The sequence below is a fragment of the Lontra canadensis genome, unplaced genomic scaffold (genome assembly GCF_010015895.1).
Source record: "Lontra canadensis isolate GAN:19392208 unplaced genomic scaffold, GSC_riverotter_1.0 scaffold11, whole genome shotgun sequence".
In the NCBI taxonomy this organism is placed as follows: domain Eukaryota; kingdom Metazoa; phylum Chordata; class Mammalia; order Carnivora; family Mustelidae; genus Lontra; species Lontra canadensis.
The window spans coordinates 4,833,602-4,977,780 of NW_022631005.1; the positions used below are offsets into that span (position 1 = coordinate 4,833,602).

At 36.5% G+C, this 144,179-nt stretch overlaps 2 protein-coding genes across 3 annotated transcripts; both read right to left on the minus strand.

Annotated features, from left to right (window-relative positions):
* Positions 1-26,078: 26,078 nt before the first annotated feature.
* Positions 26,079-83,139, minus strand: CWC22 (CWC22 spliceosome associated protein homolog). 2 transcript variants are annotated; one of them, XM_032856044.1, is made up of 20 exons: positions 83,050-83,139; positions 66,714-66,854; positions 62,005-62,072; positions 60,106-60,216; positions 57,075-57,320; positions 54,077-54,205; positions 52,979-53,147; positions 52,532-52,585; positions 50,390-50,525; positions 50,087-50,293; positions 49,924-49,986; positions 45,630-45,734; positions 44,016-44,097; positions 40,173-40,233; positions 36,258-36,335; positions 35,438-35,590; positions 33,853-33,980; positions 31,611-31,712; positions 31,298-31,515; positions 26,079-26,921 (listed from the first exon to the last, which is right to left on the minus strand). In XM_032856044.1, the coding sequence occupies exons 2-20, from the start codon at positions 66,738-66,740 to the stop codon at positions 26,335-26,337; spliced, it is 2,724 nt and encodes a 907-aa protein (XP_032711935.1). In that variant the 5' UTR covers positions 66,741-66,854; positions 83,050-83,139; the 3' UTR covers positions 26,079-26,334. The 2 variants fall into 2 exon arrangements, with proteins under 2 accessions (XP_032711935.1, XP_032711936.1); XM_032856045.1 differs by lacking the exons at positions 60,106-60,216; positions 62,005-62,072.
* A 37,094-nt stretch (positions 83,140-120,233) lies between these two features.
* LOC116866951 (stathmin-like) lies at positions 120,234-128,353 on the minus strand. Its single transcript, XM_032856208.1, is given in 3 exon segments — positions 120,234-120,682; positions 122,591-122,613; positions 128,217-128,353. Coding segments are annotated over 3 exon segments (609 nt in total).
* Between the last annotated feature and the right edge of the window lie 15,826 nt (positions 128,354-144,179).

Genomic DNA, 144,179 nt, shown 5'->3' on the forward strand with positions numbered 1-144,179 from the left:
GTATAAAATTATTTATAATATCCCTTTTTTCCCATTAATTGTTGTAGAGTATATAATGATGTCCCCTTTGTCAATCCTGTTATTAGCTATTTGTGCTCTATCTCTTTCCTTCATCAGTCCTGTTTGATAATTATCAATTTTATTACTCTTTTTAAAAACCCAATTTTTGTAACATTGTTCATTTTTCTGTTTTTGTCTATTTTCTATTTCACTGATTTCAACTCCTATCTTACTGATCATTTCTTTTACTTATGCTGATTTTAACTTGCTCTAATTTTGCTAAGGTCTTAAGTTGGAAACATAGGTCATTTCATCTTTCTTTCTAATATATTTAATCTTTTTTTTAAAAAAAGATTTTATTTATTTATTTGACAGAGAGAGAAATCACAAGTAGGCAGAGCAGCAGCAGAGAGAGAGGGGGGAGTAGGCTCCCTGCCGAGCAAAGAGCCCGATGCAGGGCTTGATCTCAGGATCCTGGGATCATGACCTGAGCCAAAGGCAGAGGCTTTAACCCACTGAGCCACCGAGGCACCCATAATATATTGAATCTTATAAAAATAAATATAAAAATATAAATAATAAAATAAAATAAGCTCATAATATAGCTTTCTATTATGACTATATATACTCTAATTTAAGCATTTATATTTGAAATGTAAATCTACCTCTAAGCACAGCTTAACTGCATGCCACAAATTCTGAAATGCTGTTTTTCAATTCTTATTCCATTTTAAATATCTTTAATTTTTCTTGTGATTTCCTCTTCACCCCATGAGTTATTTAGAAATGTGTTATTTATTTTCCAAAATATTTGGAGATTTTTTCTAGATTAATAACTTTAATGACATCTTAATGTTATTAATTCTACTTTAGTACTCTTGTGGTCAGAAAATATACTTCAAAGATTTCAACCTTTGGAATTTATTGAGACTTGTTTTATAGTTCAATATATCATCTATCTTGATAAATTTTCTTTATTTTTATCTTGATAAATTTTCTATGTGCAATTGGAAAGAGTTTATATTCTCTTATTTTGGGCTATAGTGTTCTATAAATGACAATTAGATCAAGTTAGTTGATAGAGTTTCTCCAATCTTCTGTATCGTTACTAATTTTTTGTCTACTTGCTCTCTCACTTACTGGAGATGCTAAAATTTCCCACTAGATTTGTCTATTTCATACTAATTACTTCAAGCATTTTACATATTATCTTCTGTTTTATTATTAGGAAATGTCTTTTATCGAGGAATAGTTTTTGAAGAGTCTGATGTATGTGTCTTTGTGGTTTTCTTAGTGGTTGCTCTGGGGATTACAATACACACCTTTAAATTTCACAGAGTATCTCCCCAAAATGTCTATTATTTCATCAATAGTGTAAGCACCTTATAGCAGTGGAGTTGCTTCCCTTCACTCTCTTTATGCTGCTCTTCTTTTATGTCTAATTTTATGTATTATATAAACCACACAATATACTTTTTTAATTTAAGGAATCAGTAATTTCCAAAATAAAATTTGAATATGTGTGTGTATATATATATATATTTTTTTTTTTTTCTTATCTGGTGACATTTCTACCTGGCATATTTTCTCTTCAGTCTCAAGAAATTTTCTTAGCACGTCTTTTTTTTTTTTTTTAAGAGTTTATTTATTTACTTGAGAAATAGTCACAGAAATAGGGATAGAGATAGTGACAGAGAACAAGAAGCAGGCTTGCTGCTGAGCAGGGAGCCAAGCATGGGGCTTGATCCCAGTACTCTGTGATCATGATCTGAGCCAAAGGTAGATGCTTAACTGAATGAGCCACCCAGGCACCCCTCTTAGGATGTCTTTTATTGAAGATCTGATGAAGATGAGTATTTTCCCAGTTTTTCTTCATGGACAGATGTGTTAACCTTCATTTTTGAAGATAGTTTTTGCTAGATATAGAAAATTAGATAACATTTTTTTTTTCTTTCAGCACCTGAAATTGCTCTATACTCTGCTAGCCTCCATTTTTTTCTAATGAGGAGTTAGTCAACATTCTTATTGCTGCTCACCTGTATGCCATGTATTTTTTTCTCCAGATGCTTTCAAGACTTTACCTTTGAGTCTTTCAGAAGTTTGATTATGATGTGCCTTCCTTTAGTTCACTTTATATTTATCCTGCTTAGGGTTTGCTGAATTTCTCAGATATGTAGATTAACGACTTTCATCAATTTAGGATTTTTTGGTTCCGTTTTCCCTCTGTCCTTTTTCTACAACTCCAATTACATGTATTATTGACTTATCTCAGATATGTGTTCCCCCTTTTCTTTCTTTCTTTTTGTGTTTCACTTTAATTTCTATTGACTTATCCTTAAGTTCATTAGTTCATTCCTATGTATGGTACATCCTCTGGGCTTATAACCCTATTGATGAATCTTTCATCTTGGTCATCATAATTCCATTTCTAGGACTTCCATTTGGTTCTTGGTTATAGTTTGCATATATTTTCTGAAATTCCCCATCTTTTCACATATATTGTTCATTGTTTTCATGAGTTCTTCTAACACTTCCTATTATGGCCACGTAGTTGTGTTAATCATTCACCAGAGTTTCTCTCTTCTGTGTCTTTGATTGGCAATACATACCAGAATGGCAATAGTCAAGAGATAAGTGTTTGGCCCACAAAGGTACAGCCAACAGAACTAACTGATAACATAGCATTCTCCTTAAACTCAAATTATAAACCACAAGTCTCTTAGGATTAAGAACATTGCAAAAATTACTGGCCATCTTACTACACTGCAAAAATGCATGCCAATTTTCCCTCAGCTTTCATCTTTATGTTGCATTTGAGGCATAAACTGAAATCATTGGATTAGTAGAGATCAAAATATTACCTTTAGATATGTTTTAGAAGGAGAGAAGTCTTTCTTCCAAAGGCTTAAAGGAAAGTAGATTCCTCAACCCTCCACAGTAAATTTGACATTTCTCTGATAGGCATATATTTCTTTTTTTCTTTTCTTTTCTTTTCTTTTCTTTTCTTTTCTTTTCTTTTCTTTTTTGACCGACAGAGATCACAAGTAGGCAGAGAGGCAGGCAGAGAGAGAGAGAAGAAGGGAAGTAGCCTCCCTGCTGAGCAGAGAAACCAATGTGGGGCTCAATCCCAGGACTCTGGGATCATGACCTGAGACAAAGGCAGAGGCTTTAACCCACTGAACCACCCAGGTGCCACAGGAATATATTTCTTAAAAAAAATTGCGCAGTGCTGAAGAACAGTTTTGTTTGTTATTTTCTAAAGAGATTGTTAATAGTAATCAGCATGGTTTTGTGGGGCAAAATAATGACATATCTGAAGATCATTCCTGAAGATTTCAAAGAGGCTGGTTTAGTAAAACAGAACAAAACAAACTCAACAGTGATAAAAACAATGCAACAGACATTTAAAATATTTTAATAATTATGAAGCTAAATCTTTGGGGTTTATGTTGTGAAACTGACAATTTAGAAGAGAAGACTAGAAGAAAAAGAAGAAATCTCCATAATTATAAACAATCTTTGTTAAAGGTAGGAGAGAGGCAAGATGGCAGAGGAGTAGTGGACTGAAATGACATCATGTTGCAGGAGTTCAGCTAGATAGTTGTCAAACCATCCTGAACACTTACAAACTCAATAGGAGATCCAAGAGAAGAAGAGCAACAATTCTAAAGACAGAAAATTGAACACTTTCCGAAAGGTAGGACATGTGGAGAAGTGAATCTGAGGTGACGGGAAGTTAGACTGCAGGGAGAGGGGCAGCTCCTGGCAAGTGGTGGAGCAGTGGAGCACAAAATCAGAACTTTAAGGAGTCTGCTCCACTAAGGGACATTGCTCCAAAGGCTAAGTGGGGCTGGAGCCCTTACAGGGACAGGGTGGTCTCAGGACCCACGGGGTCACTGAAAGATCGGGGTGTCTGAGTGTAGCAGAGCTCCCAGGTATCGGAGCGAGGAAGCTGACTACAGAGACAGAGCCAAGGAGTGAGCTCTCAGCTTGGGGTTATCTTAAACTGTGATCCACAGCACAGTCAGACCACTGCTCTTTGAGCAGGGACCCCACAAGTGGCAGATCTATGGAGACTCATCTTCCTCCTCTGAAGGCAGGAATCTGCTGGGTTTGGCACTGAGGAGTGGGGCCCTGAGCTCTCGGCCCCTCTGGGCTGGAGATTGGTAGGCTGCCATTTTCATTCCCATCCTCCAGAGCTCTACGGAAAGTGATCAGGGAACAAAAGCTCCCAAGAGCAAAACCAAGCAGATTACTTAGCCTGGGCCCTGGCAAGGGCAGTGCAATTCTGCCTCGGGCAAAGACATTTGAGAATCCCAGCAACAGGCCCCTCCCCGAGAAGATCAGCAAGAACATCCAGGCAAGATCAATCTCACTGATCAAGGAGAACAGTGGAATTCCAGAGGAGGGGAAAGCAAAGAATGGAATTCATGGCTTTCTCCCAATGATCCTTTAGTCTTGCAAAATTAAATTAAATTAAATTTTTTTTCTTCTAATTTTTTAAACTTTTCCTCTTTCCTCTTTCCTCTTTTAACATTTTTAAGCTAGTTTATCTTAACAATACCTTTCTAAAAAAAACAACCACTTTTTAAACACTCATTATCATAGTCATATTTTATCCTTCATTGTATTTAAACTTATTTTTTGTATACATATAGGGTTTTTTATTTCTAAAAATTTTGGGATACAATTTCTTCTAGTAGATCAAAATATACTTTAAATCTAGCATAGGGCTTTGTTCTAGTCTCCAGCCTGAGCACATTCCACCACCCCACCCCACCCCGCTGCTTTTTTTTCTTCTTTCTTTTTCCAATCAACTTATCTTATCAATTCTTATTTTTTAAGATTTTATTTATTTATTTGACAGATAGAGATCACAAGTAGGCAGAGAGGCAGGCAGTGAGAGAGGAGGAAGCAGGCTTCCCAATGAGCAGAGAGCCCAACATGGGGCTAGATCTCAGGACCACAGGATCAAGACCTGAGCTGAAGGCAGAGGCTTTAACCCACTGAGGTACCTAGGCACCCTTATCAATTCCTTTTTTAGAATTTTTTTTTTAAATTTTCATCTTTACAGTCATATTCCATCCCTTCATTGGTTTACCCTTATTTTTGTGTATATATAAGTTTTCCTTTCTTTAAAATTTTGGGAGGTAGTTTCTTCTAAGAGACCAAAGCACACCCAAAATCAAGTGGATGGCTCTGTTCTTTCACCAGTCATATATATATATATAATTTATTTTTACCCCCTTTCTTCTCCCCTAGTTTGGGGTCTCCTTTGATTTGTTTACATTTTTCTGGGGTCTTTGTCATCCCTTTAGTATTTTATTCTCTCATTCATGTATTATTATCTGGATAAAATGACAAGGTGGAAAAACTCACCACAAAAAAAAAAAAAAAAGAGCAAGAGGCAGTACCAACGGCTACATATTACCCAAACATGGGTAATATGTCAGATCTAGGGTTCAGAATAATGATTCTCAAGGTGCTAGCTGGGATCAAAAAAGGCATGGAGGATATTAGAGAAACCCTGTCCGGAGAAATAAAATCCCTTTCTGGAGAAATAAAAGAACTAAAATCTAATGAGGCTGAAATCAAAAAAGGAACTAATGAGGTGCAATCAAGAATGGAGACTCTTATTGCTAGGATAAATAAGGCAGAAGAGAGAATTAGTGATATAGAAGACCAAATCATGGGGAATAAAGAAGCTGAGCAAAAGAGAGACAAACAAGTTCTGGACCATGAGGGGAGAATTTGAGAGATAAATGGTACCATAAGATGAAACAATATTAGAATAATTGGGATTCCAGAAGAAGAGGAAAGAGAGAGAGGGGCAGAAGGTATATTGGAGCAAATTATGATAGAGAATTTTCCTAATATGGCAAAGGGAACAAGCATCAAAATCCAGGAGGCACAGAGAACCCCCCTCAAAATCAATAAAAATAGGTCCACACCCTGTCATCTAATAGTAAAACTTAGTCTAAGTAACAAAGAGAAAATCCTGAAAACAGCTCAGGACTGTAAGTCTGTAACAAACAATGGTAGAAATATTAGATTGGCAGCAGACTTTCCCACAGAGACCTGGCAGGCCAGAAAGAACTGGCATGATATATTCAGAACACTAAGTGAGAAAAATATGCAGCCAAGAATACTATATCCAGCTAGGCTATCATTGAAAATAGAAGGAGAGAAAAAAAGCTTCCAGGACTAACTAAATTAAAAGAATTTGCAAACACCAAACCACCCTACAGGAAATATTGAAAGGCGTCCTCTAAGCAAAGAAAGAGCCTAAAAGTAGTAGACCAGAAAGGAATAGACACAATATACAGGAATAGTCACCTTACAGGCAATACAATGGCACTAAATTCATATCTTTCAATAGTTACCCTGAAGGTAAATGGGCTAAATGCCCCAATCAAAAGACACAGGGTATCAGAATGGATAAAAAACAAAACCTATCAATATACTGTCTGCAAGAAACTCATTTTAGACCCAAAGACACCTCCAGATTTAAAGTGAGGGGGTGGAAAAGAATTTACCAAGCTAATGGCCATCAAAAGAAAGCTAGGGTGGCAACCTTATATCAAATAAATTAGATTTTAAGCCAAAGGCTATAATAAGAGATGAGGAAGGACACTATATCATACTTAAAGGGTCTGTCCAACAAGAAGATCTAACAATTTTAAATATATATGTCCCTAATGTGGGAGCAGCCAACTATATAAACCAATTAATAACAAAATCAAGGAAACACATCAACAATAATACAATGGTAGTAGGGGACTTTAACATCCCCCTCACTGAAATGGACTGATCATCTAAGAAAAAGATCAACAAGGAAATAAAGGCCTTAAATGACACACTGGACCAGGTGGACATCTCAGATATATTCAGAACATTCCATCTCAAAGTAACAGAGTACACATTCTTCTCTACTGCACATAGAACATTCTCCAGAATAGATCACATCCTGGGTCACAAATCAGGTCTCAACCAGTACCAAAAGATTGGGATTCCAATCCAAATGTCATTCCCTGCATATTTTCAGACCACAATGCTCTGAAGCTAGAAGTCAATCACAAGAGGAAAGTTGGAAAGAACTCAAATACATGGAGGCTAAAGAGCATCCTACTAAAGAATGAATGGGTCAACCAGAAAATTAAAGAAGAATTTAAAAAATTTATGGAAACAAATGATAATGAAGACACAACTGTTCAAAATCTGTGGGACACAGCAAAGGTGGTCCTGAGAGGAAAGTATATAGCCATACAAGCCTTTCTCAAGAAACAAGAAAGGTCTCAAGTACACAACTTAACCCTACACCTAAAGGAGCTGGAGAAAGAAGAGCAAAGAAAGCCTAAACCCAGAAGGAGAAGAGAAATAATAAAGATCAGAGCAGAAATCAATGAAATAGAAACCAAGACAATAGTAGAACAAATCAATGAAACTAGGAGCTTGTTCTTTGGAAGAATTAATAAGATTGATAAACCCTTGGCCAGACTTATCAAAAAGAGAAGAGAAATGACCCAAATAAATAAAATCATGAATGACAGAGGAAAGATCACAAACAACACCAAAGAAATACAAACAATTATAATAACGTATTATGAGCAACTATATGCCAGCAAATTTGACATTCTGGAAGAAATGGATGCATTCCTAGAGACATATAAACTACCACAACTGAACCAGGAAGAAATAGAAAACCTGAACAGGCTCATAACCAGGAAGGAGATTAAAGTTGTCATCAAAAATCTCCCAACAAAAAAGAGCCCAGCTCTGTTCTGCAGAGCGCCTGCTTCCTCCTCTCTCTCTGCCTGCCTCTCTGCCTACGTGTGATCTCTGTCTGTCAAATAAATAAATAAAATCTTAAAAAAAAAAAAAAAAAGAGCCCAGGGCCAGATGGCTTCCTAGGGGAGTTCTACCAAACATTTAAAGAGGAATTAATACCTGTTCTCCTGAAACTGTTCCAAAAAATAGAAAGGGAAGGAGAACTTCAAAACTCATTTTATGAGGCTAGCATTACCTTGATCCCAAAACCAGACAAAGACCCCACCATAAAGGAGAATTACAGACCAATATCCTTGATGAACACGGATAGAAAAATTCTCACCAAAATACTAGCCAATAGGATCCAACAGTACATTAAAAGGATTATTCACCACAACCAAGTGGGATTTATTCCTGGGCTGTAAGGTTGGTTCAACATCCACAAATCAATCAATGTGATATAATACATTAATAAAAGAAAGAACAAGAACCATATGATACTCTCAATAGATGTTTTAAAAAATATTTGACAATGTACAGAATACTTTCTTGATCAAAACTCTTCAAAGTGTAGGGATTGAGGGTACAATCCTCAATATAATCAAAGCCATCTATGAAAAACCCACCACAAGTATCATTCTCAATGGGGAAAAACCAAGAGCTTTTCCGCTAAGATCAGGAACACAGCAGGGATGTCCACTATCACCACTGTTATCACTGCTATTCAACATACTACTAGAAGTCCTAGCCTCAGCAAATGGACAGCAAAAAGAAATTAAAGGCATCCGAATCAGTAAAGAAGAGGTCAAACTATCATTCTTTGCAGACGATATTATACTTTATGTGGAAAACCCAAAAGACTCCACTCCAAATCCGCCTGAACTTCTACAGGAATTCAGTAAAGTGTCAGGATATAAAATCAATGCACAGAAATCAGTTGCACTTCTATTCACCAACAATAAGACAGAAGAAAGAGAAATTAAGGAGTCAATCCCATTTACAATTGTACCCAAAACCATAAGATACCTTGGAATAAACCTTACTAAAGAGGCAAAGAATCTGTACTCAGAAAACTATAAAGTACTCATAAAAGAAATGAAGGAAGACACAAAGAAATGGGAAAATGTTCCATGCTCATGGACTAGAAGAATAAATATTGTGAAAATGTCTGTGCTACCTAAAGCAATCTACACATTTAATGCAATCCCTATCAAAATACCATCCATTTTTTTCAAAGAAATGGAACAAATAATCCTAAAATTTATATGGAACCAGAAAAGACCCAGAATAGCCAGGGAATGTCGAAAAAGAAAACCAAAGTTGGTGGCATCACAATTCCAGACTTCTAGCTGTATTACAAAGCTATCATCATCAAGACAGTATGGTACTGGCAGAACTTGGCAGAACTTCAAGGACACATAGATCAATGGAACAGAATATAGAGCCCAGAAATAGACCCTTAACTCTATGGTCAACTTATCTTCAACAAAGCAGGAAAGCAAATCCAATGGAAAAAAGACGGTCTCTTCAACAAATGGTATTGGGAAATTTGGATAGCCACATGCAGAAGAATGAAACTGGACCATTTCCTTACACCACACACAAAAATAGATTCAAAATGGATGAAAGACCTCATTGTGAGACAGGAATCCATCAAAATCCTTGAGGAGAACACAGGCAGCAAGCTCTTTGACCTTAGCCACAGCAACTTCTTCCTAGAAACATCACCAAAGGCAAGGGAAGCAAGGGCAAAAATAAACTAATGGGACTTCATCAAGATCAAAAGCTTTTGCACAGCAAAGGAAACAGTCAACAAAACCAAAAGACAGCTGACAGAATGGGAGAACATATTCGCCAGTGACATATCAGATAAAGGGCTAGTATCCAAAATCTATAAAGAACTTATCAAACTCAACACCCAAAGAACAAATAACCCAATCAAGAAATGGGCAGAGAACATGAACAGACATTTCTGCAAAGAAGACATACTCGTGGCCAACAGACACATGTAAAAGTGCTCAACATCACTCGGCATCAGGGAAATACAAATCAAAACCACAGTGAGATAGACCACCACACACCAGTCAGAATGGCTAAAACTAACAAGTCAGGAAATGACAGATGTTGGGGAGGATGCGGAGAAAGGCAAACCCTCCTACACTGTTGGTGGGAATGCAAACTGGTGCAGCCACTCTGGAAAACAGCAAGGAGGTTCCTCAAAAAGTTGAAAATAGAATTACCCTATGACCCAGCAGTACAGGGTATTTACCCTAAAGATACAAATATCCGAAGGGGCACGTGCACCCAAATATTTATAGCAGCAATGTCCACAATAGCCAAACTATGGAAAGAACCTAGATGTCCATCAACAGATGAATGGATAAAGAAGATGATGTATATATATACATATACATACATATACATATATATAATGCAGCCATCAAAAGAAATGATATCTTGCCATTTGCAATGATGTGGACTGAACTTGAGGATATTATGCTAAGTGAAATAAGTCAATCAGAGAAAGACAATTATCACATGATCTCCCTGATATGAGGAATTTGAGAGACAGAGTGGGGGTTTGGGGGGTAGGGAAGGAAAAAAATCAAACAAGATGAGTTCAGGAGGGAGAGAAACCATAAGAGACTCTTAATGTCACAGAACAAACTGAGGGTCGGGGCACCTGGGTGGCTTAGTGGGTTAAGCCTCTGTCTTTGGCTCAGGTTATGATCTCAGGATCCTGGGATCAAGTCCTGCATTGGGCTCTCTGCTCAGCAGGGAGCCTGCTTCCCTTTTCTCTCTGCCTGCCTCTCTGTCTACTTGTGGTATCTGTCTGTCAAATAAATAAATAAAATCTTTTAAAAACAAAACTGAGGGCTGCTGGGGGGAGGGAGGGATGGAGAGGGTGGTTGGGTTATGGACATTGGGGAGGGTATGTGAAATGGTATGTGCTGTGAAGTGTGTAAACCTGGCGATTCACAGACCTGTATCCCTGGGGCAAATAATACATTATATGTTAATAAAAATAATAAAGTTTTAAAAATTTGCAAAAAAAAAAAAGAACCTTTGTTAAATGTGTAATAGTGATGTGGTAGGTATTATATTAATTTCTGTACAAAAAGTTCAAGGATCGGGGTGCCTGGATGGCTCAGTTGGTTAAACAGCTCCTTTGGCTCAGGTCATGGTCCTGGAGTGCCAGGATCAAGTCCAGCATTGAGTGCCCTGCTCAGCAGGGAGTCTGCTTCTCCCTCTGATCCTCTCCCCCTCACACTCTCTAACTCAAATAAATAAATAAAATCTTTTTTAAAAAAAAGTTCAGGGATCATTATTGTATAGATCAGTTATCTTTTGTTTTATAGCCAACTACTCTAAAACCAATAATTTCAAAGAGGAAACACTGATTAATTCTTAAAGCTCTGAGTGTCGCTTTCTGTTTTGTGCCAGCCAGGTCAGGGCCCACTCATGTTTGGTGCTTGGCAGGTTGGTTGATCTGCACGGGGGCTGGTGGGGGTGCAGAGCTCACTTTCATGTGTGACAGTTGGCTCAGTGTCAGCTAACAGGATGGCCACAGCTGTTCATCATCCAGCAAGCTTAGCCTGGGCTCATGCACTTGATAGAGGAACGATTTCTAGCATCAGGAGAGGACAAGCCCCAGTGCCTAAGACTATTCACGTTTCCCTGTGCACCATGTTTGGTAATAATCCACCGGCCAGAGCAAGTCATATATCTACATTCAAACCTCTTGCAGAGGTGTAGATTCTTAGTGTAAAATAGATTCTTAGTGAAAAAAGGCTAAAACTGTAACTAGGATTGATTAAAAACTCAGCTTCAGTGTTGGGCATCTCATTTAGTCTCAACAGAGCAGTAATAGAACATACCTCTTAATGGTAAGGGACGCAAAGAAAGGGATTAGAGAAATGGCTATGGTGCAATCTCCCACATCACACACCTTTGTTTATAGTAAATATCAGGCAATAATTGCTACTATATTTGAGTTGGGAAGAAGGTCAAAAGCACAGCTTACTACAGAAGATTTTATACATCTGTATCTTTTTTCTTTTAACTTGCTTTTGCTACTGCGAAGAAAGTGTAGAAATCTTAAGCATTTACAAGTCAATGCACTGGCAAAAAATAAAGACAATGTGACACTCACATCTATGTCTGGAATTAGAGCAATGCCAGCATCCCCATAGTCCCATTTATTCTTTCTTTCAACATTTCCTACCTTCTCCCCAAAAGTAACCACTATTCTCACTAGATTCATTTTGCCTGTTTTCTTACTTCATATAGCTGAGAACATATAGTGTGTGCTCCTTTGTGTTTGACTTCTTTGGTTCACCATGTATGCTCTCTTGATCTTTATCTTTATCTTTTATCTTGATCTTTATCTGTGTTGTTGGACATAGCTATGGTCTCATTTTTATTTCTGTTCAGTATTCCACTGCATGAATTAACTACTAATTTATTTATCCAGTCTACTGTAGTTGTACGTTTGAGCTGTTTCCAATTTTTTGCTATTAAGAATGATGCTATTATGAACATTCTTGTAAACATCTTTTGGTGAACATGTGTACACATTTCTGTTAGGAAGAAAAAAGATTGAAAATGTTCACAGTGTTCTTTAATATTTGTGTATCTAGGTACCCAAGATGCAGTGTCTTTTTCTTTTTTTTTTTTTAAGTTTTATGGAGTTATAATTGACAATTGACAAATAAAATCATGAGGTATTTAAAGTATACAAAACGATGATTTGATGTATGTATACATTGTGAGTTCCTCCTCACAGATAATTAACCTATCATCCCGCTTCTCACTTTTTTTGTGGGAGAATATTTAAGTTCTACCTTTTTAGCAAACTTCAATTACACAATGTAGTATTATCACCTATTGTCACCAGGTTATACATTAGACCTTCAGACCTCATTCATCTTATAACTGAAAGTGTGTACCCTTTCACCAACCTCTCTCCACTTGCCAAGGCTGTTCTACTATATTGTTGAACACATAGGAGTGGAATTGCTGGTGAATAGGGAACATGTACATTCAAAATTAGCTGATACTGTCAAACAATTTTCTAAAACGATTCTACTCATTTATACTCCCTCTGCTTTTTATATATCTTACCTCTAATACACTCTTATGCATAAATTTTACCTTCATTTTGGTGTCCCAGGTTTTAAGCTAATATGTTCTTGAGTTTTGGTTTCTCATGCTCCATGACAAAATAGTTACATTTGGACTCCAATTGAGTTAACAGTAGTTGATCTGCGTTTAAAATTTCACAAAACCCCAAGAATCCCGAAGTGCATAAGATTATTCTGCTTAGCAATAAACCAAAATATTCTGTTTCCTCATTCCTTCTTCAAATGCTCATTGAGCATCTACAGGAGATTTTTAGATTTGAATCTGGAGATACAAAGGAATGTAAGATTGGACTTCTGACCTCTGAGAAATATGTACAGTAAAAGATGACTCTTTTTTATCAGCAGCTACCAGCTACTCCCCAGTGCCTCCCACCTCTCCTATCACTTCTCCAATACTTACCTCTAGCCTAGATGAGCAATTCAGGATCTTTCATTAAGTGCAAACACAATTTTTCCTCCTCTCTTTTCCCTCTTAGGGCTAAATACCCCTAGGAGTTTCATCTTCTCCCTTTTTAGACAAAAATTAATATTAGGACATAAGCAAAATTATTCCCAAAACCTGAGGAATGGTGGCAATACTGACTTTTCAAATTTTTTCCTGTATTTCAAGGAAGAGTCTGCAGATATTTGTATATAATGGGATTTTCAGGCTGCTTATGTGTAAGATTGCAAATGTTTGCAGTGTTCTTACTGTTCAGTACTTCATATTGTAAAATGATCAGGAGGATACATTAGTTGTTAAGGTAAAGTATCTTTGTGGCTTAAGGGTGGTAATATAGCTCTCAAAATAGTTGCAGTTAGTCCTTTTCATTGGTAATATGAAACCAATTTTTGTTTGTGAATTGACCTGTTGCATCTGTGCAATACATTTCAAAGCCCAAGGAGAGTTCTGTAGGAAAAGTGAGGTTCTGTTATTTATAGAAATAGATCACTAGTAATAAAATTAACCTCATTTAAAATTAACCTCATGTAAAATCACTGGTAATAAAATTAACCTCATTTAAATCACTCATTTAGATGTTTCCGTGAAGAATTAAGAGCCACCCACAGGTACTTTGTTGTATTTTTTTCCCATAGGTCATCTTTAGTGGGTATACATTTATTTCCTTCTAGCCTTCTATAAGTAAAAGTATGCAAGCAAAAATATGGCGAGGTGGGAATAGCTGCCCAAATGATTCCATCCTGTCCATCAAGAGGAATCACCATGAATTAATACAGATGTTTTTATCACAAGTGGTATAAATCAGAATCAAAGTAGCTTAAATAGAAAAAGGATTCATTAACTCATACCTGGGAAGTGTAGCTTCTGCCACAGTTCAGTTTATCTGGGGACTCAAACAGAATTGTTTCCTCACCCAGTGGGAGGCTGCTCACTCTCAAGTGCACTGGTCTGTGGACCGGCCTTTTCCCTAGGACTCTGGTTGCTCCAGCTTCAATAACCACCCTTCTTGCTCTGTGTACCCTTAGACATGGTCCTGTGTTTCATGCTCTGAAGTGAAGAATAATTGGGAAGGATTCTGAGTGTACCAGCTTGGGTCACATGCTCATTCCTGAACCAATTCCATTGTTCAGGGGATTGGATATTCTGTATGGCCCGGCCAGGGAGGGATTTTGTTGGCAAGTTCCCCAAATTATTGGATCAGAGAGAAGAAATCATCCTTCGACAGAAACAGCAAATGTTCGGTACAGCCTTCATGGGGACTTCTCATGTATTGGTTACAGAAACAGTGGGGAAAGGTCTCTGGTTACAGTGCTATATAGAGTATGGGACTCATAAGGACTTTTAATTCATACCAGATACTTGTTCCAGGAAATAGTCTTACTTGGCGGAGATAAAATCCCATTCGGCTAATCTTTTAGGCCTTATAATGCATGAAATTAGTGATTAAATGTCCAGTTAATTCACTTCAGCAACCATTTGATGGTCACTGAAGTGTTTGATCAAAAGTTAAGGTGTTTGGATACTGGATAATCTAATTCTCTATTGTAGGATTAAAAATAATAAAATAGTCACAGCTCATTGTTTTCCATCTCTGAAATGTGTTGGTTATAAGTAGCTACAGTGAGAAACCAGAACCCATAGGAGACAATCATATTAACAGGCTAATAATCATGCTACTGTTTGCAGAAACCCTACCTCTTAAAATGTCAACTAGAATGTCTTCCCTAGAATATCAGAAAATTTTGCTAAACAAAAACAATTGGAATATTACTGTCCACCACTCAATTAAATGAATATTAAATAGTCTCTTTTTTTTTTTTGTCTTTTTATAATTTTATTTTTTATAAACATATATATATATATATTTTTCCCCCAGGGGTACAGGTCTGTGAATCTCCACGTTTACAAACTTCACAGCACTCACCATAGCACATACCCTACCCAATGTCCATAACCCCCTCCCCCAACCCCCTCTGCCCAGCAACCCTCAGTTTGTTTTGTGAGATTAAGAGTCACTTATGGTTTGTCTCCCTCCCAATCCCAACTTGTTTCATTTACTCTTCTCCTACCACATTAACCCCCCATGTTGCATCTCCTCTCCCTCATATCAGGGAGATCATATGATAGTTGTCTTTCTCCGATTGACTTATTTCGCTAAGCATGATACCCTCTAGTTCCATCCATGTTGTTGCAAATGGCAAGATTTCATTTCTTTTGATGGCTGCATAGTATTCCATTGTATATATATACCACATCTTCTTTATCCATTCGTCTGTTGATGGACATCTAGGTTCTTTCCATAGTTTGGCTATTGTAGACATTGCTGCTATAAACATTCGGGTGCACGTGCCCCTTCGGATCACTACGTTTGTATCTTTAGGATAAATACCCAGCAGTGCAATTGCTGGGTCATAGGGTAGTTCTATTTTCAACTTTTTGAGGAACCTCCATGCTGTTTTCCAGAGTGGTTGCACCAGCTTGCATTCCCACCAACAATGTAGGAGGGTTCCCCTCTCTCCGCATCCTCGCCAGCATCTGTCATTTCCGGACTTGTTAATTTTAGCCATTCTGACTGGTGTGAGGTGGTATCTCATTGTGGTTTTGATTTGTATTTCCCTGATGCCGAGTGATATGGAGCACTTTTTCATGTGTCTGTTGGCCATCTGGATGTCTTCTTTGCAGAAATGTCTGTTCATGTCTTCTGCCCATTTCTTGATGGGATTATTTGTTCTTTGGGTGTTGAGTTTGCTAAGTTCTTTATAGATTCTGGACACTAGCCCTTTATCTGATATGTCGTTTGCAAATATCTTCTCCCATTCTGTCAGTTGTCTTTTGGTTTTGTGAACTGTTTCCTTTGCTGTGCAAAAGCTTTTGATCTTGATAAAATCCCAATAGTTCATTTTTGCCCTTGCTTCCCTTGCCTTTGGCGATGTTCCTAGGAAGATGTTGCTGCGGCTGAGGTCGAAGAGGTTGCTGCCTGTGTTCTCCTCAAGGATGTTGATGGATTCCTTTCTCACATTGAGGTCCTTCATCCATTTTGAGTCTATTTTCGTGTGTGGTGTAAGGAAATGATCCAATTTCATTTTTCTGCATGTGGCTGTCCAATTTTCCCAACACCATTTATTGAAGAGGCTGTCTTTTTTCCATTGGACATTCTTTCCTGCTTTGTCGAAGATTAGTTGACCATAGAGTTGAGGGTCTATTTCTGGGCTCTCTATTCTGTTCCATTGATCTATGTGTCTGTTTTTGTGCTAGTACCATGCTGTCTTGATGATGACAGCTTTGTAATAGAGCTTGAAGTCCGGAATTGTGATGCCACCAACTCTGGCTTTCTTTTTCAATATTCCTTTGGCTATTCGCGGTCTTTTCTGGTTCCATATAAATTTTAGGATTATTTGTTCCATTTCTTTGAAAAAAATGGATGGTACTTTGATAGGAATTGCATTAAATGTGTAGATTGCTTTAGGTAGCATAAACATTTTCACAATATTTATTCTTCCAATCCAGGAGCATGGAACATTTTTCCATTTCTTTGTGTCTTCCTCAATTTCTTTCATGAGTACTTTATAGTTTTCTGTGTATAGATTCTTAGTCTCTTTGGTTAGGTTTATTCCTAGGTATCTTATAGTTTTGGGTGCAATTGTAAATGGGATGGACTCCTTAATTTCTCTTTCTTCTGTCTTATTGTTGGTGTAGAGAAATGCGACTGATTTCTGTGCATTGATTTTATATCCTGACACTTTACTGAATTCCTGTACAAGTTCTAGCAGTTTTGGAGTGGAGTCTTTTGGGTTTTCCACATATAGTATCATATCATCTGCGAAGAGTGATAGTTTGACTTCTTCTTTGCCGATTTGGATGCCTTTAATTTCTTTTTGTTGTCTGATTGCTGAGGCTAGGACTTCTAGTACTATGTTGAATAGCAGTGGTGATAACGGACATCCCTGCCGTGTTCCTGACCTTAGCGGAAAAGCTTTCAGTTTTTCTCCATTGAGAATGATATTTGCGATGGGTTTTTCATAGATGGCTTTGATAATATTGAGGTATGTGCCCTCTATCCCTACACTTTGAAGAGTTTTGATCAGGAAGGGATGCTGTACTTTGTCAAATGCTTTTTCAGCATCTATGGAGAGTATCATATGGTTCCTGTTCTTTCTTTTATTAATGTGTTGTATCACATTGATTGATTTGCGGATGTTGAACCAACCTTGCAGCCCTGGAATAAATCCCACTTGGTCGTGGTGAATAATCCTTTTAATGTACTGTTGAATCCTATTGGCTAGTATTTTGGTGAGAATTTTTGCATCTGTGTTCATCAAGGATATTGGTCTGTAGTTCTCTTTTTTGATGGGATCCTTGTCTGGTTTGGGGATCAAGGTGAGGCTGGCCTCATAAAATGAGTTTGGAAGTTTTCCTTCCATTTCTATTTTTTGGAACAGTCTCAGGAGAATAGGAATTAGTTCTTCTTTAAATGTTTGGTAGAATTCCCCCGGGAAGCCGTCTGGCCCTGGGCTTTTGTTTGTTTGGAGATTTTTGATGACTGTTTCAATCTCCTTACTGGTTATGGGTCTGTTCAGGCTTTCTATTTCTTCCAGGTTCAGTTGTGGTAGTTTATATGTCTCTAGGAATGCATCCATTTCTTCCAGATTGTCAAATTTGTTGGCATAGAGTTGCTCATAATATGTTCTTATAATTGTCTGTATTTCTTTAGTGTTAGTTGTGATCTCTCCTCTTTCATTCATGATTTTATTTATTTGGGTCCTTTCTCTTCTCTTTTTGATAAGTCTGGCCAGGGGCTTATCAATCTTATTAATTCTTTCAAAGAACCAGCTCCTAGTTTCGTTGATTTGTTCTATTGTTTTTTTGGTTTCTATTTCATTGATTTCTGCTCTGATCTTTATGATTTCTCTTCTCCTGCTGGGTTTAGGGTTTCTTTCTTGTTCTTTCTCCAGCTCCTTTAGGTGTAGGGTTAGGTTGTGTACCTGAGACCTTTCTTGTTTCTTGAGAAAGGCTTGTACCGCTATATATTTTCCTCTCAGCACTGCCTTTGTTGTGTCCCACAGATTTTGAACTGTTGTATTTTCATTATCATTTGTTTCCATGATTTTTTTCAATTCTTCTTTAATTTCCTGGTTGACCCATTCATTCTTTAGAAGGATGCTGTTTAGTCGCCATATATTTGGGTTCTTTCCAAATTTCCTCTTGCGATTGAGTTCTAGCTTCAGAGCATTGTGGTCTGAAAATATGCAGGGAATGATCCCAATTTTTTGATAACAGTTAAGACCTGATTTAGAACCAAGGATGTGATCTATTCTGGAGAATGTTCCATGTGCACTAGAGAAGAATGTGTATTCTGTTGCTTTGGGATGAAATGTTCTGAATATATCTGTGATGTCCATCTGGTCCAGTGTGTCATTTAAGGCCTTTATTTCCTTGTTGATCTTTTGCTTGGATGATCTGTCCATTTCAGTGAGGGGAGTGTTAAAGTCCCCTACTATTATTGTATGATTGTCGATGTGTTTCTTTGATTTTGTTATTAATTGGTTTATATAGTTGGCTGCTCCCACGTTAGGGGCGTAGATATTTACAATTGTTAGATCTTCTTGTTGGACAGATCCTTTGAGTATGATATAGTGTCCATCTTCATCTCTTATTATAGTCTTTGGTTTAAAATCTAAGTGATCTGATATAAGGATTGCCACTCCTGCTTTCTTCTGATGTCCATTAGCATGGTAAATTCTTTTCCACCCCCTCACTTTAAATCTGAAAGTGTCTTCGGGTTTAAAATGAGTTTCTTGTAGGCAACATATAGATGGGTTTTGTTTTTTTATCCATTCTGATACCCTGTGTCTTTTGATTGGGGCATTTAGCCCATTAACATTCAGGGTAACTATTGAGAGATATGAATTTAGTGCCATTGTATTGCCTGTAAGGTGACTGCTATTGTATATTGTTTCTGTTCCTTTCTGATCTACTACTTTTAGGTTCTCTCTTTGCTTAGAGGACCCCTTTCAATATTTCCTGTAGAGCTGGCTTGGTGTTTGCAAATTCTTTCAGTTTTTGTTTGTCCTGGAAGCTTTTAATCTCTCCTTCTATTTTCAATGATAGCCTAGCTGGATATAGTATTCTTGGCTGCATGTTTTTCTCGTTTAGTACTCTGAATATATCATGCCAGCTCTTTCTGGCCTGCCAGGTCTCTGTGGATAAGTCTGCTGCCAATCTAATATTTTTACCATTGTATGTTACAGACTTCTTCTCCCGGGCTGCTTTCAGGATTTTCTCTTTGTCACTAAGACTTGTAAATTTTACTATTAGGTGACGGGGTGTGGACCTATTCTTATTGATTTTGAGGGGGGTTCTCTGAACCTCCTGGATTTTGATGCTTGTTCCCTTTGCCATATTGGGGAAATTCTCTCCAATAATTCTCTCCAATATACCTTCTGCTCCCCTGTCTCTTTCTTCTTCTTCTGGAATCCCAATTATTCTAATGTTGTTTCGTCTTATGGTGTCACTTATCTCTCGAATTCTGCCCTCGTGGTCCAGTAGTTGTTTGTCCCTCTTTTGTTCAGCTTCCTTATTCTCTGTCATTTGGTCTTCTATATCGCTAATTCTTTCTTCTGCCTCATTTATCCTAGCAGTGAGAGCCTCCATTTTTGATTGCACCTCATTAATAGCTTTTTTGATTTCAACTTGATTAGATTTTAGTTCTTTTATTTCTCCAGAAAGGGCTTTTATATCTCCCGAGAGGGTTTCTCTAATATCTTCCATGCCTTTTTCGAGCCCAGCTAGAACCTTGAGAATCGTCATTCTGAACTCTAAATCTGACATATTACCAATGTCTGTATTGATTAGGTCCTTAGCCTTTGGTACTGCCTCTTGTTCTTTTTTTTGTGGTGAATTTTTCCGCCTTGTCATTTTGTCCAGATAAGAGTATATGAAGGAGTAAGTAAAATACTAAAAGGGTGGCAACAACCCCAGGAAAATATGCTTTAGCCAAATCAGAAGAGATCCCAAATCGAGAGGAGAAAGGGGAAAATATATATATATATTGGATAAACTAGTTAAAAAACGTTAAAAAAGAAAAGGGTAAAAGTTTAAAAAAATTTAGCAGAAGAAGAGAAAAAAATTGAAAAAGAAAAAAAAATTAAATTAACTGCAAGGCTAAAGAATCATGGGGAGAAAGCCATGAGTTCCGTGCTTTGCTTTCTCCTCCTCTGGAATTCCGCTGCTCTCCTTGGTATTGAAACGCACTCCTCGTAAGTGAACTTGGTCCTGGCTGGGTTTCTTGTTGATCTTCTGGGGGAGGGGCCTGTTGTAGTGATTTTCAAGTGTCTTTGCCCCAGGCGGAGTCGCACCGCCCTTACCAGGGGCCGGGCTGAGTAATCCGCTCGGGTTTGCTTTCGGGAGCTTTTGTTCCCTGAGCGCTTTCCGTAGAGTCCGGAGGACGGGAAGGAAGATGGCGGCCTCCCAGTCTCCGGCCCGGAGGAGCCGAGAGCTAGGGGTCCCACTCCTCAGTGCGCCCTTAGGGAACAGCGTCCAATTACTCCCGTCTGCCTGGCCTCCGGCTGCGCTCCGAGCTCACCGAGCCTGCGACCGGTTCAAGGTAAGCCCGAGCTGTGAGCTCACTCCTCGGCTCCGTCTCTGTAGCCGGCTTCCCCGTTCTAATACCTGCGAGCTCTGCGACACTCAGACACCCCGATCCTTCTGTGACCCTGCGGGACCTGAGGCCACACTGGCCCCGCGTGGGCTTCACCCCAGTTAAGCCTCTGGAGCGATGTCCCTCAGCGGAACAGACTTTTAAAAGTCCCGATTTTGTGCTCCGTTGCTCCGCCGCTTGCCGGGAGCCGGCCCCTCCCCCCGGGGTCTGTCTTCCCGTCCCTTTGGATTCACTTCTCCGCCAGTCCTACCTTTCAGAAAGTGGTTGATTTTCTGTTTCTAGAATTGCTGTTCTTCTTCTCTTCAATCTCCCGTTGGATTTGTAGGTGTTTGCAATATTTAGATAAGCTATCTAGCTGATCTCCCGCAACCTGAAGTAGTCTCAGCTGCTACTTCTCCGCCATCTTGACTCCTCTCTCTATTAAATAGTCTCTTAAAACAAATCTTGCCCTTGCAAAAAGAAGAGGGCAGTATAATAGACATAGCTTTATATGAATAGGCACAGTGGTTCTACCAGAACAAACACTATCATTGTGATCCACTGAAGAGTATTTCCTAAGTGCTAGGTCTATGGTTACGGTGGTCAACTAGGGATACTTTGCGTTGGAGGGCATAGTTGGCAATGTCAGGAGACAATGGATTGACCTTGTCAGGACTGGGAAACGTGCTACTAGTATCTACCAGTTAAGGTCAGGGATGCCGCTAAACATTCTACAATGTAGTAGTGATCAAAGGATGGCAGCTCCTAGAACAATCATTAAGACAGGTTGAACTTGAACTTTAAAAAATTTTTTTTATTGTTACGTTAGTCACCATAAAATACATCATTAGTTTTTGATGCCGTGTTCCAAGATTCATTGTTTATCTACAACACTTGAACTTTAAAGAAACTAGAATAACAGGCTGGGAATTTATATTTATCCTGTAAGCTGGAGGAGTCATTGAACTTCCGTGTAGAAGAAAGTAACAGGATGGAAATAAGGATTTAGATTATTGAAATCAGAATCGAGGTAGTTTATAGGTGGTCACTGCACTATTCTTTTGGTTTTTCTGAATAGCTAACATTTTTCAAAGTGTTAAGTTTTTATTTATTTATTTATTTAAGATTTTATTTATTTATTTGACAGACAGAGATCACAAGTAAGCAGAGACAGATAGAGAGAGAAGGAAAGTAGGCTCCCTGCTGAGCAGAAGCCCAATTCGAGGCTGGATCCCAGGATCTGGAATCATGACCTGAGCCGAAGGCAGAGGCTTAAACCCACTGAGCCACCCAGGTGCCCCAAGTTTTTATTTTTTAAGCTTTGTTTTCCCTTGTGAGGATTTAGGGTCAATTGAAGACAGGGCCTGGGGGCACCTGGGCGGCTCAGTGGGTTAAAGCCTCTGCCTTCAGCTCAAGTCATGATCCCAGAGTCCTGGGATGGAGCCCCACATCGGACTCTCTGCTCAGCAGGGAGCCTGCTTCCCTTCCTCTCTCTCTGCCTGCCTCTCTGCCTACTTGTGATCTCTGTCAAATAAATAAATAAAATCTTAAAAAAAGAAAAAAAAAAAGACAAGGTCTGTTTGCTTTTTCTCTCTTTGGAGCAGTACTTGGTACACAGGAGGATGATGCATAAACTACTGTCCAAATCCAGGGGTGTCTGGTTGGCTCAGTTGGTTAAGCATCAGACTCTTGGTTTTGGCTCAGGTCGTGATCTCACAGATCCTGAGAGGAGAGCCAGCCCACAGTGGGCTCCCCCACATTCAGCAGGGAGTATGCTTGAAGATTCTCTCCTTCTGCCTCTGCCCTTTCCTCCCCTTCTCCCTCTCTAACATAACTAATAGATCTTTTAAAAAGATACTGTTGCAGTTTGGTGGTTTGGGGAAAGGGGAACTCAAAAGTGATGGGAGATTAGTGGAATCAGCTGCAGTTAGAAAGGCTGAGGATCTGAGGAAAAATGAATTGTATTTTGGATATACGAAATTTTAAGGAGTAGGCCAATGAAATACAGAACTAAAACTTGGCAAAAGTTTTAGAGCAAGAGGGACTGCTGAGGTTAGCGAAGTAAATGAGTTTTCTTAACAAAGATGATAGGACTTATCCTCCCACTCTAATGAAGAGCAGAAAATGAAACAGTGATGAGGTTTGTATAACAAACCCTGTCATTTCAAGATTAAATAATAAATAGCTTTTGAGGAACTACAGTGGAATCACAAACTAGCTATTCAAAAGGCAATTCACCTGAAGGGATCATTTTGTTTGGACTTTTAACAACTTCGGGCCGTTTTGATCTTAAAAAAAAAATCACTGTCAACATTTAAAAATCAGGAGTCATATAAAAATCCTACTTCTTCAATTCTCTTGAGAATCAGGCAGCTTTGTCAATCTTTGGTCTTTTTTATAGGCACAACTGGATGGAGCTGAGTAACTACTGCTGCCTTTCAGTCACTCCAGTTCATTCCCCAAGCTGATTTATCTTATTTGTGTTATCCTCTGTATTCGAGTTTGCAATTCCTGGTCTACTGGTACTATGTCAGCATTTATTGACAAAACAAAAACAAAAACAAAAAAAAGACCTTAACACTGAGCATTTAGCTCTAGGCCCTGTTCATGCCACAGAGACCATTCACTATTTAAGGGAGTTACCATTCTACCACTGTCCACAGGAGGAAATGGACACAAATGGAGACACCAAGGATAAAGGACCTGCCCAAGGCAACAGCCAGCAAATGGTATAGATTAGATAAAAACCTAGTAAAGACTTAAATGTGCAGTTAGCCAAATAGTTTTCAAATGAAATGGTAATAAATTACTCACTATGAACCTGAGTCTTTTCCTAAAAGCAAGTGAAAGAATCGGGGGGGCGATGATAAATTTTAACAAAGTCAGTACATCTGAAGTTTTGATGAAATGATCGGATTCCTAGACTAGCACTACTAGAGCGAGTGAGTGGGATGGGCAGTGGTCAAAGTACGATGCTTGAAGAAGAGTTTTCCGAGATGGTGTGGATTTTGAAGTCAACATAAGGTGAATGACCATGGGTGCAGGTGGTTGGGGATACAGTAGGGATAGAGAAACCTTGGACGTAGAGAAGTTGAGAAACTGACAGTGAGTAATGGCACGCAAAATACACAGGACTCAGCTGATCCTCAAAAAATGCTAATCCTAAGAAGTAAAAATTCAGAAACAGCAGACATAGTCAACATGTTTCTTGTCTGCATTTTAAAAGGATGAAAGTGGAAAAACCTGCCCAAATCGCAGGGCAGGGCATCTGAGCCTATCACATTTGATGTGCTAGAAATGCACCCTGAATGCAAAAAAAAAAAAGTCCATTTCTGCCCCAGGCCCCTATTGACTGTGCCCTGATAGGACTCAGTTATACTCAGATATTTTTCTGCTTGAAGGGAGTTAGGTGTTAACTGCTTTTCTTAAAAATAAATAAGATAGTGAGGAGAAGAAAAATCCAACTAGTTGGATAGGAAACGTTAACGTAAATTCCCAGGCAATATTTGTTATAAATAAACATCTATACTTCAGCAATCCCTTCTGCCTGGGTTCTCCCCACAGTAGTCCACAGGGTTCAAGGTCTTACTTCCTTCAACAATCTGGGCAAACATCACCTTATCCGAGATCTCTGACCTTCTTATGGAAAATTACCAACCACCCCAAACCCCCCAGTATCATGACCACCACATCTCCCTACCATAGTATCAGCCCTGTTAAGAGTTGAAACTCGTTTTCTTCATGGTTTATTTATATTCCTAGAATAGGTCTGTGTACATAATAGAAGCTCAATATTTGTTACATTTAAAAAATTATGTATTTTCACAAATCTTTAAGGTCTTAACGACTTAATAAATCAAACGATTTCCCATTTCTACATTTAGAAATTATAAACTTAAAGTGAAGAAAATAAGCTAAAACTTCTATTCCAATTTTCTTCCTTTTTACCACCCCCAAAGACCAGTGTTCGGTTACAAAAATAAACTCTCATTTATTTTCCTTTAGGGCTCATAGCCTATGTGTTAAATAAATCCGATTTGCTAAGCTTCATAGTTTTGTGAAATGCACTGTGTCCATGACAGTACCTTCTAATGACAACTCAGCATCTTCTAACCACCACAGTAGGAGAAAACACTAAGAAGAATTTTTTCAGGCTGTCATATTCAATTAATGTTCTTCTTTTTTTTTTTTTCCCCCTCTTGCAGGGGCAGGAGGATAGGAGGAGAGGATAATATTTATTTATTTATATGGACTTTATTTATACTCAAGTTTTTGAACAAAAATAAAAAACATTTTGAATCAGAGAATGCCTGAAAGTCAAACATTGAAGATGGTGGTCCCATTATTCTTGAAACCAGACATCAGCTAAAATGGACTTTATGTATTTTAAAAGTGAACAAGCACAAGCAGTCTATTTGGTAAGTAGGTTAAATGTCAGCAAATCTAAAACTTCAGAGGCAATATTTTATTTCAAAAGTAATAAATAATATGGTCACATGTTAACTGGTGAGAGTTACAATGATGGAAAGCTTCAAAATTCTTTAAAAAATTGGAATTATTTCACAGTTAGGCTGTTCACATTTCTCATGACTATATGTTTTCCAATGACCTATTAACCTAAATTAAAAGTTAAATACACATTACCTTACCAACAATGATATAACTTCAAGGCTGAGAAAAAGCACTAATCACAAAGAATTTCAATTAAACATTAATCTAGCAGTCCAAAGAGAAGAAATGTTATTGATAAGTCCTAATTCTAAATAATATAGCTATGCATCTGTTTAAAAGACTAATATACCCTTAGCTTCATCAAAACACTTGTTAAAAAAATTATACATATCTACTTTGTTCAAGATGTAATATAAAACTTGAAATAATTCCTATTAAAAAAAAAAACGGTGACTCCTAAAAAGGTTCATAGCATCTCATTGACAAAGCAAAAATATCACATTGAAATGGTTCACCTATTTTGGTCTCTAGTTATTAAAAAAAAAAAAAAGCCACTGATAATTCTTATAATAATTCTATAAACAACTGGAAACATTACCAGGAAAAAAAATTTTGTCAATGGAAAAAAAATCACTGATTCAATGAGCATTTGATCATTTTATTAACAAAATATAAGCAAGAATTACATCCCTCTCTGGTGAAACTTCTCAAATAATTTTATGTGGAGGGCCTTGAGATGTACCAATTATAAAACATGTTAAAATGAAAAAATTTTTAAATGTACAAATACAAACCAGTACTTTATACAAGAATTCTTATAAAGTTCGTTAATATAAAAAATAATTTGTTTCAACTGAATATAAGGCATGTTCAGTTTCTGTAATTTTGTAGAACTATTTTTTTTGCTTTGTTGGAGACTTTTCTCTTCGCCAGTCCTGATGTTTGCTTGATTCTCTGGATTGTTTAGAGTATCTGCTAGATTTTTCCCATCGCCTTTCGGCACCATTCTGATACCTATCTTCATCACTTCTAGAACCTGAATGTTTTCTATTCTTTTCTCTTGACTTTGATCTATCTTTTCTTATAACATTTTCACAGTCTTTATTTCGGTGTCTGTGCTCATTTTCAGAAAAAGAATTTCTTCTCTCTCCTCTCTTCTTTTTAGGATCACCATACTTATTTTCCAAATCTGTGTGTGCTTCTTGGTCTCTGTCATTCATGATTCTACTGTAACTATTTCGTTCAGAAGGAACACCTCTATCTGAAGTGTACTTTGTTATGGGATCTCTCCAGTTTGGATCCCTTGAATTTTTATCTTTATGTTTTTCTGACCTTCTTTCTCTTTCAGTCCGTGTTTCCCGATGCCTTTGCTCTGGCCTTCTTTCTTCTTGTTTCCTATCATGGGTCTGTTGTTTCCTGATCAATTTATCTACTTCCTTACTTCTGGTGTTTCCTTGTCCCTTCTTTCTTCTATCTTTATCTGCATACATAAAATGAAATCATTAGCTTTTATTTTAATCTTTAATTTAATAATTTAACAATTATATTTATTAATCCACTGTAGGTTTATTAATTCAGACAAACTGGATGCAAAACTAAATTGAATGGCAAGTCTTACAACAGGATATTTTACAAGATGAGTAATTTTTAAGAATACGTATCTTATCTAACCAAAGTACTGTTTTGATCCTTAGACTCAAAGCTATAAGCAGAAACTTTAAATAAACTATAGCAAATGTAAAATTTTTTATAAAGTGACTAACAGGTACATTTCCTAACTAACAGGTACACTTATAAATTTTATTCAAAAACAGAAATTCCAGCCCTGTGCATTATGTCATAGGGAATATTATTCAGATCTGACATGTTAAGAAAAACACAGTGAGCACACATGTGAGCAACATCACTCCTAAAGGTGGGGAAGTGGGGTTACTGTGTTTGTTTACTGTGTTTGTTTAACAGCATGAATATGTATTTTTCAAGTAAAAACCTCTTCCTACAAAAACAATAGTTCTGCTCTCCAGTGCTATCAGAGAAGCAGTATCTACACCAGGAAGAGAAGCTTGTTAAGACACTGAGCTTGGCTCAGTGGATTAAGCCGCTGCCTTCGGCTCAGGTCCTGATCTCAGGGTCCTGGGATCAAGCCCCGCATCAGGCTCTCTGCTCAGTGGGGAGCCTGCTTCCCCCTCTCTCTCTGCCTGCCTCTCTGCCTACTTGTGATCTCTCTCTCTGTCAAATAAATAAATAAAATCTTTAAAAAAAAAAAAAGACATAATCATAGGCCTTATCTTGATTTCTGAGAAAACTCTTTTGAAATGGCTGAGAACAATTCAATCTTACTGATACAATCACAAATATAAATATTAAATAATCACAGTGAAATTTTAAGCTATAAAACAAATTTAATCAGTTTATCTGTGTTATTTACTTTGGGTACATAAATCAAAGGTGCTGAGAAGACCAAAAGTTCTGTCAAATTCATACATATACAGAAAGAAAATATGGTAGAAAACTGCCTACCTTCATCCTGTCTCCACCTAAATCTCACTGTACCAACCTGTATTTCTTCTGCCAAATGCCTACCCTTGGCATAGTCCATTGGTTTGCCACTAAGGATTTATTTCTGTGGTTCCTACCAAGCAGCTCAGCTGAGCTGCAGCTACCCAAGCAGAAACCATCTGGCTGCATGCTAAATCAACGTCTCTCTGTCCCTACTATTCACCACTCTCAGGGCAGTGCTGACATAAAACCCTGAGCCCTACCATAACAGGCAACCAACCCACTGTTGGGTGTTTGCTTTACAATTTTCTAATTTTGGTACAGTTCATATTGCTTTTATGCTACTTAATATTTTACTAATAAAACAGAAAACTCTCTACTGAAATTGTATGATGAGGCAAATTAATTTTGAATCAGCAAGATTCCTTACTGCAGCAATTCAAGCTGTGTTATCATCTGTTCTCAAAACATGTACCATGAAATAACAAATTCTTTAGAATTAAGAGGTGAATATTAAATGAACAATGTTAACGTATTTTGATTCAAGAATAAGACTTCCTGTGGGCAAATGCAATCTTACTCTAATAATATAAAATACTGAGAGTCCCACAATTCTGGCTGCCACACACACTCTTTTAAGTGTAATAAGCCAGAGAACAAGAGTGTAAAGATCAACCTCCCAACTACTTTTTCCTGCCACTAAATATGCATTAAAAAGTAAGAAATGATATGATTTTGGACAATAAGACTATCTCTTATTCAGGCTAAGATACTGTGATGGAAGAAAACAGGGTTGATCCTGGGGAAAACAAAACAGACCTTCTCAGAAAATGGCACATTTAAAAAAATCCTTTACTACTGTATTTCTACTTCTAGGAAGGATGGAAAAAGCTGTGGAAGACCAGTGACCCTGCTGAAAACAACTAGAAATGCCAGATAAAAATTTAAAATCTTCTGCTTAAAGGCACTAAAGATCTTGAACAGCTTGAGATATTATAAAGAAAGGCAGTACTCAAAAAAAAAGGACAGGATAGGTATATGTTGAAAGAACAGAGGGTCAACTTGAAGGAGTCCTAACTGCCAAAGCTGAAATGACCTGAACAATAAAATAAATTATAGTAATGGATTTTAACTAATTCAGATAAATACCCAAGAGTCCACACTGATAAAATATAAAGTTAATAAATAAGTGGGGGTGGGGGAGAGGGATAATTCTTTCTTGCAGAAGAAATTCAATCACTAAATGCAGAAGAAAAAAGACAAATGGAAAAATCACATTCGGCAAACACCACAGTAGTTAAGTATTGCAGACAAGATCCAAAGGATGCTAAAATTAAAGAGCGAAAGGTAGAGGAGAAAGAGAAGATTTGCATAGGATCAAATTATCTCCCTACAAGACATTAATTTATAGAGAAAAGGAGTTTCTGTCCTTTTCTGCTCAAAAGAAATTGAGCAGATATCACTTTAACCAAGTGATCAAAGTTAATGTCACCAATAAGACTATCAATATTATGAACTCCAAGATAAGATGCATTAAGAATACATTATTTCTATGGTATTCTGTCCAAAAATGCATAACCTCATTCTAATCATGTAAAAAGATCAGACAGATATCTGAGTTGAGGGACCAATTCTAAAATATAAGTGACCAGAGGACTTCAAAAGTCTCAGAGCCATTAAAGCCAAGAAAAGCCTGAGAGGAATAGGTTATAGAGGACTAAGAAGAAACTCAGTTCAATCCAAGTAGGATCCTGGAATAAGAAAAAGGACATTAATGGAAAAACTGGTGAAATTCAAGTAAGAATATGTTTAATGTATTGTTACAATGTTAATTTCCTGGCTTCGGTAATGGAACTCTGGTTACATACAATACTAACACTAGGAAAAGTTGAGTGAAGGCTATATGGGAATTTTCTGTACTATTTGCAACTTTCTTTCAAGTTGATTAAGGGCCAGCATTCTAGAGAGGGCGGAACCATGGAGAAGTAAGCTGACATTCTACAGCCACTTTCTCCCTATGAGCATCTGCTGATCCAGGGTTACTGCTGAGGGACAGAGAGACCAACAGAGCTCTGGCAGCTGCACAGGCTGGGAGAGACAAAAATGGAATGGAACTAGCTATTTGCAATACATACATGTGACAAAAGATACACATCCAGAAAACCTAAAGAACAACAAATTTATAGAAGAGACAACTTCATAAAACAACAAAAAGGGGGGGAAGGGTAGCAAAGATTTGAACAGACACTCACAAAAAAGAAAATACCCAAATGATCAATAACATTATAAAATAGTGTTCAACTTCATTAATGATCGAGAAAATGCAAATTAAAACCACAATGCAATGCCATTACATATCTACCAGAATGGTTAAAATGAAGATATCCAACCAAAGTGCTGAGAGGATGGGAGCTACTGGAACTCTCAAACATGGCTAATGGAGGTGTAAACTGAAATACTGACTTGCAAAGCTGGCAGTAACTACTAGAGCTAAATATACATACAACCTACAACCCAGTGATTCCCAGGACAAACCCAATGGAAATGCACATAGGTACATATACACATACTTACCGAGTATGAATAAGGATATTCACAGGACTACTATTTATATATCTAAATTGCTTCTGAGTAGAAGGGATGTTAAATAGACTGTAGCATATTCATACAGTGGAAAACTATATAGCAATAAGACTGAAGGAACTATAACTAAATGCAGTGTTACACATGAATCTCACAAAAGTAATTGTGAAAGATAAGCCAGACACAAAGGAGTTCACAAAACACAGTAATAAAGTTAAAAACAGGCATAATGAATTACGGAATTACAAATGAGAGTAGTAGCTGCCCTGAGGCAGTGGATGGGAGGAGCGGCAGTAGCTAGTAACTCTGGTTATGGGTAGCTAGCATGTGGATGTGTTCTCTTCATGAACATTTACACTTACGATGTGTGCAATGAATGCATGGCATTTTTCGGTAGCTAACATGACCTCACTACAGTAAAAAACTTTTTAAATTTTTTTTTTTTTTAAATAGAACTACCAGGAAAGCTATAAACTGGACTATAGAAACTATGAATGAATGGCATTGCAGTCGTCATTCAAGTAAGTATTTGCAATGAAATATCTTCATTTCTATGAAGAGGGTTCCAATAGGTAATCTTAGCATTATAAATGATGCAATTCACTACAGGCTCCAGCAGTGATAGATGATCATTTATATTATTAACTGTGGCTTTTAAACAACTGAACTCTAAAATAATCAAGCAATCAAATTATTTTCTTCCCTTGCTGTAAACATCACCAGCAATATACTTGTTAGAAAAGATCCCAATCCATTAGAAGTGAGTTTCCATACCTGAGGCAGAGCTCTGACTACTGCTGGATGAAGACCCGCTGTCTTCGCTGGAAGACTCTGAACTACTGTCACTGCTGTCCGAGTCAGAGGCAGAGGAGGCCGACTCTGAAGAGGAGGACGCGGAAGAGGAAGAGGAAGGGGATTTATTTGCCTCAACATCTGGTTTCTGTGCCACAATGACCTTCGGTGTGTTTTTGAGATGCTCACGCAATTCATCCCTAATTAAAGATATAATCTCTGTTAGTTTCTGCTTTGAAGGCACCTGTGAGATAATTTTATAAGATGAAAATAAAATTTTGAAAACTATCCTTACGTTAAACCTCCAAGACCTATTGAAGTGAAGAAGTTGATGGCAAACCGAGTGTTTCTTGGATTATCTCGGGGTAATAACCCTTCAAAAAATGGCTGTAGGGTTCTAAAACAAGAAAAGAAAATGAACAAAAGAGAACACATTGCTTAAAGATAAAAAGGCAAATTTCTTATATTATAATTTTTCAGATTTTCTATGTATTTTTAAATTGGTAAATGAAATACAATTAAGTAAGTGATTTATATAATTTATTAGATTAGGCTACATGATATTTAAATGAAATAAGTAGGGTCAAGTCATAATTTACTAAACTTACAACAGAGGAGGTTTTTTTAAAAAAGATTTATTTATTTGAGAGACAGCCTAGGCACACGGGCGTACAGGGTGCGGGGCTGAGGGAGAGAGGGAAAAAGAATCTCAAGCACACTCCTCGAGGAGTGCGGAGCTCAACACCAGGCTTGATCTCACAACCCTGAGATCATGACCTGAGTCGAAACCAAGAGTTGGATGCTTAACTTACTGAGCCACCCAGGCGCCCCACAGAAGTTTTTAAAAACTTTTTTATATATCACACATACATACATATTGTATAACATACATAATCACACACACACACACACACATACACACAGTATGTGAATGTATACAATAAAGTAAAAACAAACCTCTGTTGTATATATATACACACACATGCACACACAGCACTGTGCACAGCACTGGGGGATGGGAAAAAACAGTCAACAAAAGGGCGAAATCATGGAAGAAGACTGCATACAATCATTATTTCCAGAGATGGGAACAATACAAGGTGGTTTGGACATGTTGTTCTGAGTGCCACACTGAATGACTAACCAGCAGGGTCAGGACAAACTGTTACACAGAAAAAAGTGACATACAAGAAAAATAAGAGTTTTGCTGGATAGACCAAAAGAGGGGATTTCTAGCTCTGGAAATGGAGGTAAGGAAGCATGAACAAGCTGAGCAATGTTGGTGAAGTCTATGGAGAGGGAGGAGATAAACCTGGTGAAGTAGACAGGGACCGGTAAGATAGTCTATGAAACCAAGAGGAGCGATGGACTAGCCCAGAGAGGGCATGTTGAAGCCAGAATGGAAACTGTGGCAAAGAGGAGAGGTAGGCTGAAGAGTAGAGACCATGAAGAGAGTGAGGCAGAATGAAAAGAAAGTGAGGAGCCATAGTGAGCAAGTGGCCAACTGCATTAGTAAGGCCGGAAAGTCTGGGGGCAGGAGGATTGAGAAAAAGTACTTGACTTGGCAGGCAGTCACTAAGAAATCTGAAAGGATGATTCAGCAGTGTGAATGAAGTAGAAGTCAACAGTAATATCTGAATAAATTGGAAATAAGAAAGCAGGTATAGGGATTACATGATAGTCCTGGAACAAGATTCTCATTCAGTGTAATAATTTGAACAACTACATGACTGAGTCATCTAAATACATTTATAATTACCATTGATAACAAAAATTAATTAATTTTCTAAGGTTCAAAATTTGGGTTAAAAATGAAAATAAAGGGGCGCCTGGGTGGCTCAGTGACTTAAAGCCTCTGCCTTCGGCTCAGGTCATAATCCCAGAATCCTGGGATCGAGCCCCACATCGGGTTCTCTGCTCAGCAGGGAGCCTGCTTCATCCTCTCTCTGCCTACTTGTGATCTTTGTCTGGATCCATGTATTCTTTTTTTACTCTGGATTCCATGTATTCTTTTTTTAACATGCAAAATCGCTAATAAATAAAAAAACTGAAGGTCAGTATCACTAAACACTGACTCTCAATACCATTATGAGCATATTAGATCCTTCTAAATTTACTGAATCAAAAATTAGTAAATATTTTGTATATCATATCACTCAATCTTTTTGTGCTATATGATGGAATGCTTAAAAAAGAAGGTAATATATATCATCCCTATAAATAAAATCATAAAAAAAAGAAAAGAAAACTGTAATACTCATTAGAAAACTCCAGTGAACATGCAAAATAATTGTGTGTTCTAACTAAATTAAAAGAGGCACTGATTCTGTGTTTACTCTCCTGCAATTAAATCCAACATTAAAAACCACATGATGTCCTGTGCCACAGAACATGAGATTCAGAGTAGTAATTAATGGAAGAACAAAGACCTAGGGGCTTAACTCTTGTTTTTACAACCAAGTGTGGATTTAGGTTGCTACAATGGAGGAAAATTCCTGAGGACAGTAAGAATAAAACGTGCATAATGATAAACTTACTCATCCTTTAATCTTGCATTAAGTTTAGGAAGACCCATATATTCACACAGTTCTTGGAAAAATATTTTAACAAAAATTCTACTGGACGATGTAGTGGTTTCTTCACTTAGCTTTATACATTCAAGAACCTGAAAATTAAAATTAAAAGACAATTTTATTTTGTTCTAAAGATAAGACAAAATGACCAACACTTATAACTTTAAGCCTCTCTAAAGAATTATCTGTGAGTATCTTTCTTTGTCCTAGTAAGTATTATTTCTTGGCAAAGTTTAAGACTATCTCTCTATGCTAATTTTCATAATGCTAAGACACTACAGAAATAGAGTTCATTCTTTCTTGAGTAATGTGCTTTTATATTCTGCTGTAAGTATATAATGCTGAAGCAAAGATTACTAGCTCCTAAAACTCACTCATCAAAATGTGGAGATATATATATAGGGGTTTGGGGCAAAATGCCACTTAACGTATTAGGCTACAGTTTTGTATAGTACATATACAATAAGGGTAAAGACAGGAAGAGTAATGGTTTGTTCTAAATACTAAGATTGAGGCTTAAAAACTGAAGCCAATAGAGATGTTTTAAGACAAATAAAACTAAAAGTAACCTCCAGTTTCTATGTTCCAGGAACCCATTTGCTTCGATTGTTTAAAACTTTGATTTCATTTTCATTCCCAGAGGGGAAAAAAGAAGTAAAAATATTATTATAATCAGGCTCCTAGGCCAGCTTACAAAATACCTATTAATGCAGCTAGACATACTTAGTACTTACAATATTACAAGAATCTATCTAACGTTTATAAGGTCACTTTGCTGCCTCATTCTACCATCAGCTTGTGGTATAGTACAATGTGATCCTCTTCTTTCTTTCTTTCCTCTTGGATGTAATTTCTTTCTTTCAACTTCACTTTTCTTTCAACTTTCAACTTTTCTTATAACCTATCAATTGTTATTTTGTACTGGCGCTATGGGCATATCTTACCTTATGTATTTCTTATATGGTATGTTTCTTTAAAGCAGAGATCATATATAGTTCACTTTGGATGCCCAGTATCTCTCTCAAGTGACTGGGCACAGAGCTGGTAACTAAATGAATGGCTGTTGGATGAACAGCAGTTATACAATAAATTCCAGCGTCATGAATGCATTTTAAATTCCAATCCAGTATTCATTTGTGTATCAAGGATATCTTATCTTGTTCTAAAGAACTGACTACATGATGCATGGACCACAAAGCTATTCATGTATGTGGGTATGAGTATACATGCACGTGTGCACACACAGAGAAGAGGAAAATCTCTATTTTCCCCTGAAAGGACCATTAGCCATCACTATTAAAAAGCACTATTAAAAAGGGCTGTTAAAATCATCACAGGTGGTGTTTTTTACACTCACATTATTTACCTAACTTCTCAATCCTACGTTGTATGAATATAACCTCAAAGATAGCCATTACAATGAGTTTGTTATACATATCATTTTAAAGTACATTTCCTACATAGGAAAACTATGGTTATATTATACTTAATACCCATTCGAGAATAATGGGATAAGGAAGGAAGAATAAATATCAGTTCATCTACTTACACTCCATGGAAGTGAATCAGTGTACAAAAGGTGAGCAAACATCTTGGCAACATTTCTCAATTTGTTTGTTTCCAAGCGATGGATGGTATCATATTGTTCTTTGAATATACTTTCAAAGGATTCCATGTATTCTTTTTTTAACATGCAAAATCGCTAATAAATAAAAAAACTGAAGGTCAGTATCACTAAACACTGACTCTCAATACCATTATGAGCATATTAGATCCTTCTAAATTTACTGAATCAAAAATTAGTAAATATTTTGTATATCATATCACTCAATCTTTTTGTGCTATATGATGGAATGCTTAAAAAAGAAGGTAATATATATCATCCCTATTTACCTGGGATTTATACACTAAAACAAAATTATACAAGTAGCTTATCATAGACACATACATTTATATACTATGCAAATATATTTCTCTGTGGGTACAGTTTAGATTTAAAAACTTATTTTAGCTCATGCTCTATTTGTGTTGCCTGAATATGTACTTGACTTCAGAAAATGCTTTGAGATTTTGAAAAGGCAACATTTAATTGTCTTCTTTGGGAAACTGTTACAAAGCATATAGAATTTCAAAAAGTTCTGGAAGAGTCATAAGCAATGTTAATAAGGCACTGCAAAATGAAATAGGAAAGGAGGAAACTACAGAGGATGGGAAACCTGAGGGAGGGAAGAGCAACAAGCTCTTAGCAAAGACTTGCTCTTATATTAGACAAGACCACAAAGCAGACACGTTAATTCACAATATTCATGTTATGGATTCCCCTAGTGATTCTACTAAATTCCAACAAGAAAAATGAGGCTATAGCTCACCCCAGCTAATAAGCCAAAAAATTTCTCATACGTCCTTTGCTGGGCACAACAGTCAAGTATCATGTTGCAGAGTTCTTTCTATTTGGAAAAAAAATTGCATTAGTGATTCACAAAACACTGAATCCATGCTGTATGATAATTTATCAATATGATAGAGACAGTTTGAAATTTTAAATAAGGGTCTAAATACACAAAACTTCCAAAGCTTTGTGAGCTTAAGTTATCAGGACAAAATTAAGAAATTCAATCTATGTCAAACCTGTATAGTTTTTCAAAGCCTTTAGCCTGGCTGACAGTTTCCATAGTCATCCATGCTAATTAGATTGATTATAAAAATTCTAAAATTATATTAAGTATGAACCACCTCAAGAATATCTACTATATGAAACAGATATACCATGAAGAGACTACTGAATAGACTATATTCTAAAAAGAGTCTACACAAAATCTTTAAAAATACAGATCAATATGCCACCTAATAATTCAGTTATATACCTTTAAACTCAATTATTAAGGAATATATTTAATTAGTATGGAAAAGGTAGAACATGAGTCTTCATAGAAGCATAAATAAGCACAGTTACAACATTAACTTAAATGATACTCTGGTTAATAAAAGGTCTTTTTAAAAGAACAAAGGAAATAAACACCTCTGTGGCTGGATTTTCTAGCCTCAAAATAAATGCTACACATATAGATCTATTGATAAATCTATACGAATAGATCAAATCATTCCATAACTACTGGAGCAATATACTGTCTAATCAGCTATTTTTGTGCCTTGACAACTCCTGTGCAAAAATTCTGTTGAGCTAATAAATGCAAGAATTAATCCAGGACCAGAAATACCATCATCACAAATGATTTATAATTTTAAAATATTGTAATGAAGTATGTATTGATTATATCAATTTCATAGACAAAGAAATTCAGACAACATGGACAGATCAATGGAGACAAAATTTAAAAAGGCCTAAATTCATTCTTTGACCACTGCTGTAGAACTAAGTATACATTTTTCTACAAAACATTTACCAAAAGTTAAAAATTATTCTTTTTCCAAATATAGTAACTGCAATGTATTTGTGTTCTATACATGGAAAATATAAATATAATAATATATTTATTATATAAAATATAATATATACCTTTTCAGTTCATTTTTACTTCTATTTAATTTCACCTTAGTATTTTCAATTAGCAATTTTGACATTTTGTCTTATTTAACAATGTGAGATGCAACCTAAGTAAATATGTAGATATATTTTCTTTTCTTTTATTTATTTGAGACAGAGATATAGAGAGAGACAGCATGAGCACGGGGAGAAGCAGAGGGAGAGGGAGGAGCAGACTCCCTGCTGAGCCAGGAGCTCAATGTGGGGCTCAATCCCAGGACGCTGGGATCATGACCTGAGCGGAAGGCAGACGCTTAACCATCTAAGCCACCCAGACGCCCTACTGTAACTATTTTTAAAACTTAGGTCTATCTATATTTACTGCATATATCCATGTGCAAGAAGGAGGAAAAGGGTCCTAAAGAAGCACAGAACAGATACTCTAGAACTGTGCTGTCTAGCATGCTAGCCCCTAGCTAATTAATTAAATGCCATTATATAAAATTAAAATTTTCGTTCTTTTGTCACCCTAGCCACATTTTCAGTACTCAAAATCCACATGTGACCAGTGGCTACCATACTAGACAGTGTAGAACACAAACATTTTCATCATTGCAAAAGTTCTATTGGATAGTGCTGTTCTGGAAGTTGATAATCTACTTATAAAACAATATACTTAAAAGGCCTTAATTCATAATTTGAAGTTGTTTTCAGATGTCATTACATTACTAAATTATTTTTTATGATTAATCATAACTCACCTCAATTAAAATGCTTATTAATGCGTAAGTTCTGAAAAGATGTACTATGTCAAAATTTAATATAGTACTGAAAAGTTAAAATGAGGTTTTCTGAGTTCTGCCACATTATGTTAATTTGATATATTAAAATGCATTTTCAACTCTTTCTACTAACATTGTATTTTACAATAACATAACAGTTAATCGGGTTTTAAACAATATAACATGGTAATATGCTGATAGCATTGCTAAATATTAAATATGCCAGTGCTACTTGCAAAACAAATTACTTTCCTCCCTAGACTAAATGCAATTATAAGAGTTATTCCCTGTGGCTTATCATAATCAAATATTTTAACATTTTAATTAAATATTACAGCAATTTTAGGAGAGTCTTTTGAGTGAATGAAAATAGATGCACTAAGACATTCTTCCAAATGCTATCAAAATATGTTGAGGTTAGTTCTAGAACAACTACCCTCTGAATTAATATTAATAAAACTTAAAATGACTTAATTATGCTCCTCTAATAATGTGACAAGATCATATAGTAATTTCAGTTTCAATTATAATTTTAAAGGCTAATTCACTAATTTATTTCCTTTCAAAAGTGAACAAATCAAGTGCACCCAGGGTACAAATAGGTACACTGTTACTAATATACTAATAAACAAACTTTAAGAGGGGGAAAAAAGAACTTTTTAAATTTGAAAAGAATAATTTCTTCTCAAAATTACATACCATGGCATTTCAAGAAGAAATTTATAATCTAGAAAAAGATTGGTAAACTTTTTCAAAGGCCAGATAGTAAATACTTCAGGCTTTAGAGGCCATAAAGTGCCTGTTGCAACCAGTCAATTCTGTTGCCATAAGGTGAAAACAACTATACCAATATACCAATCAATGGGCATGGCTGTATTCCAACAAAATTTTGTTTACAGGGGCACCTGGGTGGCTCAGTGGGTTAAAGCCTCTGCCTTCGGCTAAGGTCATGATCCCAGGGTCCTGAGATCGAGCCCCGCATGGGGCTCTCTGCTTAGCGGGGAGCCTGCTTCCTCCTCTCTCTCTCTCTGCCTGCCTCTCTGCCTACTTGTGATCTCTGTCTGTCAAATAAATACATAAAATCTTAAAAAAAAAATTTTGTTTACAAAAATGGATAGTGGGCCTGGGCCACTGTCTGCCAATCCCCGTAACAGATCATATTCAGAGCCTTAAGACAAAGCACTTACACCTAACGGTAACAGCTCAGATAGTCAAGATCTTTTAGAAACAGAAACAGCCTAGAGTTGATATATTCACTCTAGCATCTCTGCTGGGTCTACCATGTGTAAACCAGGGTGTGGAAAACAAAACCCCCAAAGCCTTGGCTCAATGGAGATGGGCAGGGAACAATCTAAATAAGAATGCAATTAGAAAAAACACCCAAGATAATCTACTCAATCCAGTCTTTATCATTTTTGGCATTAGGGTTCTATGATACTTTGAACAGTGAAGTATACACTAAGTTGTAAGACTATGAGTCCCATGGACTAAGGGGCGGGGGGGCTAACATGTACTGGATTATTGAATCCCTGGTATCCTGTAGAGAGTCTGACATGTAGTATACGCTGAATACATTTTGTTGCATTAATGAATGAAAAAAATGACAGTCTTCTATATCCAATTTAAGTGATATAACAACATGTATGGTGATCATTATAATTTCTACCACAAAAGATGCTTTAGTGCAGTAAGTAGATAGAGTAGGCAATTCATTAAGGAACAAATTTCCTATTGTATTTTAAGCTACCATTTGATTTACAGGCAACACTCAAAATTTTCTGTAAAGTTCAATGAATCAGAGACTTCCTCCTTTTCCTACATCCTGTTTAAGCAGCCAATTTAATTCACTGCAATGAGGAGCATTTATGAAGTACCCCAGAACTAATTTTTAAGTTATTTTAAAATTTTAGAATATCTACATTAAAAAATGAATATTCAATACTGAGTTATTATTTCAATTCATAAAACCTATATTAACTGTCTTAAACATTTTTATAAACAATATTATTGTGACTTACTGTTTGGCTTTCAGGGAACTCCATTTTAAGCAATTTGTGTGCACATTCTTCAAAATCTAAACTGTAGAGACAAAGTGGTCACAACAGTTAGGGTAAAAACTTGTTCTTTCATAAACAAGGATCTTACTTCAACAATTGTTTAAAATAACTTTTTAACTGTAACTTCACAGTACTGTGTCCTATATGTAGAAAAGACATAGCTCTTAATTCTACAAAGAATGAAGTACTGAGATGTACTACAACATGGATGAACTCTGATTTACGTGAAGTGAAAAAGTCAGATATAAAAGGCCACATAAAGTATGATTCCATTTATATAAGATGTCCAGAATGGGCAAATATATAGACAGAAAGTAGACAAATTTTTATGATGTTGCTAAATATTTCCACTTATCTCTGACCTAAGACAGGAAGAGGGAAGAGATGTTCCAGAGCCCAGCCTGACATCTAGTACTTAATCACCACATTTACAAGTTATCTTGATTCATACCCAACCACAGTGCTTCTACATTTTCAAAAACTAAGTATAAAAATAGTAAATAACAAAATCACTTACAAGGAAAAAAATTTGCTTTTATACAACATTCATTAAGTTTCATTAAAAATACTTCCAATATACTTAAGAGAATTACCAAATTTATTGTGAGCTCAATACATGAATAATGCTAATGTATTTGTACTTTGTGTAGAATGTTTAAATCTTCATTCTTTTGATATCAGCAGTATAAAATAAATAGTCACTGAAACAGAATGACTATAAATTTAGTTTTATGGTTCATCTAATTCCTCAGCTTCTGATACTGAGTTTCTGTAAGCATAACAGAGTAATAACCCAGGATGGTACAATGTAATGGAATTAAAAAAAAAAACAAAACCTAAAATGAATAAAGAAATATATCAGAAAGCACTTCTGCAACAGGTAATATTAAACAATATCTGGCACTAAGATTAAAATATTAAACAGTAATTGATAAACTTCAACAATACAGCAATATTACCAAAAAGTATTTTGAAAGATGTGACACTTTCTTTCCTAGTTTTGATTTAAAAACAGAATTAATATGCAGGAAAAAAACCTGCAATTTCTGAAAAATGAGTCAATTAATTAAGAAAAATACTTTACAACTTTGTTTATCCAATAAGTACCAGTGAGTTAGCTGTATGACAGTCTATTTTCCTTGTTCTTGCTTTATTTGAGAAGTATCTGGTAACACCTTACACGAGACTATTTTGAAGTTGTACTAAATGTAAATATTAAATGAATTAAATTTGCTTGATATTACAGTTATCTTACGTTGCTAAGTCAAATAAATTTCAGGTTTAATACAAATAAAAAGTGACTGAGGGGAAGAGTAAAGAAAAATGATTTTACGTGATGCTAGTTTTCCAGCTGTGTTTACAAAATGGTTTTATTGATGTTTCCAATCTAAGAAACTTTGGTGGGAAAATGATAGACCCACCTCCCTCTGATGCTAGAGCTTCAATAATGAAAAATCAGAGTGGAGCAACATTTGAAAGCAAGAACAAACAGGAATGTTTACTTTTCAATAACAAAACCAACTGTACAATTTTATGCTTTATGTAAATGAGAGAGGGTCATTAAAGAGCCAGGATAGTAAGAAGTTAAGAGTACTGATGAGATCAGTCAACAAATATAAAAGGAAAGAAATTAAAAAAATAAAATCACCACACAGTTCAGTTGTCAGACCTTAGTTCTGTCTGCAAGATTTCCAAAAGCAAACTGTATAAAATGCCCTCACTGCCATCTGACTAGATGATTATATTTCATTCTTGATTTATATTATATTTGGTAGAGACTGGTGTATAGTAAACATAAGACTTTTGAAAAATACCAAAAAAATTGGAAAGCACAGACACAAAAAACCCAATCTCTTCTCAAGGCAACCATGGTTGATATGTTAATGTATCACTTCTAGAATCTGTCTACCTATCTCAATACTTAATACTACTGGATTATATGTTTATAAAAAAATAAAATTAATTAAAAAATACTACTGGTACAGTACTATATAGTCTATGCCGTTTTTGCTCCATTTCACATTAAATCAGACCACTTGCCCATACCAATAACAATTCCCCATTAGCCTAACTTTCACTAGTGGCATAAACTAGACATTTGATTATTTGTATTGGACAAGATGGTCTTTTTCTTTTTTGTACTGAACAACTCTATATAATTCTGTCAATTTCGAAAAATGGTCAAATGGCATCAACATTAAGCTCCTGATTCATGTTACTAAAAGGCTTTCCATAAAGAGCGTATCAATTTAAATTCCCACCAAGGTCTACCTGTATCTCCCTAAAGTCATTAATATTGAGTGCTGTTGCTTTGAAGAAAAGAAAACACACAGTAAATCACTTCAGCTGTTTTAACGACCAATAATAGCACTTCTTAGTCTAGATTGCTATTTGTTTAGTAACTTTATGATTCAGGATCCCATTACATGAATTCCTCGACCATGTCCTTTAAACGTCTGGTCTACCAAAGTCTTTGTGGTTCTTTCTAAAATATGTATGAGATTTTAAGTATAGTAAACTTTGTCATATATATGTTATTTTTACCAGACATTTAGGGGCTCAAAACGCTTAATACCAACACATGAAATGGTATTGCCATTACTAGAGTTGATATCACTCGTAATTCCGACTGTCACCTGTCTAATGCTTTCATTTTTAAAATATTTTCTGTGGTTCAAGGACTATTAAAGTTTGGTAAACTAAAAAAAAACAGTTTCCTTTAAGTAATTATCCAAACAGCTCTACTGTAACTCTTCAAAGTTAATGTGAACACCAATATTAAAACAGTGAATCTGCTGTTTACAACAGATTACTGTTGAATTTCTAAAAAAGGATAAATGAAAGGTCAAACTGTAAGAATTTTTGCCTATAACAAAAAATTCTCATTTTCCACTTTAAGTTTGTATGAAAACATAGTTAATGGATTTTTCTTCCATGCAAAAGGCAAAGAAATAGGTAAGGATAAACCAAAAGTATTTCTAGCCAATGTTTTGCTTTGTAACATTTCTCTTTCTGAAGATGAATCTAAGCCAAAAAGTTTTCAGACAGAATAAAAACAGGATGACTCCTACGTATGAATCATTTTTGCTATTACATCATACTAAATGGAAATATACAAAACCTAGTAAGAAAACAAAACTGAGAAAACATTCCTCCTCCGGTGCAAAATGTAAACACTGTGCCATTAAATCAATAGGCTGATTTGCATAAAAAATAACAGATGTACTAAGCATTTAATATTTCATTTATTTCTCTTCCAAACCAAACTCATAGCCTTCAAAGGGAATAAGATATTCACATGACATTGCAGTAGTTCTTACTTAACATTACTTCAAAGGGTCCTCAAAACCTTCCTAATTCTTATTTCCATATATATTCATTTCCATTTGCACACACCAAAAAATCAGTGTCCAAAAGTTATCATAACAGTGTTTCTCTGCTTAGAATCAGAATTAGAAACCAAATAAAAAAATAATAAATTTCCACTATAATTACATACTGTGCCAGCTCTGTAACACCAAGCTGTCTTCAGGTTTTTATTAGTGATATTTAACTATAAGGAACGACACAGTTTAAAAAAAAAAAGAAAAAAAGTTAAATTCTGTGACACAATTAGACCTTCCAAACAAATAAAGATAATTTTCTCTTGAAACAAAGAATCAACAGCAGGGATCTATGAAGTTGGGCAGGTAGTCTGAGAATCCCTAAAGTGCCATCTAGTTTTCTGTCATCAGATTGTAAAAAATCCCATCTTCTTGTCCATCCTCTTTCAAAAATAAAGATCAACTGAGCTACGTATCTTACCTTGACTGAATAGCAAGATAAATTGTACGACGAAATGAGACTAGATTAATTTCTGTTTTGTCATGAATAGTCACTTTCTGTCCTGAAAGAAATTAAACATAACAAAATTATGAAACTACAAAAATAAATGTGAAGGACTGAAAATGTATCTCCAGATAATAATCTTTCTTTCCTTTTTTTTTTAATAAAGACTTTATTTATTTATTTTTAAAGATTTTATTTATTTATTTGACACACAGAGAGAGATCACAAGTAGGCAGAGAGGCAGGCAGAGAGAGAGGGGGAAGCAGGCTCCCTGCTGAGCAGAGTCCGATGCGGGGCTCGATCCCAGGATCCTGGGATCATGACCTGAGCTGAAGGCAGAGGCTTAACCCATTTAACCCACTGAGCCACCGAGGCGCCCCTAATTTTTCATAAGTATTTAGAATCTATGAGTTTAACAGTAATGCTATTTTCTACAGTAAAATAGTATTTGTGAGCTCAAAGTAGCCATTTCTAGTCTTCTACTATATCTTAAAATATTTTAATAACTTTTGTCAGTTCAAAGAAGTCCAAAATCAAGCCAGAAATACTATTTTTGTTTCTGTGTCATTTGCTCATTTAGACATAAAAGGTAGCACTCATGCTGTTGTTTGGCAAAATATTATTTCCAGAATTATAAACAGTAGCTTGATAATTTGGAAGAACTGTAAATTCTGGTTAGAAATTTAGTCTCAGAAAAAACTGGATCATCGTGACAGACTAGATGGGTCCAATATAAATATGTGTATTTGTCAAAATTTTCTCTTATCTAATGCATGACAACTTCTATATTTAGTATTTCTTATTTGAACAGTATTTTCACGTAAAGAAATTCTAAAGCTAAATATAGTACACAGGAAATGTTTTAAGTAAGAAAGACACCAGAAAAAAACTGAATTTATTTTTATACAATATGTTGTAGAAGAATAATTACATTTTAGGACAGAACTAAAATATGTTTTGTCCTAAAAGGGAAAGACATACTTTTAATATTTTCAAATACGCAATTTAAGTAAATAGTGGCCAGTCTTATGTATGTTCTGATGTTTTAACTAAGACTTAACCAAAATAAAGTTCTGAGCTTATATTTCTGTGAAATAAAGCAATCGAAGCTGAAGAAGAACATCATGCCTGCTTTGTGCAGACACAGTTTTTGGCCTCCCCACTCTATTTTGCCAAAATGAACAGCAAATAAATACTTGGCTACTTTCATCAGTCACATTCATGTCTGGGCTACAGAATCACATGCACTCAACACGAATGCATCTTTTTCACAGTTTATACTCAAAGGCATAAAATGTCAAATTAAAATTATGCTGATATTACAAAATGATTTCCTTGCTTAATACTTTTAGAGCAGGGTTTTTCAACCTGAGCAATACAGACATTCTGGGCTAAAGAACACTCTGTTGTGGTGAGGGCAGTCTTGTGATTTGTAGGATGTTGAACAGCATCCCTAGCCTTCACCTACTAGAGGCCGGGAGCAACCCCCAGCCCTCCACAGATTGGGAACCACTATTTTAGAGGACTGCTTTAGAATTAATTTAATTTCAGAGTATTTTACAATATTACTTGAATGAGCTATACTTTTACCTTCTTCATCTTCTTCTCCCTCTTCATCCTCTTCTTCCTCTTCCTCTTCACTACTTCCAGCATCTTGGTCTGTGTTTGAGTCACTATCTCCCTCATCAAGAATTTCTATCAGAACAAAGTATGGGAAAATATTAATGAGCAAGTGATACACGTGAATCTCATTCTGAGAAGATAATTCTCAGTTCACCAAAATCCACAGTGGCTACAGTTTATCACCCAACAAAGTGAGCACATGGGCCTGTGTTATTGTTTAGGTGGTCAGAGAGCCATCTGTATCATTTTTCTGCCAAGCAGAAAATGGTCATAAAATAAGGGCAGGAAGAGAAGAACAAGAACAAAAAAAAGTAGATGAAGTTTTCCAAAAGAGCAAGAGCACTGGAAAAACAAGATTGGAAACTAGAACATTGGAGTCAAATATTATTAGTTCAGCATCAGAAAGGAGACAGTCTATTATATAAAGCTAAGGTAGATATAGAAAACAAGAATTTAGTCTATGAAAGACAAAGAAGGGAGAAAAAATAATTGCATAATTTAGTGTTTACTTTAAACAGTAATGAGATTTTTATTCTAATGTGTACCTATTAAATAGATTATAGTTAATCTTACAACTTTCCATATCAGAAACAGAAGTCTAAAAGTCTTAAAAAAAATTGGTAAGATGAGCACTTCACTGGAAAATCACTTCTTAAAATACAGCTTACATCTAGAACTGGATGAAAACAGTGATGTAAATAAGAGACTACCTAAGGCTAGTCATCACATTAATAATTAACAAATGAAAAAAACTAAAGTTATATTTTGCCCAATGGTGTGTACTCTGTTGATCTGATAAAAGATTTTACAAACCCGGCTAACACTTCACTTCTGCATTTCTTTTAAAATCGGAGTTTCTAATATAAAGTTTTAGGGTAAACTTACTTTTAGGGAAATTCTAATTTCTTATATTTAACTGAGCATTATAAATCAGCAGCCACATATAATATTTAATGCTATCAGAAAACATCATACCATGAAAAATAAATCATTTTATTGAAACAAAGAGCTGTCAGTCAGCCCTTAGCTGACACACAAATCCCAGGAATATCTCTAACAAATGTGACCTCAAGAAATAATCTGAAGTGTCTAGTTTCCTATTACATAATGTGGTTCAGACAAAAGAGGAAACTATTTAGTATTCAATAGTAGGAAGACAGGCACTCCTGCTGTCTTCCCAAATGCTGTAAAACCTAAAACACAAATGCACCTGGGTCATGCTAAGGTGCTAATTACTAAAGCTGTGCCCACTTCCTGCTGTGGCCATTTTTTTATGCCAGTTCTGGAAGAACATTTTATGAAAGAATGAAGGTCAAATGAATTGTCTAGTCATTTACATCATCCTCTCATCTCTCCACTTAAGAATCTACTTACTGAAATCACTTAGTCAATGACAATTGGGTTTCACTAACTGAATGAAGTAGCACTTTCAAGGTATGGTCTGTGAGTCCCTGGGGGATTGGTTAGACCTGTCAGGTGGTCTGTGAGGTCACAACTATTTTCCTAACAACACCCAGACATTATCTGCCTTTTCTCTGTGCTGCCATCTACAAGGGTCTGAAAGCAATGGGAGTTGAAACTGCTGCAATCTGAGCACAAATCAAGGCACCAGACTGCACCAGCCGTCACTGTGCTCTTTACTGCCATGCTGTTGGAGGCGGGAAAAGAGCCAGTTTGACCTGAGGATGCCCTCGAGGAGGAAGTAGAAAACCGCTAATTTCACTGAATCTCAGTTCTGAAGGGTAAACACAAATAATCTGAGTAGCAAAACATGAATTCATACACAGCCTTTCTGTTAAAGACAGATGCACAATGGTGATGGATTCCTCAAAGAAAAGCACTTGTGTGACTCTTGGACTTGTAAGGTCAATTAGTGAAGTTTTCCATTTTTACTTGAAAGAATGGCTGGCAAACTAGAATTGTTAAGCATTTGGCAGACATTTTCCCAAATATAAACAAAGTGAGATTGTCACTTCAAGGAAAATAATTAACAGTACTTACTACCATTACAAAATAGGAGTTCTCCAGAGAAAATTAGAATTTTGGAGAACTTGGATCCATTCCTGTGAGCTTGATAGTTTCCCAACACTTAGACTTCTCTGATGAGGTAGGTGGGAATACTAATAAATGTGATTTCTTGATACCGTGTTAATGTGTTAACTTAATTTTGATAATGTTAACATGTTAACACTTAGAAGATATGCATAACTGATGAATGGGTATTTTCTAAATGACCAATGGAACATGCTGCAAAATCATACATGGGTAAAAGATCCACTCAAAGTGACAGGCCAATGGATTTTAAGGTAACAGAGTATGAAAATTCATGAATATTGTTTCAGGTTTCACACTGCAATTAATCTTGAAGAAACAATTTGCTTTTAAATACTGGCACAGTATTAAGGAAGAATATACACACTATCTGAAAAGGTTATTAAAATGCTTCTCTCTTTTCCAAATACATATTATCTATGAAGCTCAATTTTCTTCATATACTTCAATAAAAACAACCTATTGCAAGAGATTGAAATTACCAACAATATGAAAATCCATTTCCTATTAAGTCAGACATTAAACTGTATAAAATATATAAAACATGGCATTTTTCTTAAATTTGTTTCATCGAGTAGTTTTTTTCTTAAAAGTATGTAATGTATAACACTGTTTATTACTCTTACTTTGAAATGATTTTAATATTCTCAGTTTTAATTTCTAATAAAGTAAATGTCAACAGATGTAACCCACACAAACAAAAGCTCTTTGGGGTCCTAAATAATTTTCAAGAGTATAAAAGGAACTTAAGTTCAAGGAGTTTAAGTGCTACAATAAAGAAGAGTACTACTTTCCTGGCATTGCTCAACCACAGATATCCTAAACAAATGGATGTGGAGTTTCCAAGTTAAAAAAAAAAAAAATCCTACTAGGTATGATAAAAAGTCCATAAAACCATTTAGAATCTTTGAGTGATACTGTAGAAAAAGAAGTTCATAAGAAGGCAAAATGGGTCTAAGGAATTCTCCATGTTTAGAAACTAAACTGTAATAGCAAAAGAAATCTGGCTAATGCAGTGAAATGCCCCTAGGAAATAGGCACCTAAGGAGAGCAATCTACCTATTGTACCAGATTTTTAGAATAATGTATAGAAATGGAAAGCTGCTTACACCTTACTTTCTACTTCATTTTACTTCCAAGTCTGACTAAAGCCAGAATGCAGGAAATGACAGAGCTCTAGGCCTCCTACTGTCTTCCCGAGCTTTCAGAACAGTAAGTACTTCTCACATAAAAAAAATCACAACTCAAGGGAAATACAAATGTCCAAAAATAAAAAAAGCATTGCCTAAATCCTTGCTCTATGATAATACAAAGCACTATATTTTATTTATCCTTAAACAAACAAGTAACTTTATATCAAACAAATAATTTGTACCAGGTCACTTATCTAGTAATGAATGGCACAGACAAAATACAAACCAAAATCTGTCCAAAGTTAGTGCTTGTAATATACTGATGATGCACAAATGATAATAATAATCAATTCACTAATTTATTGAGCACTGATAGCCTATCTGGAATTATGACTGATTTTATCAGGACATCAATCTGCTCTCAAGAAATAATGAAGTATAGCACTTTATAATAAAAGTATAGCATCTAGTTGAATATTATATCGGACATCAATTTAAGCACCAATTCTTAAGTGGTCGTGAAGTTCAAATAAGGGCTACTAGTAATATATGAACATTTCTTTTTTTTTAAAGATCTATTTATATATTTTAGATTTATTCATTCATTTATTTATCTATCTTAGAAAGAGAGAGCACGAGAGCATGCACAGATAGAGGGGCAGGAGAGCAAGAAAATCTCAATCAGACTCCCCGCTGAACACGGAGTCTGCCACAGGGCTCAATCTCAGGACCCTGAGATCATGACCTGAGCCAAAACTGAGTCAGATGCTCAATCGAGTGAGCCACGCAGATACCCCAATATAGACATTTCTTAAAAGGAATGAGACTTAAGTGCTGTACAATTTAAATAGAGGGAAAGAGGACAGGGACAATGAGGTAAACAACTGAGAATGAAGTAATACCACAAACGAGAAACAATAATGAAAAGAAAAATAATGTATGGAAAAACAGTGAAGAGAATGGCATCATAATAGCAGAGATTTCATTAGGTCAGTGATTTAAGCTTTCCTACCAGTATTACATATCTACATGAATTACTTCTACTTATCCAAAATAGATTATAAAATTCCACATACCTTTCTTAATAGCTTTGTATTTCTCTTCATTCTCCATAAAATTAGGATCCATCTTGAAAACATCTTAAAAAAATTAAAAATTATTTATTTTCTCTATTTACATTTGTTGGTGCCCCACTTCCCAACTCACCATGTAGCCTGCCCCTCCCCAACTCTAACTCACTAAGAACATCTTCTGGATTATAGTCATCCTCCAAAGGGAGCATATGGGTAAACTGATCATCTTCTTCCACTAAGTCAAGGCCTTCTAGGATAACTGGGTGGTCCTTGAATCCATCCTTCCGTACAGCAAACATCACTTCAATCATATACTGAACTCTTTTGTCAATTTCAGACTCATGGAGAATGTTTCGGAGGCGCTCAAATATAGCTAAAGTTAAAATGAAAGAAAAAAGCAATAAAATAAGCAAAAGATATTATAATACTCAAACAAAAGCTCAATATCAAACCAAGATAATATACTTACCATTGATTCCTCTTGGTGACACTTGTGTTAATTTGAGACCACATTCCTTGAGAAAACCAATAGCTACTTCAACACTATCATCTGTTGGTCTTTCTAGGAGCAAAGTGAGCATCTCTAGGCATAAAACTTCATGTGCCTTAAATAGAATGAAGACATATGGAATTGAGAAAACGCTTTTACGTATATTAACCTACTATTGATAGTAATTAAAAAAATTGGCAAATCTGGTTTTTACAGCAATAATATTATACATATGATGAACAAAGTTTTAGAACGCATACAGAAATACTCCAAATATGGGATACAATTTTTCTTTCACTCTTATGTCTGTTAAAAATTTCCAGATGATTGTTCCAAAAATCTAAACTGATTACATTAAATACAACTATTTATCTCCAGAAGAAATAATTCTTATATATTATATAAAGGAAACAATAAAATATCTACAGGAAATGCCATAATTAGTTTCAAAATAGAAGTTAACAATTATGCTACACTTTTTCTAATGCCATTCTTCACAACCACAACTCTTTATATCCATTTCCTAGTTCATTCTATCAGCAATTCTGTTATACAAAAAATAGTTCTTAAATTACATGAACAATTTTATCAGAAAATATCTGGGACTCAAGGAAGGTTTTAAAATACTTCCCTCTTTTTTTTTGTTTTTTCAACTAAATCACGTTATTGACAGTGACCATGTTAAAAATTTAATACTTAAAAACAATGCCAAGTAGGATGGGAATAAAATTCTATTGAGCAGCTTTGCTGTGAAAAGGAAATGTACTAGGAAGCATTTTCAAGGCACCAGTACATACGCCTTCCTAAGGTCAGATACTTTTTTGAGATGGGGGAGTAAACAGTCTAAGTCTTAACTTAGGAAGATACTCTTTCCATTGAGCACAACATCTAAAATACATATTGCTTTTATTTCGTGGTATGATGTGGAGGTCTAACAGTCTTAGTCTTGTATCAGTGATAAGAAAATATTGCCCTGTACCACAGCTGAAAGACCTAACATAATTAACATTTTAACAGTTTTGTGGCAATGCCAAAAATATTTTCAATATAAATGAATACACATTCAAAAACCAAAACGTACTTTCTGTGCTTTCACATAGATATGTGAAATTAAGTCCCCATGGTCTTAAGAAACAAGTTACCATTGTAATAATAACTTAACTCATTACGTTAAAATCTAATGGGTTTTTAAGAATGAACACGGGAATTTCATTTGGAAAGAATGAAAATGGTAAGTAAATTAAGATTAAATGTGACTTCAAAATTCTTCCTCTTATATATAATTAAACATAATATACATCTGAAGGAAACCTTTGAGTATGAATAAGAGAAATCCTATTTTTCATTAGTTGAAATAGAAGCTAATTCAAAACTCTCAAATTAAAAAAAAAAACATCAAATAGGTGAATGAATACAAAATAAACACAAAACCTGAACATAAAGAGAAACTTACTTGCAATTAAAACAGATTAAAATTATTTCATTTACATTTTATAAACTGATTCTTTTTTTTTCTTTTTTTGATTTTATTTACTTATTTGAGACAGAGAGTGAGAGTGAGAGAAAGCAGTGGGGAGACAGAGAGGGAGAAGCAGGCTCCCTGCCAAGCAGGGAGCCTGATGCGAGACTTGATTCCAGGACCCTGAAATCATGACCTGAGCCGAATGCAGACGTTTAACTGAGCCACCCAGGTGCCTCTATAAACTGATTCTAAGAATATATGACTATATACTAGTTGTTGCAGAGAAAAGATTTTTTTATAGAATATCAGATAGTATTACATTCTCAACAATAGGTATGGGAGAAAAGAGTGGAGGAAATATTAACTTTATTGTCTTATAAATATGATTAAATTACATTCTTTGAAGAAATAATTTGTAGCTGAATAACCACGTACAATATTAAGAGTCAGATCAATTTGATAAAATATTTGTTCTGAGTTCCTTTTTCTATTTAAGAATATTAAACACATTTATTACAGTTTTAAAACTAAAATATCATCTAAGATTCTCTTCTGAAAGACCACAAGGCAAAATAAAGATAGAGATTTATCAATGAAGTGGCATCAAGCATGTGATGTTTAATGCCACTGCATGGTACCAAATTTTGAGAATTACTTACCACATTTTGGTTAATAAGATGTGCCACAAATTTTGAAGCAGTAAGACAAAGTTGCTGAAAAGTGAAGGCAGAGACAATTTAAACTATAAACTAAAACCAATTTTCATTTAACTACTAAATCTATAGCTTATTTATTACATACTTTATTTAAAATACATAGCACACAGGATAATTTTTATGATGTTAGAAAGTTACAAGACAAAAACTATTAAATGTGAAATAGTGTCATTTCTGGCTAAATAATTATAATCCTACAGTTATAGCTATCATTTCTGTGGCTCACTGTTAGCAGCCAGAGATATTTAATGGAATAAAAAAAATGTTCTCACGAAATGCAGTTTTTAAAAAGAATTCCTAAGTAACAATCAACATTGCTTATCACGGTTGATACTGGATTATTAGTCTGTCCCTATGTAGCTGTCAACTTAACATGCCCATCATATATACCTTATCATTTCTTCGATAGCCTTTTCGGAAATTAAGAATTAACCTCTTAAGGATTAGTTCCCCAATCTGTGGAAATTTTGAGTTGATAATTGCCACTAACGCTGCATAAACATGGGTGAAGATTGGAGAAGCACTCTGCGCTTGCAAAACAGATCTGGACAGCAGGCCTCTGTTTATAAAAGAAAAAAAAGTCAACAAGGTTCCACTTCTAACTCATTTTGAAATGACCATGGTTCTATATGCATTTGATAAAGGGAGAGATGCAAAGTTATTTCTAGCAATGTAATGACAAATAATTACTGGACTGCCAAAAGGCAGGAAAACAGTTTATCTTAATAGTTATCAGGTTTAACTTTGACAACTGAATCAACAGAGTAGAAAATGAGAAAAGAAAACCCAGCTTTTATAAACTGTGATATCTTAAGCAACCCATATAGCCTCTGCTGCTTTCTGACTAAAATGGGAGCACTTTACCTACCTACCTTTGAGGACAAGCTGCCTCTTGGTCAACTTTCTATATCCCCACAACATGTTACATCTTACTTTACTTGCTCCCTCACCAATGTTTTGGAAATGATAAATCAGAGTCATGTGAAATGACACAGGAAAATATCCTTCAGATTTCAAAATAAAAAAAAATATGACATATTTTTATTTCCTGATCCTTTTTAAAATCACAACCAATTAAAACTACACAAAAAATGACTGTCATTCCCTTTGGCTTTTCTAACATTGATCACTGATTTTCTTACACCTTCCCACTTTTCATTAGAAATTAAAATTATATATACATATATAAATAAAATGTTCATTATTCCTTATGAGTTTAAATTATTGGAAGTATTCAGTAAACAAATGTCTACACAAAAATCATTACGTGACATCAGACCTTTTCAAAAGCAAAAACTGCACAATTTCTAATGGTGAAGTATAAGTTATTTGTTAGTGGCCGTACATTTTTATAAGAACTGCTTTTTATATAATTATTCTCGACTACTACTGAAGTAGCACAATAAATCAATTATTGTCCATGTAGGTATTCTGTTCCTTTGAAAAACTGCTATGAAATACTATAAATAATAAATAGCTGATGCTTACCTTCCCCTAACTATGTTTTCTTGAAGAAGTTCTTGAATAATAATACCTATATTAGAGATGTTGACTTTGTTGATAAGACCATTGATTGACTTCTTTAGGGCCTCCCAGCTCATCCTCTGGTATGCCAAGCTAAAAAGAATTGATTTTAATAAACATGGAAACTTAGTCAACAATTACAGTAATCAGAGATTATAATAAGAACATAAAAAGTACTTAGGCTTCCTTTGTTTTTTAACATTATTTTCACAAAATGACCTCAAAGTGCAGTAAAATAAATGACTATAGGAATACCTAAACCTGTATTTGATGTTCTGTATATATGCTCAACTACAGATCACTTCTCTTTAATAACATAATAAAATTATATAAGGATATATAAGTATAATGTTTTGTTTTTACATCCATGTATATTGGAAATTATAACATTCACTTATTGATTCAATACATACTTATTTTACATTATAATACTTCAGTTAAAATTGTCTTTAAATATTTTAAAATGACAACTTTAAAAAATTTTAAATTATAATATGAAGTATCCAAGTATAAGCCTTAAAAGGAGATTTTTATCATGTCCTTTTTTATAAAAGCATGATAAGGAAAACAAGATTAAATATTTTAAACTGTAAAGAAATGGCAATAAATACAGGAAAAGGGAGTCACATGAAATCATGGGGCGGAAGGACTGTTGTATTTTAAAGAACATGTCCGCATTTAGGCAGTAGTCCCACATCTGTATTGCTTGTTTTTTAACTCAGACCTTAGGCAAATAATTCAGCCTAACTAGATTTGTTTAGGTTTAACTTGGTAACACCTAAGGTATTCTACAGCTCTGTAATTCTATGGTTTTTATATTTATTTCCCCGTGGAATATGGTTTTAGCTGTAGAGTTTCTTATCTTCCTCATCTTCCTTATCCTTCTCTGGTAGTCTTGTGAAGCTGAAGGACTTTTTTGGAGTAATATATATAAATATATAGAATTACAAAGGATATCAATCATATTTAAATAGTTTTCAAAGCATGAAAAGAAAAAAAGTTTGATACAGAATTCTATGTGTTTCTTAACACATTAAATAACAAGAAGTGGTGGTAGAATAACTTCTTTAATATCCAAGTAGCATGGATATAAGCAATATTTTCATATATTTGCAGCAAATACTCTTGTTAATGCTACAGTCTGCTGCCTACATTATTCCTGATAGAAAGAAATGCTAAATTTTAGTTAGAGGAAAGTAAAAATAAAGATGCAATTTTTTCTTTCCATTTATATTTATGTGTTGCCAAATTCTACCTTTGCGCCTCTTGAAGGTCTGTAGGTTAAGGATCCCTGTTCTGGAGTGGTATACTAAGGGAGAGGTGGTGAGAGCAGTCTACCCTGGTGGGAAGAGTACTTTATCACTGACATTGTCCTCAGCAGACAGTGAGGATAAAATGCAGACTGATCTGCAGTTAATTATATTGTTTTTAAATTCCTTATAGATCATGTACTTCCTAAATGCCTGCATTTGAGGTGGGTGCAACACTTCCAGGGGACCCCCAACCCCAACCCCTTGGTATGCTACTATTTGAGAAACAAGATCAATGGCTTAAAAACTAGCCTAATGAGTAAGACTGCTGATATATAATCACAATCTCTCCTATTAAACTTTGGTCAAACAAACAAAAACTATAATCAAGTACAACTGCACTTCCTAATTAAGAAGCCTACAATCCTCCTGACTTAGTATCTACTAAAAGTAAAGTCTATAGACTTCTCTTAAGAGACTTCTACTTCACCTTGTCCCCTTTACAGCTATGAGCAGATTTAAACTGTATGAAATTATCTTCCAGGAATCAGTGTAAAATTACGTGTACTGGGGACTCATCTCCACCCACTTTATTTATAAGGAAGTAAGAAAGACATGGCTTAATAACAATGTTTCTGATCTTTTATAATTAGGATTGCTTTGGGCTGGATTGGAGACAATGTCTCTCTCACTAAAGCTACCACCATTGCCGCCTCCTAAGAGCAGAGAGCAGAAGGCCTACATGCTCACGAAGCTCCTGCTAACCACAGAAGCCATCTCCAAACTCCTTCTAAACATAACACTGCAGGCATTATTACCATGTACTGGAATATGACACATACAGAGAAACTTACTAATTAGTTTTAAATTTAATGTCATCTAATGTCCCTTTCTAGCTCATAAATTTTAAAAATTTTATTTCAAATATTTATACTTTATACATGACATTTCTACTTCAAACTAATTCATGAAGTAAATTTAGATTTCATTTATGTAAGGGTCTCAAGTACTTTCAAGTTGCCATTAAAATACCTATGAAAGATGTGGGAATACTCTTTCTTGGCTCACTTAGAAATCTATTTTTCTCAAAGTGTAGCTACCCTTTGTCCCAATCTTTTTGTTACCTAACTGGCAACTGAGTGACCATTTCAATCCTGGACCACACTTTCTGTAATTATCCTCTTTCATGCCGCTAAAGAAAGAGGTCCTGAAAACTTAGCTATACTTTCATGTATAGCTCCTCTCATCTCAATCATTTTGAAAAGGAAGTGAAGGTGTTTTGAGGGTGAATGTTCATAAATGAATTTTGATTGTTTGCCTTAGCAAAAAATTACAGTCTGAGATGGTATGGTCTAAGAAAACTATGGAGTAGAGGAGATTCAACTTCATTTCATGGTCAACTTCATTTCATAGATTAGTATAGGGGTTGGCAAACTACATCCATGACTCAAATGCAGCCTACAGCCCATTTGTGTAAAGAAAGCTTCATAGGAACAGAGCCACACTCATTTAAAGAAGCTGAGATAATGTCAGGGCAAACAGTAAGCAGAGATCCAAGGGAGCTTATGGAGTAAAGAAGAAAAACCTAATTTGAGGTCTCTACCACTGTGGACTAATAATGTGAACTCTCAATAGCCCATGTTGATTAGACCATGGTTGACTTTTTTTCAGTGAGGGTATCATTACTTTAAAACTCAGTGATATTGACATGCCTGTTTTTATCTGTAATTTGCTCTTGCATCATCCTGAGCTTTGCAGGAGGAATATATGCTCCACCCGTGCGAGTAAGAAGAGGATCCAGCTCATCTTTCTTCTTCTTTGCAGTAGGTTCATCCTGAGCAGAGGAACTCTGGATTACTGATGGTTCTGGGCTTCTTCTCCCAGGAGTTGGGGATTTCCGAGACCTTTTACGATCCATATCTCTTTCTCTTTCTCTGCGTTTTTCTCGGTCCCTACTTCTGTAATATTAAAATTTTTTTAATGGAGAAAAGATAACATAAATTACATACATTACATTTTTTCAAAGGTTTTTATTTATTTGATAGCATAAGTAGGCAGAGCAGCAGGCAGAGGGAGAGGGAGAAGCAGGCTCTCTGCTGAGCAGGGAGCCTGACGTGGGGCTTGATCCCAGGACCCTGGGATCAAGACCTGAGCTAAAGGCAGAGGCTTAACCCACTGAGCCACCGAAGCACCCTATAAATTACATACTTAAATGAGCTGCATACCAAATGAGCAAGACCATTTGCAGGCCACAAATTCAGACAAGAGCAAGTGGTTTGGAATGGTGAAGAAGCGCTTCATAGAAAAAATGTAACTTAAACTAGGGCTTCAAGGCTTGACAGAATTTATACTGGGGCAAGAGCGGGAAGGTGGAGGAAGAAGGAGGGCATTCTGCAACTAGTGAACAGAATAACTACTGGAAAAGGGAGTAGGATGTTCAAGTTATTAAGTAGTACTGTCAGAAAACAATAAAGAATCATGTATAATGGTAGTTGGCAAGATGAGTTTGAGTCAAGGTATGAAATTTTAAGACAAGAAACAGACTTTAAGCTTTTTATAATAGTCAATGGAGACTCATTAATAGTTTCTGAGTACAAGAGTGACATGGAAACAATGTTTTAACAAGACAGTTTAGACCATAATGTACATGATAAACTGTATAAAGAAGAAACCAGAGCATATTTCTAATAATGGCAATTCAGGAATAAAAAATGTCCTAAAAAACTGTAACATTTGAAATTACTTTTTGATAGAACTGGCATTTAAAACCTCAGAATATCAGAAACATCTGGTTATTTGAGATGGGAAAAAAAATAACTATTTTCCTGCTGTAACTCTTCCTGACTATTGTAGGTGAGTATCCTTTCTTAAGGTAACATTTTTTAAAAAATCAAGGTTATTATTCTCTGAAACTATCAAGAACTAACGGGAAGAGTAAATTCTTGGTTTTTTGCTATCATTTTTGAGAGAAGAGTTTGTCCACTTAGCTGTTTTTTTTTTTTTTTTTTTAACCTATACTGCTTTGGAAACTTAGATCATTCTGCTCATGCTTTGTGCAACTATTAGTTAAATGAATACAGTAAATAAAAACAAGTGTCATTTATCATTATTACCAGGAAACCACTTGATAGATTTTAGCTAGATCTGGGGGGTCTGTATTTGAGATAGTCTGTCTTAATATATAGTAATACAACTTACAAAGAAAGAGAGAAGGAGTCACCTAGCCAGGTAGATTCAGAGGAGTTGTTTTGAACCTGAAATATACCACTGTATACGGGAAGACAGAGTGAACAGAAGGGGGAAAAAAGTAGTTCCAAATAGACATCCCAGTTAGTTACAAAGGCAGGTGCACTGCAATCTAGGCACTGATTTGTAACTGAGTTGCTTCTTATTGTGAGTGTAGAAGGCTTCAAGAGATTAACTACAGCAGGGATTTACTGGCATTGGTTATCATTCTTCTAAGAAACACTATGTAAGACAGCTAACTGGCTGATAAAATTGCATCTTTACAATTTCACTGTTTGTTCCTGTCGAGTGCAAAGATGACAGAGTCTTCTTCAAGTCTAAATTTCTCTTCCAATGCTTTCATACTGTTAGCTTTTATTTTCTACATAATACACAGTCTGCTTGATTCACAGTGTGAGTGTATGAATCAAATGAGACTTATGTACATACACTGGACCAAACACAGTTACAATGAAGTAATACAGTCAGAGATTATGGAAGAAAAAATGGGTTTTGGGAGTCAAAATTGAGTTCAAATCCCACTTTCATTGTCTACCAAGTAGGCAACTGCAAACTCAGGTAAGTTACATAATCACTTCAAACCCGCTTCACTTTTTTTTTTTCCCTGCGAAATTGTGAAAAATAATATCTAGTTTGTAAGAGTCTTAACAGTATTTGAGAAAGAATGCAAGATGCTTAGCTCACCAATTATGGTAGCTGGTTCTCCCAAGGGGTCATTAAGGTGACAGGAGATGAGTTTGGCTTTTGGAGGCTGATTTAAGCTGACATTTTACTTTTAGGTATATATTAAAGTAGTGAGAAGGAAATTTAGGTTGCAGATAGCAAATAATGTGATTAGCTCCAAACTGCAGAGGAGTTTCATCAAAAATTTAGTGGGGAGTATAGTCTTAATAGTCATGGAATGGGTAATATGAGGGAGACATCAAAAGGATACAGACCTTCGTGAACAATAACATTTGGTAGACAAGTTTTTGAAACTGGATGACTAACAGGGTGGGTAGCCAAATTCTCCAAGGCTCAAGAAAGAATAAGTTCTATTTAGATAAAAATTAGACTGGTAACGTCATTCTCAGTCCCAGTGCCATCATGTAGGAAAGTATATTTTGATCACTCTATGTCATATGATGTAAATGACTTTCATTCAGTAAGGAATCTAAAAAACTCACACTGCTAACTCCTCATGCAATACAGTCCCATATAATGAATAAGAGCTTAGGCTCAATGTCAGACCAGGACTTTCCACTGACATGCTTCTAAAACACAAACAAATGACTTAAATTCTCTCTGCCTCAGTTTCTTCATCTATAAAACACACAATAATAACTACTTCATATACTTACTGCAATAAGGAATTAATTTGCATGAAGTCCTTATTAGAAAGCGTGGTCCTTAAGAACAACCATTTAATGCTAGCTACTACTTTTACGGTTTTTTAAGAAGCATAAAGAAAATTTAAACAAATATGATTTTTCTGTAGTTAAAATTTCTAATACTAACCGTGACTCCATGCTACTATCATAAGAACGCCCTCTTCTTGAATGCTCATAGTCTGACCTGTTGTAATCAAAGTGATCTCTATCCCGAGGGGATCTTTCTTGTTCTGCATATCTAACACATAAAATAAGAAAACCAAAGTTATAAGATGAAAGCTATGTTATAGATACCTATGAAAATCATATATTGATAATGCTGAAGTAACTCTATGACTGAACAACGTCTTACTGAACTTCTCAACTTCTCTTTTGTTGACATCATTCATTTAGTCTTGATTATAAAAGCTTTCAGCTTGTGTACAAAACAACTACTGGAGTTCACATAACCAAACCTGTCATCCTGATTCACACTGTTTAAAGTAAAAGATCTATATCGGATATCATATACAGTTGGCATGAAAAAAGCCTACCCCGCAAATGCTTTATCAAAGCAATGAACAAATGACATCAATGTCATTGGCTGGCCTTCATAAAGACCAGTTTAACTCATTCCAAGAGATATCAAAAAAACACTGGCTATTATTCTTGAACCCATTTTACTGAATAGCAGTGAGAAAGGATTGAAATTATTAGCAAACAAGGATAACAGTATAAGATCTGCCATTTGAACTTTAAATATCAATAAAGTCAGAGAACCTTAAGAGAAGTTAAATACATATACACGTAATAAATATACATAGTAATAAATATACTAATTCATATTTTATATACAGCTAACCTTTTGAACAGTTGCGGGTTTGAATTGTGTGGGTACCGAATTTTTCCTAATACAGCACAGTATTACAAATGTATTTTTCTCTTCCATATGATTTTATTAATAACATTTTCTTTTCCTAGCTTACTTCACTGTAAGAATAGAGTATATAATATATGTAACATATACAAAATATTAGTTGACTGTTTATGTTACCAACAGCAGGATATTAGTAGCTATGTTTTTTGGGGAGTTAAAAGTTACAGAGGCAGATTTTCAACTGGGCAGGGGGGCATTAGTGCCCCTAACCCCCAGGCTGTTCAAGGGTCAACTGTATACATCTATAAGTAATTTATATAACATATAGATATACATGTTTTTCTGTGCATGTAGAAAGGTGTTTTTTTTTCTTTTAAAGATAGAAAGTAGGTGATTGATGAAAGGTACTAAGCACTTGCAAACCATGACAATTAATTCAATGTCCATGAAACAAAAGTTTTTAGAGACAACGGAGTGAAATAAGAAGAAAGTACATATGTGGTAAGGAAGAGATGAAAACCACTGGAAGGAAGTTTAGAGGATGCTTCTACCATCATAAATTATTTTAATGATTTATTAAAATTTAAAATTTAAATTTAATTTAAATTTAATTAAAAAATTAAAGGATCATTTATTAAAATTTAAAATTATTTAATGATCATAGCTCACTAAGTGAAATAACTGAAGTACTACTATGAATGCCTGATGAACATTAATAGTAATATTTCTAGATCTTTCATCTTAACACAATTATAAGATATGATATATACATAAAAGTACTCTGAAATCTCTAAAGAGCTATGTAAAGGATAGTAGTAACAATAAAAGCAGCACTTCAAAGTAAGGTGATTTCAACTCAGTTTTCCATTTTATAAACTTCCATTCAGTGTTTCATTCAGGATTCATTTCATTTTATAAAACTTTTATGGAGTATTGGGCATGCTGAAATTATTCTCTCTCACCTCCAAAATTCGATAAAATCTAGAAATATCTACTAGAAACTCCTAGAACAGCCATTCAAAAATGATTTGTCCTCAAGTTTATTCAAGTAATACTGCAAAACCATCTAAAAGAAATTGTTCACCCTAAAATGAAGAACCTAAGAGATAAATAATTTTTTAAAACTTATTACAAAACATTTAAATTGCAGGAGCACATAAAATTATTTACCTGTCTTCTGGAGAAGAGGTTCTCTGATAGGAATTATTATTTTCCCTTCTGTCATGACCAGAAGAATGCTTTCAAAGGAAAAGAATGAGGGGGAGGGGTTATTTTTAAAAATTATGTTAAAAACACATAGAAAATGAAATATGCATCTCAGAAAATTGGTAGTGCTTTACAAATTTTTTCAAAACTTTTTTTTAGTCATAAGAATAATTCATGTTATCTAAACAGAATGTAAGACAAAACAAAATTTTTAGGCCCTCCAAGGTGGGTATCTGTGGCAGATAATGTTTTCACTATGGACCACATACTTTTTTTAATAAAAAAAAAATTCAAAGTAGAAGAAAATAATTCTCAAATTTTCAATGCCACTTAGTTGATATTTTATTCCTTTATATTGTTTTAAATACACAGAACATCACTTTTATAAACGTCTTTTGGTGAAAAACAAGACCAAAGTTTTTTCTTGGTGAAAAACATGACTAAGGGCCAGAGGTCTTCTAGCAAGAAGAGTTCACTCTTGTGGTTATATCAAAGTCTTATAATACTGCATTTATCTCCCTGAATCTACTTTGGCTTATAAAAACCACTTTAGAACAAGAGGGGATTAGGAGGGAGACAAACCATAAGAGACTCTTAATCTCACAAAACAAACTGAGAGGGGCCAGTGGGGGGTAGGGAGAGGGGGGTGGTTATGGACACTGGGGAGGGTATGTGCTATGGTGAATGCTATGAAGTGTGTAAACCCGGAGATTCACAGACTTTTACCCTTGGGGCTAATAATACATTATATGTTTATGAAAAAATAAAAAATAAATTAAAAAAAAACACTTTAGTTCTAGAAACCAACTCTAATATATTTATGAAAATTCATTTTTACTTTCAGGAAACACTGTTCAAATGTCTGACCTGTATGGCACTATGTTAGATTCTACAGATTTGAAAAACACGATTTGTGAGAGAGAGATCCTATGCCAAGTACTTTGAAAAATAGCAAGACATACAAATAAATAACTCCACTATAACATGAAACTGAAGAGAAATGTCACACAGACAGAGATATGAACTATCCAGTTGGAGAACAAATCCTAATTTAAAAATCCAAATACAGTTAAAAAGCAAAATATTTATCTCTGTAAATAGGTAAAATTTTTACATCACTGATGAACATTCATATTGTCCAGTTTTTTTTTTTTAAGGATTAAAACCATTTTAACTAACCTGAACTATAAGAAAGGAAAAACAGTAGGATTTTTAAAAGTAGCTTTACCTTAAAAGCTAAGAAAAAGGAAATAAAATAATGAACAACTTGTTCTGCACATTTAGATGCTTGCCTCCTTAGTGGGAAAAAGAACGTTTAAGGATAGAAAATTATACTGCACAGAAATATAAACAAGCTCCAACTTCCTCTTATTTTATGACTAATTAACAGCAGTTTGAGTCTAACATTATCACAAGTAAACTGCCAAACAGTCTCATCAACTATTGAATTTTCCTAATAGTATATACAAACTAGACTAATCTATTTAGGTGAGTAATAAGCACGTGATCAAAATTTGTAATTTACGATAGCCATAGTTTGGATGCCATTTTATACTGAATGCAACCATCTTAAAATCCTGTTTCTCATGTATATAACAAAGTTTTAAAAATTACTTCACTTAGCAACAAAATGAGGTAAAATTGTTCAACATGTATAACATACTTTTTTATAAAACACAGCCTGTCCTGTGTAGACACTCTGGAGGATACAAGTTAGGAAAAGGAATTTATGATCTTACAGCGGAAAGATGGCTATAAAGATTTCCACAATTAAACGTATCAGATTATATGTTCCTGAGAGAGCAACAGAGAAAAGAAAAAGAGGAGGAGGAAGAGAAGGAAGAGGGGAAGGAGAGGGGGAAGGGAGAGAGACAGAGAACAAAACTGCAGTCTACTTTTTCTTTTACAAGGCACAGCAATTATTTTGATTACATTAGGGAGAAGGCCTCAGTTCTGTGCTAATGATTTTTTTTTTCTTAAAGATTTTATTTATTTATTTGGCAGACAGAGATCACAAGTAGTCAGAAAGGCAGGCAGAGAGAGAGGAGGAAGCAGGCTCCCCACTGAGCAGAGAGCCCGATGCAGGGCTCGATCCCAGGATCCTGGGATCACGACCTGAGCCAAAGGCAGAGGATTTAACCCACTGAGCCACCCAGGTGCCCCTGTGCTAATGATTTTTAACACATCTCCGCAACATCTGTTGTAAGCAAGGGGGGAAACCAAAAATATTGAAGTCGTGAATCAGGATTTTGTAAATACGATTAAGTTAACGTGACTGGCACACAGAGAAGTGCTAACAGGACATCCTGAGTAGGGAACAATAACTGAATACTGAGGAATGACAGTGGGTAAAGGGGGATTTGAACTAGGTTTTGGTAGATGAACAGGATTTCACTATGTAAAATATTATTTTGAGATGAGATTCAAATAATAACTTGAATTTTCCTCTTTTCTTAATCATAGTGTCCAGATTATAAATCAGAGTAGGCACTGAAAATAATATATTGTCAAAATTACCTTTAAAAATTCTCCAATTGTTCATTAAGCAAAACAAATGTTTATACCATGTGGTTCCCTATAATCTCTAACAATATAAAGACAGCAGTATGAAAAGGTGAGTGGAGCAGGGAGCCTGAGTCCAGACCTCTGAGCAACCACTAGGCTCAGGAACCAGTCTTTAACAGCAAGGAGAGGAAGGGCTGAAACAAGTAGGAAACTTGGTTCTTGATAGCTAAGGATCAGTGGAAAAACAAAGATCCTCAGCTGAACCCTCCTGAACCCAGCAAATGAGTCCTGAGAACACTGAGGGGAAGATGTGAGCTTTACCTGAGGTAAAAATGGGCCCCACCCAGCTAGCAGACTTGTTTGTGGCTAACAGGATAGAGAAAAGGAGGCAGACTAGGCTACAAACTGGTAGACAGAGCTGAGCCACTAAGCTTGGAGGGCATGCTGACTGAAGAAGATACCCACTCCTAGGATGGGACGGTGCCATCGAGGACCCATCAGGACCACAGGAGGTAAAGGTAGAGAAAGCACAGTGTAAGAGGAGTAGGAAGAGGATTCTGAAAAGACTAGACACATCTCCCTCTGTGGAAAAGGTATCCGGCTAAATCTGAGTGCTCTCGTCTAACATGGCTCAATCAAGAGCCAGTTCCACACCAGTTCTCCGCTTTCTTTATGTCGCCAACTTTCAGCACAGTTTACCGGCTACTAGGTCCACAATTAATTAACTGCTTAAGTGCCACTGGACCAATGAGTACAAGCCCCAAAGAGGCAGATTTCAGAACGATATATGAAAGTATCTACTGACAGATAGGTCTAGCTTGAGATAGTGAACTCCCACCAAAAGAGATCTCCAAGCATGGGCTGGGTGTCTACCAAGCCTTATACCCTACAGAATTTAGCAAAGATGGCGGCAGAGCCAGCCCCAGTCTGTAAGTCTATCAATTCTGTTTATTAAATACTTACCAGGCACCAGGGCTAGTTCCTAGTGTCCCCTGCTAAGCTCAGTTTACTGTTTCTCTTTAAAGAAGGTGGTTTAGGGGTGCAGAACTGGTGGAGGAGAGAGGAAGGGAGCAGGGCCTAGATCTGTAATTAAATAAAAATATACCTTCCCCTTTACTGATTCCAAGATCCAAGGCATGATGTGTCTGCTTGTAATCTGTGCAGTTGAATAGAAGTGGAATGGTTTGCTCTCCTGCTAAGTCCACTGACAGTCAGAGGAACAGTTCTGAGTAGACAGAGTTATTGGCTCCTGTTACTGCCCTGACTGCATCTATTATTCTCCCTTTCTTATAACCTGCCTCGGCCACACTAGACTCTTTGTTTTTATACTTGCTGTTCCGCCTGCTTGGAATACTCTTTTCCCAGTTATTTGCATGGCTAACTTCCTCATATCCTTCAAGAGTCTGCTCAAATGGCTACCTATTCAGTGGGCCCTCCCTATCCAACATTGCAACCCCCAATGCTAATGATCAACATTACCCCATATCTTTTGTCTGTAGCATAAATTTAGCTCTTAATACCACTATCCTACACCTTTTACTTATGGATTAAGTTTATAATTTATTTTCCGTCTTCCCACACTAGAACACAAACTCCACGAGACCACGGATTTCTGTTTTGTTCACCATTTTATGTAAAGTGCTTAGAATAGTCACTAGGACATAAGAATTCAGTGAATATTTGTTGAATAAATGAGTGTATAATGTCTAACGGAGAACACAGAATAAAGAGCTTGTTTATGCACCAGTAAGAGTCTCCCCTGTAGATAGACATGCAGGAACTATGATTAACTAAGGAAGGAGATGCCTGTCTTCCATTTCATGCTCATTCAGGGAAGTATAATCTTTAAGAAGAATGGTGGAATTCCCTGCCCTGTTAATTATTCTTTTGCAGGTGCTCACTCACATGCACTTTCTTGATTTGTGGAGGCAATGATAGACATACATGCATACATGTACATGGATACACACACATCATACATCTTCCACGTTCTCTCATTTGCCCTCTTGTACACTACTGCTTCTATGTGACCATGTGGCTACACTTGAAATTGTGTAAGTTAGATATGTGTATGATGCCTTTCTACTGTCTGGTTCTAATGTCCTAGTTCTAGGTATGCATTTTTTGATACAAGTTTATGTTCTTCATTATAAATTTCAAACACTTACTTTTATCTGTGCCACGCTACTCTTCATTTTCTGTTGCCAACTGATCTGATAAATCAAAGACTCCTTAAGTTGTTCCAAGTAACAGGTAGAAAATGGTATGAATTCCTTGACAGTTTAACTTTTTTTGTCTGCAAATGTCACCTGAAAGGTATACCAAAGAAAGCTTTGTTAACAGTGATAAAATGTATCTGACATAACAGCTTATTATTTACACACAATGAACATTTGACCATTTTTCTTAATTAGTAGACATAGATATATAATCAATAATTAAATAAAAATTCAGAAATTCCTTAAACAGTTTCACATACCAATGTATAAAGAACACAATCACAGAAAAGACTCTGCATAAGAGAGCAAATAATAAGGGCTTATTAAGCACCATAAGGTATTTTAGTCTAATGACTGAGAGGAACAAAAATTAATTTAATAACTGATGTCAGATAACTTTATTCAAATTGCTTTCATGAGGGACACCTAAACCCACATTATAAAATAGTACTGTGATATTATAAAAAAATAAGTGAACAGAATAATTATATAAGATAAAATCTATACAAACGGAGTATAAAATATCCCATGTTTTTATATAAACTAAGAATGAATTATCCAATGTTCTTATAACAATCACTCAAAAATAAATATGCTGAGTAAAAATACAAGGTGTTAAATTAAAATAATTAAATTTTAACGTAATCTATCAAAGGCACATGACTTTAGTCATGCAGGTGTGAGAACTAAGTTATTTGGCTCAGAATAAACCTAGTCATCAACATTAAATGCTAAAACAAAAATTTTTTCAGTATCCATCTGTTAATTATATTTTAGGAATTTTTGAAAAATGCTGAATTGCTACTTATGTTAACAGAGAACTACCATTTGAGTACTTAATTGTAATTGCATATCTAAGTGGTTTATGGTTTTGTGTACTGTAATGAAATCACAAAAATCAAATGAGATAGAAGAAAATAAGAGAATTAAAAGAGGTAGAGAATATCAGAAAGAACTGTCCCTAGTACCAAAATAACTGAATACAACTAGGAAAATGTTTGTATTTGAATGCCAGAAAGGATTATAGATCATCCAGTTCAATTCCTTTTTAAAGACAAAAGTACTGAAGGTCGGGTAAGTCCTTTCAATGTCCTAAGCTATACTACCAGTTAGTGGGGAACCTATAACTAGAAACTTAGCCTAAAGATACTCAATTAAATTTTTTTTCCACTAGATCACATACACAAATAATCTTGACACTATAAAGTGACATAGAGCGACTATCATTTAATGCAGATAGGGAAGTACACAAATGATTAGGTTAAGAAAAATTTCTCTTACAGCGGTTGGCATGGCATCAAAGTTCTTACAAACAATATATATGAGATTATTTACAAATAATCTATAAAAGATAATTGCAATCTAAAGCACATTACCACTTCTGTATTTGTAGCTGCAGTCAGACTAACATGCCTCGAGGGCATGCACATCAGGGAAACAGCCAGAGAGGAGCCCAAGGTGCCCAAATCTCTGACCACCTCTAAACCAACACATGTGCAAAACAGAGTATTACTAAGGATCAAAGAAGTGAATTGTGATATGAACAGCCACCTAAGAGAACTTACAATTTAAGACTAACCAAGTTAATTACCTAAAAAGTCACCACTCCTCAAAGGAATATAACAGAATCTACAGTCTTAACATAACAGTAACAATGCCCAGGATACAATTAAAAATAACTTATCAGAAAACTGTGGTCTAAGCTTAAGAAAAAAAGACAATCAAAGACCAACACTGACATGACCCAGATGTTGGAATTGGCATACAAGGTTTTTAAAGCTTATTCAAAAGTGCAAAGGAAAACATGCTTGCAAGGAATAAAAATAAGAAAGTTTAGCAAAAACAAAGCAAAAGAAAACAAAAAGAAAAAGAAAATAGAACCAAAATGAATTTCTAAAACTGAAAAATACATTAAGTAAAAAATTCGCTGGTTAAAAACTTACAGCAAAATGGAGATTAAAAAAAAGTCAATGAATGTAAAGTAAAATCAAAAGAAATTAACCAATCTAAAAACAGAGAGACAAAAAAAATTTAATGAACAATATCAGGGACATGTGGGATAGTATCAAAGGACATAATACCTGTGTAATTGAAGTCCAAGAAGGAAAGAGAGGAAAAATGGAATAAAAAAAATTTCAAAAAATAGGGAATTTCTCCCATATTTGGCAAAGTGCATAAATTTACAGATTCATAAAGCTCAGGGAATCCTAGGTAGAAAAAATACAAAGAAAACCACCCCTATGGACATGGTCATAGATAATGGTCAATAGTCAAACTGCTGAAAATCAAAGATAAACAGAAAATGCTGAGAGCAGCAAGAGGGGCAAAAATGCATTACATACAAGGAAATAACCATTCAAAGTTACTGCTGACTTCTCATCAGAAACTAGGGAGACCAGAAGACAAACAATCTTAAAAGTGCTGAAAGATAAAAAACTTATTACCCTACAATTGCAGCAAAAATAAATTTTAAGAATGAAAATAGACATTTACTAATTAAAAGAAACAAAAGAAAACTAAGAGAAAGTAAGAGAATGTATCACGAGCAGAACTGTACTACAAGAAATGCAAGAGTTCTCAGGCTGTAGGTAAAGGATATCAGTTGGAGACTTGAAAAATGAATGAAGAAACGGTAACTTTCTCAGGAAGCATAAAAGGCTACTTTTTCCTTCACTTAAAATATGGTGGTCTCGGGGCGCCTGGGTGGCTCAGTGGGTTAAGCCTCTGCCTTCAGCTCAGGTCATGATCCCAGGCTCCTGGGATCAAGCCCCGCATCGGGCTCTCTGCTCAGCTGGAGCCTGCTTCCCCCGCTCTCTCCGCCTGCCTCTCTGCCTACCTGTGATCTCTCTCTGTCAAATAAAGAAATAAAGTTAAGAAAAAATAGGGTGGTCTCTTTAAAGCAAAAATTAAATCTTGAGGGGTTACAGTGTATGTAGATGGGAGTATACATGATATACCTGTTTGATGTAAGTACTAGTACCTATATGGGGGCTCAGCTGACTTACTACATCAGGTGTGTAAGTATGTACATATGCGTGGACAGAGGGCATGCCTAGGCATGCTGATTCTATGAAAGCATCCCCAAGGTATTTCCAGTATCCAACTCTTCCCCAGGTTTCCTCAGCTTTCCAATTTTGGATGAGAAATCTTGGTTCTCAATTTGTTGTAAACCATGAACTAGTTAGATAAAATACAGAGACTTCATAGCCTACCTCCCTAACAGTGAAATACAAAGTCAATAATCATTTGGAAAGGGACACATACATTCCAAATGTATTAATCCATACTAACTCACTGGTAAGAAGCATATATATGGATGCAAAAGAATATCAGTATCAGTGATTTTTAAATCTGAGACATTCTGGCACCAACTCATAGGGAGAAAATTCTCACTGGTTATGCAATGACTACCACAGCACAGGTTCTTTGGGAGTTTAAGATATACGCCATAATAATTAAGTAACATTATCTACTGCAACATGGGCAGGAGCACAAATTTAAGCACTGAAATGGAGTAATTCAGATGACAAAATATGTTTATAAAGTGCTTTTATTATTCTTAAAATGAATGTAAGACATGAAAAATTGAGACAAGAAAAGAGAAAAAAATCTACATTAACTACCTTCCTAGGTAAACTCGATACAAATTTCACATATATTCATATATAAGGACTGAAAAAATTCCCATAAAATTTTTTTGCCTATAGGTTTAAATATATTTATTAATTAGTGAGATCTGGAATACACTTTATAGACAAATTAAAAGCCTAGAGAATTGTTAGTGTCCTTAATTTTTTCTTATGTCTAGGATAATCAGTGCTAAGTCCTTATAAGATTGATACTATATTTTATCTCCATGGAGGATTCCACTCTCTTATATCCTAATATTATCAGACAAATTAATCAGTTACTTATTGTCCACAGGAGTTTCTGCTTCCCTACAGTCACCTAAATACTTCTATAAACTAACATTAAGAACTGAATTATGCAGAAGGAACATTAAAAGAAATCTGTGTGAAAGACTCTACTCAGTACTGTTCACTATTTACAGGAAATAACCTGATGGACACTGCTGCTGTGATCACCACTACACATCACCCGTGACTGATTTCCAGGACTTTTTGGGTCCCGAAGCAGAAAACACTGAAAACTACTACTGCCTAACGCTATCAGAATAAGGCTCTCCGTCCCCTGACGCTAGCAATGCTATTTCTTTGCATATTTTTGGTTTTTGTCCTCTTGTTCATTTATTTTTTTCCCTCTCTGCTGGTTGATGCTTCTAAATCTGTACAATGGAACTTTCTGCATTGATGGAAAATTCATATTCTACACCGTCAGTCACCACTTCATTAACACAATAGCTACTGGCCACATGTGGCTATTGAGCACTTCATATGTGCCCAGTGGATTTGAGAAAATCATTTTTGTAAGAGTTTTACATACTGGACAACATATTTCTAAATGATTACTAGACTTTTAGGCCTTTTCATCATGGTACTTCAAGATCCTTGTCCTTGACAATCTCCAGATTTGGTGTTAATTCTTCAGATACTGACAAAGCAAAATAACTCATATACAATTTACAGGAAAAGTCACTTGGTTATTTTCTGAAAGGTTCAGATTTTGGAAAATAAGGGATAATATAATAATCCCGGTACAGTTGGTCTATGTTGCAATCACCAATGTGGGATCTCCAGAGTCTTAAATGCAGTGCAGCCACCATAATGTCAAATGATCATTTTACACAAACAGCAAGAAAATCTTCCACTAGAGATATTATGACAATCACAAACCTGATACATGATCATGACCCACTGAAAAACAGTGTAGATATGGACTGATTGCATTTCCAGAAGATAATGGTCTATTCTGCAGCTTAGGCTGAGTAAACAGGGGTACTAATAAAATTTAAAAATAACCCTGATGACAGCTTGAAGAGAGAACTAACAAAAGAAATGTAAATCACTACTTGTAAAATGGATTCCACTAATTTGCAAATCAGAAATATGCCAGTTTAAGTCACAATATACTTATCATGGATTAGCTATGGTCAAGTTCTTATTTCTAGTTACTTTAGATCCATCTGTTCCAAAGTAAGATCGCAAAATGTCTGCAAGAACCTGTATGTTCTAAAGATACGACCATCTACTGTTCTAGCAACTCATTAGTTTACAATTTCTGCCTAATACTTTATGGACAAATTAAAAGCCTGGAGAATTGTCAGTGTCCTTAATTTGTTCTTATGTCCAGGATAATCAATGACTAAGTCCTTATAAAACTGATTCTGTATTATACTTCCATGGAGGATTCTACTCTCTAATATTCTAATATTATCACATAAATTAATCAGTAACTCATTGTCCACAGGACTTTCTGATAACTACCTCTACTCTCACAAGGTGTGTAAGTACCCTTCTTAAGCCCCCTTTTTGAGGTACTCCATGGTCCCTCAGAGTATGTTTGTTGTCTCCCTTGCTGCATCAAATTAATAAATTTGACTTTGATTATTAATTAGGTATATTATTGGTGATTACTCACTGATGAGCTTTAACATATATGACAAATGACCCAGTTTCTCAAACAATTCAATGCAAGGGGGACAAAAGAAGAAAAAGAAGGAAAAAAAGCAGGATAGTTATTACAGAACAAAAGAGACTTAACAGAGTTAATGTAATGTGCGGCCTTTGTTTAGATCCGGAGTTGAACAATTTCCCTTCTCTAAAATGGGATATATTTATATAGTAGAACCCATGTTACTAACTTGAATTCAGTACTAACTCAAAGGACTAATAAATTCTACCCAACTTTCCTTTTAAAATGGAGGATGAGCTGAAGTTCTTATTTCTGCATAAAGGATGAACATTTTCTAATCCAACTCGATTGTGAACTTGCTGAAATTATTAGTATATTCACATCGTGGTTTTTTGGGGAAGAAAAGATAGGGTTGGATATGGACTCGTGGCATTATTTAAATCCTTATTACATATTTTCTATTCGTGAGGACTTATCTTAGTATGTACCTGAAATAAGACTCATTTTAAAATCACCTGCTACCTAAATACTGTGCTCAAGTTGATAATGGAGATACTTTCAGCTCTAATGCCAATAATATGCAAACTTTTAAAAAGTATTTTCTGGAGTGCCTGGATAGCTCAGTCAGTTAAACATCTGGCTCTTGGTTTTGGCTCAGGTTGTGATCTCATGGGATGTAAGATGAAGCCCTACATCAGGCTCCATGCTCACGGGGTGTCTGGCTTAAAGATTCTCTCTCTCTGCCCCTCCCCCACTCTCACGCATGGGGGCTCTCTAATATAAATACATTAAAAAATTTTTTTAAGTATCTTCCTCAACTATATAAACGTGTTCCACTGATACAAAAGTCAATTAAAAATACTAAAATGGTTGGTGTCCCAAAGCTGATGTGCACTGGTGAATGTAGGCTAACCATTACTGTTCAAAACCAGCCAGTAGGAGAGCTGTCAATGTATACAGCAGCTCTTCAACAAACTAATTCACCATTGACACTATAGAGCACATTACAATAAGATTCCTGAGATATCCAGAGATTAACCAATTAAGTACATATACTTCCCATTTTAGAATTCTGAAATGTATAATTTATATTAACAGCAATAATAGAGTGATAAATTACTGCAGCCACAAAGATACAACACTAAGCATTTCATTTGTATCTTCTTACTCAATCTTCATAATTATCTTGCTTTATTTTTTAACCTCATTTTTCTATTTTTTTTTAAGATTTTATTTATTGACAGAGATCACAAGTAAGCAGAGAGATAAGCAGAGAGATAGGCAGAGAGAGAGAGGGGAAGCAGGCTCCCTGCTGAGCAGAGAGCCCCATGTGGGGCTCGATCCCAGGACCCCAAGATCATGACCTGAGCTGAAGGCAGAGGCTTTAACCCACTGAGCCACCCAGGTGCCCCTTAACCTCATTTTTCAATGGGAGAACTGAGGTTAGAAGATTTAAAACAACGTGTCCAAGTCAATTATAGCTAGTAAATGGCAGAGCTAAAATCCAAAAGGTTTTTCTGATGCCCAAACCATCTGATATTGCAACCCAATGAAAATGGTAACAATGGGGCACCTGGGTGGCTCAGTGGGTTAAAGCCTCTGCCTTTGGCTCAGGTCGTGATCCTGGGGTCCTGGGATCAAGCCCAGCATCGGGCTCTTTGCTCAGCGGGGAGCCTGCTTCCCCCTCTGCCTGCTGCTCTGCCTACTTGTGATCTCTCTCTCTCTGTCAAATAAATAAATAAAATCTAAAAAAAAAAAAAATGGTAACATTAATATACTGACACCAAATTGGTAAACTACACAATGTAAACAGATATAGAAAATTTTCCTATCCTAAACTGATCCATTTGCCCAAAGTTCCAGAGAGCAAAGGTATTGATATTAATATAAGGCCCTATCTACTTCTTTTTAAACATACAAAATAGTATTTTAAAGATTCCCTTTATTTAATCAACATAGCTAGAATTCACTCTTTAAGCAAATAAGTCACTTAACTCTATTGTGCAAAATTTAACATCTTCCTTGGTTCTGAAACCTGGCTTCTCTTCTCAACTTACCTAAACATATATACACACAGCAATCTTCTGTGTATTTTATTTCAAATTACCTTACTTATCTAAACTTGATGAGTTTTCTTTCTGATCAGTGTGTATCATCTCTCCCTTTCCACCCTTTGTCCATCATCAGCAAGTAATTTTCTGGCAATCAAACACAATCTGTTAGAGTTCCATGTCCCAAAATGTAACTGTGAAATTGACAATATTATAAAGTAGACTGCTACTACAGTTCTAACACAAAATGCATAAAGTCCTATCATCGTCCAGATTTATACAGAATATGCCCATAGGGAAATTCTGAGAGTTCAACATGTGCATGCTTGATACTTAGACTAATTGGAAATTCCAGCAAGGAGAGCAATTTATCTAGAGTTTATAGCTCTCACTGATCTTCCTAGTATCACTGTGTGGATTTTATGATGAATTATTAAATTTCTCTCTCCTGTCACAAGTAAGCAACTCAGCAAAACCACACCTGCTCCCCTGAACAAGGAGGGTATTTTATAATAAGGAGACGAAGTTTAGAAATAATTTTCCTATCAGTTCAGCAAGCATCAGAAAGCAAAATATTTAATAACAATTGTAGGATGCACTTTAGGCTGTTAACTGGAAACTATGAAATTGTAAATTCTGCAATTATCTCAAAAATTTATACTCAACTAATGGTTGAAATGCACTGGTTTCTCAATGACTTTGGTTGAGTACTCTTACCATTGGCCCTTAGGTGTCCTCAACCAATATAAAAGGAACTTGCTGTAACTTACTATCAAAAATTAAAAGGGAGTCAACAAAGTAGATTCCCTTTAGTTTGCTCTCCAGCATTCTACATAGCAGCACACTTGGCAAACTTCAACCATTGTAACAGAGTTAAAAAAACAAACAAACATACCCAACTTAGTTGTTCAGCTGGGAAAATGATAATATTAAACAGTATTCAAAAGAAAAACTAGTTTGAAATATGTTCTAAATGCAAAACTGAATGGGGGTGGGAGGTGATAATGGGATCCTCAAGAAAATCCCCAAATAGGACCCAACCCCCTGGGCCTTCCACATGGTGATTTTCCTTCCCAGGCAACAGATATGGAAAACAGGTTGGCTACATTTCTTAACTTATATATGTCATAACTATGACAAGATTGCTATGGCCTTTACATATCTGTATTGAACAAAAAAATCTTTTGTTTAAGAAAACAGCTTTCCTGGGGCACATGGGTGGCTCAGTGGGTTAAGCCGCTGCCTTTGGCTCAGGTCATGATCTCAGGGTCCTGGGATCAAGTCCTGCATCGGGCTCTCTGCTCAGCAGGGAGCCTGCTTCCCTCTCTCTCTCTCTCTCTGCCTGCCTCTCTGCCTACTTGTGATCTATCTCTGTCAAATAAATAAATAAAATTAAAAAAAAAAAGCTTTCCTACTGTTTTTTCTTGTTATTTTTAAAAATGGGTACATATTAGTGAGAAATATGCCCCATAATATGTCACATAAGGAAAAATGATTTTGTGATTTGATTCAGCATAGTTCTACAATTTCAAGAAAATAAAAGTCCCCAAACACTATTATCATTTTGAGAAAAAGTCACTAGGTACAAGTAACAACCCCTTACCTACAATTATAAAATCTGAAAAGCTCTGAAAACACAAAGGTTTTTCTTTATCCTTTTTAAAATAGAAGTATAGTTGACACACAATGTTATATTAGTTTCAGGTGTATAACATATAGACTTAGCAACTCTATACATTATGCTGTGGTCAGCACAACTTCCAAAGATTTTTCTTAAGCTCAAGGGAAATTCATCTGGTACCAACCTGAGACTTAAGGTGACTCTTCCCAGAAATACTAATGTGTTTGATTAGAAGATGTTACCCTGGATCCCAAAAGAGTGATTACTTCATAAATATATGTGCATTATATTTCTTTAAAATCTGAAAAACTGTGAATGTCAAACAGTTCTGGTTCCAAGAATTATAAATAATTGGGAGACCTGTACTCTCTGTTGTTTGCTTCCTTGTCAATGAATAAATCAGGTGTGCTTTTTGACTCAGACCCATTTGAATGACTGAAGATTCCCGTGTTCAAGTACAGGGATGAAAGTTGTACAGACTGTTTTTAACCTGCATTACTGTTTTTCTTTATATAGGAATGGACAAAATATAAAAGACTTTGATTAGTTTCTGACTCTGTGTAGAGAAATATAGAATTTCTTAACATTTTAATGAACTCAGTGATACCAACAGCCATACTAAAATTATTCATTATAAAATGAGGAGTTACTATCCTTCATTCATTTCCCAGTATCATGAAGTTGGCACAAAATGGTCTGTACTTAACCAAATAAATCGAAAAGTGAGATGACCATTTCAGCATGCTACTTAATTAAAAAAAAATTATTTTGTTGGGACATAGGAAGATTCTCTAATGTGCTCCTTTTCACCAGAATGTAGGTTCTTTAAGAACAGGAATTTGTCAATTTTTTTGTTTCAAAATTTCTATCGGCTTTTTCTTTATTTTCCAATTTAGTTGGTTTTCAAGAAAAATTCTACATACTGAACTTTACTGATTCATTTAAATCTAAATTATGACATCTATGGGGCAAATTTCCTTTCTCCTGTTCCCTCTCAAGTTCCATTCTTTCTCTTTTCCTACAAAGTCAAATTTTTATTAATATTTATTTTGACAGATGTGTCTACACTTGATGCCTATAATTCTTAATCTTCCATTAACCCCTTTTAAACTACACAGTTTGCTTTTCTACTCCCACTACTCCATAGTACTTATTAAAGTTATACAATGACTTTCCTGTTGCTAAATCCAGGGGCCACTTCCTTCTTTTACCTGACACTGGTCTAGCAACTGGTACTGCTAAATCTCTCTTCTTGAAAAGACCACATTTATCTGGTTTTCCTTGTCTCTCTTCTCCTGTCTACCCCTCTAACATTTACTATCCTGTAGAATTTAATCTTTGTTTATGCATTTTGACTGTTTTTCTCATTTCCATTTTCCTAATACAGAAAGCCCTCAATCTATATTTGTTAAATGAACAAATGAATAGTCTTTATCTTTTCTTTCTCCATATTGTGTCTGGAAGACTATCTCCATCCTCACACTTTCAACTAACATTTACAAGAATGACTTTTACTTTCGCCTCATCTTCTCTACAGAGGTCCAAACCTTTATGTCCAAATGTCTATAGAAAAAAAAAAAATCAATCCATGTGGACGCCTCAAAGGCCCTCAGAACTAGGGAAGTTTTGGTAATCACCATTTCCTCTTCTCCTCAAACACCTCTCTTCCTCTAAGATACTACCTACAAAGCCAGCTAAGTGACAATTTCCTTTTCTTTCCTCCCAATTAGTACCAAATCTTAATATTTCTACCTTCAAGTTTATAAATAGGACAAAGAATCAAATCTACTCCCCCTCCTCATTCTCTCTGCTACTGTATACAGAAGAAGATATGGGGAAGGCTCAGTTTCAAACGCTTCCATAATCAGACAACTTTAATCTCATTTCAGAGGAAGGCAATTTTTTTTTGACCTTCCCAGTAACATTTCTCACAAGGTCTTCTTTATGTCTAGTTATAAGAACTTTTCCAACTTGCTTCTAAAATATTAATTATTTATGTATACATCAAACTTGTCCATTTCCATTATATTTCACCCATACAGGACAAAAGTTTCCTTTAAATATCTGCAAAGCTGCCCACAGGGAAACCTTGTCCTTAAATTAAAAGCACATTCCACCACAATATATTCAATATTATTTCATGCTTTTCAAGTTACCTTTTAAGCTTTTAAATGGAAATTCTGTCTCAATGGACCAATTATCAACAATCTATTTCTACATATAATTATTGTTCAGTAGCACTCCTTTAATTATTGAATAAAAACAAATCCTAAGGGAGCTCTCTGCACCTACAGTACCCTCAGTCACTTGTATTTATATTCTCCAAAGCCCACCTCATCTTGCCCATATATCCCTTGGTTCACAATTCAACTGCATGGCAACAGGATTTAACTTTCCTCACTAACTCCAGCATCTTCATTCACTGAACAAATATTATCATTCCGGGTTTTCTTGGTTTAGTGACTAAACTAAGTTCACATCAATTTTCAGAAATACAAAAAAGAGACAAAACCTTAAATTTCAAATCTATACTGTAACCCTCACCACTTAACAGTAAAGGAACAGACTTGTAGTCAAGAAATAGCTCTAGTGTTTCTTTTTAGCCACTGAATGCTTCCTTGTTCATTGTGTGTTAAAGTTCGAGTTTGTGCAGAAGAGACTCTTCCGTGAGGTCATAAAAATTGAGAAACTTTGTACAACACAAACAGGTAAACAGGACTACAAAAACGATGAGGATGGAGTGAAAACTGACACCTTGACAAGTTGTACAGTAAAGTACTTACAGAAAAAAATAAGAACATATAAGGTTAAGAGAAAGAGCAGTATGGTCATGGTCTTTTTCTTTCTAGTTTTTTACTTTATCCCCTATTCTTTGAAATCAAGAATAGAGATTAAAGGCAGTGTCTGTGAATAGTGAGGAGATACGTACATTACAGTGCACACGAGGTACTGATGTCTAAGAGATGAAAGTTCCCATCCTCAGGCAAAGAAGAAAAGTCCAAGTACTGTAGCGATGTAGACATAGTACTTCTGGAAAAGAGGAAGTGCAACCAAGTGGATCTAGCGCATACAGAAAGAAGTGGTTCTAGAAGCTGACACCTAAAGAACAAGTAGGAGCACGGGTGGGGGAGAAGAAAGGTCACTTCCCATATGGAAAGGGGAAAAATCAGCATGTGTAAAGACTCCAGACATAAAAGAGTTTAGGGGATTCTCAGCTGTTTGAGCAGAGTACAGAGTATATACAGAAGACTGAGCAGAAATGAGATGGAACATGAGATTCAAAAAGCTAAAGCATGAAAAGACCTTGAATGAGATCCCTGGATTCTGAGGTTCTCGGTCACTACTGTGTATCGAGAACCTAGGACTGTGCTTGCCACTTAATAGGTTCCAATTCTAAAATTAAATATGTGGGGAGGGCATGTAGACTTCTAATGATTATCCCTATTTCTTCCTACACAGAACTCCCTATAATGATATTTTGACAGATGCTTTACCAAAGAATACCACAACAGACTTGTCTCACCTATCAACCCTGATTTCGAGGAACCCCCAAAATGTTTGCCATCAACTGCATCAAGATAGCACTATTATCAAGCGTTATCCCTTGTCTTCACTCCATGTTAACTTGGAGAGCTCCCTGAATAAACTTCCCTATTGAGATGAAAAACAAACAAACAAACAAACAAAAAATCTTAAAAAAAAAAAAAGAAAAACAAAAACAAGAACCAGTTCCTTTAAACGCATTGCAAGAGGAAATCTGACCCTGAACATAGTTACTTCAACTTACTAAACCATGTCTATTATTGAATATACTTCATGCCTTCAAACATTCATACCACTTTATTCCTTGTCCCCAAAAATGTGTTCCTCTGCTTGCCTGCTTGGCTGATATTCTGCCAACACTCACAGCACAGCTTTGAAAGTGGCCTGATTATTAATTAAAGGGCCACTTAGTCAACCACAATCTAAGTTTTTAAAGAAAACCTGGAAGTGGTGGCCTCCACTGAGAAATTTATGAAGTAGCCCCTGGATACAAAGCACTACATTCCATTACTGAGGCAACTGTCACCAAATCTAGAGTAAAACTGTCTTGATAAAATAATTGAGGGAAGGAGTCACAGGGTGACTTTTCACCTGAAGAGCTGAACTCTGTCTATCCTGATTCATTTGAATTAGGCCCAAAGTTAAGAAAAATACGAATCTTCACTGAGTTTCTTCCTCCCTCATTTCTCCCTCAAGATGAGTTTTATTTTTTATCTTCCAAGTTTTTATTTAAATTCAAGTTAGTTAACATACAGTGTAGTATTTGTTTCAAAAGTAGAATTCTGTGATTTATCACTTACATATAACACCCAGTGCTCATTACAAGTATCCTCCTTAATGCCCATCACCTATTTGGCCCATTATCCTGCCCACCTCCCCTCTACCAACCCTCAGCTTTTTTCTATAGTTAACAGTCTCTTAACTATGCCTCCCTCTCTGTTTTTGTCTTATATAATTTTACCTTCCTTCCCCTATGTTCCTGTTTTGTTTCTTAAATACTACATATGAGTCAAATCATATGGCATTTGTCTTTTTTTTTTTTAAGATTTTATTTATTTGTGAGAGAGAGAGAGGGAGAGAGCAAGAGCAGTGGGGAGAGGCAGAGGAGAAGTAGGCTCCCTGCTGAGCAAGGAACCCAAGGTGGGACTTGATCCCAGGACTTTGGGATCATGACCTGAGCTGAAGGCACAGGCTTAACCGACTGAGCCACCCAGATGTCCCTCTCTGACTTATTTTGCTTAATATAACGCACTCTAGCTCCACCCATGTCATTGCAAATGCCAAGTTTCATCCCTTTTGATGGCTGAGTAATATATATACCACAATATAATATATATAATACATCCTCTTTATCCATTCATCACTCAGTGGACATTTGGGCTCTTTGTATAATTTTGCTCCCATTAGCTTCTATAATCACAGGAGCCCTAATGTCTCCAGACCGAGGCAGCTTATGCTATCTTTTTGGTATCTGTTCTCTGGGAAAAGACTTACTAACTTGGCTACAAATAGCAAAGGCTTGCTTTAATCCATCACTTCCTCTCCTGATGTATTATTTTTGAAGAAAATGCTTTGAAAATTTGCACTTTCTTGTAGGCAATGAATTATCTCTTCCAGTGTCCACTTGGGAAATGTATACACGGATAAAATATTTAGGCTACACATTTAGTAAGTCCAGAAATTTGCTGAAACTAACATGCCAGAGGCCTTTTTGTTTTATCAACTTCCCATGCTAAAATTTTCAAAGTTTAGATGGTAGAGAAATGCCACAAGGAAGCCCACAGAGTCATCAGTAGGATCAGCATATTGCAAATAACTACCTCTTTCTTAAACTAGCTCTAGGCCAGCCATAACTTATATCAAGTTAGGGACATATCAGGTAGTACAAAATTCAGTCTCTAGATACAAGTGGGTAACAAACAGAAGATAATGTTTAAGTTAGGGCACAAACATTATAAATGTGTGCACTCTTAGATGGTCTCAGGTACAAGACGTTAATGTATACCAACTGGCAATGTACAATCATCAGGGAGAACAGTTAACCAGACCCCAGCCAAATGAGGTGGGAAATGCTCCATGAAAGCAGCATGGGCACTTAAAAGTGGAAGGGCAACGTTCAAAACCAAAGGACAAGAACTGAGGCAAGAGAACTCATCAACTATATCACAGTAGTAACAATAATAGCTACATTATGTCAGGCACTGTGCACAGTGCCTTATACACATCATTTTCCTTTATCCTCAAAACAACTCACTAAGTTAGATATTATTATCATTCACATTTTCAGATGAAGAAGTTGAGACTAGAGATGTTAGGTAAGGTGCCCCAAGTGACAGACCTAGTAAGGGCTGAATCAAGACTGGAGTCTTGGCTTCCCAGTCCATCATCCAGCATCAACACAAGTAGGTCTCCTTCTCCTACAGATGATGCTTGTCACAACGCTTCTGCGAACGAAGTCACATTTTCAATGCCAATTCTAAATTCGCTTTTCTATAGTAGGACCATAATTGAGGTTAACTCCCAAGTTCACAGGCAATCCTAAAACAAGCTTAAATAGGAGAAGGAGAAGGTAGGTTAACTAGTTTTCTGAAGGACAAATCTGCTTGTTTTTTCTATCTGCTATTGTCAGTCTGCGGGACACCTAAAAATGTAAAGGGAACTCTTACTATGCTTTCAATCACCACTTATTTCTTGCATCTGGAATATTCTTTCTCAAAGTTTTTCCTTCTCAATCTCAAAAAGTCTTTGTGAGGATTAAGTCAAAATAAGTAAAGTGGTTACTGCAGTTAGACTCAGCGAAATGAACTACTACCGACATGTACAAGTGTATAGTAGGATCCGAAGCTCGATGTCTGGACACACTGGAGACCCAACTTGGGGAGTATCACCTTACTGGAAATAGATCAATTTATGGAAGGATAAAAGACGGCAGAGAGCTCATTTAAAAAGGAACGAAAAGCCCCAGGACTAAATACTAGAAAGCACCTTCATGGGGGCAAATGAATGAAAAAGAAACGACTAATGAAAGTCTAAAGAAGCTGTACAGGTGTATTACGCTAGAAAGGGGCATAAGAGCGGAACTTCCGCTATTTTCTAATTAACTACAGTTCATTAATCCCACTCCCACCGCCTGGAGCCCGGACACTAAAAAAGGGCCCTTGGGAATTCCAAACGACTGGAGAAGCTCTAAGTAATCCGCGCCGACAAGACAAGAGGCCCAGCGCAGCGCTAGACTTCCGCAACAAAGACACCGCAGAGAGACAGCTGCAGGAACCTCACCAGGAACCGCGCAGTCAGGGACAGAGCTCACGCTAGCACTTCCCACCCGCTCAGACTCCTCCGCCCGACCGGCTCTCACACCTCGGCCTCGCGGGCCCCGGGCGCCTAGAGGAAAGCCACGCATACCCTGGCGCTGCCGACGGCGGTCCCAGCAGGGCGGCACCTACTCCTGGTCCCCTTTAAATTCCCACCCGAACCGGCAACCCGCCAACCCCACTTCGGTTGGCTGCCTGAAGCGAGTCTAGAGTTCGGTAATTACCTGGAGCTACACCGCACCGCCATTACACCGGATTCACGTCACTTCCCCTTCCCGGCCCGGCAGTACGAGGAAGGCGGTACGTGAAATACATTAAAAACCTGACGCTAAATTTCACTTTAAAACGTTATCCTATTAACTTACTTTAAATGCCCTTTCGTAATGCCAAATTTAGAGCAACTGGTCTGGCCTTAATTTTCTTTTTCCAAGACTGCCACAAAAGAGAAGTTAACTCAAACTACAAAGTCCGGCATTCGCCGCCTGGGAGGGCGGAAATGCCGTCACAATTGTAATTTTTTTCAGGCTGTGAAGATCGCAATGTACGGCGGGAATTGTAGTTCTTGGTAGGAGCCGGGGACATCCCGGCGGCTTCTTTGAAGATTGGTAGTGATGAGGTACTGGCAAAATTTACTCTAAAGCTAGTTCTTTACAGTTTGTAAAAAATAGACCTTTCCAGTCACTTTTCCGTGAAAATCTTAAGAATAACAGACACCTTTTTCAGACTCTTTTCTGTAGTTATATGAAGAATCTATATAAGCGAAAATGTCAGAAGCGTTAAGTGTCTTTAACGACCCAAGATTTCAAGCCTACGGGAATGGGAGAATATTGGACCACAAACAAAGTGAAGTAATGAGGAGAAGCTAATTTTGTAGAGAGGATGATGCCTCTGTTTGAGTTTAAGGTACCAGCTGGCAAGACATCCTGAGGGTAAGGAGACTGGCTGGCCAACTTGGAAATAGCAGACGGTGCAGAGATCAGAGGTAATTAGTGAAATAGTTTTCTTAGTCTTTACAGTAGTAACAAAATCAAAGCCTAACTATTTCTTACTATTTTAAAAAGTATCTTTTGCTATAGCAACTGTATCTTTATGTTACTCAACCTTCTATACATCAGGCCTGGTTTCTCCAAACATTTCTCTATTAGAATTTTACAGAACTTGCGTTACTGACCCTTTCTTTGAGGCAGAAGAGTATAGCAATTACAGATAAAGACACTGGAGCGGGCCTACTTATGTTTAACTCTTTCTTTTGAGGTACTCCTGGATGATTTTTCTTGGGCAACACTGGGTGCCCATTTTCTGTTAGGTGGGAAAAAAATTAGTACTTACCCCATAGAATACTTTCAAGAATTGAATTAGTTGATACACTTGTTGTATGTGACTTAATTCCTACTACATAACAGTATTATCTATTCTTTTTCATATTTAACATATATGACCATAGTTAAAGCACATTTTTATGTCTTTAAATATTTAAGTGAATAGATTTCAGTTGTACCAACACAGGGAACAGGAGCTGAATCTGATAAACATTTCTATCTGTATCTGAATAAAAAGCACAATACCACCCCTACAATTATCAATAGATATAAGAAAGTTAGAGTTGAAGCTAGGGGAGTTAGATGGAGCTGGAAAAGACAAGTTTGTCCTTTCAGAATTTGCTTCAGGAAGCAAACTGTGATATAGGGTTCAGAATGTCAGATGGTAAAAGGAAAAGGGAGGAAATGGAATTGGGCACAGGTAACTCCAGAGCAAAGATGAAGAGTCCTCCACTGTGATAAAATGGCTCAGCTCTCATAACACATTCTTGCTCAGTCATTGGCTGGAGCCCCTTAAGAAAAATGTGGCCTCAATTCAAAACCTGAGATGTGCTTGGAAGTGTTAACAGTTGAAATCTGTCACCTAACCACACTCCTAGCAGAGTTTTTTTCTTGAAAAGGTATCTGAGCAGAGTATCTCTTTTCAACTGTCACAGTCCACCGCTTGCATCGTTCAGATCCACTCTGTATATACACGTAGAGAGTAATTCCTCCGGGGTTCCAGTGGCCTCTCTTCCTGAAACTCAGAAAAGTTAGTGGAACAAACTACAGTCCCCATCTTTGCCGGTGGCCTTGAGCTGCTGTTGAACCTTTCTCCTCCACTATTCATTCTAAATTCCTCTCCCTCTCAGCTACCAGTTCTGCTGGTCTCAGTAGTTTAACTAGTGGTGTGAAAACCCTAGTTCCTGAGAAATTTGAGCCCCAATTAATAATTGTCTTCTCATGCAGGTGTTGCTGTACTTGCCTATTTATAGTCGCTATTGGGCAAGGTAGCATTAAGAGATGCCCAAGTGGATCACCTGTGTGCCACACATCTTCTTACCTGTTCCTGTTATGTAACAACAAGCCTACATTCTCCTCCTGATCCGTGTTAACTTCTCCTACCAGGGTGTTGAGTCCTTTTTTTGCCTATTTGTCTCTGAATTCTGGAAGTTCAGAGTGCCCATACACGAGATGTTGAAGCTTATTTCATCTTGCTGTGTCCTCTGACAAGAATATAACATCTTTGGGTACTAGGACCTCTAATTCCACAAAGTGCAGAATTGCTGGAATGGGTCAGTGGGAATGATGGTAAATGGGGCTAATCCCGTTTTAATCCCTTGTCGTGTAGACCCATGTATTGTTCCTACTGGGGACTTTAACCCATATCAGAGTCTCCTGCATCCTGGGGAACAGCACCTCTTCCTTGTATTGTCTCCTGTTAGGTGCTTGAACTTTATCCTCAGCAGTGTTCTTAGGCCTCCAACTTCTGGATATAACTAGTGGAACCCATGGTCACAGGCACCCTCCTACACTACCTTTACTGTGAAGTGATTACCTGGTTGGATGCTGTATTGTATTCCATGTCTGTGAATCCGGCATTGTATAAGTTCCCAAATACTGGTGCTGGATAAAGATTGGTGGGTATGAAGTGCAAACTCATACCCAATATAGCTAATCTATTCCCATGGGTTGGAACTGCTTCCCCTTCCAGGATAAAAGTTTCCAAAGTGGTCAACTTGCCATGGAACTGCTAGTTCATCTCCTAAAGGAGTGAAGACATATTAGAAGCTCAACATTGCGTTCTTTTGCTGGCAGAATGTGCAAATGAGGCAGTAGGTAGGTCAGCTATAGCAAATGGGCTTCATGCTCATGGGCTCCATGCATAGACTCCATTTTTGTCACCCTGACCATTTCACTCAATTGTCTATTGTGCCATCACTGGAGTGGCCACAAACAAAGACAGGCTAACATCAACTAGATGAGTAATTTTGTTTACTTGGTTGTTTAGTGTTTATTCCATAATGTATGCTTTCTTGTGGATATTGATGTGTGTTCAAAATATCTTCACACTTTTGACCCACAACAATACTCATATCCACATACATGTAGCCCTTGGAGATCGCTTTGTCTGCAAATTTTAAAATCTCTTTCTTTTAAGACCTCTGACCAGCCAGCCAAGCTTTTTGCCATTTCCTGTTAATCTATTTATATTCTGACATCAAGCCACTTTTCCTTCTCATACAAGTGGATTACCAGTTGCACCCTCTGAAGCTCTACCCATTAGAAAGCTTGTCCCACTGCTGTCTTTGAGACAATTTGAGAGAGAGGCTATGCTGTAGCTGCTGTCCAGTTTCAGGTTTCATCCACAGACTCAGCCAGTTCAGCTGTAAGCTAAGTTCAGCTATTTTCTTTCTTCAGCTTGTTGTTCAAGACACCATCCCTACCCGATACAGCCATGAGTGCCAGCTGAGAGAGGGGTGTTGATGCAACTGAAGGGTGACATCAAGGTCTGTCCTGTCTGTTGATATGAATTGTTTGTGCCTTCTCATCTTCTTTGCACTCCATCCCAAATAGAATACTTTCATCTTATGATGAATTATGGTGGGACCTTCCAGAATTTATGACATGATGGGTTCAACAACACAAATTTCATTTTGTATCATTTAGTGTCCCATGGTCAAACATTCCCTTTTTTTTTCCCAGTAGCATGCTGAGATCTAATTTTTTTAAAGAACTCTGGGCTCCTGAACTGGGATTCTCCTACTATGATTTCTATAAACTCCACAATGGGTCTTTTTCTAAAAGTGGCAACTTTTAACACCCTAGAGTGTGCCAGATCCTACACCACAAGTATCAAGGCCGCTTGTGCCACCACTTCAGACCTGCTGTAGAGCTCTTTTGCCAGGTTGTAAGGCTGGCAGGTTTTTATGTCACTTGGCATGAATGCCCCCCAAATATTCCTAGACGTGAAGTATGTTGCTTGCAGAACTCAAAGCACCCTCTTAGGCACTGTGCTTTTTTCTTTATTGTAGGGGATACAAGAGGCAGCAATTTGTGTTTTACTTAGAAATTTCTGTTCCTGTCTTCTACCCATTTTTGATGAGATTATTTGTCTTTATGGTGTTGAGTTGTATAAATTCTTTATATATTTTGGATTGTAACCCTTTATTGGATATGTCATTTGCAAATATCTTCCTCCAATTAGTAGTTTGTCTTTTAGATTTGTTGGTTGTTTCCTTTGCTGTACAGAATCTTTTTATTTTGTTGTAATCCGAATAGTTTATTTTTGCTTTTGTTTCCACTGCCTGAGGAGACATATCTAGAAAAATGTTACTATGGATGATGTCAGATATATTACTGCCTGTGCTGTCTTGTAGGATTTTCATGGTTTCAGGTCTCACATTTAGATCCTTAATCCATTTTGAGTTTATTTTTGTGTATGGTATAAGAAAGTGGTCCAGTTTCATTCTCTTGTGTGTAGCTGTCCAGTTTTCCCTATAGCATTTGTTGAAGAGACTGTCTTTTTTCCCATTGCATATTCTTGCCTTCTTTGTCAAAGATTAATTGGCCATACAATTGTGAGTTTATTTTTGGGACCTCTATTCTGTTCTATTGCTCTTTGTGTGTTTTTGTGACAGTACCATACTGTTTTGATTACTACAACTTTGTAGTACATCTTGAAATTTAGAATTGTAATACCTTTGGTTTTTTTCTTCTTTTTTAATATCGCTTTGGTTATTTGGGGTCTTTTGTGGTTCCATACAAATTTTAGGGTTATTTATTCTGGTTCTATGAAAATGTTGTTGGTATTTTGATAAGGATTACATTGTTGGGTAGTATGGATATTTTAACAATATTTGTACTACTAGTCCATGAACATGGAATGCCTTTCCATTTGTGTTGTTTTACATTTCTTTCATCAATGTCTTTTTTTTTTAATTTCTTTTCAGTGTAACAGAATTCATTATTTTTGCACCACACCCAGTGCTCCATGCAATACGTGCCCTACTTAATACCCACCAACTGGCTCCCCCAACCTCCGACCTCCCACCCCTCAAAACCCTCAGATTGTTTTTCAGAGTCCATAGTCTCTCATGGTTCACCTCCCCTTCCAATTTCCCTCAACTCCCTTCTCCTCTCCATCTCCCCATGTCCTCCGTGTTATTTGTTATGCTCCACAAATAAGTCAAACCATATGGTAATTGACTCTCTCTGCTTGACTTATTTCACTCAGCATAATCTCTTCCAGTCCCGTCCATGTTGCTACAAAAATTGGGTATTAATCCTTTCTGATGGAGGCATAATACTCCATAATGTATATGGACCACATCTTCCTTATCCATTCATCCGTCGAAGGCATCTTGGTTCTTTCCACAGTTTGGCGACTGTGGCCATTGCTGCTATAAACATTGGGGTACAGATGGCCCTTCTTTTCACTACATCTGTATCTTTGGGGTAAATACCCAGTAGTGCAATGGCAGGGTCATAGGGAAGCTCTATTTTTAATTTCTTAAGGAATCTCCACACTGTTCTCCAAAGTGGCTGAACCAACTTGCATTCCCACCAACAGTGTAGGAAGGTTCCCCTTTCTCCACATTCTCTCCAACACATGTTGTTTCCTGTCTTGCTAATTTTGGCCATTCTAACTTGTATAAGGTGGTATCTCAATGTGGTTTTGATTTGAATCTCCCTGATGGCTAATGATGATGGACATTTTTTCGTGTGTCTGATAGCCATTTGTATGTCTTCATTGGAGAAGTTTCTGTCATATCTTCTGCCCATTTTTTGATATGATTATCTGTTTTGTGTGTGTTGAGTTTGAGAAGTTCTTTATAGATCCTGGATATCAACCTTTTGTCTGTACTGTCAGTTGCAAATATCTTTTCTCATTCCGTGGGTTGCCTCTTTGTTTTCTTGACTGTTTCCTTTGCTGTGCAGAAGCTTTTGATCTTGATGAAGTCCCAAAAGTTCATCTTCGCTTTTGTTTCCTTTGCCTTTGGAGACATATCTTGAAAGAAGTTACTGTGGCTGATATCGAAGAGGTTACTGCCTATGTTCTCCTCTAGGATTCTGATGGATTCCTGTCTCACGTTGAGGTCTTTTATCCATTTTGAGTTTATCTTTGTGTACAGTGTAAGAGAATGGTCAAGTTTCATTCTTCTACATATAGCTATCCAATTTTCCCAGCACCATTTATTGAAGAGACTGTCTTTTTCCCACTGTATATTTTTTCCTACTTTGTCGAAGATTATTTGACCATAGAGTTGAGGGTCCATATCTGGGCTCTCTACTCTGTTCCACTGGTCTATGTGTCTGTTTTTATGCCAGTACCATGCTGTCTTGGTGATCACAGCTTTGTAGTAAAGCTTGAAATCAGGTAACATGATGCCGCCGGTTTTATTTTTGTTTTTCAACATTTCCTTAGCAGTTCGGGGTCTCTTCTGATTCCATACAAGTTTTAGGATTATTTGCTCCAGCTCTTTGAAAAATACCGGTGGAATTTTGATCAGAATGGCATTAAAAGTATAGATTGCTTTAGGCAGTATAGACATTTTAACAATGTTTATTCTTCTGATCCAAGAGCATGGAATGGTCTTCCATCTTTTTGTGTCTTCTTCAATGTCTTGTAGTTTTCAGAGTATAGACATTTCACCTCATTGGTTCAGTTTATTCCTAGGTATTTTATTATTTTTGGTGTAATTGTAAATGAGATTATTCTCTTAATTTCTGCTTTTGCTATTTTATTATTAGTGTAGAGAAATGCAATGGATTTCTGTACATTGATTTTGTATCCTGCAACCTTATTGAACTTATTTACCAGTTTTAGTAGATTTTTGGTGGAGATTTTAGGGGTTTCCATATATAGTATCATGTCATTTGCAAATATTGAAAGTTTTACTTCTTCCTTACCAATTTGGATGCCTTTTATTTCTTTTTGTTGTCTGCTTCCTGTGGCTAGGACTTCAGTACTATGGTGCATAAAGGTTTTGAGAGTGGATATCCTTGTATTGTTTCTGATCTTACAGGAAAAGCTCTTAGTATTTCAGTATTGAGGATCATGCCATCTTTGTTTTTTTTCATACATGGCAAGACAGCCTTTTCTATTGTCAGCTCTTACCTGTAAAGAGGAGCCAGCAGTGGACATCCTCATGACACTAATATCCCTGTAGCTAGCACATTCCTGTTCGCCCTGTGGAATGATATGTTCTCCATTCCCTCCTGTGGAAAATACTTTTCTGGTAGGTTTTCTGGCCTCCTATGTTCACTCTCCCATACCCAGTTGACTGGACTTTTTATTTCCTTTCTCTGGGGTCAGCTGTGACAATTTAGGTATTTCATTTTTTACTCAAGACAAGTCATTGCTTTCTCCAGGTGTCTGGGAGTCACCCTACCAGTGAATTTGCCCTGTCCCCTTGGATCCTTTCCAGAGTGTTCAATCCTGTGTTCCAAGAAAGTACCCCCAAATCAATAAACTCTTCCTATCTAGTGTTATGCTTAGCAGTTGTGCTATGGTACTGTGCCAAAGACTAATTGTGCTGCACATATCATCTGGGATGGGCTCATCTTTGCCAGTTAGGCAGTTAGGGATATAGTCTCAAAATTCCAACTTACCACTTGCTTTTTTTTTTTTTTTTGGTCATTCTTGGTACCACTGTGTCAGGTGTCAGTTAGGTCTTCTGAGAAGTTGGCCCTGAGATGAAGACAGGCATATAAATGGTTTATGTGATAGTAACACCTGAGAAAGGAAGAAGACAGGAAATAGGATTGAGCGGGAAGAGTCAACAGTACTATGATGCAGATCTGACAAGGTGTCTGAAACCTCAACAGAGAGGTCTAGAGTGAAGATTGCTTAATAGAATAGACTTGCAGGGATGCCTGGGTGGCTCAATCGGTTAAACATCTGCCTTCAGCTCAGGTCATGATTCCAGGGTCCTGGGATTGAGTCCCACATTAGTGTCCTTGCTCAGTGGGGAGCTTGCTCCTCCCTCTGTCTGCTGCTCCCCCTGCTTTTGCTCTCTCTCTCCCTCTCTGACAAATAAATAAATAAAATCTTAAAAAAAAAAAAAAGGAAGAAGAGTCTTGCATTGGGTGAAACTCTAGAACCTTGTGACACATCTTGCTTGGCCATTAGCTAGGGACCATGACCTGAGCTCAAAAGCAGAAGCCAACTGAAGGAGTTAATAGTTGGAGGCCACAAGTCTTTTCTTGAAGAGAGATGTAAATGTCTGAATGCTGCATTTCTATATCTTACACAACCGGTACCATTGGAAAGATGCTAGATGTTATTAGGCTTGTTTGGTATGTTCTGTATTACTCTTGTAATAATTGGATGGGAAGAATTGTCAGAGCAGAAGAGATCTCAGCCTTCCCTGGAATAAGTTTATGTAAAAATCTCACAGGTGGCAGATTTTAAGGGAAGGCCTTGGAAATTTCTCACTGCCTTTATTGTCCACAATAGGTTCTTAGTTCATGGGAAACATTGATTAAACCCTTACAAAATAGACAATACAAAATTTTACTGTGCTTCATTCTGATTTTGCTGGTACACTAATTAGTTGTCTATAGCAATTCAGCCTCGTCGTTAAACAGGTATTTGCTTCCCTTTGGAGCTTGCCTGAGATTTCAGTTTAGGCTACGAGCTAGTGATTATGTTTTTAAGAAGAGACAGTCTCAGGGCCCCTTGGAAAGAGACTGCAGTCAGTACTCTGAACTATGGCCAGTTCAAAGAATAGAGACTTGGGTACAATCTTCCAAGGTAACATTGCTTAGGAAACTTTCAGTCTGTACCCATAGGCCAAGTCAGAATTTGCAAGATTCTTTTCTGTCCAAAAGCTGATGATGCAATTTATCAAAGCTAATTGCTTGATCCAAAACAGAATAAAGTAAGTATTTTTTAGAAAGATTTTATTAATTTGAGAGAGAGAGTGCACATAAGCAGGAAGAGGGGCAGAGGAAGAGGGAGAAGCAGCAGACTCCCTGCTGAGCAAGGGAGTCCAACAGGCCTCCATCTCAGGGCCCCAAGATTGTGACCTGAGCCAAAGTCAGACACTTAACCTATTGAGCCACCCAGATGCCCCTAAAATAAATACTAATTACAGTGGACTTAATAAATTAATGAGGAAAATTTTAATGTGATAATTTATTCAGAATATTATTTTATTCAGAATATTTTTGGTATTAATGTATTTCTCATACACATAGGAGAGAGTCCTTTATTTTTTTTTTTAAGCTATTTCAAATCTTCAATAGACTCTGCCTTTGGGATCTGATGCTCACTGACTTCTAAGAATTGAGAAACAAATATTTTTACTGAGTCTCTTTACTTTCATAGCAATGTGATTTTTTTACATAGGATCAATAAGAATATTTCCTCCCTTGTACCATGGTATGATTGGACAAATCAATTGTGCAACAGGGTCATACTTGAAGTGTTACATTTGAGAATAATTCTCCTTTAATCATGTATCAACAAGGGTTGACTATATATGGAGACCAGCTCAGGAATGACACTAGCTGTTGACTTTAACTATGGAGGCCAGCCAGCTGAGTAATGACCGTTGTCTTGGAGACATGAGGACCCGAGAACACTACACTGATTTAAGGGTCCTGGCTAACTCCTTTTTGTGTAAAGCCCAGATGCCATCTTAGGGAGGAGGTGGGTGGGTTAAGGGTCTCGTACACTAAGTAATTTACCCAAATATCTGAGCGTTACTTAGATTTGTTATTTTTTAAAGGGAGGGCAGACCCTCCCTTTACTGACCTAGATGGTGGTGGTTTGGAATTATGTAAGGATGGTTAAGATTGCCAGCATGCCAAGAAGGGCTGCTACTGGCATTTTGTAGAAGGAGGTGATGAGAGGGAGAGGGTGGTAAGTGCCTGCCAAGCTCTAAGCAGAACTGTCCTACCCAGAATGACCCTTGAGTTATCATGAGAAATAGGAAAGGGGCTGTTTAAATCTCACTCTTCATTTGGATCCAGAGGAGCAGCTTAACAGCTTGTTTTTATGCACATTGTTTTTTCTTTCCACACAATCTAGTGGGTAGGGCTCTTGAGGAAGGTAAAATTCGTTTAAATCAAATAAAGATTTACCTTTGCCTCCCATATCTGATTTGTAATATGAGCAGTCCTGTTACAGCTATGCTTAAAAGCATAGCTAACCCAAATACAAAGGAATTACAGGCATATTTTTAAAGTTAGCAATTAGGTTCTTGGAAGGAGCAAAAGATATCCTTTAATTGATTTTCTTTAACATTTGTTTTTGTCCAGGGTGCCTGAATCCCAGACGATCATGTTAGTCACACTGAAAAGCTAAAGCTTTGACCCTGCTGTTGTATGACTCAATTCATATCATATTTTGAATGTTTTAACAAGCTTCCAGTGCTTATGTAACCCACATGTAATAAGTTAAAAGTGCTCTTGGAACTATTTCTGACAGTTTCTTTGAAAACACTTTAATTGGGGTGGCCAGCAGATTTTAACTGCCCTAAGGGATGTTTTGATATAGGAGGCGGGTGGCAACAAAAACAAAAAAAAACACTAAAGAGGATTCTCTTGCACCATCCCCCCAAGCCCACCCTCCACCTGTGTTTTTCTTTCTGTTGATGTTTCCAGAAAGCTGTTCTTTTCAAACAAGCAGTAAAGTTTCCAGGTGGCAAATAGTGCCTTTTTCTGTAAGTGAAAATAGAAGCAGGAGAAGAGAGTTTACAGGAGAACATAGAAATAAAGAGGAAAATAAGGTCTAAGACTGAAGAAGAACAAAAAGGGAGCAGAAAAACAATAAAAAAAGAGAAAGTAGGGAATAGGAGGGAAATAACTGAAATGGTAATGAGAATGGATACAAGAATCCAACCGGCATTACCAATGACTTTTTTTAAAAATAAATTTTTAATAAAGATTTTTATTTATTTATTTGACAGAGATCACAGTAGGCAGAGAGACGGGGGGATGGGGGAAGCAGGCTCCCGGCTGTGCAGAGAGGCCGATTTGGGGCTTGATCCCAGGACCCTGAGATCATGACCTGAGCCGAAGGCAGAGGCTTTAACCCACTGAGCCACCCAGGCACCCCACCAGTGACTTTTTAGTTCAAGCAAAAGGAGAGGAATCTTTCTTTAGTACAAGAGAAGGAGTTGAGGGTGGTGTGTGCTCTGTGCTGGCACCTCGGCACTGCTCGGGCCTTTGGGAGACAGGAGGGAACATACTGGGACTGGCTGCACATGGTGGCCTCCGTGACAGAAGCTGAGAGAACCAATCCCAATTCCTAGGGAGCAGAAGAGCATGCTGGCTAAAACTTGATGTCCAGAGCCAGATCACCTGAGTTTAAATTTACCAGCTATCCTAGTTATTTATTGTCATATAATACATTACTTTAAGGCTTAAAAGTAAGCCTTAATGCCTTAGTGCACTATGCCTTATGCCTTAGTGCATAAAACAACATTTATTATCTCACATTTTCTGCAAGACAGGGGTTGGGTGCAGCTTAGTTGGGTCCTCTGACTTGGTCTCCTCTCACAAGACTGTGGTCAAGGTGTTGGCCAGAGCTTCAGTCAACTCAAGACCCAATGTGGGAGAGGATCCCTTCCAGGCTCACTCGTGTGGTGGTTGGCAGGCCTCAGCTTCCCACTGGCTGTTGACTGGTGGCATCAGCTCCCTGGCATTGATGAGGATCTCTCCCTAGGACAGCTCACAATATGGTGGCTGGCTTCCATCAAAGCAAACAAGTGAGAAAGGGTGAGAGAAGGCACAACTTATCTCAAAAGTGACATCTCATTATTTTGACCATCTTCCTTTGGTTAGAATCAAGTGGCTAGGATCATCTGAAACTCAGTGGGAGGGGATGACCTAAGGGTGTGAAGTCCAGAGGTCATCTCAGAGGCTGCCTTATCACCGCAGCTAGGTAGCCCAAACTACCATGTCTCAGTTTCCTTCACTCTAAAATGAGGATAAATAATAGCAATATTGAGGATAGATAAATAATGCCAATAATAGCATAAATAATAATAGTAACATTAAACAACATGATAAACAACATTAGGGTTATTTAAGGATGAACTATGATAATGTATGTAAAAAGGTGAAGTGGTACCTTATGCAGAATAATGATTTTAAAATACTGGCAGTTTATTGCTCCTAGGGATTTCCTTTTCCTTTCTACCACGGAAGCAGTTGGTTTTCTTGGCTCATTCCTGAGCAGTAAGATATGACAAAATGGGATGCTACAGGCCTGCTGGTCTTCCTGGTCTGGTTTCCAAAAGCCTAGATCCTTACAGAAACAGAAAGTTTGGGATGGAGAACAGATACATGGGAAAAATCATAGGGAAAGAGCAAGTCCAAGGAAGGAAGAGTGGTGATGGCTGAGCTTTCTCCTGCCTAAATCGTATATAGCATATTAAAAAGGTCTTATTTTCTAAGTCTTTTGAATAAGGAATTTGGTAAAAAAAATTGTGGACATCTGAATAAGCAATTCAGTGAAGGAAAATGGCCAGACTATAATAATGAAGAGGGAGAGTCTCTACAGTCTCATTCGGTCCCATAGCATGTGTCTGATAATCCTTGGATTAAGTAGAATGAAAGTACCCTGGAAAAGCAATAATGGGGATTTCACTGCCTGAAGTTGAGGTTTATATTGAGTTAAAATTTAATATCACTTGGTCGTATTTTTAAAGTCATATATCTGTAGTTAGCAAATTAGTGAACACTGTATTAGAATACTACAGAATCTCTGTCATACACTCAGAGCTGTACTAGGAAAAAATGCTAACTGGTTGGACAGCTTAAAAGTCAATGTTCAATATATTGGGACGTTTAGGTATAAAAGGAAATACAGGACATCTCCACATTTGTGCGTTTGATCACTAACTAGGAATTATTATGTATGTGAAGTTTAGGAACTTGGTTCTCTCCTTTCAAATTTTCTGTCTCTTTGAGAATTTTTGTGAAAAATGATTTTTTCCCCATCTACTTGAGAGCTTCTGTGAAGGGCCTGATTTGCCATACAGTTCTCTTAGAAGATTTCCCTCCTGATTTCTGAAAATCCACAGGGAGTAGGTCCTTATTTCACAAACCTCTCCCAAGAGATAGAATATCACAGTGGTTACGGCCCTTAGACAGCACCAGAATTTGTACCTTGACTCTGTCTTTGTACCTGACTTGCTAGCTGTTTGATCCCGATCATTACTTAGTATCTCTGTACCTCAGTTTTCCTATCTATAAAACAGGAATAATAATAATATTATGTACATAGTTATTGCGAGAATGGAATGAGATGATCTATGAAAATACTTGGAACCTAGTAGTTCAAAGGTGTCTGGCTTAAAAAACATGCATGCATTATTATTATTATTAGCTGGAAAAGTGTTGCTCACTTTTCCCCACAAAATCACTGCTTCAGGCTTTTCTGCTTATCACCATCGTATGCGTCCTCCATCTAGTTTTCTTACCAGACTAGTTATTGCCCCAAAGACAGACATGGCTCCTAACCCTTAATTGCCCAAAGCACACAGCTTTGGCACTTTATAAAACTTTAGTAAAGCATTCAAGAGATGATAATGCAATTCAGGAAAAGAAACCTAAGTTGAAACATTGGGTGCCATTTCTCCTAGAGTTGCCTTCCAAAGAGCCTCCTTAGTAGGCCTTCTCCTTCCTTTCATCTGCTTTGTCTCTGTGGCTCTGGGCTTGACTCATTTTCCCCAGATGGATGTGCCTTCACTCCTGCTTTCCCCTCTCAGGAGTGAACGTCCCCCACTTGCTCTGTCTCAAGGTTTCTCAAGGAAAAGCAAAAACCAGCCAACATCATCATAATCTCTTCAGGGATAACACGTAGCAGCAAGGAAAATAGAGCAGATTCCTTTCTCATGGTCTCATGGATTCCATTACCATTTTCTCCTTTGCTTTGCTAAACGTAAAGGGGTATAAAAATACATTATTTTACCAACGAGCTGTCTTTCCCCAAATACAAATTTTCTGCCATGCCTACAACGGGCACAGATTTAAATCTGATTTCATCTATGCAAGACTCCATCCAAAAAACCCCCACCGTTTTATAGTGTGTCACAGTTTCTAAATTAATGTTTTCTGTGCAGACAAAAGTGGGGGAGATATCAAATCAAAATGGTTGGGCTGTTAGTGTGGGCATTTACAGCTCATTTCTGCAAAAGAACTTTAATAAACTATATATAATGCTGTCCAACAGAAATATAGTATAAATCACATATGTAATTTTAAATTTTCTAGTAAGTAAAGTGAGAAAAAAGGTAAAATTAATTTTGATGTTATATTTTATTTAGAAAAATATGTCCAAAATATTGTAATTTCAGCATTTAATCAAAAAAAATATTAATGATATCGTTTATCTTTTTTCATGCTATGTCTTAGAAGTCCAGTGTATATTTTACATTTAAAATGGCTGTCTGTTTGGACCAGCTACACTTTGAGGGCTCAATAAGCACATTTGTTGGCAGCTACTGTATTGGACAGCATAGAGAACATATTTCGTAATTGCCCCTAATGGGACAGTGTGATCCTTCATTGACTACAAGTTGCTCCTGAGGGAGTTAATTTCTTCTGGCAGGCTGGCTTGCATTCCAGTTAAGCATTCTTCTGTAGCCAGAGAAAGGCCTCAGGCAGAGAGATGCCAGTGCTTGTGCTAAAAATCCTTTAGGGGAACAGTCCACCAAGGTAGACTCTGCAAAGGCCCAGGTACATGGTCACAGTGTCAACAGTATTTGCTCTAACCATTTGAAACAGTAGCTGGCACTGTTCTATTCCAGGGCGAGTTAAAAATGGCTAAACTGCATATCAGGAAGATTACTGAACAAATGTTCTTTCTTCTCTGCAACAAAAATGGGTCTTGCTAGGCTCATGAATATGAAATGAAAATGTACTGAATTTGTTCTCCTTATACTCTCTACTTTCCCCATTTCAAGCCTGCAGGTAGATAGAGACCACCTTCCTCAGGGAAAGTTAGTGATAGGTCTGGAAATAGAAACTACTTGGCCTAAGATTTTTGCTGGCTTTTGTTTTCTGCAGGCAGGTACACCTGGAGGGGAGAATGGGTAGTGGAGGGGGAAGAGAGGCTCACATAGTAAGACAGGGAGAAAGCTGGAGATGAATGTCTGTAAGCATGAGGAAATTAGGCCCCATTCAATGGTGGTGCCTTGTTGTGGGAGAAAAAGATGGCAGGATTGCAAAAAATGACTGTCGGGACAGCTAAGGTGGCAGGACCCCAGGTTTGCCAGTATTTCATTGCCTTTAAGTCTGGCACAGAAGTCAAGTACCCATGGGCATCTCTACAGTAATGGACCGAAGATTAGATGGGGCCTTTCTGGAGATTGCTCTGGGTGAGACTTCTGGACATCTGCAGGGCTCTGGACCCAAGTAGATCTGCATTCATTTTTTTTTCTTCTGGATTTGATATTTAAAGATTTCAACATTATCTTTAAAAAGCTTTCAGGAGGTTTTCTGGAAGTATAGGCAGGATTTCAATTTTTTTTTAAATTTTGAAAAATTAAACAATTTTTTAAAATCCCCAATTTCATGAAATCAGTATTAAAATTTCACTTTTCACACTCTAAAACTGTCCCTATATATCTGTTTTTCTGGCTTCCTATTAAAAAAACATTTTTATTTCAAATAGTTCATATTCTTACATATGCTCACATGTATATTGAATTATATACTCCAAAAATATAAGACGTTGAGGCAGTAGCTAAAAAATTACATGTGCATTTTAAGCAAGTTGAGTGAATACTTAAATAGAAGCATCTGTATTGTTGCTGCTATTTATGAATTCTAAAATTTTATTTTCCTTTAATTTTAAATAAACATACTTTCAGTCTTACAGGGAATTTATGTGTTTAAACAAGATTTCTTACATTTAACACTTTGCCACATCTGCTTTATCATCCTTTCTTTCTCTCCACTACACAAACATATGCACAAATATTTCTCTGTCTTCACCACCTCCCTCTTGTGTATGTGTGTGTGTGTGTGTGTGAATCATTTGAGAAGAAGCTATAAAAATTGTGTATTTACCTTTAATGATTGGCTTTTATTTTCTAAAGACAAAGATATTCTCTTATGTAACCATAACATGATTAGAATCAGGAAATTAACATTCTCAGAATACTACCCTCTAATCTATAGATCTTAGGCAACTTTTGCAAATTTACCAGTCCTTGATGGCAAAAGGATGTCCTAGAGCACATGTTGCTTTGTCTCTTTTTTCTTTTTAGGTCTAGAATAGTTTCTCAGATGTTTTTGTTTTGTTTTGTTTTTTGCCTTTTATAACGTTGACATTTTTGAAGAGCATGGGCCATTTATTTTGTAGAATGCCCTTTGATTTGGATTTGTCTGATGTTTTCTCATGATGAGATTTAGGTAATGTGTGCATTTTGGTAGGAAAGCCCCAAAAGTGTTGCTCCCCGCCCTTCAGTGCATTATGTTAGGAGGCACATGATGTCAGTTTCACTGAGTCTTATTATGAAATAAATAAATATAAGCTAAACTATGTTTAATCTAGTGGCATAGTGATTTCCATTATAGTACAACTTTTGTTATGTTGTCCTTAATTGGTAACAAACAACTCAGGCACTGATACTTTGAGTGGCATTTTTAGAGTGTTCATTTGTTGTTTATATTCCCAGTGTCCATTTCTCAACTTGTCCCTTTCATAGAAGACTTTAATTTTCTCTTTGGGGTTTCTTCTCTACCTGAGGAAACTATCTATTTACCCAACCAGAGGAGCATGTGAGCAAGGTCAATGAAACATTGCATTCCCCTGGAGTCAGTATTGTCTTATCTTTTTGATAATAGATACCCTAGCAGGTATGAGGTATTAGCTCATTATGGTTTGGTTTGCATTTCCCTGATGTTTAATGGTATTCAGCACCTTTTCATGTACCTACAGGCCATTCATAGGTCTTCTTTGGGAAAAATGTCTATTCGGTCTTTTACCCATTTCCTCCTTCCTTCCTTTGCTATTGAGTTGTATGAATTTCTTGAATATCTCCGATATTAACTGCTTATTGGCTATATGATTTGCAAATATTTTCTTCCACCCTATTCTGTAGGTTACATTTATTTATTTATTTATAAGTAGGCTCCATAGTAATCATGGAGCCCAATGTGGAGATTGAACTCATGACCCTGAGATCAAGACCTCTGAGATCAAGAGTTAGACACAACTGACTGAGCCACCTAGGCACCCCTAACTTTTTGTTTTTACTGATAGTTTCTTCTGCTATGCAGACACTTTAGTGTGATATAGTCCCACTTGCTTATTTTTGCTTTTTTTTTTCCTTTGCTTTTGGTGTGAAATCCAAAAAACTGTTACCACATCCAGAGTTAAGGAGCATACACACCTATATTGTTTTCTAGGAGTTTTAGGATTTCAAGTCTTATGTTCAAGTCTTTAATCCATTTCAGTTGATTTTTGTGCATAGTATTAGGGATACAGTTTTTTCATTTATATGTGGCTATCCAGTTTTCCCAACACCTTTTTAATGAAGAGACTATCTTATATTCTTGACTCCTTTATCAGGAATTAATTGACCATCTATGTAATTGTTTATATCTGGATGCTCTTTTCTGTTTCACTGATCTATGTGTCTGGTTTTATGCCAGTACTATTCTGTGTTCAGTACTATGGCTTTGTAATCTAGTTTGAAGTAAAAAAAATGTGATGCCTCCTGCAGTACACTTTGTTCTTCTTCCTCGAGGTGCATTGTTTATCCAGGGTCTTTTGCAGTTTCATATAAATTTTAATATTATTTTTTCCATTTCTGTAGAAAATTTCATTGGCATTTTGATATGGATTGCACTGAAAGTGTAGATTGCTTTGAGTAGTACTCACATTTTAATATTAGTGATTCTTGCCATCATTGAATGTAGGATATCTTTCCATTTATTTATGACTTCAATTTCTTTCATCAACGTCTTCTGGTTTTCAGTGTGTAGATCTTTTACCTCCATCATTAAATTTATTCCTAAGTATTTTATTATTTGTGATGTTATTATAAATGGGATAAATTTCTCTTTTTGATAGTTGATTAGAGAAATGAAACTTATTTTTGTGTATTGATTTTGTAACCTACAACTTTACTTAATTTGTTTATTCTAACAGGCTCTTGGTAGATTCTTGTCTTGTTTCTGATCTAGAAGGAAAAGTTTTTAGCATTTCACTGTTGAATATGATGTTAGTTGTGGGCTTGTCATGTAGGCCTTTATTATGTTCATGTATGTTTCCTCTATACCCAGTTTATTGAGTGTTATCATCATGGAAGGATGTTGAATTTTTTTTTTATTAACATATAATGTATTATTAGCCCGAGGGGTACAGGTCTGTGAATTGCCAGGTTTATGCACTTCATAGCACTCACCATAGCACATACCTTCCCCAATGTCCATAACCCTACCACCCTCTCCCTACCCCCCTCTGCCCAGCAACCCTCAGTTTATTTTGTGAGATTAAGAGTCTCTTATTGTTTGTCTCCCTCCTGATCCCATCTTTTTTCATTTATTCTTCTCCTACCCCTGAAATCCCCCACGTTGCATCTCAACTTCCTCATATCAGGGAGAACATATGATAGTTGTCTTTCTCTGATTGACTTATTTCACTAAGCATAATACCCTCTAGTTCCATCCACATCATCACAAATGGCAAGATTTCGTTTCTTTTGATGGCTGCATAGTATTCCAGTGTGTGTGTGTGTGTGTGTGTATACACACACATATATATGTATGTATATGTGTGTGTGTGTGTGTGTGTGTGTGTGTGTGTATCTCACATCTTTATCCATTCATCTGTTAATGGACATCTAGGTTCTTTCCATAGTTTGGCTATTGTGGACATTGCTGCTATAAACATTCAGGTGCACATGCCCCTTTGGATCACTATATTTGTATCTTTAGGGTAAATACCCAGTAGTACAATTGCTAGGTCATAGGGTAGCTCTATTTTCAACTTTTTGAGGACCCTCCATGCTGTTTTCCAGAGTGGTTGCACCAGCTTGCATTGCCATCAACAGTGTAGGAGGGTTCCCCTTTCTCCGCATCCTTGCCAGTATCTGTCATTTCCTGACTTGTCAATTTTAGCCATTCTGACTGGTGTGAGGTGGTATCTCATTGTGGTTTTGATTTGTATTTCCCTGAGGCTGAGTGATGTGGAGCACTTTTTGATGTGTCTGTTGGCCATCTGGTTGTCTTCTTTGCAGAAATGTCTGTTCATGTCTTCTGCCCATTTCTTGATTGGATTATTTGTTCTTTGGGTGTTGAGTTTGGTAAGTTCTTTATAGATTTTGGACACTAGCCCTTTATCTGATATGTCGTTTGCAAATATCTTCTCCCATTCTGTCAGTTGTCTTTTGGTTTTGTTAACTGTTTCCTTTGCTGTGCAAAAGCTTTTGATCTTGATGAAGTTCCAATAGTTCATTTTTGCCCTTGCTTCCCTTGCCTTTGGCATTGGTTCTAGGCAGAAGTTGCTGTGGCTGAGGTCGAAGAAGTTGCTGCCTGTGTTCTCCTCAAGGATTTTGATGGGTTCCTTTCTCACATTGAGGTCCTTCATCCATTTTGAGTTTATTTTCATGTGTGGTTTGAAGAAATGGTCCAATTTCATTTTTCTGCATGTGGCCATCCAATTTTCCCAACACCATTTGTTGAAGAGACTGTCTTTTTTCCATTAGACATTCTTTCCTGCTTTATCAAAGATTAGTTGACTATAGAGTTGAGGCTCTATTTCTGGGTTCTCTATTCTGTTCCATTGATCTATGTGTCTGTTTTTGTGCCAGTACCATGCTGTCTTGATGATGACAGCTTTGTAATAGAGCTTGAAGTCCGGAATTGTGATACCACCAACTTTGGCTTTCTTTTTCAATATTCCTCTGGCTATTCGAGGTCTTTTCTGGTTCCATATAAATTTTAGGATTATTTGTTCCATTTCTTTGAAAAAAGTGGATGGGATTTTGATAGGGATTGCATTGAATGTGTAGATTGCGTTAGGTAGCATAGACATTTTCACAATATTTGTTCTTCCAATCCATGAGCATGGAACATTTTTCCATTTCTTTGTGTCTTCCTCAATTTCTTTCATGAGTACTTTATAGTTTTCTGAGTATAGATTCTTAGCCTCTTTGGTTAGGTTTATTCCTAGGTATCTTTTGGTTTTGGGTGCAATTATAAATGGGATTGACTCCTTAATTTCTCTTTTTTCTGACTTGTTGTTGGCGTAAAGAAATGCAACTGATTTCTGTGCATTGATTTTATATCCTGATACTTTACTGAATTCCTCTACAAGTTCTAGCAGATTTGTAGTGGAGTCTTTCGGGTTTTCCATATATAGTATCATGTCATCTGCAAAGAGTGATAGTTTGATTTCTTCTTTGCCAATTTGGGTGCCTTTAATTTCTTTTTGTTGTCTGATTGCTGAGGCTAGGACTTCTAGTGCTATGTTGAAAAGCAGTGGTGATAATTGACATCCCTGCCATGTTCCTGACCTTAGGGGAAAAGCTCTCAGTTTTTCTCCATTGAGAATGATATTTGTGGTGGGTTTTTCATAGATGACTTTGATGATATTGAGGTATGTAACCTCTATCCCTACACTTTGAAGAGTTTTGATCAGGAAGGGATGCTGTACTTTGTCAAATGCTTTTTCAGCATCTATGGAGAGTATCATATGGTTCTTGTTCTTTCTTTTATTAATGTGTTGTATCACATTGATTGATTTGCAGATGTTGAACCAACCTTGCAGCCCTGGGTTAAATCCTTCTTGGTCATGGTGAATAAACCTTTTAATGTACCGTTGGATTCTATTTGCTAGTATTTTGGTGAGAATTTTCGCATCTGTGTTCATCAAGGATATTGGTCTGTAATTCTCTTTTTTGATGGGATCCTTGTCTGGTTTTGGGATCAAGGTAAAGCTGGCCTCATAAAATGTGTTTGGAAATTTTCCTTCCCTTTCTATTTTTTGGAACAGTTTCAGGAGAATAGGAATTAGTTTTCCTTTAAATGTTTGGTAGAATTCCCCCGGGAAGCCATCTGGCCCTGGATTCTTGTTTGTTTGGAGATTTTTGATGACTGTTTCAATCTCCTTACTGGTTATGGGTCTGTTCAGGTTTTCTATTTCTTCCTGGTTCAGTTGTGGTAGTTTATATGTCTCTAGGAATGTATCCATTTCTTCCAGATTGTCAAATTTGCTGGTGTATAGTTGCTCATAATATATTCTTATAATTGTTTCTATTTCTTCCGTATTGGTTGTGATTTCTCATCTTTCATTCATGATTTTATTTATTTGGGTCCTTTCTCTTTTCTTTTTGATAAGTCTGGCTAGAGGTTTATTAATCTTATTAATTCTTCCAAAGAACCAGCTCCTAGTTTCATTGATTTGTTCTACTATTGTTTTGGTTTCTATTTCATTGACTTCTGCTCTGATCTTTATGATTTCTCTTCTCCAGCTGGGTTTAGGCTTTCTTTCTTGTTCTTTTTCCAGCTCCTTTATGTGTAGGGTTAGGTTATGTATTTGAGACCTTTCTTATTTCTTGAAAAAGGTTTGTATTGCTATATATTTTCCTCTCAGGACTGCCTTTGCTGTGTCCCACAGATTTTGAACTGTTGTGTTTTCATTATCATTTGTTTCCATGAATTTTTTCAATTCTTCTTTAATTTCCTGGTTGACCTATTCATTCTTTAGAAGGATGCTCCATGTATTTGGATTCTTTCCAAATTTCCTCTTGTGATTGAGTTCTAGCTTCAGAGCATTGTGGCCTGAAAATATGTAGGGAATGATCCCAATCTTTTGATACTGGTTGAGACCTGATTTATAACCCAAGATGTGATCTATTCTGGAGAATGTTCCATGTGCTCTAGAGAAGAATGTGTATTCTGTTGCTTTGGGATGGAATGTTCTGAATAGATCTGTGATAGGACGTTGAATTTTGTCAGATGCTTTTTCTCTGTTTATTGAGACAATCATATGACTTTTATCCTTCATCTTGTTGGTGTGTTGTGTCATCTTGATTTGTGTGTGTTAAACCGTCCTTGCAACCCTGGAATAAATCCCACTTGATTATGGTATGTTATCCTTTACATTGTTGAACTCTGCTAATATATTTTTTTAAATATTTGATTTATTTATTTGACAGACAGAGATTACAAGTAGGCAGAGAGGCAGGCAGAGAAAGAGGGGGTGAAGCAGGCTTCCCACTGAGCAGAGAGCCCGATACGAGACTAGATCCCAGGACCCTGAGATCATGACCTGAGCCGAAGGCAGAGGTTTTAACCCACTGAGCCACACAGGTACCCTGAACTCTGCTAATATTTTTTTTCTTTTTTTTTTTTGTTGTTTCTATTTTTTTTTATTATATATATATATATTTTTTTTTGAATTTTATTTTTTATAAACATATATATATAATTTTTCCCAAGGGGTACAGGTCTGTGAATCTCCAGGTTTACACACTTCACAGCATTCACCATAGCACATACCCTACCCAATGTCCATAACCCCACCCACCCAACCCCCCTCCCCCAAGCAACCCTCAGTTTGTTTTGTGAGATTAAGAGTCACTTATGGTTTATCTACCTCCAATTCCCATCTTGCTTCATTTACTCTTCTCCTACCCCCTTAACCCCCCACGTTGCATCTCCTCTCCCTCATATCAGGGAGATCATATGATAGTTGTCTTTCTCTGACTGACTTATTTCGCTAAGCATGATACCCTCTAGTTCCATCCACGTTGTCGCAAATGGCAAGATTTCATTTCTTTTGATGGCTGCATAGTATTCCATTGTGTATATATACCACATCTTCTTTATCCATTCGTCTGTTGATGGACATCTAGGTTCTTTCCATAGTTTGGCTATTGTAGACATTGCTGCTATAAACATTCGGGTGCACGTGCCCCTTCGAATCACTACGTTTGTATCTTTAGGGTAAATACCCAGCAGTGCAATTGCTGGGTCATAGGGTAGTTCTATTTTCAACATTTTGAGGAACCTCCATGCTGTTTTCCAGAGTGGTTGCACCAGCTTGCATTCCCACCAACAGCGTAGGAGGGTTCCCCTTTCTCCGCATCCTCGCCAGCATCTGTCATTTCCGGACTTGTTAATTTTAGCCATTCTGACTGGTGTGAGGTGGTATCTCATTGTGGTTTTGATTTGTATTTCCCTGATGCCGAGTGATATGGAGCACTTTTTCATGTGTCTGTTGGCCATCTGGATGTCTTCTTTGCAGAAATGTCTGTTCATGTCTTCTGCCCATTTCTTGATTGGATTATTTGGGTGTTGAGTTTGGTAAGTTCTTTATAGATTTTGGACACTAGCCCTTTATCTGATATGTCGTTTGCAAATATCTCTCCCATTCTGTCAGTTGTCTTTTGGTTTTGTTAACTGTTTCCTTTGCTGTGCAAAAGCTTTTGATCTTGATAAAATCCCAATAGTTCATTTTTGCCCTTGCTTCCCTTGCCTTTGGCGATGTTCCTAGGAAGATGTTGCTGTGGCTGAGGTCGAAGAGGTTGCTGCCTGTGTTCTCCTCAAGGATTTGGATGGATTCCTTTCTCACATTGAGGTCCTTCATCCATTTTGAGTCTATTTTCGTGTGTGGTATAAGGAAATGATCCAATTTCATTTTTCTGCATGTGGCTATCCAATTTTCCCAACAACATTTATTGAAGAGGCTGTCTTTTTTCCATTGGACATTCTTTCCTGCTTTGTCGAAGATTAGTTGACCATAGAGTTGAGGGTCTATTTCTGGACTCTCTATTCTGTTCCATTGATCTATGTGTCTGTTTTTGTGCCAGTACCATGCTGTCTTGATGATGACAGCTTTGTAATAGAGCTTGAAGTCCGGAATTGTGATGCCACCAACTTTGGCTTTCTTTTTCAATATTCCTTTGGCTATTCGAGGTCTTTTCTGGTTCCATATAAATTTTAGGATTATTTGTTCCATTTCTTTGAAAAAAATGGATGGTACTTTGATAGGAATTGCATTAAATGTGTAGATTGCTTTAGGTAGCATAGACATTTTCACAATATTTATTCTTCCAATCCAGGAGCATGGAACATTTTTCCATTTCTTTGTGTCTTCCTCAATTTCTTTCATGAGTACTTTATAGTTTTCTGTGTATAGATTCTTAGTCTCTTTGGTTAGGTTTATTCCTAGGTATCTTATAGTTTTGGGTGCAATTGTAAATGGGATGGACTCCTTAATTTCTCTTTCTTCTGTCTTGTTGTTGGTGTAGAGAAATGCAACTGATTTCTGTGCATTGATTTTATATCCTGACACTCTACTGAATTCCTGTACAAGTTCTAGCAGTTTTGGAGTGGAGTCTTTTGGGTTTTCTACATATAGTATCATAGCATCTGTGAAGAGTGATAGTTTGACTTCTTCTTTGCCGATTTGGATGCCTTTAATTTCTTTTTGTTTTCTGATTGCTGAGGCTAGGACTTCTAGTACTATGTTGAATAGCAGTGGTGATAACGGACATCCCTGCCGTGTTCCTGACCTTAGCGGAAAAGCTTTCAGTTTTTCTCCATTGAGAATGATATTTGCGATGGGTTTTTCATAGATGGCTTTGATAATATTGAGGTATGTGCCCTCTATCCCTACACTTTGAAGAGTTTTGATCAGGAAGGGATGCTGTACTTTGTCAAATGCTTTTTCAGCATCTATGGAGAGTATCATATGGTTCTTGTTCTTTCTTTTATTAATGTGTTGTATCACATTGATTGATTTGCAGATGTTGAACCAACCTTGCAGCCCAGAAATAAATCCCACTTGGTCGTGGTGAATAATCCTTTTAATGTACTGTTGAATCCTATTGGCTAGTATTTTGTTGAGAATTTTTGCATCTGTGTTCATCAAGGATATTGGTCTGTAGTTCTCTTTTTTGATGGGATCCTTGTCTGGTTTGGGGATCAAGGTGATGCTGGCCTCATAAAATGAGTTTGGGAGTTTTCCTTCCATTTCTATTTTTTGGAACAGTTTCAGGAGAATAGGAATTAGTTCTTCTTTAAATGTTTGGTAGAATTCCCCCGGGAAGCCGTCTGGCCCTGGGCTTTTGTTTGTTTGGAGATTTTTGATGACTGTTTCAATCTCCTTACTGGTTATGGGTCTGTTCAGGCTTTCTATTTCTTCCTGGTTCAGTTGTGGTAGTTTATATGTCTCTAGGAATGCATCCATTTCTTCCAGATTGTCAAATTTGTTGGCATAGAGTTGCTCATAATATGTTCTTATAATTGTCTGTATTTCTTTGGTGTTAGTTGTGATCTCTCCTCTTTCATTCATGATTTTATTTATTTGGTTCCTTTCTCTTTTCTTTTTGATAAATCTGGCCAGGGGTTTATCAATCTTATTAATTCTTTCAAAAAACCAGCTCCTAGTTTCGTTGATTTGTTCTATTGTTTTTTTGGTCTCTATTTCATTGATTTCTGCTCTGATCTTTATGATTTCTCTTCTCCTGCTAGGTTTAGGGTTTCTTTCTTGTTCTTTCTCCAGCTCCTTTAGGTGTAGGGTTAGGTTGTGTACCTGAGACCTTTCTTGTTTCTTGAGAAAGGCTTGTACCGCTATATATTTTCCTCTCAGGACTGCCTTTGTTGTGTCCCACAGATTTTGAACCGTTGTGTTTTCATTATCATTTGTTTCCATGAATTTTTTCAATTCTTCTTTAATTTCCTGGTTGACCCATTCATTCTTTAGAAGGATGCTGTTTAGTCGCCATATATTTGGGTTCTTTCCAAATTTCCTCTTGCGATTGAGTTCTAGCTTCAGAGCATTGTGGTCTGAAAATATGCAGGGAATGATCCCAATCTTTTGATACCGGTTGAGACCTGACTTAGGACCAAGGATGTGATCTATTCTGGAGAATGTTCCATGGGCACTAGAGAAGAATGTGTATTCTGTTGCTTTGGGATGAAATGTTCTGAATATATCTGTGATGTCCATCTGGTCCAGTGTGTCATTTAAGGCCTTTATTTCCTTGTTGATCTTTTGCTTGGATGATCTGTCCATTTCAGTGAGGCGAGTGTTAAAGTCCCCTACTATTATTGTATTATTGTTGATGTGTTTCTTTGATTTTGTTATTAATTGGTTTATATAGTTGGCTGCTCCCACGTTAGGGGCATAGATATTTACAATTGTTAGATCTTCTTGTTGGACACATCCTTTGAGTATGATATAGTGTCCTTCTTCATCTCTTATTATAGTCTTTGGTTTAAAATCTAATTGATCTGATATAAGGATTATCACTCCTGCTTTCTTCGGATGTCATTAGCATGGTAAATTCTTTTCCACCCCTTCACTTTAAACCTGAAGGTGTCTTCGGGTTTCAAATGAGTTTCTTGTAGGCAACATATAGATGGGTTTTGTGTTTTTATCCATTCTGATACCCTGTGTCTTTTGATTGGGGCATTTAGCCCATTAACATTCAGGGTAACTATTGAGAGATATGAATTTAGTGCCATTGTATTGCCTGTAAGGTGACTGTTATTGTATATTGTTTCTGTTCCTTTCTGATCTACTACTTTTAGGCTCTCTCTTTGCTTAGAGGACCCCTTTCAATATTTCCTGTAGAGCTGGTTTGGTGTTTGCAAATTCTTTCAGTTTTCGTTTGTCCTGGAAGCTTTTAATCTCTCCTCCTATTTTCAATGATAGCCTAGCTGGATATAGTATTCTTGGCTGCATGTTTTTCTCGTTTAGTACTCTGAATATATCATGCCAGCTCTTTCTGGCCTGCCAGGTCTCTGTGGATAAGTCTGCTGCCAATCTAATATTTTTACCATTGTATGTTACAGACTTCTTCTCCTGGGCTGCTTTCAGGATTTTCTCTTTGTCACTAAGACTTGTAAATTTGACTAATAGGTGACGGGGTGTGGACCTATTCTTATTGATTTTGAGGGGGGTTCTCTGAACCTCCTGGATTTTGATGCTTGTTCCCTTTACCATATTGGGGAAATTCTCTCCAATAATTCTCTCCAATATACCTTCTGCTCCCCTGTCTCTTTCTTCTTCTTCTGGAATCCCAATTATTCTAATGTTGTTTCGTCTTATGGTGTCACTTATCTCTCGAATTCTACCCTCGTGGTCCAGTAGTTGTTTGTCCCTCTTTTGCTCAGCTTCTTTATTCTCTGTCATTTGGTCTTCTATATCGCTAATTCTTTCTTCTGCCTCATTTATCCTAGCAGTGAGAGCCTCCATTTTTGATTGCACCTCATTAATAGCTTTTTTTTCCCAACTTGATTAGATTTTAGTTCTTTTATTTCTCCAGAAAGGGCTTTTATATCTCCTGAGAGGGTTTCTCTAATATCTTCCATGCCTTTTTCGAGCCCGGCTAGAACCTTGAGAATCGTCATTCTGTACTCTAGATCTGACATATTACCAATGTCTGTATTGATTAGGTCCCTGGCCTTTGGTACTGCCTCTTGTTCTTTTTTTTGTGGTGAATTTTTCCGCCTTGTCATTTTGTCCAGATATGAGTATGTGAAGGAACAAGTAAAATACTAAAAGGGTGGCAACAACCCCAGGAAAATATGCTTTAGCCCAATCAGAAGAGATCCCAAATCGTGAGGGGGGGGGGAAGGGGGTAAAAAAAGAGGCAGAAAAAAAAAAAAAAAAAAAAGAAAAAAGAAAACCAATAATGAAAAAATATAAAAAGGAAAAAAAAATATATATATTGGATAAACTAGTTAAAAAACGTTAAAAAAGAAAAGGGTAAAAGTTAAAAAAAATTTGGCAGAAGAAGAGAAAAAAAAATTGAAAAAGAAAAAAAAAATTAAATTAACTGCAAGGGTAAAGAATCATGGGGAGAAAGCCATGAGTTCCGTGCTTTGCTTTCTCCTCCTCTGGAATTCCGCTGCTCTCCTTGGTATTGAAACTGCACTCCTTGTAAGTGAATTTGGTCCTGGCTGGGTTTCTTGTTGATCTTCTGGGGGAGGGGCCTGTTGTAGTGATTCTCAAGTGTCTTTGCCCCAGGCGGAGTTGCACCGCCCTTACCAGGGGCCGGGCTGAGTAATCCGCTCGGGTTCGCTTTCAGGAGCTTTTGTTCCCTGAGCGCTTTCCGTAGAGTCCGGAGGACGGGAATGAAGATGGCGGCCTCCCAGTCTCTGGCCCGGAGGAGCCGAGAGCTCGGGGCCCCACTCCTCAGTGCGCCCCCAGAAAACAGTGCCCAATTACTCCCGTCTGCCCGGCCTCCGGCCGCGCTCCCAGCTCATAGCGCCTGCGACCCGTTCAAGGTAACCCCGAGCTGAGAGTCACTCCTCAGCTCCGTCTCTGTAGCCGGCTTCCCCGTTCTAATACCTGCAAGCTCTGCGACACTCAGACACCCCGATCCTTCTGTGACCCTGCGGGACCTGAGGCCACGCTGACCCCGCGTGGGCTTCACCCCGGTTTAGCCTCTGGAGCGATGTCCCTCAGCGGAACAGACTTTTAAAAGTCCTGATTTTGTGCTCCGTTGCTCCGCCGCTTGCCGGGAGCCGGCCCCTCCCCCCGCGGTCTATCTTCCCGTCCCTTTGGATTCACTTCTCGGCCAGTCCTACCTTTCAGAAAGTGGTTGATTTTCTGTTTCTAGAGTTGCTGTTCTTCTTCCCTTCTATCTCCCATTGGATTTGTAGGTGTTTGCAATCTTTAGATAAGCTATCTAGCTGATCTCCTGCAACCTGAAGTAGTCTCAGCTGCTACTTCTCCGCCATCTTGACTCCTCCTCCCTCTGCTAATATTTTTAATTGAAGACTTTTTCATCCATGTTTCTCAGTGATATTAACTTGCCATTTGTGTGTGTGTGTGTGTGTGTGTGTGTGTGTGTGTGAGTCTTTGCTGATTTTGGTATCATGGTAATGCTGGCCTTGTAACATGAATTTGGAAACGTTCATACTATTCTATTTTTGGAAGAGTTTACAAAGGGTTGATATTAGTTCCTTTTTAAATATTTGTAGAATTCACCAGTGAAGCCATCTGGTGCTGGACTTTTCTTTGTTGGGAGATTTTTATTTACAAATTCAATCTTATTACTGGTAATTAGTCTTTTCAAATTTTCTGTTTCTTCATGATTCAGTCTTGGTAGGTTTTATGTTTCTAGGAATTTATCCATTTCTTCTACATTGTCAAATTATTTGTTTTATAATTGTTTATAATAGTCTCTTCTGATACTTTATATTTCTGTGGTATTAGTTGTAATGTCACTTCTTTTACTTCTAATTTCATATATTTTAGTCTACTTTTTTTTCTGGTAAGTGTAGGAAGTTTTTCCATTTTGTTTATCTTTTCAAGGAGACCAGGTCTTATTGTCATTGATCTTTTCTATTCTCTTTTTAATTTCTATTTCATTTATTTCCACTTTGCTATTATTTCCTTTTCTACTAACTTTGGGCTTAGTCTATTCTTTTTTTAGTTCCATGAGGTGTAGAGTTAGGTTGTTTGAGAACTTTCTTTTTACTTTATTACTATATAATAATTTATTTATCATACAAGTTATTATAATTATTACATAATTTATTACATATTATATAATTATTTATTTATATAATTATTAAATTATTTATTATATAATTCCTTCTTTGAACTGCTTTTACTGTGTCCCATAAGTTTTGGTATGTTTTGTTTCCATTTTTATTTGTCTCAAGATTATTTTGATTTATTTCTTGATTTCTTTGACTTATTGATTGTTCAGGAGCATGTTGTTCAGTCACATGTTTGTGAATTTTCTAGTGTTCTTACTGATTTCTAGTTTCATACCATTGTGGTTGGAAAAAATGTTTGATAGGATCTCAATTTATTACAACTTGTTTTGTGGCTTACCATATGATCCATTTTTTTGTAGGCAGTATCATGTGTGTGTGAGAAAAATGTGTAATCTACTGCTATTGGCTGGAATGTTCTGTATATACCTGGTAGTTCCATCTGCTCTAATATATCCTTTAACTCCAATGTTACCTTATTGATTTTTTTTTTTGTCTGAATGGCTTACCTATTGTTGAAAGTAGATTGTTGAATTTCCTTGCTATTATTGTATTGCTTTCTATTTATTTATATCAATTAATATAAACTATATATATTAAGTTGCTTCTATATTAGGTATATAAATATTTACAAATGTTGTATTCTCTTGATGGATTCACCTCTTTTGTCATTATATAATGATCTTCTTTGTCTCTTGTTATAGCCTTTGGCTTAAGTCTGTTTTGTTTGATAGAAGTGTAGCTCCCTCTTGTTTTGGCTTCAATTTGCAGGCAATATCTTTTTCCATCCTTTCAGTTTCAGTCTGTGTGTGTCCTTAAAGGTGATGTGTCTCTTGTAGGCAGCATATAGTTGGGTCTGTTTTTTTTTTTTTTAAATACATTCAGCCACTGTATATATTTTGATTAGAGAATTTTAGTTCATTTATATTTAAAGTGATTATTGATAGATATGGACCTAGTCTTGCTATGTTGTTGTTTTGTTCCTTTGTAAATCCTTTGTTCTTTTTTGTCTAGGGAGAATTTTTAATTTGTAATTTGATGATTTTCTATAATGGTATGCTTTGATTTCTTGCTTTTTATTGTTTATGTATCTACTATACCTTTTGCCTTCTAATTACCCTAACGCTTATATAAATTATCTTGTATATTTATAAGAGCCTATTTTTAGCTGGGAACAGCTTAATTTTGAGTGCATACAAAAGCTCTACATTTTTAAGTTCCCCTCAACATTTTTTGTTTTTGATAGCATAGCTTACATCTTTTTATTTGCATCACATATCCATTAACAAATTTTTATAGTTGTATTTATTTTTAATACTTTTGTCCTTTAACTTTTATACTAGAGTTAATAGTTATTTTCCTACCGCCATTACAATATTAGAGTGTTCTTCATTAAGCTATATTTACCTTTACCACTGAGTTTAATCTTCTCATATGTTTTTATGTAATTGATTAGCACCGTTTTGTTTCAGCTTGAAGAAGTCATTTTTACATTTCCTGTAAGACTGATCTAGTGGTGATAAAATCTGTCAGTTTTTGTCTGTATGGGAAACTTATCTCTCTTTCAGTTCTGCAGGACAACTTTGCCAGGTAGTGTATTCTTGGATAGCAGTCTTTGTCCCCCCCATTACTTTGACTATATCATCCAACTCCCTTCTGGCCTGAACTTTCTCCTGAAAAATTTGCTGATAGTTTTATATGGGTTCCTTGTATATAACAATTTACTTTTCTCTTGATGCTTTTAAGATCCTTTCCTTACCTTTAACATCTGACAATTTAATTTTAATGCATCTTAGAGAGGGTCTCTTTGGATTTCTCTTATTTTTTTATTATCAGGATTCTTTGACTTGGGTATCTGTGTCTTTCCTTAGGTTAGGGAGATTTTTAGCCATTATTTCTTTGAATAAGCTTTCTGTCTTTTTCTCTTTCTTCTGGGATCCCTATTATATAAATATTGGCCCATTTGATAGTGTCCCATAAATTTCTTAAGCTATTTTCACTCTTTTTTATTGCTTTATCTGCTAACTTCTCTAGTTGGAAGAATTCTACTATCCCTTCGTTTGAATTTGTTGATCTATTTTTTTTTAAAGATTTTATTTATTTGACAGAGAGAGAAGGAGAGATCACAAGTAGGCAGAGAGGTAGGCAGAGAGAGAGAGGAGGAAGCAGGCTCCCTGTTGAGCAGAGAGCCCGATGTGGGGCTTGAGTCCAGGACCCTGAGTTCATGACCTGAGCCGAAGGCGGCGGCTTAACCCATTGAGCCACCCAGGTGCCCCTGTTGATCTATTTTTATGCTTCATCTACTCTGCTTTTGAGTCCCTCTGTTGAGATTTTCAGGTCAGTTATTGTGTTCTTTAGCTCTGTGATTTTTGATTGACACTGTTATATTTTCTATTTGTCAAAATTTTCACTGAATTGTTCTTCTGAATGAAGTGAGCAACTTTATGACCAGTATTTTGAACTCCTTATCTGGTTAATCACTTATCTTCATGTCATTAAAGTCTGTTTCTGGAGTTTTATCTTGTACTATCGTTTGGTACGTTTTTCTCTGTTTTTCATTTCCTTAGACTCTGCTGGTTTCTGTATATTACATATAAGAGCCACCTGTTGCACTCTTTTTTTAAAAATTATTTTATTTTATTTCAGTGTTCCAAAATTTGTTGTTTATACACCACACCCAGTGCTCCATGCAATACGTGCCCTGCATAATACCCACCATCAGGCTCACCCAATCCCCCACCTCCCTCCCCTCCAAAACCCTCAGTTTATTTCTTAAAGTCCACAGTCTCTCCCTCTGATTTCTCCCAACTCACTTCTCCACTCCATCTCCCAATATCTTCTATGTTATTCCTTAGGCTCCACAAGTTAGTGAAACCATATGATAATTGACTCTCTTCTGCTTGACTTATTTCACTCAAAAAAGTCAAAGTTCTTCACTGGTTAAAGAAGAATTTTGGTAGTCACCAAAGTAGAACTTTATAGTCTTCACACAATCTGTAAAGGTGTTAAAAAATCATAACTCTTATTTCTCATGGTATACATTTTCTGGACCACATAATTATATATTGCCTTAGATTGTATTCTACAAGATTCTACTAACCTTGTACAGGCATACATATATATGTCTGTATGTTCAAAGATATTTCAGGGCTAAATATTACATGGCCTTTGTATCTCCCACTTAGAATATCTAACAGAGCTAGGCACATAATTTTTTTATTTTGGATTATTTAAAAATTTGATGGTCAATTTATTCATGTTTCTTAGTTGATCATATAGCTGACAAATATAAAGCATTAAGTAAATACCAGCTGAAAAAATAAATGAGGTTGGTGAGATGACATGAAGGGGCTCAGCATGTTATGACCTCAGATACCTTCACATTGGGCTATAGGAAAACAGAGACTATTTTTGGCAACACCTCTTGCACTCTTGACATAATATCTCATGTAGGATATCAACCTTGTTAATCAGCCCAGGCAAGCTCTTGGTTTTCTCTCAAACATTTGTGATTCACCAAGATGCTTTCTTTGTTTTAGCGGCTCCCAGTGGGAAAGGCCATCAGTGTTCCAAAAGAAAGGATTACAGTTGGGACTTAGATGTAGATTGATTAGAAGCTGGAATCTCAGGCAGAAGCTGAGAAAGTATCTATTTTTTTCACAGTCAGGACCTAGATATGTATTAAAATTAGAAGCCTGAGTCATGAGCTTTTAAGGTTTGCAGCTATATCCCTTTCAAGGAAAACTTGGAGAGCAGCATTTTTGCCTGCTTCTTTTGTGTTGAGCCCTGGAGGGATAGTCAGTTAAGACCTCTTCTTTATTTCCTATACTTCTGTGGGACTTGGCGAAAGGTAGCCCCAACTGGCTATGAGATCCAGGTGATTGTGAATCTATCCCTGGAGACAGCTGAGAAAGTTGGAGTGCAGACATGTATACAAGCTTCTTCCAGGAGATACTGGTGAGTTACTTGGAGCGGGCTGGAGGAAGAAGATGGGAGGTATCTGTTGGTTTTCCCAGTGTCTGGAGATGATGGCTGCCAGCAACTAGAGACATGCTAAATTAGAAACCTGGCCCTCAGGCAGCAGATCTTAAAGTATGCAAGTAAATCCCTTTCAGAGGAAGACTGGAAGATGGGCATTTTTGCCTGCTTTTTTTGTGTTGAGCTCTGGGATGATAGCTAGTTAACATTTGCCTCTTTATTTGCTGTATCCCTGTGGAACTCATGAATGGAAACTCCATTGGCTGTCAGAGCCAGGCAGTCCAGAGACCCAACCCTTCATCAGCAGCTGCAAAAAATGAGGTACAGATGTATATACAAGCTTCTCTCAGGGAATCACTGGTGACTTGGAGTAGGCCTGAGGAAGAAGATGGGGGAAATGTGTGCCAACTTTCCTAGTCTGTGAGGAGGATCAGAGCCCCTAGGTGCCTGCTGACATTTAGGCAGCAGCTTTTGAAATGTGCAGATAAAGTCCTTTCAGGGAAAAAAAAAAATGGGAGATGGATATTTTTTGTCTGTTTCCTCTATGTTGTACCTTCACCGAGATAGCCAGTTAAGAACTGCTTTTCTGTTTGATATAATTCTTGTGACTCCTATGGATGAAAACCTCACTGGCTTTCAGAACTAGGTGTTTGGGAACCTGTCTTAAATGTGGGAGTCTTGAAAGTTGGAGTGTTAGATGTGGGTCCCAACCCCCTTTGCTCCTCAAGAAGAATTTGGCAATTGAGAGTTCCATTCTGATTGTATGGCATGGGTTTTATGACAAAAGTGTGTCTCAGCCTTTCCTACCCATTTCAATGTATTTTCACTGAAGTAACTCAGCTGGTTTCTGGATCTTTTTCACGGGGAATTCCTCCATGTACAACTGTATATTTGGTATATCTATAGGAAGAACAAATCTCAGGAGCCTCCTATGTTACTATGTTGATTGATTCTATGTTTTGATTCTGTTCTCCTGAAGTACTGAAGTTACTATAGTTGGAAACATGGAAAATACTGACAGTGAAATGGGTACACATCAGAGGGACACAGACCCTAGCATCCTGTTCTGCCTCATGAATAAGTGGACTTACTATAAAAAGGAATCATGGCAAAGAAGGAAGACAGATAATGGCAAATTATTTAAAAATCTATCAGATTTAACAATGAACAGTCCAAAAAAAAAAAAAAAAGGAAAATAAGAAAACAATTACTTTACAATAGCATCAAAAAGAATAAAATATTTAGGAATAAATCTAACTAAGGAGGTGAAAGACTTGTACAGTGAAAACCACAAACACTGCTAAAAGAAATTTAAAAGAACACAAATAAATGGAAAGACATCTCATGCTCATGGATTGGAAGATTTAATATTGTTAAGATGTCCATAGTACTAAAACTGATCTACTTGTTCAATGCAATCTCTATCAAAATTCCAACACCATTTTTTGAAGAAATAGAAAAATTTATCCTAATATTTTAATGGATTCTCAATGGGCTTTGAATAGCCAAAACAACTTTGAGATTAAAAAAAAGTTGGAGGACTCATACTTCTTGATTTTATTTTATTTTTTGTTCATTTTTAAAAAACTTTATTTTTTCAGTGTTCCAAGATTCATTGTTTATGTACCCCACCCAGTGCTCCATGCAATACATGCCCTCCTTAATACGCACCATCAGGCTCACACATCTCTCCACCTCCCTCCCCTCTAAAACCCTCAGCTTGTTTCTAAGAGTCCCCAGTCTCTCATGGTTCATTTCCCCTTTGATTCCTCCAATTCACTTTTCCTTAAAACATATCACAAAGCCATAGTAATCAAATCAGTGTGGCATTTGTATAAAGACAGTCAACTACATCAATGGTATAGAGAGCCCAGAAGTAAATCCTTACCTATATAGTTAAATGTTCTTTGCAAAGCATGCCAAGACTACCCAGTGTGTGTGGTGGGGGAGACTCCTTCACAAATATTTTTGGTAAAACTGGGTATATGTACGCAAAAGAGTTAAGTGGGCCCCTTATCTTTTACCATATACAAAAATTAAACTAGATTAAAGACATCTTAAAGATCTAAGACTATAAAACTCCTATAAGAAAACAAAGAGGGAAAAATTCATCATGTAGAATTTGATAGTGTTTTCTTGGAATATGACATCAAAAACACAGAAAACACAAGCAAAATGGAAAAAATATGACTACATTAAGCTGAAAAACTTTTGGGTATCAGGGGCTCAATCAACAGAGTGAAATGGCAAGCTACAGAATGAGAGAAAATATTTGCAAATTACATATGTGATAAGTGATTAATATATCCAGAATAAGTAAAGAATTGCTACAACTCAACAATGACAAAAATAACTGGATTAAAAATAAGCCAAGGCCTTGAATAGACATTTTCTAAAGAAGAAATACAAATGACCAACAAGCATTTGAAAAGATGGTCAACATTAGTAATTATCTGAAAAATGCAAATCAAAACCACAATGACTTATTACCTTATACTCATTAACGTGCCTACTATTAAAAATAACACAGGGAGTAATTAATGTTAGTTGAATATGTGGAGAAATTGGAACCCTTGTACACTATGGGATTGTAAAACGATGCAACTGCTGTGGAAAACAGTATGGCAGTTACTCAGAAGATAAAAACAAAACTACCATATGATCCAATAATCCTACTTTTGGCTATATATCCAAAAGAATTCAAAGCAGATATTCAAGAGATATTTACATTTCCATGTTCATAGCAGAACTATTCACAGTACCTAAGAGTAGAAGCACCCCAAATGTTTATCAACAGCTGAATGGATAAACAAAATGTGGTATATACATACAATGGAACATTATTCAGCCTTAAAAAGCAAGGGGATCCTTTTTACATTTTTCCACATACTACAACATGATGGACCTTAAGGACGTTATGTTAAGTGGGATAAGCCAGTCACAAAAAGACAAATACAATCGGTTCCTTTTATATGAGGTATCTAAAATAATAGAATTCATAGAAACGGAAATTAGAGTGGGGGTCATCAGGAGCTAGGGTGGAGGAAATAGGAGTTATTTAATGGCTATAGAGTTTCAGTTTTGCAAGATGAAATAGTTCTAGATACCTGTTTTACAACAATATGCATATACTTAAAACTACTGAACTATATATTTAAAAATGGTTAAGATGATGAATTATTTTTTTAATAGTACCATGCAGGTTTATTAATCATTCAAGTACAGTACCATCTGGTAAGATCTGGATAGATTGGGGTTTAAAATGAGCAGATGTTCAGCATCCAATAGTTTAAAAGAAGCCACTATATACTCTTTTCACAAACATCAAACATGTTTTCACAGAGCTAGTATGGTATTAGCCACTAACCCAGAATTCCAAGTGTACTGAAGTAGAAAAGAGATGCAACAAGAAAAGTAGTTACTTTAGAAACAAGAAAGTAGTTAGTTTCTAAAGTAACTACTTTTAGAAAAGTAGTTTCTAATTTCTAAAGTAACTACATTTAGAAAAAATGCAACATTCAGTTTTTCCCCTTTAGCCCATAAAACAACATCATACTGTCTAGATCTACCAATACAGTCCTACATCAGCTTCTAGAATATTTGTTAGGAGGGCAAATGTAAAATGATGCTGGCCAGTATAGTCTTTGGATATTTGGGAAAGGGAAGGGGAAAAAGTCGGTTCTCAGAACAAATTAGTCAGTGTCAGTTTTATCAATAGGATCTTTGGATTCTTTGTTTGCCCACACTTCTTCAACATACTTGTCCTTCTCTCACAAGCGTTCCAGTTTGGCAGCCATTTATGCCTCCCGATTCTCTTTGTTGGCTTCCATTTTGTGAGTCAGTTTTTCTTCTGCCATTTTACTGAAGTTGTTCTTTCCTTCTGTTGCTTTTTGAAGCACTTCTTTCTCATGCTGTCCTTTCTCAGCAAGCTGCTTCAAGACCTCTGCTTTATGGGACTTGTGTTTTTCTTCTGCAGCTTCTGATTTCTTCCAAATTTCCTCTAGGGAAAGATCCTTCTTCTTTGGAGGGGAAAGGGGGAATTCTGGGATGAATTCTTTTGGTTGAGGGCTGACAATCAACTCAAAAGCTTGGCCTGAGTCATGCTTCTCCAGTTTTTTCACTGGGGTATCAGAAGTAGCCACTGTGAACAGCAGACAAGAGACTGGCAGTGCGTTCTACAGAACCCAGTGGCAAGGAAAACCATGCTCAGTCCAAGCCACCTGGCCATATTTTCCAAGATGGTAAATTTTATGTTAGGTACTTTTTTAATCACAATTTTAAAAACTGAAAATATGATGTGGTTTTTGAACTCTGTGTAGATTCTGATGTATTGATTAAGGATATACCATAGTTCATTTCATAAATCTATAAAGATGCCTTCAAAATTATCTGTTTCCTTCCTCCAGTAGTAGGAAGTATATAGTCTTATTCTGAAGGAAGGAAAATGTAAACACAAACAAGCAAATTCCTTTCTCCCCCATGTGGTTCATTTCCAAATTACTTTAGAAATTGACTTAACTAAAGGAATCCCCAGCTCTTCCTGACACCAGTTCTTTTAAAGTTAACTTTGAAAGGCTCTGGAAAAGGCAAATGAAAAGGTCAGAGTCTATCTTCTGCAACTTACCCCATTAGAAAATTTCTAGCACTATGTCTGTGCCCTTCTGTTATAGGTATAGTATAATTTGACAAGTGTTGATTTGTGAAGGAAAGTGAGGAATAAAAAAGAAATGCAAGTTGAAAGAAATAAAATCACATCTGATATTTAGAGACATTTAGAAGGCGTCTCTTAACTATTCTACTTAACATGTTTTCTTGACCTTACTGAGGTTGTTTTTCCTTTATTCTACAGCTGAAGATAACTTCATCTTTAGTTTGTTCCTTCCATTCCTTTAGTTCTTTTATGCTTCATTCATTCATTCAGCATTTGGTGCCTATAATCATCTTATAAGTTTCTTTTAGGTCTTTAGAGTCTTTACAACATCCCTGTTAAGGCAGTCTGAGATGCAATGTCATACCAGAGAGGAAGAAATGACCAGAGTTATTCTACTGTTAGTAAATGTGAGGGCCTATTGCCTGTTTATTTTTGATTGCCCTCTTCTGGAGGTTTCTTCATGGTTTCTTCTGGAGTCTATACTTCTCAGTTTTCATAGTAAGCAATATTGGAACTATTTCATTAGATATTATGAAAGGTTAGAGAGTATGAGGCAGTAGGGAGAGGGTATATTTGTAGTCTTCCAGTAGTGTCTGATCTATCTCTTGTATTTAGAACAGAGAATAAATCTTTTCAGTTATTAGGGATTATTAGTAACATTTCTTGAATGGCCAATGGTGCCATTATGGATACTGCTATTTTAACTGAGATTCCAGAATAATAAGGTAGAACAGTTTTTTGAATGCCTACTTTTGCTAGACATAGTCATTTTTTCCTTATAATGCTATGATGTATGCATAATTTATTATTCTCTTTTATGTGAATAAGAGAATTGAATTTGGGCAACTGCCTCAAGATCATCCAGCCAATAAATGAAAGACAAGGGATCCAAACCTAGGATAATCTGTCTCCAAAGTGTCCCTAAGCTTTCTATCTTGATAATTGGCCAAATTTAAAATACTTACTAGCTACAATTTTATCTCAAGAGGAGTAATTTTATGTATGATACCAATTTCACTTCAGGAATGCATAGATTGGCACTTTTAACCCTTCTTTCTTTTTTTTTTTTTTAAGATTTTGTTTATTTATTTATTTGACAGACAGAGATTACAAGTAGGCAGAGAGGCAGGCAGAGAGAGAGGAGGAAGCAGGCTCCCTGCTGAGCAGAGAGCCTGATGCGGGGCTCGATCCCAGGACCCTGGGATCATGACCTGAGCCAAAGGCAGAGGCTTTAACCCACTGAGCCACCCAGGTGCCCCAAACCTTCTTTCTTGACATAAAGCCATTTTATCTTCATAAAGACATTTGCATGAAAATGAGCCAATCCAGGTTGTAGTCTTTCATCTGTTCAATCCACATCATAGTGGTTTATCTGTTCACATTTTCCTTATTTCTTACCTGAAAGCATAAGACTTGCTGTGCTGAAAGATGACAAATAAAGAATTTAATCAAAACCCAGAAGTGAAATCTAGAGCTAAGAGTCCTTACCAAAATGTTTTGAGTCAAGAGGAATAACATTGAGATTAGTAATTTTTTTTTTTACTGATGAACACAGTGTCTGGGCATGTGCCTGTAGTGAAAGACATGGTAAAAGTAGGGATATTTTAAGAGTTTGTTAGTGTGCAACACTTAACTTTTGGAAATCATTCTCTAGATCATATGAAACATTCTTAAGTGTACCCACATGTCTCATTAAATGTAATATTTGTGCAGTGAACAGGATGTAAATGCTTTTTATAGTTTTGTTTTTGAAATTATGTTTAGTTCTGATTTCTAAAGAATCATTGTGCTTACTAGAGAACTACTTTGACATGAGACAATCTAACCTACAAATTGTTCTGGGTCCTTAAATTGTTATTAGTATTAAATTTAACAATATATGAAATAAATATAACATTTATTTTGTGGCTGTTTTTTTGTTTTGTGTTTGGAGTCAGTAAATCTTAAAAAAAAAAGAAATATCATTTACATACAATTCACACATTACATTGTGCAGTTCAGTAGATTTTAGTACACTCACAGATAAATGCTGCAGTCACAATAGTAGATTTTAGAGCATTTTTATCACCTCAGAAAGAAACTCCACCCACTTTAGCTATTACGCTCCCTACTTGTTTCCCTTCACTCCCTCTTTAGCCCTAGGCAATGGCTAATCTTTTGATCTCTATAGATTTGTCAGTTCTGGATATTTTATATAAATGGAATAATATGCAGTCTTTTGTTACTGGATTCTTCTACTTAGCATAGTGTTTTCAAGATTTATCCACGTTGTAGCATGTATCAGTAGTTTGCTAATTAATATGGTTGAATAATATTTCCATTGTATGGATATACCACATTGTGTTTATCAATTTATAAATTGAACTTGAGGGTTATTTCTACCTCTTCCTATAGTGAACAGTATTGCTTAAGTATTTGTGTACAACTACTTCCAATTATTTTGTGTATATATAAGAAATGGAATTACTGCATCATATGGCTACTCTGTATTTAAATGTTTGAGGAACTGCTATTCCAAAGTGGCTGTACCATTTTACATTCTTACCAGCAGTGTATGAGAGTTCTGATTTTTCCACATCCTTGTCAACACTTCTTACTATCTGGCTTTTGATTTTAATGTTCTATTAGGTATGAAGTACTATTTCATGGCTTCAATTTATATTTCTCTGATAACTAATGTTGAGCATCTTTTTATGAGCTTGTATATTTTCCTTGGAGAAATGTTTATTTAAATATTTCATCTCCTTTTTTTTTAATGGCTTATTTATCTCTCTAGTATTGAGTTTTAAATGTTCTTTGTATACTTTGTTTTTTTGTTTGTTTTAAAGATTTTATTTATTTATTTATTTGAGAGAGAGAGTGAGAGGGAGCATGAGCGAGGGGATAGAGGGAGAGAGAAGCAGGCTTGTTACTGAGCAGGGAGCCCAGTTCGGGGCTTGATCCCATTACCCTGTGATCATGGCCTGAGCTGAAGGCAGATGTTTAACCAACTGAGCCACCCAGGTGCCCCATGTATACTTTGGATACAAGTCCCTTATCATATATATGGTTTATTTTTTTGTCCATCTTGTGGGTTGGCATTTTACTTTCTTGGTGGTATCCTTGGGAGCACAGAAATTTCTGATTTTGATGAAATTTAGTGTATCTATTCTTCTTTTGTTGCTTGTTGCTTGTCATAGCCAAGAATCTTCTCCAAACCCAAGGGGACTTATCCTTTGTTTTCTTTTTAAGAGTTTTATAGTTTTATAATTATGTTGTTTATCCATTTTGAGCTAATTTTTGTGTATGTGTAGGGCAAAGGTCCTATGTTTTGCATGTGGCTATCCAGTAATTCCAGCTCCATTTGTTGAAATCTAGCTATTAAGTGGTCTTGGTGCCCTTGTGAAAGATCAGTTGGCCATAGACACCTGATTTTATTTCTTAACTCTTAATTCTATTTCATTCATCTATCTGTTTATCCCTTTGCAAGTACCACACAGTTTTGATTACCATTGCCTTGTAGTAAGTTTTAAAATCAGGAAGTGTAAGTCTTCCTACTTTGTTCCTCTTTTTCAAAATTGTTTTGTCTATTCTGGGTCCCCTATAATTATGCATGAATTTTAAAATCAGTCTGTCAGTTTCTACAAAGAAGTTAGCTGAAATTCCTAAAGTATTGTGTTGAATTTGTAGATCAGTTTGCAGTATATTGTCATGTTAAGTCTTCTAACCCATGATCATGGATTTTTTTTCCATTATAATTGATTTTTATATATTGTCTTTATATCCTGAAAACTTGCTGAATTCAGTTTTTTAAAGATTTTTAAATTTAAATTTGATTGATTAATATGTGATGTATAATTGGTTTCAAAGGTACAGGCCTGTGATTCCTCAATGCTCATTATATAGCACCCAGTGCTCATTATTTCACATGCCCTCCTTAATGTCCATCAACCAGTTACCCCATGCCTCCACCCCCTCTCCTCCAGCAACCCTCAGTTTGTTTCCTATTATTAAGAGTCTCTTATGTTTGTTTGCCTCTATGGTTTCATCTTGTTTTATTTTTTCCTCCTTCCCCTATATATCCTCTGTTTCATTTCTTAAATTCCACATATCGGTGAGATCATATAATTGTCTTTCTCTGATTGACTTATTTTGCTTAGCATAATACCATCTAGTTCCATTCCCGTAATTGCAAATGGCAAGATTTCATTTTTCTAATAGCTGTGTAATATTCCATTGTATATATATTTATATACTACATCTTCTTTATTCATTCATCTATCAATGGACATGTGGGCTCTTTCCATAGTTTGGCTATTGTGGATGTTGCTACTATAAATATTGGGGTGCAGGCCCCCCTTTGGGTCACTACAATCGTGTCTTTGGGGTAAATACCCAGTAGTGCAATTGTTGGGTCATAGCGTAGCTCTATTTTAAACTTTTTGAGGAACCTACGTAGTATTTTCCATTTCTTTTAGTTTTAATCATTTTTTTAGTGCATTCCTTATGATTTCATGTATATAGAATCATGCAGTCTGTGATTTGAGATAGTTTTAACTTCCTCTTTTCTAACCTGGATGTATTTTATTTCTTTTTCTGGCCTAAACTGCCCTGGGTTGAACCTCCAGTACAATGTTGAACAAAGGTGCTGAAAGAAAGCCATTTTTGTCTTGTTACTGATCAAGCAAAAACAAAGACTAGATGTCCTTCACCCTTAACTATGGGTTAGGGTATCTAGTCTTTCACCCTTAACTATGATATTAACTCTATGTTTTTTAAAGATGACTTTTATCAAGTTGAAGAAGTTCCCTTGTATTCCTTGTTTGACTTGTGTCTTTATCATGAAAGTTACTGGACGTTTCAAATGCTTTTCTTGTGTCTATTGAGATAATCATGTGATTTTTATTTTTCATTTTATTGGTATGATGTATTACATTAATTGATTTTTCAGATGTTAAACTAACCTTGCATTCCTGGGGTAAATCCCAGTTGGTCATAGTGTATAAGTATTCAATTTGCTAGTATTTTGTTGGGGATATTTGTATCCATATTCATAAGAGATACTGGTCTGTAGGTTTTTTTTTTGTTTTTTTGTTTTTTTTTTGTGAGGTCTTTGTCTGATTTTGGCATCAGGGTAATACAAAGTGATGAGTTAGGAAGTGTTCTGTCCTCTTATATTTTGGAAGAATTTGTGAAGAATTGGTATTAATTCTTTGGTATAATTCCCTAGTGAAGCCATCTGGCCTTGGCTTTCCTTAATTAGGTTTGGTTAATAATGCGTTCTCTTCACTTATAGATCTTTTGAGATTGTCTATTTCTTCTTAAGTCAATTCAGTAGTTTGTGTTTTCCTAGAACTTTGTTATTTCATCTAGATTATCTAATTCATTGGCATATAGTTGTTCATGGTATTCCTTTATTTATTTATTTTTAAAGATTTTATTGATTTATTTGGGAGTGAGGAGAGAGAGAGAGAATGAGTCAGGGGAGGGAGAGGGAGAAGCAGGCTCCCAGCTGAGCAAGGAGCCCAATGCAGGGCTCGATCTCAGGACCTCTTTTTTCCCTATGAGTTTGGTAGTAATAGCCTCTGTTTTATTTCTGACTCTAGTATTTTGAGTTTCTCTGTTTTTTTCTTGGTTGATCTATCTATAGATTTGTCAAAATTGTCGATCTTTATAAAGAATTAGGTTTTGTTTTTATTGATTTTTCAATATTGTTTTTGTATTCCCTATTTCATTAATTCTTGCTCTAATTTTTATTAATAAAATAATTTTAATTTTTTGCTTCCTTTAGATTTTATTTGCTCTTTTCTAGTGTTTTAAGGTGGAAGTTTAGGTGTATTATTTGAGATCTTACTTTTTAAAAATATTTTATTTATTTATTTGACAGAGAAAGACATAGTGAGAGAGAGAACATAAGCAAGGGCGGAGGGAGAGGGAGAAGCAGGCTTCCCACCAAGCAGGGAGCCCGATGCTGGGCTGGATCCCAGGACTCTGGGATCCTGACCTGATCCGAAGGAAGATGCTAATGACTGAGCCACCCAGGCACCCCTCTTCTTTCTACATAGTAAGCATTTACAGATATAAAACTTTCATTAAGCATTACTTTAACTAAATCCCATATGTTTTGTATGTATGCTGTATCTTTATTTTCCTTCATCTCAAAATATTTTGTGTTCTTATTTGATTTCTTCATTGATCCATTGATTATTCAGATGTTGTTTAATTTCCATGGATTTTCCTAATCTTTTTCTGTTTTTCTACTTTCATCCCATTTTGATTGGAAAACCCACTTTGTATTATTTCTCTCCTTTTAAACTTTTGAGATTTGTTTTACGGACTAGCATATGATCTAGCCTGTCTTCCTCATGTGTTTAAGAAGAATGTATATTCTGTCATTGTTGGATGACATATAGATCATATAGGTATCATATAGGTATCTGTTAAGTCTGTTTGATTTATAGTGTTGTTCCACTCTTATATTTCCTTGTTAATCTGCATAGGTGCTCTATCCATTATTAGAAGTTGAATATTGAAGTCTCCAACTATTGCTGAATTGTCTTTCATTTCCTAGCATTCAGCTAATAACTTTTATAATCTCATTTTTTTAGGGCACTCAGTTATCACAGGCCAAGATCACTATGCCTCTGGTGCTCAGTGGGGAAAATGGTGCATGGCAGAAAGTCTTCACTGACAAGGTCTGAATGTTTTGACAGATATGAACTTGTTTTGTCAAGATTATTTACTCTGGATTTGGACCCAGACCTCTGGATTTCCAATGATCTAATTTCCACTGATTGAGGATGGGGGCTAAATTCATTCTAAATAGAAAGATTGTTTTTAGCTTACCAAATGTTAAAAACAAGGAGAAATTCATTTTATTAACTGGGGGTAAAAAGAGAGTCTGATTTCTTCCTTAGATATTATGTGTAGAGGCAACAAAACAAGAAAGGAATAAGAAATAATTACAGAATAATGTAATTTATTGTTAGTGGGGAAAACTGAGTAACTTACTGAGAAACTATTTGCTTCCATTAAACCCACTTACCTTCGAGTCGCTATTGCTGAACTTATATTCTCAAGATGTATGGTAATGAAAACACCCCTGGTCAAAGACACTCTGTTTCTAAATGGGCCTTCTATCCTGAATTTTTTTTCACTTATCTTTCCATATGAGTGAGGCATAGTTACCTCTTTTATGATTATCCCTTGAAATTACCATAAGACCTAGGTCTGGGCATCCCAATGAGGTCCTTTCTTTCTTTGGGGGTAGACTCTTGTTCCCTTAGCTAACTATGGTCAAAGATGTCCCCAAACAAAAGTCTGGATCCCCAAGCATTTGCCAAAGAGAAGAAAAAATGGAGGATGTAATGCCATATTTCTGTCATCCTTTATTTCCATCCATAAAATGTTCCATCTGTTTATACCAAGGGAAAGAGTGAGTTCAAGGTATCATTTCATAGTGGCTTTACTGTGTACCCCTAACATGGCATTGTGCCTTGATAACATGACAGAACCTTTGCTTGCGGCATTTGAAGTGGAAGTGCTGCAGATGATTGCTTCGTCACTAACTCTGGCAAAGGGGCTTGTGGAAAAATACTGTGGACCTTATGAGTGAATTTCTTTTTAATATATTAGTGTTTAATAATACAGTTATAGCCAATGAGTAATAAATACTTAACAGACTTTAACTTCCTAGTAATAAACAATTTTTTAAGCTAAAAAAAAAAGGGTCTAATAAGAGTAGAATATATGACAAGTTAAGTTTTGACTAGAAGTTACTGTGAGGTAAAGACCTAAGTAATGAGGCCCTACTTAGTTTGGGCCAGTCAGAGAAGGACACTACATGGGAATATCTGTCCCACCAGGAGGCATTAAGAAGAATTTAAGTGCTGAGGGTTTTGCACAAAGTGACAGAGTAGAGAGTAAGTGATGTTTGGAGGGGGCCAAAGAAAACTTTCCTTTTTCATAAATTTGCCTACAGCTAACTCTGCCCTGTTGACATTAAACTGGGCATCACCAATTTCTGGATCTTAAGACATATAAAAGTAAAAATATTATGTATTACCTAATTAATTTTTAAATAACAGCATTTATTATTTTGGGACACTTTCTCAGATTGCATCAACCCATGACAGCAAGTAATGGTGGACATTCATCACTTTTAATGATCCAAATGAGCACTCCCTGTATTTCCTATACTGTTCCCCAGAGTTACTCAGAATAAATCCTTGGGAATGCAGAAATTCTATAGAACATTTACTTCAAAGTGCTTGTAGGACTTCCTGGTTTGATACATAAGCCTTCGGAAACTTAGCAATCTTTATAAACAGTTTTATTGCCCCAAATGAAACAATAATTCCAGAGGGAGTGTCCTTTTGGGGTTTCTGATTACATTCAGAGTTACCAGAGAGGTGCTATTGATCACGGAGATTAAAAAAAATAATAAAAACAAAAGCTCTGTTCCTGGAGCCCCAACCTCTGTTAGAACAGTTTGTCCTACATCTAGAGGCCTCAAGGAATGAAAGACTGGGCCTCTGGGCTTTGTCTCCAGAGTCCTAATCTACGTTAGGAGTGAAAGATGATCACAGGAAGTATATGTGGGAGTGTACTATCGTGTGCATGTTGGAAGGAGGAAGCAAGGAGGAAAGAATGGAGGGAGCCAATTCCAGATCTTGCATGACTTTAAAACTTGAACCTTTATTGAGTAAGTTAAAGCCAAATCCTCAACCTCAAAATCTCAAATGCCCTTTGAGTTGCTTAGGACTTAGCTTAGAACGTCAAGAATAAGAGAAAAGAAATCTCAGCCACTGCACCTGCTCGTGCTTCATTCTTATTTACTCATATCCAAGATCTGAGGGATTATTTTTATGCTGGGTTAAGGTCTAAGGTAGTTTTAGGCCTGAACTTCTTTCCATCTGCCCCTCCTGGGCTTCTTTCACCCATTATCCATCTTGGGTCTTTCTCGATGTTACTCTTCCCCTTTGAGGCAGTAAAGAGAGAATTGATCCCTCTGGCTTGATTTATTTATTTATTTTTTAATTAAAAAAAATTATTTATTTGTTTGACAGAGAGAGAGAGAGAGAGAGATCACAAGTAGGCAGAGAGGCAGGCAGGAAGAAGGCTCCCTGCTGAGCAGAGAGCCCAATGTGGGGCTCATCCCAGGACTCTGGGATCATGACCTGAGCTGAAGGCAGAGGCTTTAACCCACTGAGCCACCCAGGCGCCCCCCTCTGGCTTGATTTATAATCCCTTTGTTTCTCTCTGTGAGAATCAAATGAAGGGAATGAATTTTGATCCCCTTTAAAAATCATTTTCCTCTCCCCTCTCTCATCTGTCCCTTTACTCCTAACCCTTTCCCACAATGATGGCAATCATTGATTATAATATTGATCTGATAGTAAATACTGGAGGATGCCATTACAGCACCGATCTACTGAAGATCTTGTTCTTCCTGAACTTGGGTGAAATCAAGGGAGGCCTCTGCAAGGTCATGTCTCTGTTGCCATAGAAACTGAGAGGAGAAAATTGTTTCAAATATTAACAAAAAGGCAGTTTGGGGTTGATATATTTTTTCCCATGTTATACTTTTAAGAAATCATATTATTCTTATGCTTTGCAGATGAGAAAATTGAGTCTGAGACAGGTTAAGAAACTTGTCTGATGTCTTAAAAATGGCACAACTCAGACTTCTTGATTGGACTAGTTTTCTTTCCACTACGCATGGCTACTACTTAACAGTTTATTATTTTATGTTTTGTTTATTTTTATAAAAGGTTGTGGCCAAGAGAATTTCCCAATCATAATGTATGAAGTTAGTCTGATTCAGGTTAGAAGAATGAAGTCTTGAGAATATTTCCTAAGAGAAAAAGAAGAGAAAGGAAGAAAAAAAATTTAGATTAGGTATTATATATCAAGGACTATTTATAATAAAGAACCAGTGGGTACCACACAGTTGTTTTATTAAATACAGAGTCAATTTAAAGATCTACAGGGACTCACTGAAAGAAAAGTGTTGTGTCATTGGATTAGAAAAGAGCACTCACATGAATACAGTGTGTTTTTGTATATTTGGTTTCTTTTGATCTTATTTTGGTTTGTCAAATACAGTACAACTAAATGAACAACTTCTGGTAAATGATTTATAAGGAGTAGGGTGTAACAAATGATAATGATTATGAAAAATGTCCTTTAGTAAGATGAGTTTAGGAGCACAAGCACTTGCCTTTCTTCTCTTCTGCAACCGACTTCTCTCCTTCACCCTGAATTGCTGTCCGAAAGGACAGAACCAATATGTATTTCTACTGATTGTATACGTGGGTACTACTTACTTCACTTTCTTGCTAACACTGCATACTATTGATTCCTTTATAAAATTTAAGCACTCAAATATGGTAAAATTAAATCTTAATTTATAGTTTCCTGATTACCAATGAGTTTGAGTCTATTTTCTGATAATAGCAATAATAACTATGTTTATTGAGTGGATATACTATAACAATTATGAGTTAGAATATCTGATCCTTACATTGTAGATCAAAAGGCATAGAAGGATCAATGACTTGTCCAAAATCACTCAGCTAGGAAGTGATAACCTAGACTTGAATCCAGATGGTCTGACTCTATTTTTTTTTAAAGATTTTATTTATTTTTTGACATAGAAAGAGAGTGAGAGAGAGAGAGAGCACAAGCAGGGGGAGCTGCTGGCAGGCACAGGGACGGGGAGAAGCAGGCTCCCTGCTGAGCAAGGATCCCAATTCGGGGCTCTATCCCAGGACCCTCGGATCATGACCTGAGTCGAATGCAGCCACCTAACTGACTGAGCCACCCAGATGCCTCTAGAGCCTCATACTCTTAAGAGTTATGAGCTTTGTTACATTTTTTCATTTGTTTACTGTTCGTGTGGATTTCCTTTTATGTGATGATCTATTTTTCAGATCCCTTGTCCTTTGCTTTATTTACATAGCCACTTGATGATGAAACTGTATTACCTAATGAAAGTGGCTTTTTGTTGTTGTTGTGTTTCCAATACCTTGGACCTATAATAGCATATCAAAAGACCCAACTTGGAGTAGATCAACAGGAAATGACTTTAATAATTTTTAGAAATTCTTAGACTTGTAAAATGATGTAGCAAACCATTAGGGACTATTTTGTGTTTTGTTATGATAATGGAGAAATTTCTAGGTCTTTATTTTCAATGCTTAAAAATAGTAATTTAAAATGTTTATTATATTTTAAAAATGAATATTTAGTGTTTAGGCCTACTTAAGACATTCCTAAATTAAGCACTTAAAAAACCCAACTTTTAATTTTATTTTTTTCCAAGGAGATGTAGTTGCCAAGGATATTTTAATCTATGAGAATATTGCACAATTTTAATTGGCAGAAAACATTTGTACCAACCAAGTTAAAAATTGCTTGAGAGAGGCTTCCAACAAAATTGTCAATCTGAGATGTTGACTTCCTTTTTCCCTGTTGAAATAGTGAAGGTCACACATTCCACTTAGTATGTTTTGGTTAGTTTTACAAAAATGAATACAGACCAACTTCTGCTCTTTCTCTTAATTTTTCTGGATTAATTTGTTTACAGAGTTTTTGCCGTCAGTTAAATTCTTTATTTAACTATTTATTAAAGGAATACAGAGAAGTTACCTGCTTGACTTCAGTAACATAAACCAGCCAGAATAAACACACACACACACACACACACACACACACAGAGACACACACACACACAGAGTCACTGACACACACAACACCCTGTGTTTGGTGAATATTTGAATATTGTTCTCAGTTGTTTTAATAGTATAATTTCAGTTGTCATATAATTCTAGATTCAAATGGGAAGTAGAATGAAACCAATGATCAAGTATTGGCTAACCATGGACATTTCTTTGGAAATGTTTAGTTCACATTATTGCTATCATGTTTGTGCCATGCCTGCCCTGAAAACAAGTGAAAGACTGAAGGGTTTGCTTGGCTGGTATCACCAACACTGGATGTTGGCCAAACTGAGGATGAATCTCCTTTGCATTCATGAGAATGGCTACACAGCCTAGGATTGTCTCTTGCTTTTTCAAAACTTCCATTGCTCATTTTCTCACTATGTTTTGATGTAGATTCCATGGAAGCAAGTGGGAAAGGTTGCACAGAGGTAGGGAAAGAGTCAGCCTATAAGCCACTAAAGCAGCTGTTTCCTTTCTTACCCTTTTTCTGTCTTAGCCTACGACTGGTTCAGATTGTTGGAATGTTTCCCTTCATTTCTCAAAACCTACCCCTTTCTCCATTTAGCTTCTCACCAAGAGACTATGCCCCATATGCTCTTATGAAATGCTTTAGGATTCTTCTAAACAGAAGGCATATTTTACTGCATAACACTGCCCTTACCATCTATGTCTTCTTTTATCTTTTCTATTAGCATTGAAGCAGAAAAATAAGAAAAAAAAAACAACTAGGTATGTAGCAAGCAGACTTTTTAGTCACATTTTGATTTATTCATTTATTATTTTTTTAGCTTCATTACAGTAGAATAGACAAAATTTTAAGGTATTTAAGGTGTACAATATGGTGATTTGATATACATATGCATTATGTAAGTAACATTTTATCTTTAAATCACATTTTATCTGTAACTATTAAAACTGTGAGAAAAGCCACAAAAATGGTTTTATGGTTGCTTTCAGACCAAGAGAAAAGGGCAAATGCTGTGAGATTGCTATTTCTTTCATTTGGCCAGAGAAAAGCCCTAGGCAGAAACAAAAGACAGTACCAAAAGTAGAAGAAGCTTGGCTAATTCTCAAGGGTTTCAGGTGATAAGGAAGGGGTGACAGGTGCTGGCCAAGGCGGTCGCCTTATTTATCATCACTCCAGTTCTCAAGAACCTCATTAAGCCATGTTCTGTTGGAGCCCCACCTCAGGCCATAAGAACTGCATCAGAAACTTGGATTTAGGGAGTGTGAAGAAGTCTTGGGGAACAAATGGATGGAACCACAGCGGAGTCTACTCTGTTGGTATGTTTTGTTTGGTGAATACGGTCTGGTTGTCTGCCTGCCTGCCTGCCTGCCTGCCTTCCTTCCTTCCTTCCTTCCTCCCTTCTTTCCTTCCTTCCTTATTTCTTTACTCCTTTGTTCCTTTATTTCTCTGTTTCTTTGATTTGAAGGTTTTCAGGTGTGGAGTCTTCAGTTTACCACTGACCCCACCATTGCCTGTTACTAAATACATAACAGTTTCAGTTATTTATCTTGGCTGCCCAATATTGAAGACATTTATGATCCTGATTACAGTCCCATAGCTGGAAATGAAGTACAGGGAGATGTGTTTTTACTTCTTCCCAGGAGTTTGGTAGAGTGAGGCCTTTTATGGCTAGATCTTAGGAGAAAGGGGAAGGTGCTTCTCCAAAGCTCTATAAATGTTTTTATGGTTTAAAAAATTTTTTTAACTTCATTTCTAAAGCTAGCTGCATAGATTGTATTCTCCATCATTGTTTACTTTTTAATACACAGGCCTTCATTTTGCTCTGTACTGACAGTGTTCATGCTGAAATGCTGAAAACAGTTGCCTACAAGAATGTGTGTGTGTGTGTGTGTGTGTGTGTGTTTATTGTTCCTTTGAAAAATCAGTAACAACAAAATAGAGAAAATTCTGACACATACCTACACCCACATAAAAGTTAAAAATAGAGCTACCATGCAACCCAGCAATTGCACTGCTAGGTACTTGCCCAAAGAATAAAAAAACACTGATTTGAGGGGGTACATGCACCCCTATGTTTATAACAGCATTATCTGCAATACCCAAAGTATGGAAGGAGCCCAAGTGTCCTTTGAGTGATGAATGGGAAAAGAAATTGTGGCATGTTACTCAGGTATCAGAAAGAATGAAATGTTTCCATTTGAAATGACGTAGATGGAGCTAAAGTGTATTATGCTAAGCGAAACAAGTCTCTCAGAGAAAGACAAATACCATATGATTTCACTCATATGTAGAATTTAAGGAACAAAACAGATGAACAGAGAGGAAGGGGGAAAAAAAGAGGGAGGCAAACCATAAGAAACTCTTCACTATACAGAATAAACTGAGGGGTGGTGGTATTAAGGAGGCCACTTATGAAGATGAACACTGAGTATTATATGTGATGGATCACTAAATTCTACTCTTGAAACCAGTATTACACTATGTGTTAACTAACTAGAATTTAAATAAAAACTTGAAACAAGCAAAAATATAGCTTAGCTTTTCAATTGAGAAATCATTTATTGAAACAAAAGACTTCCTTTTTGAAAGTTGTATTTTTAAGTTTGATTTATTTACATGTTAGTAAATGAAAAGACTATTTTTTAAATTAGGATTTCAAATACATTGCCTATAATTTTTGATATGAAACAAAAGTATTACTACTATAAGGAATTTCAGACCTTGACCTTATTCTCACTGTACATGACAGTGTATTATATTTTCTCTTTGCTGTTGGCTTTTATTGGCAGTTTCTGTGGATGGTGTGACTACTTGGCTCTAAAGAATCAAAAACTGAAAGAAAAAAGAAAGACAACATAGAAGGGTCCAAGAAGAAGAGTCTTTCTTTTTCTTGTTAATTTTCCTGTAGAATCAACCAACCAGTGACCTGTCTAAACTTCATTTCTGGGGAGGAGTTAGGAGAGAGCTAGACATAGATTGAAGAAAAATATCTGATAAAAAATAGATCAACAAATTTAGTGTTTCAAATGAAAATGAAATTTAATAAAAATCATGTTTGTTGTCATGTGAATGATATTCTGTAGAAATGAGTAAGAAGTGAAAAATGGTTATCATGGTAAATAAATTATGTGTATTTTACTGTAATTAAAAATGGAAAGGGGCACCTGGGTGGCTCAGTGAGTTAAGCTGCTGCCTTCGGCTCAGGTCATGATCTCAGGGTCCTGGGATCAAGTCCCGCATCGTGCTCTCTGCTCAGCAGGGAGCTTGCTTCCTCCTCTCTCTCTGCCTGACTCTCTGTCTACTTGTGATCTCTGTCTGTCAAATGAATAAATGAAATCTTTAAAAAAAAATGGAAGGAAAGAGAAATCAGTAAGAAGTGAGAAAAGTTATGAATTGTGATTTGATAGAACTTTAGTTTCCAAAGATCACAATTTTAAGTATGAGAATGGCTATTCAAATAAAGCTAATTGGCATGTGTTTAAAATCTTCAGTGTCAACTACAATTGAGTTTGGATATTTTTCCCCTTTATTTTTTTATTTTTAAGTTTTTATTATTATTATTTTTTGTTATGTTAGTCACCATACAGTATGTCATTAGTTTTTGATGTAGTGACCCAGTGCTCCATGCAATATGTGCCTGCCTTAATACCCATCACCGGGCCAACCATTCCCCTCCCCTCCAAAATGCTGTTTGTTTCTTGGAGTCTACAATCTTTCATGGTTCATCCTCCACTCCGACTTCCCCCCCTTCATTTTTCCCTTCCCTCTCCTAATGTCCTTCCTGCTATTCCTCATATTCCACAAGTAAAGGAAACCATATGATAATTGACTTTCTCTGCTTGACTTATTTCACTCAGCATAATCTCCTCCAGTTCCATTCCTGTTGATGCAAAAGTAGGGTATTCATCATTTCTGATGGCTGAGTGATATTCCATTGTAGATATGGACCATATCTTCTTTATCCTTTCATCTTTTGACAGTACCATGTTGTCTTGGTGATCACAACTTTGTAATAAAGCTTGAAATCAGGCAGTGTGATGCCCCCAGCTTTGTTTTTCTTTTTCAACATTTTCTTGGTGATTTGGGTCTTTTCTGGTTCCATACAAATTTTAGGATTGATTGTTCCAGCACTTTGAAAAATGCCATTGGTATTTTGATTGGGATGTGTTGAAAGTATAGATTGTTCTAGGCAGCATAGACATTTTAACAATGTTTATTCCAAGGTATCTTATGGTTTTTGGTGCCATTTAAATGGAATTGATTCTCTGATTTCCCTTTCTAGAGTTTTATTGTTAGTCTATAAGAAAGCAACTGATTTCTGTGCGTTGATTTTGTATCCTGCCACATTACTGAATTGCTGTATGAATTCTAGTAATTTGGGGGTGGAGTCTTTTGGGTTTTCCACGTAAAGTATCATGTCATCTGTGAAGAGAGAGAGTCTGACGACTTCTTTGCCAATTTGAATACTTTTATTTCTTTTTGTTGTCTGATTGCTGTTGCTCGGACTTCTAGTACTATATTGAACAGTAGTGGCGAAAGAGGGCATCCTTGTCATGTTCCTGATCTTTAGGGAAAGGCTCTCAGCTTTTTCTCCAACTGAGAATGATATTCACTGTGGATTTTTCATAGATGGATTTTATGAAGCTCAGGAATTTTCCCTCTATCACTATTCTGAAGAATTTTAATCACGAAAGGATGCTGTATTTTGTCAAATGCTTTTTTCTGCATCAATTGAGAGGACCATGTGGTTCTTCTCTCTTCTCTTAATTTATTCTGTCACATTGATTTGGAAATGTTGAACCATCCTTGCAACCCAGGGATAAATCCCACCTGGTTGTGGTGGATATTCCTTTAATGTACTGTTGGATCCTATTAGCTAGGGTCTTGTTGAGAATTTTGGCATCCATATTCATCAGGGATATTGGTCTGAAATTTTCCTTTTTGATGTGGTCTTTGCCTGGCTTGGGAATCAAGGTAATGCTGGCCTCCTAGAGTCTGGAAATTTTCCTTTTGTTTCTATTTTTTGAAACAGCTTCAGGAGAATAGGTATTATTATTTGTTTGGTAGAATTCACCAGGGAATCCATCAGGTCCTGGAATGGAGGTCTTTTTTTTTTTTTTTTAAATCACTGCTTCAATCTCGTTACTAGTTACTGGTCTATTCGGGTTGTCAGTTGTTTAGTGTTTCACTCTTGGAAGTTTATAAGTTTCCAGGAATGCATCCATTTCTTCTAGGTTGTTTAACTTATTGGCATATGGCTGTTGATAATTTCTGATGATTGTTTCTATTTCTATGATATTAGTCGTGATCTCTCTTCCTTCATTCATAATTTTATTAATTTGGGTAATTTCTCTTTTCTTTTGGAGTAGTCTGGCCAGTGGTTTATTGATCTTATTAAATCTTTCAAAGAACCAGCTTCTAGTTCCCTTGATGTGTTCTCCTGTATTTCTGGTTTCTAATTCGTCGATCTCTGCTCTAATCTTAATTATTACCCTTCTCCTGGGTGAGGGAGGCTTAATTTGTTGTTGATTCTCCAGATCTTTAAGGTATAAAGAGAGTTTGTGTATACAAGATTTCTCTATTTTTTTGAGTGAAGCTTGGATGGCTATCTATTCCCCCCCCCCCTTAGGGTCACCTTTTCTGTATCCCATAGGTTTTAGACCAGTGTGTTTTTGTTCTCATTGTTTTCCATGAATTGTTTAAGTTCTTCTTTGATTTCCTGGTTGACCCAAACATTCTTGAGCAGGATGGTCTTTAGCTTCCAAGTGTTTGAGTTTCTTCCAAACTTTTTCTTGTGATTGAGTTCCAGTTTCAAAGTATTTTGGTCTGAGAATATGCAGGGAATAATCTCAATCTTTTGGTATTGTTAAGACCAGATTTGTGACCCACTATGTTGTCTATTAATGGAGAAAGTTCCATGTGCGCTCGAGAAGAATGAGTATTCTGTTGTTTTACGGTGGAGTGATCTGTATATATCTATGAGGTCCATCTGGTCCAGGGTGTCATTCAAAGTTCTTGTTTCTTTGTTGATTTTCTGCTTACATCATCTGTCTGTGGCTGAGAGTGTAGTGTTAAGATCCCCTACAATTACTGTATTCTTATTAATATGTCTCTTTATTTTGATTAACAATTGACTTAGGTAGTTGGCGTCTGCCATGTTACAATTGTTAGATCTTATTGTTGGATAGACCCTTTAAGAATGATGTAGTGTCTTTCTGTATCTCTGACTACAGTCTTTAGCTTAAAATCTAATTTGTCTGGTATGAGAATTGCTACACCAGCTTTCTTTTGAGGTCTGTTGGCATGAAAGATTCTTCTCCATCCCTTCACTTTCAGTCTGGATATATTTTTAGGTTCAAAATGAATCTCTTGTAGGCAGTGTATGGATGGGTCCTGTCTTTTTATCCAGTCTGCATCCTTGTGCCATTTTCTGGCAGCATTTGGCCATTCACTTTGAGAGTGATTATTGAAAGATATGATTTTGTTGTCATCATGTTGCCTGTGAGGTACTTGTTTCTATAGATGGTGTCTGTAAATTTCTGTTCTATATCACTCTTAGGGTCTTCCTCCTTTTATGGAACCCTTCTTAATATTTCTTGCAGAGCTGGCTTAGTGGTTACATATTCTTTCAGTCTTTGCTGGTCTTGGAAGCTCTTTCCCTCTCCATCCATTTTAAGTGATAGCCTTGCCAGATACAGAAATCTTGGCTGCATGTTCTTCTCATTTAGTACCCTGAATATGTCTTGCTAGCCCTTTCTGGCTTGCCAGGTTTCTGTGGACAGGTCTGACATTATTCTGATGTTCCTCCCTCTGTCTGTAAGGAATCTCTTCCCCCTAGCTGCCCTTAAGACATTTTCTCTGGTTTTAAGATTTGCAAGTTTAATTATCACCCATGGTGTTGGTCTGCCCTCCTTGATCTTGTTGAGAGGGGGTGTCCTCTCTGCCTCTAGGACATGAATACTCGTTTCATTCCCCAGATTAAGGAAATTCTCAGCTAGGATTTTCTTCACGATATCTTCTAGTCCTCTCTCTGTGCACCCCCTCAGGGATTCCAATAATTCTGACATTGGGGCATTTCATGGCATCATTTATTTCTTTAATTATATTTTCATGGATTCTGAGCTGTTTGTTCCAGGCCTCCTCTTGATCCTTCTTTTCTATCAGTTTGCCGTCTAGATCACTAATTAGATCTTCTTCCTTAATTACCCTAGCTGTTAAAGTATCTAGTTTAGATTGGATCTCATTGATAGCATATTTAAGTTCTGCCAGATCAACTTTGACTTCTTCCCTTAGAAAATCTGTGTTGCCATTAATGGTTTTCTCCAACCTAGCTATTGTCTGCATAACTGTTACCCTGAAGTCTATTTCTGACATCTTGCTTACGTCCACATCCATATCTCTGAAATTTTCCTCTGTTGGGGGTTCCTCCTCCTAGTCATTCTGGTGAGAGGTGGTTGAGAGAATGTTCAGAGTCCAAACTATTGACTACAATCCAAGCAAGATTCACCTGTTTTATAGGGACCTTAGGGTTCTTGGCCTCTTGTTCTTTCAGCCTGTCTTTTGGGGGTAGGGGCTTGTTGCGCTGTTACTCAGGCACCCCGGTTTGGGCAGAATTGCCTTGCCCCTGTGTTGGGGGATGGGCTCAGTGAAAACCTATTTTACTAGCATCCTGTGCAATTTGAGAGCAAATATTTTAATTGGATGAAAATCAGTTGAGTGTCTATTAAGGAGCTGTTTTAGAATATTGTATTATTAAGTAATAGCAGTTGCTGATTTTCTTAACTGCAAGTAGGAAATGTGAAGAAGAAACTGGAATAAAGAGGACATTTTGGAATGATGTAATTGACTTATAAAGCCTGCTCTATAGTTGTAGTAATTCTGTCTTGCATATTGTACTTTTTATAATTTCAGTGGTGGGCTCCTGGCAGCTCAGTTAGCTAAGGATCTGCCTTCATCTCAGGGTCCCGAGGTCGAGTCCTGCACTGGGCTCCTTGCTCAGTAGGGAACCTGTTTATCTCTCTGCCAGCTGTTCCTCCTGCTTGTGCTCTCTCTCAAATAAATAAATAAATAAATAAATAAATAAATTCTTTAAAAAATTAGAATTCAGTGGTGCTTATCAGTAAGGAAAAGAGACTAAGACTAGGAGGAACCTGGACAGGAAAAACAGGTCTCTCTCATGGTTGATGAATCTTAAACCTCTTTTGAGCTATGGAGCCTTTGAAACTTTGACGAAATTCATTTGCATATATCTAAATCTATATATAAAATTAATGTTCATAGATTGTCTGAAACTTATCCATGAGTCATCCAGAGTTATGTGCATCTAGAGAGAACAATCTTTGCCTAAGATTTGCTTCAAGTTGGATACTTAGCGGTATGATCCCCAGAGTAAACTGGCTCAGTGGTGGTCCAGTTTAGAAGATGGTAGGTAACAGTAGAAGGATTTAGGCAGTGCTGACGTGTGAAGCTCAAGAGGCATCAGAATTTCTCCAGATCATCCCATTATTCTAAACCAGATTCTAGACTAACAGCTGAGATCAGAGGGGGCAGAGTTTCAGCCCATAAATGAACAGTTTCAAATAGTTAACCAGGCTCACAATCCTCGCTAAAAGGACAGCCCTAATAGCACTATAGTACTGAGTCCGATATTGAAGCAAATCTTCCAGCCTGAGTGAACTCAATAGGGATTTGAATACTATGTGCTACTTGGATAGCCCACTGGAACTAAGGGCTTATGCTTGCCAAATGGCAAATCTTCTTCAGCAAATTAAATTTGCAAGCATCAAGAAGATTCTATTTGTACTTCATGCCCTGTTTGTAATTATCTTAGGAATTTTAGAACTAAAACCTATGACTGACTATCAGAGACTATAGTTTGAATATGGCTAGAAATGTGAGATAGAGTTCATGGTGCCTGTACATTTTATTTCTGGACATGAACTTGGACTGAAGTATATAAAAGATATTGCAGTAACAATACATTTATTGTTACTGTTATAAATAACATTTACCCTTTACATAGAAGGCCACACATAAAGGTACGTTGTATAGAAATGGTATCTTAAGCATTGTTGTTCTCAATGGGCCAACGGCAGATTAGAGCCTGTTATATTATGTGGTTTCCTAGCAGACTTTCTGAAGCAACCCAGTTGTTAAGTATAACCATATTTTTTCTTTTCCAAGTTAGTGGTTGAGGCTGTGTTTTAAGAACACATTTATTATTTCGTATTTTTTCCTTCTCATTAAAGGCTTGCATCATCAGACTCATCCCCCTGAGCATGGCCTGATTCAGTGTGTCATCTGGCATACCCACACCTGCCACATCTCAGCCCTGCTATATCATGCAGAAAAGTCCAAGCAACATGCTGTTTAAATGGAGCCATGCTGACAGTTTCCGTTCATTCAAATAACATCTGTGAGACTGCATGGATTAACATTCAGAAGACAGAAATCTTGTCAAATTAGAGAGATAAAGAACTGGTTCATTTTATCCATGGGCAGTCACTAGAAAAGACTCACATCTCCTCATTGGCATGAATCAGAAACTATTATTTTACTAATGGCTTTATATCTAGCCTGCCAATAAATTAAGGCCAGTGTCCTAGTACCCTTATAGGGAAAACTTCACTGGATGTTCAAATAATACTACATTTCTTATTCTTGGGATATTACACTCAACTAAAAAAACTGATTAAATGTCCCTTCTGCTCACTGCACTGGGAGAATCTACTTTCGTAAACTACTAGGTTTGCCCAAATTCATCCACATACCTGCTTCATTATTCAGGGGGGTGGGCTGTAAAGCATTATGTATGTTAGAATGACAGTCATGTATCAGGGATTGCTTCTGGTCAGTTAGATAACTATTACATGATCTGTGACCTTGAAGGAGCCTGTAGAGGATGGTGAAGGTCATTGTGCAGAGCACAGGTATTTCTAGTTACTTCTATTGTGGGAGCTGATGATAGCTTTATCTCCACATTAGATATGGACACCTTGCATAGAGCTGCTCATCAGCAAGTGTAGACCTAAGGACAATTTGCAGAGCACCAGTCATAGAGAAGGTGGTTTTATGTAAGTTTCTTACCTGTGTAGCATGAGACAGGTAGTGTTAGTGAGTGAAGAATTGCTTTCTTATTGTTGTTAATGCTACGTCATATATATAAGCCTAGACACAACCCTAGAGTCTAGTGTTTTTTAATTCTTTTTTCATGGGCCATAGATTAGTGTCTGTTGCCTTTCTGTTGTTTGTTTCTACCTCCTAAACCTTTCTCTCCTCAGATGCTCTTGGTGTCTCAGGTCCCCTTTCTTTCTTATCTCCATTAAAGCCTGTGTCTTGTTAAAAAAAAAAAAAAAGAATGATATCCACATCCACATTAAGCTTAAAATGCAACCGATTGCTGACTTTTGACTTATCTGAAACAATAAAACTGGACAAAATACGTGAAACAGTGGTTTTCAAGACATCAGATGAAGGAGAGTAATCTCTGAGAAATGGGAAAAATGGCTCCAACTTACTACATGAGAGAGTGCCCAGCTGTGGTGTGCTGGGAGTAGGGGAGGGTCAAGGTGTAGCCTGGTAGACTCTCTAAGTTGAGAAAAATGAAGATTTTTTGGTAATCTTTATGACTGGGTATGCTGTAGACATCTAGTGGACCGCAGTTGTTGGAATGGTCCTGAACAGGATGAACTTTTCCAGCCAAATTTTATAAGTGCCACTGAGGAGAAACACAGAAAGGTGGTCTCTGCCAAGAATGCTGAGACTGGCTAGGGAATATCCAGACTTTCTAGGGTAATGACATCGGGATGCCGAGGAAAGAACAATTTCTGAAAAACATGAGCAGCACACACTTCTTTAGTTTAAGAATTATTCAAAGAAGAAAATATTATAACATGGCTTGTAGTTCAACCAGTCTGAAGGCTTCAAGGAGGATTTTCTTTGCTTAGGATATTGTAAAAACCTGTGATCCTGAAGCACCCTTTCACCAGTAATACATTCTGATCTCTTTTGAATTTTAATTTCGTCTTGGCATTGCCTTTTGTGAACAGTTGTCTTTAAATAAAGAAGCATATGATTTTAATGTGGCTTCATGAACTGAGAGTCATATTCCTGCAGATGAAATGGCACTTTAGGCAAAAAGTGCTGGCTGCCCATCTCAGCGCATTCTCATCATTAATTATAAGTAAACATCTTGCCCTCTTGGTGAGAAATGAAAAGAAACAACTCATCCTATTTAATGACTATTAATTATGAAAGCAAAATCATAATTGTGCTGGAAAAACAAATCTTTGCTTTTAAAGAACAACATTATTTT

What these genes read in the sequence shown, in the direction of transcription:
- CWC22 (XM_032856044.1), bottom strand. Translation starts at nt 66,740, where the DNA reads ATGAAGAGTAGCGTGGCACAGATAAAA. An exon ending in GAAAACATAGTTAGGGGAAG is followed by an intron (nt 53,148 to 54,076) that starts GTAAGCATCAGC and finishes TTTTATAAACAG; the next exon opens with AGGCCTGCTGTCCAGATCTG. An exon ending in ATAGGTCTTGGAGGTTTAAC is followed by an intron (nt 31,516 to 31,610) that starts GTAAGGATAGTT and finishes ATCTTTAATTAG; the next exon opens with GGATGAATTGCGTGAGCATC.